General features: G+C 53.9%; 7 protein-coding genes and 1 long non-coding RNA gene across 36 annotated transcripts in view; 4 read left to right on the top strand and 4 right to left on the bottom strand.

Moving 5' to 3' along the window:
• The window catches only part of Kcnc3 (potassium voltage-gated channel subfamily C member 3), an 18110-nt gene extending 5187 nt beyond the window's left edge, over positions 1-12923 (bottom strand). For 8 of the 16 annotated variants that reach the window (XR_005090243.1, XR_005090242.1, XR_005090241.1 and 5 more), the window contains exons 1-5: positions 7463-8341; positions 2763-3870; positions 1385-1414; positions 516-710; positions 156-282 (exon numbers count right to left, since the gene is read on the bottom strand). Coding sequence is in view for 11 of the 16 variants with exons in the window: in XM_028858855.2 (XP_028714688.1) it covers positions 156-282; positions 516-710; positions 1385-1414; positions 2763-3870; positions 7463-8326 (2324 nt within the window). In the remaining 5 variants the exon portion in view is untranslated. Of the gene's footprint in view, positions 1-155; positions 283-515; positions 711-1384; positions 1415-2762; positions 3871-7462; positions 9862-12380 lie in introns of those variants that run through there. The other 8 variants (XM_028858861.2, XM_028858864.2, XM_037200392.1 and 5 more) reach the window with 7 other exon arrangements.
• A 16-nt stretch (positions 12924-12939) lies between these two features.
• Napsa (napsin A aspartic peptidase) lies at positions 12940-25347 on the bottom strand. The gene is made up of 9 exons (XM_028858865.2): positions 25085-25347; positions 17374-17509; positions 17169-17292; positions 16917-17035; positions 16185-16384; positions 14593-14715; positions 14362-14506; positions 13939-14037; positions 12940-13248 (listed from the first exon to the last, which is right to left on the bottom strand). The coding sequence occupies exons 1-9, from the start codon at positions 25156-25158 to the stop codon at positions 13009-13011; spliced, it is 1260 nt and encodes a 419-aa protein (XP_028714698.1). The 5' UTR covers positions 25159-25347; the 3' UTR covers positions 12940-13008.
• Positions 25348-46571: 21224 nt separating this feature from the next.
• On the top strand, positions 46572-52213 carry Nr1h2 (nuclear receptor subfamily 1 group H member 2). 4 transcript variants are annotated; one of them, XM_028858905.2, is made up of 10 exons: positions 46572-46727; positions 46829-46959; positions 47998-48055; positions 48131-48244; positions 48455-48736; positions 48829-49100; positions 49239-49418; positions 49893-49992; positions 51228-51436; positions 51689-52193. In XM_028858905.2, exons 3-10 carry the CDS (start codon positions 48016-48018, stop codon positions 51833-51835), a joined length of 1344 nt encoding a protein of 447 aa, XP_028714738.1. In that variant the 5' UTR covers positions 46572-46727; positions 46829-46959; positions 47998-48015; the 3' UTR covers positions 51836-52193. The 4 variants fall into 4 exon arrangements, with proteins under 4 accessions (XP_028714738.1, XP_028714736.1, XP_028714737.1 ...); XM_028858903.2 differs by having other exon boundaries at positions 48446-48736; XM_028858904.2 differs by having other exon boundaries at positions 46573-46731; positions 51689-52213.
• Positions 52214-52721: 508 nt separating this feature from the next.
• Positions 52722-71669, top strand: Pold1 (DNA polymerase delta 1, catalytic subunit). Of its 3 annotated transcripts, XM_028858911.2 has the most exons (27): positions 52722-52824; positions 59588-59778; positions 60084-60197; positions 61037-61183; positions 61261-61386; positions 61458-61626; positions 61852-61933; positions 62016-62145; positions 62442-62608; positions 62841-62945; positions 64380-64520; positions 64610-64720; positions 64806-64997; positions 65085-65173; positions 65338-65454; positions 65722-65835; positions 66082-66229; positions 68102-68197; positions 68299-68436; positions 69248-69423; positions 69681-69833; positions 69915-70017; positions 70420-70552; positions 70626-70739; positions 71002-71054; positions 71125-71222; positions 71524-71669. In XM_028858911.2, exons 2-27 carry the CDS (start codon positions 59589-59591, stop codon positions 71627-71629), a joined length of 3312 nt encoding a protein of 1103 aa, XP_028714744.1. In that variant the 5' UTR covers positions 52722-52824; position 59588; the 3' UTR covers positions 71630-71669. The 3 variants fall into 3 exon arrangements, with proteins under 3 accessions (XP_028714744.1, XP_037056261.1, XP_037056256.1); XM_037200366.1 differs by lacking the exon at positions 71524-71669 and having other exon boundaries at positions 66082-66157; positions 71125-71517; XM_037200361.1 differs by lacking the exon at positions 71524-71669 and having other exon boundaries at positions 71125-71517.
• Positions 71670-72335: 666 nt separating this feature from the next.
• Positions 72336-103960, top strand: Mybpc2 (myosin binding protein C2). Of its 5 annotated transcripts, none has more exons than XM_037200352.1 (33): positions 72336-72403; positions 73167-73194; positions 74366-74438; positions 74690-74919; positions 75188-75338; positions 76097-76159; positions 80981-81058; positions 81514-81600; positions 81835-81983; positions 82267-82384; positions 83771-83819; positions 83945-84004; positions 88063-88256; positions 88568-88700; positions 88817-88941; positions 89031-89136; positions 90054-90226; positions 91339-91504; positions 92626-92732; positions 93076-93105; positions 93230-93369; positions 94771-94930; positions 95025-95129; positions 95923-96111; positions 96714-96848; positions 97908-98075; positions 98205-98293; positions 99232-99427; positions 99885-100024; positions 100251-100410; positions 100507-100643; positions 101914-102100; positions 103845-103960. In XM_037200352.1, the coding sequence occupies exons 1-33, from the start codon at positions 72381-72383 to the stop codon at positions 103853-103855; spliced, it is 3960 nt and encodes a 1319-aa protein (XP_037056247.1). In that variant the 5' UTR covers positions 72336-72380; the 3' UTR covers positions 103856-103960. The 5 variants fall into 5 exon arrangements, with proteins under 5 accessions (XP_037056247.1, XP_037056242.1, XP_028714754.1 ...); XM_037200347.1 differs by having other exon boundaries at positions 74363-74438; XM_037200359.1 differs by lacking the exons at positions 72336-72403; positions 73167-73194; positions 74366-74438; ... (1 more) ...; positions 75188-75338; positions 76097-76159 and adding an exon at positions 76954-79631 and having other exon boundaries at positions 80984-81058.
• Positions 103961-104599: 639 nt separating this feature from the next.
• On the bottom strand, positions 104600-109511 carry Fam71e1 (family with sequence similarity 71 member E1). 4 transcript variants are annotated; one of them, XR_005090224.1, is made up of 5 exons: positions 109077-109346; positions 108459-108589; positions 105308-105575; positions 104859-105083; positions 104600-104764 (listed from the first exon to the last, which is right to left on the bottom strand). XR_005090224.1 is itself a non-coding variant. In XM_028858895.2 (5 exons), the coding sequence occupies exons 1-5, from the start codon at positions 109420-109422 to the stop codon at positions 104708-104710; spliced, it is 645 nt and encodes a 214-aa protein (XP_028714728.1). In that variant the 5' UTR covers positions 109423-109511; the 3' UTR covers positions 104600-104707. The 4 variants fall into 4 exon arrangements, 3 of the variants coding, with proteins under 3 accessions (XP_028714728.1, XP_028714727.2, XP_028714726.2); XM_028858895.2 differs by lacking the exon at positions 104859-105083 and adding an exon at positions 109353-109511 and having other exon boundaries at positions 109077-109195; XM_028858894.2 differs by lacking the exon at positions 104859-105083 and having other exon boundaries at positions 105250-105575.
• A 91-nt stretch (positions 109512-109602) lies between these two features.
• On the top strand, positions 109603-116310 carry Emc10 (ER membrane protein complex subunit 10). Of its 2 annotated transcripts, XM_028858891.2 has the most exons (8): positions 109603-109855; positions 111188-111260; positions 113002-113111; positions 113735-113839; positions 114061-114242; positions 114341-114434; positions 115142-115228; positions 115405-116310. In XM_028858891.2, the coding sequence occupies exons 1-7, from the start codon at positions 109742-109744 to the stop codon at positions 115226-115228; spliced, it is 765 nt and encodes a 254-aa protein (XP_028714724.1). In that variant the 5' UTR covers positions 109603-109741; the 3' UTR covers positions 115405-116310. The 2 variants fall into 2 exon arrangements, with proteins under 2 accessions (XP_028714724.1, XP_028714723.1); XM_028858890.2 differs by lacking the exon at positions 115142-115228 and having other exon boundaries at positions 109677-109855.
• A 4663-nt stretch (positions 116311-120973) lies between these two features.
• LOC114684343 lies at positions 120974-122135 on the bottom strand. Its single transcript, XR_003733289.2, has 2 exons — positions 121497-122135; positions 120974-121382 (listed from the first exon to the last, which is right to left on the bottom strand). It is a non-coding gene; the product is annotated as an uncharacterized LOC114684343 (long non-coding RNA).
• Positions 122136-134805: the final 12670 nt, after the last annotated feature.

Here is a 134805-nt window from a genome sequence, read left to right as displayed (position 1 = left end):
AAGTCCTGGGGTGACAGTGGGGTCAGTGTCGGGAACTGGGTGCAGCTGTTCACCGTGGGTGAGAGGCTCGGTCAGTGGGAGAGCATGTTCTCAGAGAGGTTAGTCGGAGGGACAAAGGAAGGGGGTCAGGAGGGCCGTGGTGGGGAACTACTTACCCTAGGGGGAAGGGGGCTCGTCCACTAGGGGGATATCCAGGCCGCTGCGTTGGCGTTGAGGTCGGCCAAGAAGCTTGGGGGGCCTGGCTTACGCCAGTATGGGGGGGCAGTGGGGGAGCACCAGTGGCTGGGGGTGAGGGGAGAGGCCGGAGAGTCAGGGTGGGTGGGGGAGATGGAGATGAAATAAACACAGGTGAGGAAACCTGGGGCTCAGGGGGAGGGAGGAGGACAGGGCGGGAGGCGGTTTGGGGCTGAGGGGGAAACAGAGGCAAGTCCAGCACCTCCCCCACCCCCTCTCCTCCCTCCCCTGGGCTGGGGAGAGAGGAAGGGTCTCTGGGGAGCCCCTGGAGGGCACCTCACCTTTTCGGATGGAGCCATCAGGGGAAGGGGCGTAGTCAGTGACCAGGAAGCAGGCTCGGTCCCGGCTGTAGCGACCCCGGCTTCCAGGAGTGATTGGGCTCTTGTCTTCTGGAGACATGGCTGGCTGGTCGATAGCGGGGCAGTCCTCATGGGCCAATGCAGCTGCTGCAGGGTCCCCGTTGGGGCGGGGGTCTACTGCAAGGTGAGGGGTCACAGACAGAGGACAGAGACTGAAGGGAGAAGGTGGCAGTGAAGGGCACTGGAGGGACGGAGAGTCAAGAGTGACCCCGGGGCACGGGGTACAGGGCTGCTGGTGAGATGGCTGGGGAGGGCAAGTGGGATTGAGGGTGTGGACAGAGGCCAGTGCTAGGAAGTGGCAGTTGGGCTTTGTGTGAGCATGTGAGTGTCCGGACTTGGTATTGGGAGGGTAGCTGGGGCTGCTGTGGTTACTGCAGAATGGGCAGGGTAGTGCCCACCATCATCCCATCACTCGGAAGGCTTAGGCAGGAGGATTCTGAGTTCGAGGCCAGCCTGGGGTACATAGTGGGATTCCCCCCAAGAAAGAACAAAAAAACAAAACAAAAAGGTGGGTGCTGGGCACAGCCTGCATTAAGGTGCCGAGCACTGGCGGGGGACAGGGAGGACGTCACGGGTTGTGAAGTGGTTGCTTAGGGACAGTGTGGGGTGCTGCCAAGGGCAGGGTGGGGAAGGGCTGGGAAGGTGAGGGAGGGTGAGGTGGGGGTCCCCTAGGTTCTGACTTGATCTATTTTTAATGGATGGGAAACTGGGTCAGTGGCTAAGGGAACAAGATGGGGGGCCGGGCAGACTAGCTCATTTTCTTGACCTACTTAAGGCCTGGGGGGGCTCACCTCCTTCCTCCAGGACACCCAAGTCACTGCCTGCAAGAAACAGAGTCCCCCAGGACACACGCAACATGCAAAATCAGGCACACCCACCCTCTTTCTCGTCTCCTCCCTCCCCTTCTTGGCCTGACTCCTTATTTTAAAAAATTCATTTGAGACAAAGTCTTGCTCTATGGCCCAGGCTGGCTTTGAACTCACCCCATCCTTCTGCCTTAGCTCCCCAAAAGTTGGGATAACAGGTGTGCTCCACTAGACCTGGCTGACTCTTCTCGTAGCAAGAGCTCTCCGGAGCCCTCTGGGGATCCCTGTTTTTCCAGGTCCTCTGCAGACCCTGCCTGGCGGCTCTGCACCCTGACTGTTCTGCCCACAGAACCCGCTTAACTTCGGCCCTCGGTCTTTGCAGGCCTCTCCCTTTTGCCTGCAGGTGGGTCCTGAACGCTGTCCTGCTGACCGCCCACTCCATCTGTCTCCCTCTCTTAAACATGGTGGTATTGGCAGGGCTGCTTCCCCCAGCTCAGGCTGCCACAGTCACATACTGTGACAGCGCCCGGGCCTGTCCCTAGCCTTCCTGGGTCATGGGAGACTCCCTGGGTTTTACAGAGTTCCTTTCTGAGAGACTGGCCTTGAAATCCTGATGTTCCTGCCTCTTCCTCCTAAGTACTGGGGTTACAAGAATGCATTGCCATGCCTGGCTCTCGTTCCTTTTTCTTTTTTCTTTCTAGCTCTCCCTCTCTCTTCCCTTTTCTTCTCAAATACAAATAGGAGTATCTCTTTCTTAGGAAATTGTCTCTAAGAATGGGAGTGGACTAGTGGCCCAGGAAGCCACTCAAAACCTCTCTTTGCTTGTTTTCCTGAGGCAGGGTCTCCGTATGTATGTAGGCCAGGATAGCCTCAAACATGTGTTGACCCTCCTTCCCCAGCCCCCAGTGTTGGAATCATGAGGGAGTGCCCTGGGCCCTGCTCTCTCTCTGGCCCTCCACCCTCCTTCCTTTCCCTTTCTCTCTTTTCATTTGAGACAGGGACATGTAGCTCAGGCTAGCCTGGAACTCCTGATCCTCCTACCTCTACCTCCGGAGTATGGGAGATACCAAGTGCCTCCAAGGGATGAGAGGCATGCCCCACCATGCCTGGGTCTCTTTCTAAAATGTTCTCACTATGTTGTTCTGCCCAAGGGCCTCTCAGATCAGCCTGGCGACATTCCACCTTCAGGAACTCTCTTGCACATGGAGGCCTGTCTCGATGGCCCCTCCTGCCTCTTCTCTAGCCTTCCGGCCATTTGTCCTTTCTCTGTCTGCTGTTGCCTCCCACCCCACTCTGCCTGGCCCTAAGAGTCAGGTCCCCCCACACCCAGGTCCCCCCACCCCCAGTCCTGGCCCAGCCTTACCTGCTCTGTTGGTTTCAATCACCTCTTCTTGAGCCAGTGGGCAGGGCTCACCAGGGGCTGGCAGAGGAGGCAATCCCATGATGCCCAGCCCCCCAGCACCACCCCTGAGCAGCCCAGGGTGTGTGTGGGGTCCAGGCGGGTAGGCCCCAGCCACAGTCACCCCCATGGAAGGAGGGGTGATGGGCGGTGGTGGGCTGATGCCACCGCTGCCGTGGTGGGGGTGTGGTGGGGGTGGAGGCGGGGGGTCAGGCTTGCAGTAGTTGGGTGAGCCAGGCTGTGGAGGCCTGGGGATGTGTTTGTTTTTCTTCTTTGGCAATTTCTGCTTGGCCATAGCCAGTGAATAGTACATGCCGAAGTTGTTGACGATGACGGGTACGGGCATGGCGATGGTCAGCACACCGGCCAGCGCACACAGCGCCCCGACCAGCATCCCAGACCATGTCTTAGGGTACATGTCTCCATAGCCCAGGGTGGTCATGGTGACCACGGCCCACCAGAAGCCAATGGGGATGTTCTTGAAGTAGGTGTGGTTGGAGCCCAGGATGTCATCAGGGTCGGCACCAATTCGCTCAGCATAGTAGATCATGGTGGCAAAGATGAGGACCCCCAGAGCCAGGAAGATGATGAGTAACAAGAACTCGTTGGTGCTGGCCCGGAGTGTGTGGCCCAGCACACGCAGGCCTACAAAGTGACGGGTCAACTTGAAGATCCGCAGGATGCGAACAAAGCGGACGACGCGTAGGAAGCCCAGCACGTCCTTGGCAGCTTTGGAGCTGAGGCCTGAGAGGCCCACCTCCAAGTAGAAGGGCAAGATGGCCACACAGTCGATGATGTTCAGGCTGCTCTTGAGGAACTCCACCTTATCCGGGCAGAAGGTGACTCGCATGAGAAACTCAAAGGTGAACCAGACCACACACACGCCTTCCACGTAGGTCAAGAAGGGTTCTGTCTCCACCTCCACATTGGTGATGTTCTCTGGGGGAGCCCCAGGGATTGGGGAGGCCTGCGTCACCGTCTTGTTGCTGATGTGGATGAAGCCCTCATGTGTCTCCAGGCAGAAGGTGGTGATGGAGATGAGGATGAAAAACAGGGAGGCAAAGGCCACATACTGCAGGAGGATGGGAGAGAGAATGGCGGTGACCAACACATCTGCATCACTGGAGTCTAAAAACCCTTCTAATGGCCTCCATTCTCCACCTCAGGCCCATATCCCACAAGAATCTAAGTGTCCCTACTTAGAGGTTCTGCCACTTCTAGCAACCCATTCTGAGAAAGGAACAGAGGCCCAGGGCAGGATTGCCACAGCTGACCAAGGAAGAACACTTGCTGGGCTCCATATCAGAGTCCCCCAGGAGGATTCAGATAGTCTGTTTGGGGATGGGCATGAGAGGCATGACCACACTACTCATGTCTCAGAGGTGTGGGACTCCACACGGAGCTGGGGAAGGGAGAGGGCAGGTGGGGACGCAGGGCTTTATTTCTGTGGCACTCAGGATGCAGCCCACAGCCTTATGCAAGCCAGACAGGCACTGGGTTCCTGAGGTACATCCCTAGCCCTCTAACTTTAATTTTGAGACAGGGCCTCACTAATTTGACCAGGCTGGCCTTGAATTTGTAGTCCTCCTGCCTCCTAAGCAGCTGGGATGACAGACCTGCATGCCACTAGGCCCATCTCAAAAGCCTGGGTTTGAATTTGTCGAACTGGAGCAAGGGTTAAGCTTTCTGGATCTGAATTTTGTTTTTTAATGGAATTGTTATGAAGATTTGGTGAGTGTACAGAGGGCTTGCTTCCAAAAACAGTGCTTGGCTGAGTGCCTGGAACACAGTGAGAGCTGAGCTGTTACTAGGGTACAGTGGATCAGTGAGCTGGGGCAAGGATGAGGGGTCAGAGATGGCTGGGATCTAAGGACCCCAGCGCAAGTGAAAACAGAGAGACCTGGGGGTAGTTTGGGGATGGAATGAAAGAGTGGGTGTGGGGGAAGCTGAAGAGGGAAGGCCTCCTGGGAAGAGGACCGAGAAGCCTTGTGGATGGGGAGGGTTATGGTTCTGGAGAGGTAAATTCAGGAGCCTAGACTTTGGGCCAACATCCAGCAACTAGGGAGTGAGTAGCTTATGCTTTGTCAAAGTGGGGGAGACCCAGAGTCTTGCTACATAGTAAGAAAGAGGGGGCTAGATCGGGATCTGGAAGAAGTTGGTGAGCTAGGGGGTCAAGGTCCTAGGGATGGTGTTTTTATAAGATGGGGGGGGTGTTGGAAAGCGAAGGGTGCTGTGGGAGAAAGGCATGTGCTTGTGGGTCTGGACCTTTAACCTCAAGCAAAGGCCAGAGACGGGGGGCCAAGTGGGGGGGAATTTGAATTTGAAGTGGGAAGAGGACTGAGAAGCCTTGTGGATGGGGACGGGGTTATGGTTCTGGAGAGGTGAACTCAGGGGCCAGAGTCTAATAACTGGGAGGTGAGTAGGCCCTGGGCCTTAGGGTAGGCTAGGAGAGTGGTCAGTAGTGTAGACCACCGACTTGGTTTCTCTGCAGTGGAGAAGAGGCCAGAGGTCTCCGCAGAGCGCATGCCTGGGGCCTCCCCGCCCCCAACCAGCAGGCTGCGGTACTGCAGTGGGGGCGGGTCGGCCCGGCCCGGAGCAGGGCGAGCGGCGGCCAGTACCACGGACAGCTCCCCCGCCGCAGTGCGCAGCCGCAGTGGCCTGGTGGCCTTAACTCCTTCCAGGCTGAAGCGCCGCAAGCCGGCGCGCAGCCGCAGTACCTATGGCTTCGGCTTCGCAGTTAAAGGCCACCGGGCCTATAATTTGCCTAACCCCTTCCCTCCCAGGAGCCCAAGGAAGGGTGGGCACCCGCTACAGTGCACAGGTGCAGGGCTGGTTTCCCCTGAAGTGACTCCGAGGGTACCAAGGCTCTATAAAGAAAGGAAAGCGGAGCCGGGAAGGTTGGACCCTGAGCTTGAAGGTGGTTTGTGTTCCCAACTTGCAAGAAGGTCCACCTGGAGGTTGGAAAGTACCAGGCACACAGCGGATATTCAAATAAACAAACAAATAAAGAATAAATAAATAAATCGGTGCAATAAATAAATGAGTGACCTTCGTAGCCATTCTGGACCCCTAGCCTGACCATCACCCAAAGACTTCCTCACAGTCTCAGCACCCTTCAATGGGGTCACAGGAAGGAAGGGCGCCCCAAGCCATCGAGTGGGGGAGGAGATGCTCGAGGCCGAAAAGAGCATCTGGGGCCATGTCCCTCCTGCCCCTCTTTCTTTCCCTTCCCCCCAACTCAACCCTCAAATGTTGCCAATTCAGCGCTTCTCAGGACTAAAACTTTATGCGAAGCCTCCGGTCCGTCCCCCCCCCCCCCCCCCGCCCCAGCCCGAATGCGGCACTGCGGCTCTGCGTCCTTCCCGGCCCAGGACGCGGCGCGGGGGGGGGGCGCGGGGGGAGAATTGGGGGGAGGAGTGGCTCTCTGTTCCCCACTTTTGCTAGTGCCCTCTCTTTTCCTGAATTTACCCACCTAGTTATGCCCACACACCCTCCTCCAGGGTCTCCTCAGGCGGAGGAAGTTTAGGAAGAGGGAAAGCTCTGGCCAAAGCTATCAAGAGGGTATCCAAAAAGCCTGGGAAGTTACCGAGGCTTACAAACTTTTCCGGGAGAGGTCTTTGAGGGTATCGAGGGGTTTCTAGGGTTCTGGGTTTACATCAGGGGGAGTAATTGTAGAGGGAGCTTGAGAAAGGGGAGGCAAGGCTGAGAGCAGAGAACCCAGAGGGCTGAGCCATCCCAAAAGGTGGGCATTGAAACCATCTGAGAAGTATCTGGACTGATGACTTGGTGGTGGGTAGCAGGAGACAGGTCTCTAGATTTGAGGGAACTCAAACTTCTGAAAGTCACTTAGAATGAGAAAGTAACTGGGGAGGGAGAAATGGATATGGGAAGGAATCCCAGAAGCAGAGAAGTGTGCAGTTGGGGGGAAGGGATACGCTGCCTTACAAAGGGACACCCCCCCTCCCCACACCTCCGGACTCAGCGTTGCAGCTAGGTCCCGGGGAAACTGTCCTGACCAGTAGTTTGGAGGGTCAATGAGGCCCTGCGGGTTCTGTAGGGGCGGGGATCTTCTAGAACTTTGAAAGCTAAGAGCAGAAGATCGCAAACATCCAGGAGGTCCAAAGTTACAGAGAAACAGAGACCTAGAAGTTAGGCCTAGGGAGGATGAGGGGGGTGCCCAAAGAGGAGGAGTCGGACGGGGGACTTTAGAGAGTCGGGGGGGGGGGGCGACACGGGAGGCAGTGTTTTTAACCTTGGGACACGGAGGGCCGGGAATAAGTAAGTGGCCTTGGGATGTTCAAGAAACGGGAAGTTGAGTTTTGGAGAGGCTGAGGACATTCTGAGGGCCTGAGACATTCTGAAGGTCTCAGAGGGTGTGTGGGAAAGGCGGGGGTGAACTGTCAGGGAACTCCAGGAGATTTTCTGTTAGGGAGCCATTTCCCAGGATCTACGATTACTTGGAGCAGTGGGTTGGAGTTTGGAAGGCCCGAGAGACGCTGAAGGTTCGGGAGGGGTGTGTTTGCAGAGGCGCAGGGAACTCCGGCTGCAGGGAAAAGGGCTTCCAGGGGACTGGGGAGTCCGGGGGTTGGGGGGTAGACTTGAGATGGAGTGTTCCGGGAGCAGAGGGGTTAGGATAGTTAAGGGTGCTCGGAGAGCGCGCTCACCCTGGCAGCCCGCGACGAGTAGGGGTCCTCGAAAAGCGCCCACACGCGGGGCTGCCAGCGCCGCCACCACGTGCCGCCCGCGCCGCCCGCGCCCCCGGCAGGTCCCCCGGTGCCTCCGCCCGCATCTTGGAAGCACAGACGCTTGAGCTCGCCTCCTGCTCCGTCCAGCCCTCCGCCTCCGGCGCCCGCCTCGTCGTCCAGGCCTGCATCGTGGGCACCTCCGGCGTTGGCGGAGTTGGCTGCGCCGGAGGAGTCGGGGGCCTCGAAGGAGTCGAGTGCCTCCTCTGCGTCGCGATGCTGGCGGTAGGTCATCCAGCAGCAGGCCTCCACGTCCGTCTCGTCGATGCCCCAGAAGCCTAGCTCCTCCTCAAAGAGCGGACCGCACACGTCGGCCGGGCAGTGCAGCTTGCCGGTGCGGTAGTAGTTGAGCACGTAGGCGAAGACGCCCGGGTGGCGGTCGAAGAAGAACTCGTCCGTACCCGGATCGTAGTCGAAGCGCGCGGCCGCCTCGGGCTCAGTCAGCCCGGCCAGCCGGGTCCCCGGCAGGGTGCGCAACGTGGAGCGGTACGTCTCATGGCGCACGCCGCCCACGTTGATCACGATCTTACCGCTGTCGCCGCCGCCGCCGCCGTGCCGCCCCATGGCCACCGCCGGCAGCCCGGGGCATGGCTCGGCGCGCCGGCCCCCGGGCCCGCAGGAAAGCGGGGTACCCGCCGGGGACGCGGCGGGGCCGACTTGCGCGCACTGCTTCTGCAGCGGCGGCGGCGGAGACTCGGGCGGCTGCGGCGTTGGTGCCGGTTGCGGTTGCTGCTCCTCGGCCCCCTGGCGCCCGCGGAACGACCAAACGCACACTGAGCTCAGCATTAGACGGGGAGGTGGGGCTGGGGGCGGGGCCGCGGGGGCGGGGCCCGGATGGAAAGGTAAGCGTGATTGGATGAGAGGAGACGATGAATGGATGAGGAGGGCGCGATTGGGTAGGTGGAGGGAGGACAAGAGCTGATTGGGCTGAGGGGCTGGGCGGGGCCACAGCTAGACAGACTCCGACCATGCCTAGCTAGAGAAGGTGGGGTTGCACAGAAGGCTCAGGGATTGGATCGTACCTAGAAGAGGGCGGGGCGTCAAGGGAACCCTAAAAATGCCTAACTCAGCAGCCCAGCGAAAATGGAGACCCTGGAGCCAGGTATGAGAAAGAGACAGGTGCGGTGGAGACAGGGGGATCAGGAGTTCAAGGTCATGCTACAGAGTGAGGAGGCCAGCCTATGTTACATGAGACTCGACCCCCCCCCCCAAAAAAAAAACCTAATAGGCTGTTTTCTAAAAGGGAGGAACCACAGGAGAAGCTGAGAAAAAGAAACCAAACTGGTCACTGGCCTAAGGTCCTGGCAGGCAGTACCTCTATTGAAAAAGCAGATGCACAGGGAAGGGTTTGATTAGGTTAACAGTGACAGGAAGCCCAAGAAATCAATAATCTTATTGGGCCGGGACAATGAGAGGAAGGGTCTCACTTAGGGGCGGGGCGGGGGCGGGGAAGACGACCGGAACTGGAGGTGGAGATGGAACCTGATTAAATAAAAAACTGACAGGAGACAGAGAAGAGAAGAGAGCAGGACAGTGGGAAGGGGTGGAACTTCTGAATGGAAGCTGGGGGGGGGGGGGAGACGGCAAGCTGTAGAGTCCAAGGAGGCCTTAGGTTTGCTATCCTGACCCTGTCTCAGCCTCATCCCGGTAGCTGGGATGACAGACATACATCACCAGGTCCTGCTGGAGCTGCAGACTTGGACTTCGTTAGGAAGAGGGTCCGATGGATGGAAGAGACACAGGTAGATGGGTGGGGTCTATAAGGGGTTGGAAACATCTCAATGGTCCAGAGGAAGGTGGGACTAATAAGTGGATGGCAAAGTGGGGCGTTTAAAATGAGCATTCAGAGCTCCAGGAGCCGCTGGGCTCGTCGGATGGAGGACGGGGAATGAGACACCTGTTAGGGGAAAGGCGCTCACTGCTTCTCTGGACACAGGGGTGGGGGGGTCAGGGCTGGAATGGAGAGATTCGGTGTCAGATACCCGGGGGATGGTCCACGAGGCCTTCGGGAGGGGCAAAGGTTTCCAGCTGGTGGAGGAAAGGGAACGAGGCCTAGATCACAAAGACTGCGGACAAGAGATGGGTAAAGGAGTGCGCGCCGGTACTTGAAGGGAGGAGCGCAGCCGGAGAGCCGGCAACAGCTTCTCAACCACTGGGATGGGTGGGCCAATGGAAGGGGCGGGGTTAAGAAGGAAGAAGGGAGGAGCCGGAGGAGAGGCCACACGCCTCTTGGTTGGTAGGCCCCGCCTCCTGGGCGGTCCTAGGCGCGGGGACCGCAGAACGCTAGTGGCTGCGGCGGAGGCTGCGGCGGGAGGAGGCGCCTGCAAGAGCGAAGAGGGCGGGCGGGTCAGGGGCTGCGGCGGTAGCTGGCTCGTCGCCTCCCTCTGCAGGCGCCGTGCGGGTTCGTATTCCCACCCCAAGCCCCGTTCCGCTTAAGTGTCCTGTCACCTTTCCTTGGTTGTCTCTGAGTGTTCTCTCGCCTGTCCCCACCACTCTGGGAATCTGGTTCCTCCGTCTCTGTCTGTCTCCGTGTGAGTCTCACCCTTTCTCTTTGGGTCTTTGTCTCCCTCCTCTGGCCTCAGTCCCTCTTTCTCTGGCTCTTTGTCCCTCTCTCTAGGTCTCTATCTCCTCCCCTTTGGGCCTATGCCTCTCTCTGGATCTCTGGATCTGTCACTTTCTGAGGCTCTATCGCCCTCTCTCCCTGGGTCTTGGTCCCTCTTTGTCTCTGGGTCTCTGTTTTGGTCTTTGTCTTCTCTGGGTCTCTTTCCCTCTCTCCTGCTGGGTCTTGGTTCGTCTCCGTCTCTGGGTTCTCCACCCACCCCAGTCTAACTCCATCCTGGCAGCAGGGGAGTCTGCGTCACTGTGGAGTTGCGGAAGTGGGGTTGCGGAAGTGGGGCCTGTCCTGCAGACCCACCACAGACCCTGGAGTCCCCCTCTCTGGAGCCTTCGAGATTCTGATGGACACACCAGGGCAGAAAATAGAAAGAGGCACTTGCTGCCCACTGTGTACTCCTAATCTGGCATGTTACCGAGAGAAGCAGTGACTTGCTGTGAGGGGGTGGGTCCCAGGTCAGTTGGGGACAGGGTCTCAGGCTGGACCAGGGTTTGGGTATGCATTAAGGGATGGAAGTATGGACTGGTAAAAGGACCTAAGTCACAATCCTCTGTCATACCTCACCTCCACCTCGACTTTCTGCTTTTTACAGAGGCCAGGCACAGAATCCAGTTACCAAATAAATCTGCGTTTTGTTTTGTTTTGTTTTTTCCCCAGAGGTCAGACATGGGGATGAGGAGGAAACAGAGGGAAGACTGTGGGGTTAAAGGTGGGGACAGAGAGCAGGCAACAGTTTGAAACTATGAGCCCTGGGAAACTTGGGCATCTCTCCAGGCTTCCCTTGTTGTGGGATATTTCTTTAACTATGTAAGGATGTGTTGCATTGTTTACTCTGCATTTGTTAATTATGTAAAGATGTGTTGCTGTTTTACTTTGCCTGCCTAAGGCACCTGATTGGTCTAATAAAAAGCTGAACAGCCAATAGCCAGGCAGTAGAGGGATAGGCAGGGCTGTGGGGCAGAGACAGTAAGTAGGAGTCTAGGCTTGGGGAAGAAGAGAGAGAAGAGAGAAAAGGAGAGAAAGAGAGGGAGCCACCTGGGGCCAGACAGTTAGCTGCCAGCCAGACAGACACAGAGGAAGCAGAAATGTAGGACAGACAGAATGAAAGGTAAAAAGTCCTGAGGCCAAACATAGATGAAAAGAAACAGGTTAAAGTAAGTTATAAGAGCTAATGGGGCCGGGTGGTGGTGCTGCACGCCTTTAGTCCCAGCACTCGGGAGGCAGAGCCAGGCGGATCTCTGTGAGTTCGAGGCCAGCCTGGTCTACAGAGCGAGATCCAGAAAAGGCGCAAAGCTACACAGAGAAACCCTGTCTCGAAAAAACAAAACAAAACAAAACAAAAAAGCTAATAGAACAAGCATAAGAGCATTCATAATTAATAATAAGTCTCCATGTCATGATTTAGGAGAGTCATGAAAAAGCCTGCTACATTCCCCAGGGCATGGGGAGAGGGATTGGTCAGTAAAGAATCACCACCCTTTGACCATAGACTGGATGGGGCATCCAGAGGGGAACAGAATCAAAACTCAGTAGAGGGGATGCAGGAAGGATGTCTGCCCACTTCTTGAAACAAACTTCTCAGTCCTGGTCCACCTCACCCATCCTCATCCTTTCCCTGGACACCCTCTGTCATCCCTGGCGTCCCCTCCTGCTGACCCCTCCCCTATTCCCAAGGCCAAGTCACTAGAGGCCAGTTCTCCCCCTCCTGGACATCTAAGATTACTTTTTGCTCCGCCCCCTACTTCCCTTCCCATTGGTGCAAAATCCAAGAGTCTCAGTGAAGCCGAGAGTGTGGAGACTCACTGCCTATGCCTCCCTGGCCGCCCCCTTCCCCCTCCACAGCTGGACGGTTCCTCCACACACACACACACAGCTGGACGGTTCCCTCCCCCCCACAGCTGGACGGTTCCCCCCCACACACACACACACAGGTGGCGCACGCCTTCAATCCTAGCACTAGGGAGGCAGAGGCAGGCGGACGTCTGTCAGTTCCAGGTCAGCCAGGACTACAGTTATCCTGTCTTGAAAAAACCAAAACCAACCAACCAAAAACAAACAAACAAACAAACCCACAAATGCCTTGCCCCCCTCCCGAGCTCTGAATCCAGGGGATCCTTCCGCTGCAGTCTCTGGTCCTGCCTGTCTCCCGAGTCCTGTCTCCAAGCTGAGCTATAGACTGTCTTTTCACGCGCAGAACTTGAGCCCCTGCCCCTTCCTCATACTCACCCCAAGTCTAGGCGAGGAAGGAACTGAAGGGATCTGGCGGCGGGGGAGTGGTGACCAGGCCCCAGCACCTCTGGGCAGCAGGTGGAGGCTATGACATCCCACTGGAGGAGGGACAGCCCCTGACCCTCACAACCGTGGGTCTTCAAGGTCCGCCTTTATGACAGACCCAGGGGCCCTGGAATCCCCTGGGAGAAGATAGGACACACAAGGTCCGCAGGATGGTGACCTCTCTCCTTAAAACAAACCTTTTGTCGATTTCACCCCCACTGCCACCTGTCGCTGTCATCCTGACTTGTCGCCTCCCACATTTGTTGTGGCTGCGGCCGCCCTCCGCGGGATGCCAATAGGGAGAGGACTACAAAATCCGTGATGCTCTGCGGTGCGCGGGCCTTTGACTACCGGTAGTGGTGGCCAGAGGCTTCATGGGGATTGTTGTTCCCGGACCTCTCACTGGCGGGCCGGCCGCGAAGTAGGATGCTTCTCTTCCCTCCCATCTCTTTCTCAACTCCAGAGGTCAGAATTCATTTTTCCCTTCCCGAAAGTGACCAAAGTGGGTTCCTTCAATGGAAAGTGGGTTTTTTTTTTAATTGGAAAGAAGCTAGCCTCTGTGGCCCTATGTGCATGTACCCTAACTAGGCCGTCCTCTGAGGAACTGCGCCTGCGCAGCCCTTCTTTCTTCCGGTCCTGTTGCACGAGACCGAGCACGCGCCAGACCCACGCGCGGGCCGATGTTTTTGTCTCCTCGGTCGAAGACGGCCACGTAGGGCCCCAAAAAGACGTCTCCGAGGATCCAGAGGGGTCCTGCAGGCTTCGGGATGTCCAAGGCCTGGAAGCCCAACAGGCAGAGGCCAACATCGCCCTTAAGAATCTGCAAGGCGACAACACGGAGGAAATTGGGTGTCGCTGGAATCCGAGTTTGATTGTCCCCTCTGCACCCACAAGAGGACAATTAGTGTCCTCTAGTGTTGCTAGCTGGGCATGGTGCCATCATCCAGTGATCTGAGCACTCAGGAGACTCAGGCAGGAGGATGGGGAGTTCAAGACCAGCCTGGGCTACATACTTAAACCCATTTTCAAAAAAAAAAAAAGGAAAGAAAGGGGAGCGACGACATGGCTCAGCTGGTAAAGGTGCTTGCTGCTAAGTCTGTCAGCCCGAGTTCAGTCCTCAGACCCCCCCCCCCCATAGTAAGAGAAAACAGATTCCTTCAAATTGTCTTCTGACTTGTACACACATGCTGTAATCAAGTGCGCACATACAGAAAATAAATAAAAGTCGCTGAAAGGGAGAGAAGAAGAAAAAGAAAGGCAAAGTTCGGGCTGGGTATGTTGGTGCACACCTTTAATCCCAGCACTTGAGGAAGAGACAGGAGGAACTCTTGAGTCTGAGGTCAGCCTGGTCTATATTAGCAGGTCTGGGTCTGCCAAAGCTACACAGTGAGACCCTCTCTAAAGGCAAAGTTCCTGTGTTGGATATCCAGCCCTGGTGAAGGAAGAGACCCAGCTCTGCCCTCGCAAGCTCAGTTTGGTTGCTCTGATGTCACCATGGCAGTCGCCTTACCTTAATGACATAGTCCTGGCCTGTGAGGTTAAACCAGACGCCACCAAGGCGGAAGGAGACAGGGGGGAGCTCTGGGATCTTGGAACACTGAATGAGATACTGCGGAACAAGAGGAACAGGGCAGGTAGGCAGATGGTTCCTGCTCTGCTCACGTGTCTTGGGTGGATCCCTAGTGTCTAGAGTACAGCTTATATTGGGCAGTCAGGTATTCAGGATCTCCTGTAGAAAGGCCTGTTAGGTAGGCTTCTCCTATTAAGTCCAGTTCTACATTTTTCCCTCCCACCCACCTGGAAAGCATGCTATCCTCATTTACTTCCTGGTTACCTGCTTTCATCCTTTAGGCCTCAGCTGCCCACCCAAAATCTGCCACCAGACCCCCGAGATCCTCTGAAGCACACCCGTCAGAACCAGGAGTAGTCTCACCTGCCCAGCCAGGAAGGGAAATCCCCCAATGGCCTTATTCAAGGCCTGGATCTCCTCACTAGGTCCTGTGATTAGAGATGTTCCTGTGTCTAGGATGGCACCACAGCCCTGGGCACAAAGAGTCAGGCCTGTACCAACCTTCACACTGTGAGGGAGGATGGGGCAGTTGTCAGAGGCAGGGCCTGGGTGTCCAGACCCGCAGCTCAAGCCCCACGAGTCCAAGTTCCTCACCTCTCCATGTGGACCTGCCAGTAGGCGGGGACGGTGACTGGTATGAAGGTGAGGGGAGGTAGGTAGTGGGCTGGGTCTGAGCCTCCCAGGACCAGCTCTCCTCCATCAGACCCTTCAGAATCTCTGCAGAGGCAAAGTGAAGTAAGAGGCTGGTATTCCATGTATTGGTCCCAGAGGTGGCCAGGCATGGGACTTCCTGCCAGTTGGCTTCTAGGTGGGTGTGCTAGCTAGTTTTATGTCAACTTGACACTAGCTAGAGTCACTGGAGAGGAGGGAACCTCAACTGAGAAAATACCTCAATAAGACTGGGCTATAGGCAGGTCTGTAGGGCATTTTCTTAGTGTTTGATTGGGAGGACACAGCCTGTTGTGAGTGAGGCCTCCTCTGGCCTGATTAGAAAGCAGGCTGAGCAAGCTATGGGGAGCAAGCCAGTAAGCAGCACCCCTCCAGAACCTCTGCATCAGCTCCTGTGTCCAGGATCCTCCCCTGTTGGAGTTCCTGTCCTGACTTCCTTCAGTGATGAACAGTGATGTGGAAGTGTAAGCCAAATAAACCTTGTCCCTCCAACTTGCTTTTGGTCATGGTGTTTCATCACGGCAATAGAAACCCTAACCAAGACAATAGGGTAGAGGGGTATGGGCAGCTCCTAAGTATGGGAACTGGAAACAAGACAAGGATGACCTTGAACTCCTGATCCTCCCTCTTCCACCTCCCAAGTGTTGGGATGACAGGCATGCACCACCATGTCTGTTACTGATGGGGCTTTTGAGTATACAGTTGTGCCTCCTAAAAGCTGATGACTAATGAGTGATCCTAACTCTAGGCAGGGCTCTCCAGCAGAGTATGAGCTCTCTTTGAGGTGAAGCAAGGGTCCTTAAGTAGAGGACTTGTTGACTGGGCATGGAATTTCCTGTTTGATTTCAAAACCTGGGGCATTGTGAACCCATGGTGAGTTTCGTTGGTATGTCCTGAGCTGCCACTTAGGTTGTGGGGTTTCCTCTTGTGTTTCTATATTGGGTAAGCACTTTCCTGAATGTAGGTGAAAGCTCTTGTGTCGGGAGGATGACTTCCTTCAAGGACCACTGGACTTCCTGTGTTAATAATGGGACTTCCTGAAGGAGTTTTCTCCGGGCTGGTGTTGTAACTGACTGTGTGCCAAGCCAAACAACCACTATCTTGGGAGTTAAACTGTGGCCCCTTGAAAAAGTTCATCCCAAACGGGCTTGTTGACTGTTGACATGGAAGGGTGAGGAGGGTCATGAGACCCTCAGCTGAGTGTCCAGCTGCTCCCTCCCATGCAACTCTGCCTCGGTTGCTAGCGGCCTGGGAGAGGGGCTAGAGTATGTAGATTAAGGGGAGCTCCGTCTATGGAGCCACAAGGACCCCCCATCCCCACTGGGGCAGCCTCTTAGGGGGAGGAGCACCCACCACTGTGAGTAACTCCTCGCCTATGCTCTGTAAGGAAGCTGAATGCACTCATTGGTTCCCCAGAGTGAACTGTGGTGGTAGGGTGCCTAGGTATTGGGACCTCCTAAGGGAGAGGATTTTAGCAACAGCTGGACTCGGGTATGGAGACAGCTCCCGTCCGATACCTGTTGAGATAAAAGGAGAAGACGGGCTTCTCCAGCAGCCCCTGCTCCACCATCCTGTCCAGTGGAGGCCGAACTCCTCCCACAGCCAGAGTTGGGAAACCGAGGCCCAGGATCCCATCAAAGCGAGCAAAAGCTAAGACCAGGCTGGGCTCCCACAGAGCCTCTCCAAATGTCACAGAAGCACCGTGGATTCCCCCAATCTAGGGATAAATTGAAGTGGGACCAGTTATTTCTAGAAAGACATTACCCTCCTGTGGCTGAGAACCTGCTTGGAGGCATTGGGGAAAGAATCTAGATGGTCTACATGAGAATCCAAGCCTCTTCCCAAGAAACCATAAACATTTGCTCAGGAAGTTCTGCCCCACTACTCAGGAAGCTCCACTTCTGGGGAGGCCATGCTTATTTGCAAAGGAAGCCTCCTTTTTTAGAAGTCCCACCCCCTTTCTCAAGAGGCCCCACCCCTTCACAAGAAGCCCCATCCTCTTGCTAAGGAGATCCCATCTCTTCTCTAGAAATCCTATCTCCTTTGCTAGGAGACCCCACCTCCTTCTAAGAAGCTCCACCCCTTGACCAGCAGATCATGCCCCTCATCCTGTCCCTAGGAGACCCCACCTCCTCTCAAGAATCCTTCCCCGTCTCCCAGGAGGGCCTGCCTCTTCAAACCCCTCCCAGAACCAGGTGGTGGTAGACCCTAGGTCTAAGCTGAGGTCTTGTGTGGCTGAAGTCACCCACAGTCAGATTCTCCTGGCTCAGGATTCCGTTCAGCCGCCCAGTCCCATACTGAATGGCAAACTTGGTCCCATTGGGCCGGAAGGAGCTGGAGGCCTTGGGATTGAAACGATGGTGAAACCCTAATGCAGGAGATAAAATAGGTGTCACTCAGGGGATGGGAGACTCAGCACCTGCAAGGACAGCCTAGGGGATACTGAGGCCAAGCCCTCTTCTCCCATCACCCCTTTTGGCCTTCTTCCCGGGGGAGCTCACAGCAGGGCAAACTGAAGAAATGACATCTCGTGGATGGGACCCAGAAATTGGAAGAACCGGTGTCAAAGACCACTGTGAAGTTCTGAGGAGGCGTTCCCAAACCAATGTTTCCAAAATACTGGGTCTGGTGGGACAAGGGAGCACAGGATAAGTGAAGAGTTGGGTATTCTGCCTCAAGGGCGGGAATGTGGGGGCTGGGACTCACATTCATGAACTTGGACAGGGGCACAAAGATGGGCTTGTCACCATAGGCGGGGGCCCTTGGAGACTCTGCTGGCTGTTCCCATCCACTCAGTGGGCTTAAGATCCTGTGTCCAGGGTGGACTCGGCGAAGAGGGACTCTAGAGAGAGAGAATTTGGACAGTGAAAAAGCCATGCATCCAGGAGACCTTCGTGTGATAGATGCCCTCCATTGGACCGGAAGGTAACCATCCCCGGGCCCCGCAGTAGCAGTCATTGATGATGGCAGCTCAACAATGACCAAGGAATGCTGCCGAGGGCAACTTCACAGTCCTCAGAGAAAGCCACGCATCCCCAGGGTGCGGACTCAAAGGCCCACCGCTATCCGGGTGCTTTAAGGAAAGCCATCCCTAGGTACCACCATTCCCAGCGGGTTCCAAAGATTGCAAAAAACCAAAAAATGATGGGAAGGGGAAGCAGCAGATATGGTTCAGTGGTTAAGAATGCTTGGGATCCAGCAGAGAACCTGAGATCAGTTCCCAATACCCATATCGGGAATTTTACAACTACCTGTAACTCCAGCTTTAAGAGATCCAGCACCCACTTCTGGCACTGAACTTACCTGCACAACACACCTACATGAAGACTCACACATAAGCATATAATTAAAAATAGTGATTGAAAGTGTGTATATATATATATATGTATATATATATATATATATATATATATATACATATATATATATATTATAGGCCAGGCAGTGATGGTGCACACCTTTAATCCCAGTACTCAGGAGGCAGAGGTAGGTGGATCTCTGAGTTTGAGGTCAGACTGGTCTACAGAGTGAGATCCAGAACAGTCAGGGCTACACAGAGAAACCCTGTCTTGGAAAACCAAAAGCAAACAAACAAAAAAACAGAAGGATATATAAAATATCAAAAATAATATATGAAATATTTAAATTACATTTAAGTTTAGCAGGAATTAAGCTGTAATTTCAATCCTGTACTGCCAGAAGAAACAAAAAAGGAAACCCTGGTTTGACATTACATTTACTTTTTTTTTTGAGATTTTAAAATTTTTTATTTTATGTGTATGAGTGTTTTGTCTGCATGTGTATCTGTGCACTGTGAACATCTCTGGTGCCTGCAGAGGCCAGAAGACGGTATCAGATCCCCTAAAAACCAAAGTTTCAGACAGTTGTTAGCTGCCATGTAGGTGCTGGAAATCACATCTGGGTCCTCTGGAAGAGCAGCGAGTGCACCTAACCATTGAGCCATCTCTCCAGCCCTTCATTGACAATTTTTTATGTAGACTTCAGTGAGGGGGTGGGGGGGGACTAAAGACCTGCCATTGTGATGTGAATTCTTGGTGACTTCATGCATGCTGGTGAGACTCTGTTCCCCATGCTTGGGGGTGGGGGATGTAAATGCCAAAGCCTAATTTCACCCTTCATGGTAAGGTAAATCACAGATGTAGCAAAGACTTGGTGTGAAAATTCTAAGGACAATAGAAATAAATATAGAACCTAACTGAGGTTGGGGTTTAGCTCAGTGGTAGAGTCCTTGCCCAGCAAGCACAAGACCCTGGGTTCGGTCCTCAGCTCCGCAAAAATAAAATAAAATAAAATAAAATAAATCCAGAACCTAACTGAGAAGAGGGAGGCTTTCCTAAGCATGGCAGTGTGGTAGTATTGTGTTCCCCAAAATATTGCGCACCCTAATAAACTTATCTGGGGTCAGAGACAGAACAGCCACTAGATACAAAGGCTAGAAAATGGTGGCACTCACACCTTTAATCCTAGCACTCCAGAGGGAGAAATCCCTCTGGATCTCTGTGAGTTCAGGGATACATTAGAAACAGCCACACATGGTGACACATGCCTTTAATCCCAGAAAGCGAGCCTTTAATCCCAGGGAGTGGTGGTAGAAAGCAGAAAGGTATATAAGGTGTGAGGACCAGAAACTAGCAGCATTTGGCTGGTTAAGCTTCAGGCTTTCAAGCAGTACAGTTCAGCTGAGAGCCATTGGGATGAGGACACAGAAGCTTCCGGTCTGAGGAAACAAGACCAGCTGAGAAGTTGGCCAGATGAGGTTAGCTGTGGCTTGTTCTGTCTCTCTGATCTTCCAGAATTCACCCCAATACCTGGTCCGGGTTTGATCTTATTAATAAGAACTTTTAAGATTCATGCTACATCTGGCGCCCAACGTTTGTGGTACGAATTCACGAAAAAGCTGCTTGCCTGTGGCCTTGTGGGCCCCAGCTCAGGCCCGCTCTACACTCGGCCGGTTGTGATGGCGCATGCCGGTAGGTTTTACTGAAGGAGGGAGAGGCTGAGGATCCAGCGAGGTGAGGTAGCTGTGGCTTGTTCTGGTTCTCTGATCTTCCAGTTCACCCCAATACCTGGTCCGGGTTTGATTTTATTAATAAGAACTTTTAAGATTCCTGCTACATGGCAGGAAGGGGCACACTGAGGAGAGAGCCTTGCAGCCTGCAGGGCGGCCCAGTGGGTAAAGCTGAGGACCTGAATTTGATCCCCAGACCTACAGGGTGGAAGGAGAGAACTGATTTCTGCACGTTGTCCTCAGACCTCCACATGCACTCATACAAGCCAGTTCACACATGCACACACACACACACACACACACACACACACTCACACACTCACACACTAAATAAATGTACGCACACACACATACACATTAAATAAATGTACATGCACACACAATAAATAAATGTAATAAAAAAAAGTATAAACTTCTCTGCAACAAAGTCACATGCGAAAGAGGAACATAAAGTTGGTTTGTGAGTGGTCTCATTTATTTGTTTGTCTATTTTGAGACTAGGTCGCACTATGTAGCCATGACTGTCCTGGAACTCACTCTGTAGACCAGGCTGGCCTTGAATTTACAGAGAGCCACCTACCTCTGCCTCCCAAGTGCTGGGATTAAAGGTGAGCGCCACCACAGCCCAATCAAGATTTTTTTTTTTTAATGTGCATTGAGTGTTTTGCCTACATGTATGTCTGTGTGAGTGTGCTAGATCTCCTGGAACTGAAGTTACAGGCAATTGTGAGCTGTCATGTGGGTGGCGGGAACTGAACCCAGGTCCTCTGGAAGAGCAGCCAGTGCTCTTAACCACCAAGCTATGTCTCCAGCCCAAGAATTTAGATGTTTTTAAAGATGATTTTTTTTTTTAAAGTAAAAAGAGGTCTTGAGAAATGACTTGGAGGTAGAGCACCTGCCTAGAATCCCCTAGTGAGGGGCTGGGGTGTGGCTCAGTGGTAGAGCCCCTGCCTAGAATCTCCCGTGAGGGGCTGGGAGTGTGGCTCAGTGGTAGAGCCCCTGCCTAGAATCCCCCAGTGAGGGGCTGGGGTGTGGCTCAGTGGTAGAGCCCCTGCCTAGAATCCCCCAGTGAGGGGCTGGGGTGTGGCTCAGTGGTAGAGTATTTACCTAACATGCACAAGACTGTGGGTTCAGTCTTCAGTACCACAAAGGGAAGAGGAAAAAAAGATAACAAAAAAGAAACTCCCAGGAAGTAAAGGAGCAAAAATAAGGAAGAAAACTGCAGCCAGAAGAAGCCATTGGTGAAGGGGCAGCCTCAGTTACAGTCCAAGCCTCAGGAATGAAGGGGTCACGGAGAGTAGGTGAGGCTCAGCACCATGTGGCAGGGTCGGAGTCCCTGAGGAGCACCCCAAAGATGTAGCCCAGCTGCAGAGACCCAGCATTTTGGAGATGCTAGTACCAAGGGGTGAGCACCAAGGGATGAGCACGCAGTTGTGGCGTGGAGCCTGCCTGAGCTTAGGAGATGAGCTGTGTGTGCTGTGCAAGCCTTCTGGAACCTAGAACGTGAGCCCCAGATGTCTGACACTGATTTCACACAGCTGACTGATTTTGCTTTGCTTTCACTGTGACTGCACCCTGGCTCTTCCTTCTTGGAATAAGGAAATATTTTACTTGTTTTCATTTAACAGATGCCCACAGTTGAGACTTTGAACTTTTAAAGAGACTTTGGAATTTTAAGGAGACTATGGATGTTTTAGAGACTGATTATTTTAGAGAGGCTTGAACTTTGAAGAAGAGTTTGGATATTTTTAGAAGACTGAATTTTTCTTTTTTGTTCTGTTTTTTGAGACAGGGTTTCTCTGTGTAGCCCTGGCTGTTCTGGAACTCATTCTGTAGACCAACTGGCCTGGAACTCACAGAAATCCACCTGCCTCTGTCTCTCGAGTCCTGGGATTAAAGGTGTGGGCCACCACTGCCCAGCTGAAAACTGAACTTTTAAAGAGTTTGGATTTTTAAAGACTGTGGGACTTTTAAAAGCTAGGATGTTTTAATCTTGTGATATTAATATTAATATGAGATCTTGGGGATGAACAAGAAAGGAAAGGTTATGGTTTAACACTAATGTGTTTTTGTGTCAAATTGACAAGAACTCAGTTGTGCTGGCTAGTTTTATGTCACCTTGACATAAACTCAACTTATTTTGGAAGAGGGGAACTCAGTTGAGAAAATGCCCCACTGGGTTGGCTTGTGGACAAGACTGTGGTGCGTTCTCTTCATTGATGATTACTGTGGAAGAGCACAGCTCCTGTGGGAAGTGCCATCCCTGGTCGTGTGGTCTTGGCATGTGTAAGGAAGCAGGCTGAGCAAGCTATGAGAGAAAGCTAGTAAGCAGAATTCCTTCAGGGGCTCTGCATCACTCTGCCCTGACCTCCCTCATTAATGGAGTATGACCTGAAAATTATAAACTGAAATAAACCCTTTCCTCCCCAAGTTGCTTTTGGTCATGGTGTTTATCACAGCAAATAGAAACCCTAAAGCAAGGCAAAACACTCATACATATATTTTTTTTTCAGTCTTAAAATAATCCAAAAATAAGCCGGGTGATGGTGGCGCATGTCTTTAATCTCAGCACTCGGGAGGCAGAGCCAGGCGGATCTCTGTGAGTTCAAGGCCAGCCTGGTCTACAGATGGAGATCCAGGACAGGCACCAAAACTACACAGAGAAACCCTGTCTCGGAAAACAAAACCAAAACCAAACCAAAACAATCCAAAAATAACAACAAAACCAACTTGTTTACATGGCAGTTAAGCAGTGAAAGCCGCATGCAAATGAGTGGGTGAGGCTTCTTTTAAGATCCCTTCACAAAAGCTGGTTGAAGGTATGTTGAACTTGGCCCTTGAGCTGAGGGCTTCTCTAGGCCTGATCAAAAGGTTAGTTCAGGGGCTGGAGAGATGGCTCAGTGGTTAAGAGCACTGACTGCTCTTCCAGAGGGCCCAGGTTCAATACCCAACATCCACATGGGAGCTCACAACTGTCTGTAACTCCAATATCTGATACCCTCATACAGGCAAAATATCAATATACATAAAATAAGAATAAATAAATATTTTTTAAAAAGGCTGCTAGTTCAAATGTATGTCTCCTAATTCTGTTTTGCTAACTTGGGGTAGATCGTGTTGGGATTGAGTGTGTCCCAGAATGACCTAGGTGTTCCCTCTGCTCTTGGCCCTGAGAGAGTAGTGTATATCCACAGCTCTTGGTGTGGACTTGGAAGTCTGTGGATTGGGTTAAAAAATCAGGTTAAAGGGGGTTGGGGTGTGGCTCAGTTGGTAGGGTTCACCTAGCATACAAGAAGTCTGGCTTCCACTCTCATGACCCCATAAATCAGGCATGGTGGTGAACACCTGGAATGGTTGAGGCAGGAGAATCAGAAGCTCATCCTTGGCTATACATCCAGTTTATGGCTAATCTGGACTACATGTGACCACAAAAAGAAAGGAAGAGGGAGAGGGGAGAGAGAGGGAGACGGAGGGAGAGAGGGAGGGGGAGGGAGGGGGAGGGAGAGAGAGAGAGGATCAGCACTGATGGGATGTCTCAAAGTGCAGAGGAACTGTTGCCAAGTCTGATGACCTGAGTTCAATCCTAGGGCCCGTAAGGCAGAAAGAGAGAACTTAATCCTTAAAGATGTCCCCTGACTTCCACACATGTGCTGTGCATGCACATGTACCCTGCAGCACAATAAATACATTTTTTTTAAAAAGCAAACAAAAAACAAAACAGGTTAATAGAACCAGGCATGGTAGCCCTCTGGCCCCTGCTCACCCCTAACACCACACCCAGCCTCGTGATTCAGCCTGAAGAGGCCTTAGAGTGTCTCAAGTGTGAAGACAAGAAACACTTTCTGGAAAGGTGCCCCCTTCAAGAGTTGGGAGTGGCAGAAGAAAAGAAGAGGAGAAATTGGGAGAAGAATCAGAGACAAGGTGTTGGGCGTCACTCATGGGGAGGCCTCCCTGACACAGGCATGCTCAGAAGCTGAGAATCTGGGGTATCAAAGTTTCCAGACCACAGATAATGGTCTCCAAGAAATGGGGGAGAGTCAGAGGGCTTGAGCCTTAAAGCCAGATCACCAGGGCTTAGGTCCAAGGAAACTCCTCACAAAATATAGCCTGATTGGGTAAGGAGGGGTAGCCAGTCCTGGGCCCCAGGACCAGAGATGGTTTACCTTGTGGCGCTGGACATTGGATGGAGGCCCTGGTGTCTACTAGACAAGCGTCCCCCACTGGGCCACATCCCTAGCTCTGGGTTTCTGAAGACAGTATCTCCCCGCCTTTGAACTCCACCTTCCTGCCTCAGCCTCCCTGAATGCTGGGCTACCACTCCACCCCACCTAGCCAATGAGTATCCTGGACTTAAACATGTGGTGGCCCAGGGCTGGGAGATGGACCAGTGGGTAGAGCACTTGCCACACAAGCACAAAGGTCTGAGTTCAAATCCCCACAACTCCTGTAAAGGCCAGATAAAGTAAAAGCCGGGCGGTGGCACACACACCTTTAATCCCAGCACTCGGGAGGCAGAGCCAGGAGGATCTCTGTGAGTTCGAGGTCAGCCTGGTCTACAGAGCCAGATCCAGAACAGGCACCAAAACTACACGGAGAAACCCTGTCTTGGAAAAAAAAAAAATATGATGGCCCATGACTTTAATCTCAGCACTTCAGAGATGGAGGCAGGGGGATCTCTATGAGTTCAAGGCCAGTCTGTTTTACATAGCCAGAGTTACATAGTGAGAACCTGTCTTTGAAAAGAATGTGGGGCTGTGGCTGTGGCAAAGGATTGGCTCAGTGAGCACGGTGCTTGTAAAGCACAAACCCCAGGTTCTCTTCCCAGGAATTCCTGCACTTGGGAGGAGGAAGCAATAGAACCCAGAGTTCAAGGTCATTGTTAGCTACATGGGGAGTTTGAGGCCAGCCTGGGCTACATGAGACGCAATCTGTACAAAAACAAACCAAACAAACAAAGACCAAACAACCAAAAAGTGTGGGGTATTAGGAGGTATTATGCTGAATTTCTCAGGTGGACACCCCAGTTTGAGAGTTGGGGACCCAGGTCTAAGATGACTCAGAAGATAAGGAACCTTGCTGCCAAACCTCACAGCTGAACCTGAGCTGGATTCAGAGAACCGACTTTTTGTCCTCTGACCTCCCTGCATGCACCATCCCACACACACACACACAGACACACACACAGACACACACAGACACACACACACAGACACACACACACACACACACACACACACACACAGACACACACACACACACACATTTTAAAAAGGAGTAAAGTCTGGGGACCCTGAAAAAGAAGTTGGACTCTTGCGGCACCAAGGCCAGCCCCAGCATTAAAGGGCAAGTGGTGGGAATCTGTCAGGAGTGGGGTGGGGGTCTCCGTACCGGATCAGTGTGGCCCCTGCATGCTCCAAATTCCCCAGGAACAGCAGGCACAGCGGCACCCATGGTGGCGACATCTCCAGGGACTGGTGCTAGACTGAGATGTCCTGTGGCCTCTTTTTCCCTTTGAGACTCCACCCTGTTCACGCCCCACCACCTACTGAAACACAGAAGTGGTCCTGTCTGTGTGTGTGTGTGTGTGTGTGTGTGTGCGCGCGTGTGCGTGTGCGTGTGCGTGCGTGCGTGCGTGCGTGTGTGCGTGCGTGTGTGTGTGTGTGTGTGTGTGTGTGTGTGTGTGTGTTTTAGAAGCGCGGTGCGGGCAGACCCACGCCCACCCTTTCCTGACACCTCTACGCTTTTACTTTTGACTTTCAGTTCTCCTTTCTGAGACTCATTAACCACAAATTTTTCTTGAGCAAGAGGGAGGGACGGAAATGGTCTGTAAGGGTCTGGGAAGGGACAGCCAGTTTCAACAGAAGCACGCCGGCCTGTGTGATCTGTAAGGGTCTGGGAAGGGACAGCCAGTTTCAACAGAAGCACGCCGGCCTGTGTGATCTGTAAGGGTCTGGGAAGGGACAGCCAGTTTCAACAGAAGCACGCCGGCCTGTGTGATCTGTAAGGGTCTGGGAAGGGACAGCCAGTTTCAACAGAAGCACGCCGGCCTGTGTGATCTGTAAGGGTCTGGGAAGGGACAGCCAGTTTCAACAGAAGCACGCTGGCCTGTGTGAGTGAGCTGCCAGTCTCTCAGGAGGCCTGCTCTTTCTGTTTTTGTTTTTAGCGAGGAGGGGCTTCTCTCTCTTTTTACATTTTAATTAGCTAATTTATTTGTGCATGTGCCCACATAGCACAGTGTGAATCAGAGGTCAGAGGACAACCTACAGGAGTCAGTTCTTTCCTTCCACCTGATGCGTCTCGGGGATCAAAAGGGTGGTGGCGAGTGTCTTTATCTGCTGAGCCATCCCCCAGCCTTCTGTTTATTTTGAAACAAGGTCTCATAATGTTACTACGCTCAAATAATCCTCTTGCCTCAGGCTCTAGAGCAGTGCTTCTCAACCTGTGGGTCACAATCCCTTTGGGGTCGAATATCAGACATCCTGTATATCAGGTATTTATGTTATGATAATAACAGTAGCCAGAAGTGACTTTGTGGTTGGTGGTCACCGCGTGAGCACTGTAAAGGGCGGCAGCACTAGGAAAGTTGAGGACCGAAGCTGTGGAGTATCTGGACTGAAAACACACTCAGCAGGCCTTGGGAGTCCCGCCCCACACCGGGCTGTGGAGCGATCGAGATCTAGGGCAGTCCTGGCGCTGGGGAACACAGTGAGGCCCGTGGGGGGTGGGGCTTGTGGCCAGCCAATCTAGCCAATCAATGAGCTCTAGCCTTAGTGAGGGACCCTGTCTCAAAAAAACAAGGTGGAGAGTGATGGAGGGAGACATCTGACTGCGCGGACCTCTGGTTTCCATATGCATGTGCCCAGAAGAGCTGCTGCTGAGCGCGATGGTACATGCCTGTAACCCCAACAACTGGGAGGCAGGGGCAAGGGGATTAGGAGTTCAAGGTCATTGTTGGCTAGATGTGAGGTCAGCCTGGGCTACATGAGAACCTGTCTCAAAAGAAAATTGAACTTGGAGGCAAATGCTTGTAATTCCAGTAACTGAAAGGCTGAGGCAGTAGAATCATGAGTTCAAAACCTCTCTGTGAGTAAAGAGAGAAAGAGACAGAGAAGAATGAGAAAAGTGACAAAGAGAAAGGAGAAGATGAATAGGAGGAGGAGGAGGCTAGTCAGGCTTAGAGGCACAGCCTTGTTATTCCAGCTACTTGAGAGGCTGAGGCAGGAGGATGGCAAGTTTAAGGTTAGCCTTGGCTACAGAGTGAGTTTAAGGCCAGCCTGGGCAATTTATTTATTTATTTATTTATTTATTTATTTTCTTTTTCTTTTTTCTTTTTTTTTCCTTTATTTTATTTTACAATACCATTCAGTTCTACATATCAGCCATGGGTTCCCCTATTCTCCCCCCTCCCACCCCTCCCCTTACCCCCAGCCTACCCCCCATTCCCACCTCCTCCAGGGCAAATCCTCCCCCGAGGACTGCAATCAACCTGGTAGACTCAGTCCAGGCAGGTCCAGTCCCCTCCTCCCAGGCCGAGCCAAGTGTTGTCACGGACTGGCCCACCGGGAGTACCATGACCGTAGGGGAACCAGGGCTTGGGTAGTCAGGAAGGCAAGGATTCGGCGACTGACAGACAGGCAACACACTCAGAAGTGGTTTGAATCTGCTGCAACTTTACTTCTGCAAATCAGTAGTTTATATACAGAAAAGAAAACTATCAAGTCATACAGGGAACAACAAGAGCTTGGCAATAATTCAATTACATCATCTTTAAAAAAAAATCAAGCACACAGTTGCTAATCGGCACTAGACATATCCCTTCACTCACAAGAACTTTATGACCCAAAAGATCAGTCTGTGTTTTTTAAACTTAGTACAGTCTCTAGACTTGTGAAGGCTTCTTTGCGGTTGCGGCTGTGTCCTTCATCTTTATCTCAGCCGCTCTCTAGTTTATTATGAACTTCTACTTTTCTGGTTCTCATGACCCATTTAGCCAATTTGGATGCTGCAGATCCTCCCTAAGTATTTCTTCAGTTCTTTACCATATATCTCCTCTAATATAAAACCTTTTTACCTGCTGGAATATAGACACTTGTACTTTTAAACCTGTAAGGGGAAGGGGTTCTGCTGTAGTCCTTAAGTTTCCCAGGCTGAACTTCCTCAACAGAGGGGCCCACCATCTGCCTCCTATGAGACAATGTTTTCTGCCATAAATCACTTTAGTTGGGATTCCTAAAGGATTCCTAGTGGGTGAGTGTTCATTCCCTAGAAGTGCCTGAACTATTATACTTTCTATTATCTAGCGGCTTGAGGCTTGAGGTCTTTAAGAAATAGTTCATTCTGCTATATCTAAATAAGGTCCATGTCCAGCTTCCCCTTTCCTCCATAGTTCACAACCCAAGCACTCATTAATTTTGGCTGTGTTTTATAGATTAATTAGAACATTATCAGAAAAGCAGTTATACAGAACCCATAGCCCAGGGAGCTCATGACCTGTGAAGCACGTCTCCTTCGAGAAGGAGGCATAACACGGGCACTCTGCCAGGGACCTCCAGGGAGTTTAGTCCCGTGGGACACGTATCTCCCGTCCGCTATTATTGACATAATTGTTCATGTCACACGGACGACACTGGAGTTGGTGTGGCAAAGTGTCCCTGCATAAGCTCCAGGTTTCAAACAGCCAACTCATGCAATGAGCACAGGACTTGGTCTCACTGCCTAGTTGCCTCCCAAACTGATCAAGTCAATCAACCGTCTCACCTATTCAGAGGGCCTGATCCAGCTGGGGGCCCCTCAGCCTTTGGTTCATAGTTCATGTGTTTCCATTCATTTCAGCCTGGGCAATTTAATAAGAAGAGCCAAGCATAGCTATGCATGCCTTGAATCCCAGCACTTAGAGTAGAGGCAGGTGGATCTCTATGAGTTCAAGGCCAGCCTGGTCTACATACCAAGTTTCAGGACTATAAACAAATGAATATCTCCCACATGCCTGTTCCTAAATAATCATCCAGAGGCTTATAATAATAGTAAATGTTTGGCCAATGGCTCAGACTTATTACTAGCTAGCTCTTGCACCTTAAATTAACCCATTTTTATTAATCTATGTACTGCCACGTGGCCGTGGCATTACAGGTTTGATGGCATGTTGCTGCTTGGGTGGCTGGCTGGCATCTGCCAGATTCCACCCTCCTTTCTCCCTCTATTCAGTGTGGCTTTCTCACCTAGCTATATTCTGCCTGGCAACAGGACAAATCAGTTCTATTTATCAACCAGTGAGAGCAACACATATTCACCATACAGAAAGACATCCCACAGCACAGGACAGCCAGGACTACATAGTGAGACTGTCTCAAAAAAAAAAAAAAAAAAATCAAAATCTGCTGCCGGCCACAGGTACTATCACAAAAGCTACTACTTGGAAAAGTCAAGGACTTTTCCGAAGGTCAAGCCATGGCCTTACTAATATTATAGAGTCCTAACTTCTTACCTAACCACTTCTAGGAATGTAGACTGAGCACATAAATTCCCTTCTTCTTTTAACTAATTACATTAATTGTATTGATTTATTACAGTCATGATATTATGTCCTGATACTACTGTCTGTTTGTGGGTTTTTTTCCATCACACAAAACAGAGATTCTGTACTTAGTAAATCATTGCTTTGTATTTATTTTTTCTATATCTTTTTTTTTTTTTTTTTTTTTGGTTTTTCGAGACAGGGTTTCTGTGAGTAGCTTTGGAGCTTTGGAGCCTGTCCTAGAACTCACTCTGTAGACCAAGCTGGCCTTGAACTCACAGAGATCCACCTGCCTCTGCCTCCCGAGTGCTGGGATTAAAGGTGTGCACCACCACTGCCCGGCAATTTCTTCTCTATCTTGAGATAATGTCTAATCTTTCTGTCTCTATGAATTTGTATATTCTATATATGTCATGTAGTATAGTTCTAGAGTATTTGTCCTTTTTTAATGTAAAAATATTTTATGTACAACTGCAGGAGAAATAATACACAGATAGCCTGAACATAAAAACAGGCTATAATTTAAAAGTCCGGGGTTAATAAGTTCCCTTCTTGATGTACTAACCGGTCACTACCTCTCAGCTAACCTCCCCCTTTACCTTCCCTTTTTGGGTTGTAAAAGAAAGCCTGATGGTCACTGCCTGAGGAAAATTCTTACCTGCCTTTATGGCCCTGTAGGAATTCAAGCCTGACGATCTTGCTCAGCCAGAGGATTGCTGTTGCTTGGTTTTATAACTTAGTACCTGAGAGATGAGGGAGCTGAGAGGTATAAAGAGATTTAGAGGAGGATTTGATATATAAACTTGAGGAGGAGATGAAGAGAAAAGAGAACGGGAGAACTAGATGGGTAAGAACTGGAGAAGAACGAACTGAGATGGGGAAGAACTCGATTGAAGGGCTAGGAGAGAGGACTAGAGGAATGAGATGGAAGATGAGGAAGAGCCAGATGGGGAAGAACAAGATGAGGAAGAAGGCGGTGGGAGAAGAGCTAAGATGGGAAGGAACTAGATGGAGCAGAACTCAGATGAGAGAATTAAGATAGAACTTAGAGGGGACAGCAGATAAATGTAGAGAGAAATCAGGCAAGAAAGGAGCTAGGCACGAGAGCAGAATAGACGCTGTGTAAAGAGAGAACTGACACAGAATAATAAGGTGTATGGACTAAGGAGTTTCGTGTACGTAGACTCTTTTCATTTCATCAATGATTAAATTATCAGCTGGTTGTAGATTCTTCCCAGACCCTGGGAGGGGACTATCGTGGGACTGGATCTCCATAGTCCCCGATAAAAATCAAATTTAAAAGATGTGATAAATAATAAGTGCCTGGAGAGCCTGCTCAGCAGTTAAGAATCTGCTGCTCTTGTAGAGTCTGTAAACTGATGACGTGACCACTCAGGGGATGGGTAAACAGAAAGTTTGTGTTGTGGATATGAGAGAGAATAGCCAGAGGCATCTGGAAGAGTCTGGAGCAGAGAGAGGGAGACTGAACATGGTCAGCAGACAGGGCCTGGCCTGGAGAGAAGCAGGAGCAGAGGGGGGGTGGGGGGGATGAAGAGGAAGAGAGTGAGGGCCAAAGAGAAAACCAAGGGGAGGACCAGGAAAGCTCACGGCAGAAACAGCAGTTATAAGAGGTGAGTAGCTATGGGAGAGACGCTCCTGAACTGGGAGATGTTAGGGGAGGGGGAGGCAGGAGCTGAGAAGAGTTAGGATGCCAGTGTGGACTCAGTGCCTGAACTGGTGTTAGTGCACTGGTGTTACTGAGGGAGGCTGGAGGCCGGCATCCACTTTGGTATGCTAATCGGCACCACAGATAACCATTTGTCCCTCCTGCCAGTGAGAAGGGAAGTGGCCTCTTTGGTAAAAGGAGCTCCACAAGCTCCTGAGGAACACTGGCTTTTGTCTAACTACCAGAACTTGGAGAGATGGAGTTTCCTTTGGACCTGACACAGAGAACTGGGTTCACTTCTCAGCACCCACACAACCGCTCACAGCCTTCTATTAACTCTAGTTCCAGAGGATCCAATTCCCTTTTCTGGCCTCCAAGGACACCAGGTACACAATGTGCATGCATACATGCAAGCAAACACGCATACACATAGCATTAAATAAATAAATATTAAAAATAATAACTAAAGAATAAAAGACTATTGGAGGCATGGCTGGGCCCTAGAGCCTCAGAGCCACCAGTGAGAGGCTCGGGGCCCTGAGCAAGAGTAGAGGGAGGGAGAGGTGAGAATTAGACCACTGTTCAGGTGGAAGCTCGGCCTCAACCTCCCCCACCAATCCGCCAAACGGTGGCTCCTCCCCCAGAGACGCCCAAGACCACACCTACAGGGTTTTTACCCTGAGCCCCAGGGACCAGCCATATGGTTTTTTTGTCTCTTCTCCCTGTCTCCTCTCTGGGGGCCGAAAAATCATCTGGGAGCATTTTTCTCAATAAACCTGGACTTTTAATTCTTAATTCAGCTTGATTTGGATTACCGTGTTGGCAGAGAGGCTTAATATTGAGGTACAGAAACTTTTCTTCTGGTGCGATGGCTGGGAAGGGGTTGGTCCTCACTCGCTCCTCCAGTCCCTCCCCCCCCCCGTCCCCCCCCCCCCCCCCCCCCGCCCCGGCCATGTGGTGGGAAAACACTCCTCTCCTCACACCCACTCTCCGGTAGGCCAGATTGGCTTTTGGTCCAGTAAGTTGCCCATTCCAAGTCATTGCCTTAGAGGCCCAGGGTCTTTTCCGACTTTTGGGGCACCCTGCCAAAGATGTGGCCATGCCAGGATCCCCAACCTGCTACTGGAGCAAAGACTGGCTTTGTTCTGTGGGACCCCTTCTGTGGAAGTGTTATTTCCAGATCTCCGGGACCCCCCAAAATCCACCACAGAGACCGAATCCCCTATGTAAAAGCAAAGAGCCTTGATTTTCAAGCTCAGAGCTTGGTCTCTCTGCCCAACGCAGCAGAGAGCAGAGAGCCCTGAGCCAGGCAGGGTGGGGTTTTTAACATAGTAGAGGTTGGGGTGAAGGGACTTCCATGGTCCAGGAACCTGACTGGATGACATTTGTCTAGGGGTATAGGAATGTTCGGGATGTCAGGTGTTTTCTCTGAGATGCCAGCCCCACTGGGTGTGCATCTTCCTGGGTCCAGGTGTTGCCTGCCTGAAGCTGTGTGTGGGCCTCTAAGCCTGTCATGGCAGCTGTGTGGTCATGCTGTTTTGGGGCCCCTCCACAGAAGATGTTCTGCTCAAGGGCATATCTCTCTCTCTCTCTCTACACACACACACACACACACACACACACACACACACCTTTTTTTTTTTGACCCAAAGTCTACCACAGTGGACACATTGTTTTACACTTGGGGTTCCAGCACAGCCTTGTTAAATGGGCAGCTGCGGGTCTAGGCCAGATCCCCAAACACCCTTGGGGTACCTTTTACAAAATCTATTCAAATTGGGGCTATCAGATACCATATTCTGAATGCCTGATTTCTCTGTGCACTAAGGCCTGGCCATAATATGCTCTTGATAACCAATCAAGATGGCCACTGGAGGGAACTTTTGAATTTACCATCGTCTGTGATCTTGAAAATTTTGCCAGCATGGAAAGAAATGGTTAGAACTGCCCTGGTCCACGGCTTCTGGGTACTGTGTTCCCGCCCTTCTTTCTCTAGCCCGTGTCCCGGCTCAGGTCTTGTTGGCTAGGGTCATGGCACCTCCAGAGTCCCACCTATCTGGGAACCGGGGCCCTGAACACTCTGCCTGACCATGCCGCTGGAGACACTGCCTGCCCTCCTCCTCACTCTCCCGAGCCCTGCCCACCCATTCCCCGCCCCTGCCCCCCCCTCCACGCTGCCACGTGTTCAATTCAGTGACCAACATTCCTCCCTCTATCCACCCCTCCCCCTTCCTCCTCCAGGACAAAGGTCAAGGACCAACCTTCTCCTCCTTACCCACCTTCCTCTCCTCCCCTCCCTCCCTCTACCCTCCCTACCCTTCAGTGCCACAACCTACACCCTGGTCCCCTACTGCACACTGGCCTACCCCCTGCCTCCCGAATCCTCTCCAGCATCTTCTCACTCCTGGTCTCAGCAGACTCCTGCCCTCCTCTGCCCTTTGTGAGAGGTGGCTGGAGCCAATGGGATTGCTCGATGGGATTGTCCACGCCCCCTTCAGGACCTCTCACTGGGTTTCCTATCTGCTAATCCCTCTGTTTATATCAAGGGTCTTTCCCAAGCCTATGATCTGACCTGCCATGACCTCCATGTCATCCAGGCCTTCACACTCACTCCCGAGGAGCGAGGTTGAGTTCAGGCAGCAGCGAGACAGTATGCAGACCAAACCCACCTAGTGGACAATACGATCCGGTCCCTGTGGGTGACATGGTGGTGCCAACTACAGGGCCTTACTGGGACGACCAACCGGGTCAGAGCGGCCACCAGAGGTGGGGCCTCATGGTCCACTGCCTCCTTCAGGGTATGGAAATGGTCTCGGACTAAGTTATTAATTTTGATAAGCTCCTAGAGATTATGCAGAGAGCTGACAAACACCTGGCCATTTTTCTAAATCAATTACGAGAGACCATGATTCAATGTACTTGCCTTGACCCAGCCACCCATTGGTCCTGGCCACCCATTTCATTTCTCAATCAGCTCCAGATATTAGAAAGAAATTAAAAAGGCCTGAGGAGGTCCCCAACCCCCCCCCCCCATACAGGAATTGGTGAAAGTGGCCTTTAAAGTTTTTAATGCCCGAGAGGAAGCTGCTCCTTGGCTGCTGCCCTGGGCCACTGGCGCCCCCACCAGGAGGACAAGGGAAGTTGTCCACGAGGCTCCATCCCACCAGAGCCAGGATCCTGCTACAAATGCAGCCAGGAAGGCCACTGGTCACAGTACTGCCCTGATCCTCAGCCACCAACGAGCCTGGACACTGGAAATCGGAATGCCCTCCCAGGGGTTCATCCTCCATGCCACGCCGCGGAGGTCCAGCCTCACCCACAGCAGCATCTGAGGCAGCCTAGACTCCGCCCTCTCTGAGCCTAGGGTAATGCTCCAGGAATCAGTCCATTGCCTTTCTGGTGCACGCAGGAGCTACCTATTCTGTTTTAACCTCTCACTTGGGTCCCACAGGTCCCTTGCCAATTTCTGTCACGAGGGTGGAAGGGACCCCCTCCTTTCCCCTTAAGACCCTGTCACTTCCCTACAGATCCCACTACAGATGGTTGGGAGCCACTTTATGGATGCTGGGAATTGAACTCAGGATTGAACTCAGAATCCCTGGAAGAGCAGCCAGTGCTCTTGATGCTGAGCCATCTCTCCAGCCCCACCTCCCTCCATTCTTGCAGGGCAGTTCTTCTCACACTCTTTTCTAGTCATACCCGCTTGCCCTGCACCCCTACTTGGTCGTGATATTCTCAGCCACTTTGGGGCCACACTCACCTTGGCCCCCACACCCTCTCCTGATTCCTACCTTCTTCTCCCCTTAACAGCCCCACAGGTTTCCACCCCAGACTGTCCTGCCCCTACCCTCCCATATCTAGTTGATCCCCAAGTATGGGATATCTCCACCCTGGTGGTTGCTACTCATCACCAGCCAGTCCTTGTTCACCTTAAGGACCCCTCCTCCTTTCCTTCCAGACCCCAGTTTCCTATTTCTGAAATCCATCGCTGAGGCCTTACGCCTATTATCACCTCCTTTTATCTCAGGGACTTTTTTTTTTTTTTTTTTTTTTTTTGTGAGACAGGGTTTCTCTGCGTAGCTTTGCGCCTTTCCTGGAGCTCACTTGGTAGCCCAGGCTGGCCTTGAACTCACAGAGATCCGCCTGGCTCTGCCTCCCAGTGCTGGGATTAAAGGCGTGCGCCACCACCGCCCGGCATTTTTTTTTTAAACATTTATTTATTTTATGTATATGAGTGACCTGTCTTCATGCACACTGGAAGAGGGAATCAGATCCCATAACAGATGGTTGTGAGCCACCATGTGGTTGCTGGGAATTGAACTCAGGACCTCTGGAAGAGCAGTCAGTGCTCTTAACCTCTGAGCCATCTCTCCAGCCCTATTTCAGGGACTTTTCACCCTGCAATACCCCCATTCTTCCTGTGCTTGAGTCCTCCAGGGCTTACCGTTTAGTTCAAGACCTCTGCATCATCAATGAGGCAGTTCTTCCAACCACCCAGTGGCTAACATTCCTCCTGCCACCTCCCACTTTACTGTCCCGGACCTGGAAGACGCCTTCTTCACTGTCCCTTTACACCCTGACTCATACTTCCTCTTTGCCCTCACCTGGGAGGACACCTGTCTAGCTTACGTGGGCTGTTCTTCCTCAGGGTTTCCGGGACAGCCCTCGTTTTTTTGAGCAAGCCTTGGCTCAGGATCTTTCCACCTTTGACCCCATCCTAGCACACTCCTCCACTGTGTAGATGGCCTTCTCTCTGTAGCCCCTCCCTGCCTCTGGCCCAGTGGGACACCTCCTGGCTCCTGAACTTCCTCGGCTCCCTGGGATACCGCGTTTCCCATCTAAGGCTCAGCCATGCTCTCCCACTGTGGCGTATAACTCAGCCCGGGGTCCAAGACCCTCATCTCTGACAGAGTCCAAGCCCTGCGGGACTTACAGCCCCCGGCCACAGCAGACCAGATTCTCTCGTTTTGGGGCCTGATGGGATTCTTCTGTCACTAGATCCCTAACTTTACCATCACGGCCAAGCCCCTATACCAGGCAGCCAGAGAGACTCCCATGGGGCCCCTCACCTGCCTGGCCACTGTCCACCGCCACTTCACTTTACTGCAGGATGCCCTACTAAGGGCCCCCGCCCTAGCTCTCCCCAGACCCCTCCCAACCTTATCATCTTTATACAGAGGAAAGTTGGAAGTGGCCACCAGGGTTCTAACACAACTGGTTGGGCCTTTGAAATCAGGCCGCCGTCGCTTTTCTGTCCAAACACCTGGACCCCGCCGTCTGCAGTAGCAGCCATGCTTGAGAACCCTGGCAGCAGAGACTGAACTCACGCAGGAGGTCTCAAGACCACCCTGTCCTGCCAATCACAGTATATCCACCCACTGCCTCCCAGACCTTCTAAGCCATTCCTCTCTCTCCCTCCTTGGGCCCTTAAGACTCCAAGTCTTTTATTTACTGTTTCTAGAAAACCCTCCAATTACCTTGGCCTCCAGCCCTGCCCTAAACCCTGCAACCTTGCCCTTTCCTCCTCTGGTACCTTCTCTCACTCCTGCCCAGAGGCTGTGGAGGCCTTACCCACACCCCAGCCTGGTCTCCTAGACCAGCTGCTCACAAACCCCCAACTCACCCTCTGTTGATGGCAGTTCTCTTATAGACAGATCAGGAAACCGCCGGGTGGCATATGAAGTGGTTACTAAATAGTTGAAGTGACCCGCCTGCCAATGGGGACCTCTTCACAAAAGGCTGAATTAATTGCCTTGACTAGAGTGCTCCAGATAGCTAAGGGTTAATGGGCTAACATCTCTACTGACTCTAAAGACGCCTTCCTAATAGCCCATGCCCATTCTGTCCTGTGGAGGGAAAGGGGCTTCCTCACTACCAGGGCACTCCCATAGTTAACAAACCCTTACAGCCAAGCTCCTGGAGGCCCTCCAGCTCCCTGCAGAGGTGGCTATAGTCCACTGCGGGGACATCAGTCCTCCAAGGACCCAGTGGCCGTAGGCAATGCCAGGGCTGACTCCGTAGCCTGGGGACTGACCTCCAGCTCCACTGGATCAACAGAACATATTTTGTTTTTGCCACCTTCCTATCAGCCCTGTTATCAACCAGAGAGGAGGGACAAACTCCTTAAAAAAGGGGAGACACACGGACAAAGGATGGATGGTTCTACTTAAATAACTGCCCAGTCTTCCTCAGGACCAGGCACTGCCCACCATCTCAGACATCCACCAGGCCTTACACACAGGCCCCAAAGCTTGTTCCATTTTTTTTTTAAAGATTTGTTTATTTATTATGTATACAGCATATATGACTACAGGCCAGAAGAGGGCACCAGATCCCATTACAGATGGTTGTGAGCCACCATGTGGTTGCTGGGAATTGAACTCAGGACCTCTGGAAGAGCAGCCAGTGCTCTTAACCTCTGAGCCATCTCTCCAGCCCTTGTTCCATTTCTTAGAGTTCCTCTTTGACCCCAGCCATCTTTGAACTAGTATTTTACAAGTTAACTCCCCCTGCAGGCACGTGCCAAGGCCAACCCACAGGGTGCCCTCCAGCACATCTGCCCCTGAACCAGCTTCAAGAACACCAACTGGGCGAGAACTGGCAGGTACTTCACCCACATGCCCACTCATAAAAAGCTCCGTTATCTCCTAACTCTTGTTGACACCTTTACAGGATAGATAGAGGCGTTTCCTATCTCCAGGGAAACAGCAGATGTGGCTCAGGCACTCCTTGAACATATCATCCTTCAGTTTGGCATGCTGCAGACGATCCAAATGCACAACAGGCCAGCAGCCTTCACTTCCAGGATCATGGAGCTTGTGTGGGAAGCTCTGAACATCTGGAAACTCCATACCCCTACCATCCACAATCCTCGGGAAAGGTGGAGAGGGCCAATGGTCTCAGCAAACAACAGCTCACCAAGCTCTCCAGTGAACTCGGGTTATCTTGGCCCTCCCTTCTCCCCACTGCCCCCACCCGCCTCTAGACCACCCCACGCTCTCCTACAGGCCTGAGCCCTCTTGAGCTTCCTTATGGAAGGCCCTTCCTCCTCCATCACCACCTCCTGACCCACACTCCTCCACTGGCTGGGCACCCCCCCTACGGCTCCTTTCTGAGGTCTCTTCTCCATTCACATGCTGACAGCTATCGCCCTGCCCCCACACCAACGGACCCAACTGCCCCTGAGCCCACCCCACTCTCCCCGGGAGACAGAGTACTCCTCCAACAGCTAGCTCCTAAGTCTCCTGAGCCCCGATGGACAGGACCTTATACTGTGATCCTCACCACCCCCTCAGCTGCCAAGCTCCTGGGACATCAATGCTGGCACCATCTCTCCAGGCTCAAGTGGGCACTTGTTCAGGATATGTGGTCTGTCCAGCAGCTGGGACCCTCCACCCTTGGGTTCTCCCAGATGTCCCAGTGAAGGGCCTATCTGCTCTTCTGCCTTGCTCATTCATCTTTGTCCGTCCAACCAGGGCACATCTCTGTTCCATCCTTGTTGACGATCTCCACTTGCCCCACAGCTATTCCTGTCCATAGGACTGATGATAGTAATCTGTTTTTCTCCTAGCAACCTGCCTTCTCTGCTTCCTCAATAAACAGATTCCTGAGGTCTCCAGGATGGCAGTTAACAGAACGCTTCTTCACCCATACATCCTGCTGAGACTCAGTGATGGGTTTCAGAAATAGGAAACTGGGGTCTGGAAGGAAAGGAGGAGGGGTCCTTAAGGTGAACAAGGACTGGCTGGTGATGAGTAGCAACCACCGGGGTGGAGATATCCCATACTTGGGGATCAACTAGATCTGGGAGGGTAGGGGCAGGACAGTCTGGGGTGGAAACCTGTGGGGCTGTTAAGGGGAGAAGAAGGTAGGAACCAGGAGAGGGTGTGGGGGCCAAGGTGAGTGTGGCCCCAAAGTGGCTGAGAATATCACGACCAAGGAGGGGTGCAGGACAATCGGGTATGACTAGAAAAGAGTGTGAGAAGAACTGCCCTGCAAGAATGGAGGGAGGTGGGGCTGGAGAGATGGCTCAGCGTCAAGAGCACTGGCATTGGCCAGGTCCGGACCAGGATTCCCTGAGTGTGGCGACCAATTACATTGGTCAGAGGCTTATAAATGCAAAAAACACAAGACGTACTTGCCACCTTCGTCCAGTCGGGGGCAAGCAGACAGCCTGACATGCCTCCTGCCTGTGTACCTCCTGCCTACATGTGGCCAAGCCCCCACGTGAAGCTGGTGCCATCACGCTTGTTTACAGGTACCGTCCTTAGGCAAGTGAGGCTTACAGGTGAGAGGCATTGTTGTTTTGTCCATCTCTTAAACACAGTAATTCAAACTTAGTTTTTTAGTTTTTTGTTTTGTTTTTTTGAATGCTGCTTACTGGCTTGCTCTTCTTGGCTTACTTGGCTTTCTTTCTTTTTTATTTTTAATTTTTTTTCATTTATTTTACATACCAACCTCAGTTTCCCTTCCCTCCTCCCTCCCCCCACCTCCCATCTTCCCCTCTCCCCATCCGCTCCTTCTCTGTCTCCATTCAGAAAGGGCAGGCTTCCCATGGGCTTGAACACAGCTTGGCACACGAAGTTCAGGCAGGCCTGAGCTCCTCCCCTTGCCTCAAGGCTGGGTGAGGTCATCCAGCATGGGGGACAGGTTCCCGAAAGCCACTAAGCACCAGGGACAGGTCCTGATCCCACGCTAGGAGCCTCACAGACAGACCAAGCCACACAACTGTCACACAGGCAGAGGGCCTAGGTCGGTCCCACGCAGGCTCCCTAACTACTGGTCCAGAGTCCATGAGCTCCCACGAGCTCAGGTCACCTATCCAAACTTAAAACAACTTTAGCCACCACGGAGAGAGGAGAAAGGGGAGAGGGAGATGGAGAGGGAGACATTGAAGATTGCACTTTGTTTCCCTTGGAGATGCCACATCAAGCCCGGCATGTGGTTGGTGCCTTTGACCACTCAGGAGGCAGAGGTAGGCTGAGCGAGGCCAGCTTAGACTACATAGTGGATTCTGCCAAATGAGAGAGAGAGAGAGAGAGAGAGAGAGAGAGAGAGAGAGAGAGAGAGAGAGGGCTACCTGAGCATGCACTAGGTTGGGGGGCGGGCAAGGCAGGGAGGTGAACCCAGCCCCCTAGATCTCTGGTTCAGAGTGAACTCCTTCAGTGGAGCTGTTAGAAACTCTGGGGAGGCCTGGGGGGGGGGCAGTCCTTTGTAAAATGATGTTTCTTAGTGACCTCAAAGCTGCACAAGGGTTCCAAGCATCTCGGTACCACTTCAGTGTGCCAGCAAGGTGAACAAGGTTGGGCTTTTGTGGGTGATTGGCGGGGGGGGGGGGGGGGGTAGGGGGTTGGGGGGTAAAGAGCAAAATAACCGGGGCTGTGCTGTGCAGCTCTGTCCCTGGGCTTGCAAAAATGACAGAAAGTGAGTTGGGGACTGAGACTTTATGGGGGCTTTGATGGTCAGTTTTAAATGAGAACTTGGCACAAGTTAGTACCAGTCGAGAAGAGAGTCTTCATGACAAATAATCTAGATCAGGCTATGATCCTGTTTGTAGGCGGGGTGGTTGGGTTGTCTTGATTATATTAAGGGAATGTGGAGGACCCAGCCCCCCGCGGGTGCCACCAATCCCTAGGCAGGGTTTTCTGGACTGTATGAGATGGGAACCAAAGCCAAGTTCTCTCACCCTTTCCACACCAAAGCCTCAAATCTGTTACAGACCGTTTGCCAAGGGCCTCCCCAGTCATCCATTTCCTAAACCGTCTTAATTTCCAAACCCACCTGGATACCCCAGGAAAATCCTGGCTCTTCTCAGCACGTCTCACTCTGCCCTCTACCCTGAACCTTTCCAGCCCCGAGCTTCCCTTCCCTTCCCTCGGCGTCTCTGATTCCTGTATGACCTCAGCCATTTTGGCTGCACGGTCTCTTGGTCTCTTGGTCTTTGGCTCCTCTCCTGGGCCCCACCCCACCCCATCTTTCTCTTTCTCTGTTGCCCATCACCCCATCATGGCCCCGTTGGCAGAATTCCCCCTCGTATCTACAATAAAACCCTTCTCCTCAACCATACCTCAGTTTCCCCCATTCAACAACCCTGGCCACTCATCTTTTCACACTCATTCTGCGACCCTCCCATCACAAACTTTGTGAAGTGTCGTCTGCAAATCATGACATGGCCGCACGGTGGCAGTGCCGGCCTGTGTTTCTAAACGAGATCCCGGAGTCGGCCTTCAGCGCTGGGACCTCGGCAGCTTCCCTGCTTGGGGACCTAGCCAGACCCAGCGCTGGTAGTTTCTTCCGCTCTGACGGTATTGTCCAAGCTAGCTGGGAGAAAACGCTCATTCTCATACAGCCGAGCAATTGGGACCATATCACACCTCCTTGGGACGACTAGGGACGGAACCCAGAAACAAGGGTTATTGCTAGGCAGGGGCTTTACCCCAGAGCCACATTCTAAGCCCTCTTTTTGCTGTTCTATTTTGAGACAGGTGCCGTTAAGTTGCCCAGGCTCACTTGAACTTACCCTGTAAACCTGGACGACCTTGGACTGGTGATCCTCCTGCCTTTGCCTCGTCTGCTGCATTTTTTTTTTAAACAAACTTTTGTGGGCTGTTCTTATCAAAAGCTGGAGTTCTGATTTCAGCATCCACTTCAGGTGACTCCAAAATGCCTATAACCCCAGCTCCAACTTACTGATGGCCCCTTGATGTTTTTGTATTTTTATCTTTTGCTGGTTTATATTTTTCCATTTATTTATTATTTTGTTTTTTCAAGACAGGGTTTTTCTATGTAGTCCTGGCTGTCCTGGAACTCTCTCTGTAGACCAGGCTGTCCTCGAACTCACAGAGATCCGTCTGCCTCTGCCTCCGGAGTGCTGGGATTAAAGGCGTGTACCACCACCAGCCAGCTATTTTCCATTTTTATTATTTATGCACGTGTGCATACATGTGACATCCACGTGTGTGGAGGGCAGAGGACAACTCACAGTAGACAGCTTTCCCTTTACCCTCCGGGTCTCAGAGATGGAGCTGAGGTTGTCAGCCTGTGCAAGTGCCCCAGCCCGCTGAGCAGCCTTGCTGGCCCCTTTAACGGGAAACTGATGTTGGGACAATCAAGCTGCTTTTCAACATATTTTCCTCCTTCTCTTGTTCTTCCTCTGTGGAAAGCAACCCCCTCTGCTCAGTTCCAGGGACACTTGTTGTTCTGTAGAATGAAGTTCTGTCAGTTCTAGAGTTCAAAACACAGAGAGAGAGAGAGAGAGAGAGAGAGAGAGAGAGAGAGAGAGAGAGAGAGCGCGGGCGAGCAGGGAATCTATTTTTATTGTTGTTGTTTTCTTCAGATGGGGTCTCTTGTAGCCCAGGCTGGCCTAGAATTCACTTTGTAGTTGCTTCCGATTCCAGTGTGCTGGGCCTGTAGGACTGTGCCACCACACCCCACTAAAACTATTTAGATTCTTTCAGTTTGCCCTTTGACACACATCTTACCAGGAAGAGCAGATTAAAACCACAGAGAAGTCTGACTTCAAATCCAGGGCAAGGTTAAGGTGAAAAGGATGTCAGTGTGTTGGCAGATGTGGGTCAGGATGCTGGCGTGCACATGCCACCCTCCCATCAGGAGGGCGAGACAAGGCTCGCTTGTCTGCTAGATTCCAGGGCCAGTTTGCACAACAGAGCAAGATGCCAGCTAACACAGAACTCTGGCCATCATGGTGCCCAACTGTAATCTCAACACTGAGGTCGCTAAGACAAGAAGAGCATGCCTTCAGTGTTACCTTAGACTTCTAAAAATATTATTTTCTCATGTGTATGGGTATTTTGTCCGCATGTATGTAAGACCATATGTGCCTGGGGCCTGCAGAGGTCAGACGAAAGCACTGGATCCCCTGGGACTGTAGTTACAGATGGCTTCACGCTGCCATGTGGGTGCTGGGAATTGAACCTGGGTCCTCTGCAAGAGGAGTCAATGCTCTTAACTGTTCTCCATCTCTCCAAGCTTAGGCTTTTTTTTGGGGGGGGGGCAGTTTCAAGACAGGGTTTCTCTGTGTAGCTTTGGTGCCTGTCCTGGAACTCACTCTGTAGACCAGGCTGGCCTCGAACTCACAGAGATCCGCCTGCCTCTGCCTCCCAAGTGCTGGGATTAAAGGCGTGTGCCACCACAGCCCCTCCCAAGCTTAGGCGTTTGAGACCCTGTTTCAGAACAGAATAAAATGAGCAACTCTTGTATGTCAATGTTTGAAAGAAGGATGGCCCAGGACACCAAGTTCTCAGTACAAAGGGGATTTATTTGCCCCGGGGGGGGGGGGTGGGGACAGAGGGCAGGAATAAGAGACAAGGACAAGGGACGAGGAGAAAGGAACTAGGGGAAGGGACAGGGATATCTGCTATAGAGGGACAAAGGACTGCTTCTGGACAGAGAGGAGACAAAAGGTCGTTTATAAAGGAAAAAAGGGGAACCATGTCGTAGGATGAGTTGGTTTGCTTTGGTTGGCCATGTTAAATTAGGGCAGCCAAATGGGGGCTTGTGATTGCTGGACTTCAGTACCTTGACAACTGGACCTTGGTGGTTAGCCCAGGAAGAGGAAGTGGCCAAACAAGGCAACAGACCCTGGTGAAATGTAATTTAATGGTTTAGCCAAGAAGAGGGAGTGGGGGAAGGGCAAGGTCTGCCAGAGCCACGTTGGCCGTGCGCGGGCAGCCTAGAGTCCTTCATCCCCACCTTTTTGTTTTATCACTGGGTCACCGCGTGTTGCATGAGTGGGTGTCGTTCTCCCTGGAGCTCCCTGCTGACGCTGGGGCATCGATGGTAGGAACCCAAGGAAGCTGGGTTGCTGGTCAAGGTTGAAAAGAGCAGGCTAGCCGGGTGGTGGTGGTGGTGGTGGTGGTGGTACACGCCTTTAATCCCAGCACTCGGGAGGCAGAGCCAGGCGGATCTCTGTGAGTTCGAGGCCAGCCTGGGCTACCAAATGAGTTCCAGGAAAGGCACAAAGCTACACAGAGAAACCCTGTCTCGAAAAACCAAAAAAAAAAAAAAAAAAAGAGCAGGCTGTGTCAGTCAGTGTCCAGGTGCTGCAGGACCAGGGGATGCTAGGGAAGTGTCATCTGTGAGGCTGGACTTTTCAAGACAGGGTTTCTCTGTGTAGCTTTGCGCCTTTCCTGGGACTCACTTGGTAGCCCAGGCTGGCCTTGAACTCACAAAGATCTGCCTGTCTCTGCCTCCCCAGTGCTGGGATTAAAGGCGTGCACCACCACTGCCTGGCCTAATATATATATTTTAAACTTTTGTCATGATATTAATGGTCATATAGCGTACTAACTAATTCTAGAAAAAAAAAAAAGACTTCATCTAGTTTTCTGTACATGATTTGGGGTTTGAGTCTCTATCAGTTTTCTGCAGGGAACCAGGACCATGCCTAACAACGACTTTGAAGTCTCCAAAAAGATGATGGGACTCCACAACAACAATTCCATCAGGACTATGATAACGCCACCAAGCTGACAAACACCATCCAAAGATCGGCTTTGGACTGCCAACTGCTCAGGACAGTATCGATATGGCTGGCTGAGACTATCCAGCCTCACAGACTCCTCTAGCCAGGACTTGAGACAAACCTGCACTTTCGATTTATGCAGAGACTGGACAACAAATGATACAGCTACCTCTCCCAGGACTTGACAGTTAACTCAAAATTTTTCTTCTCAGGATCCCCTAAAGATGCCTTTGTCCCCAGACAGCAGGAAGTAATTTTAAGAACATGATGCCTACATTCCCAAGAGGTGGGGTGGGTGACCTTCAGCCTTTCAATGGGTTATAGATATTGTCATTATTTAGGATGGTTGATTATGAGTTGTTAATTGATAATGGTCAGGAAAAAAAGCTAAACAAAGGAGATTAGATTCAGGGTTCTTGTTTGAAAAAAAAAGAAGAAAAAAATAGGAGATAGATAAGAGGTAGATTATTGAATGGGGGGAGATATAGAAATGATAGGATAAGCCGGGTGGTGGTGGCGCACACCTTTAATCCCAGCACTCGGGAGGCAGAGCCAGGCGGATCTCTGTGAGTTCAAGGCCAGCCTGGACTACCAAGTGAGTTCCAGGAAAGGCGCAAAGCTACACAGAGAAACCTGTCTCGAAAAACCAAAAAAAAAAAAAAAAAAAAAAGTTGTTGTGAAAAAAAAAAAAAAAAAAAAAAAGAGTTGTTGTGGTCATGGCGTCTCTTCACAGCAATAGAAACCCTAACTCCGACAGACTGGGAGAGAGGAGAGCAGGGAGAGTAAAGGGTAGATGAATAAAAGGCCTGGGTAACCAAAATGGCGGGTTTATTATAGGGACAGGCAGTCCAGCCCCTGGACTGGAGAAGTTTAGGGTATGAAGAACCAGCCTTAAAAGCCGTTTTTTTAGTAAAGACAGACTAGGCTCATTCCTGTTTATGATTAAACCTGTTTCTCAAAGATTCGGCTATGACCCACCTGTAATCTTAACTACAAAAGGATCTATATTGCATTTTCCAGGAATGGCAATCATGTCTTTGTTTCAAAACGCTGTTTATAACCATCTCACAACCCTACCTTTTTTCTAAAGGTTGTTATGACTACCTGTTGTTATGCCCACCTTACAACCTTGTCTTTGTTTTAAGAGGTCCTTAGGACTAACTTGTTATGAGTTTCTACTCCTTTAGCCCCGCCTATTTTGCCTACCAAATCCCCCATTTGGAAACTCCCTACCTCTGAGTCATAAAAGCCTTGTCTTCCTCACATCCATGGCTGACCACTCAAACCCCACCTTAGGGGGAGGTAGCCAGTGTACACAGATAAAAAAAGCTTGCTTTGATTAATTGCTTGCTTGAATTAACTTGACCATTTGGGTCTTTCTCTTCCCATCTTAGTCTTGGGATTAAGAGGTAGGGAGCATGGTATATTAGCCATACCCTGTGGTCAGTCCCAGATAGGGACTGAGAGATGCTGGGAGAACCTGGTTGCCAGGTCGACTTTGGTATGTTAAATAGATAACTTTGCCTGTTTGTCCTAGGTTTGAGACCTAACAGAAGCTTTATTTTGTGAGGGGCTGAGGCTGTAGCTGTGGCTGGATGCTTACCTAGCACATGTAACACCCTGGGTTTAGTTTTGGATTCACTGCTATAAGTGAACTTATTTTCATGACATTTATTTATGCATGTGTGTGTTTGAGTAAGCACGTGTGGCGAGGTGCTTACAATTTTGGGAAGTCAGTTCTCTCTTTCCACCATGTGAGATTAGGAAATTGAACTCAGGTCCTCAGACCCAGTGGCAAGCACCTTTACCTGCTGAAGCGTCTTGTCATCCCCAAATTTAACTTATTTAGAACCAATATGCAGGGCTGGAAGTGGATCTGCTATTGCAATGGGGAAGTGTAGGCAGGAAATCAAAAGTTCAAGGTCATCCTTGGAATATGAGACCCTGTCTCGAAAATCAAAACAAAAATAAAAACCAACCGTGCAGCACTGATACAAAAGTAGAGAACTTTAGACAATTCAAAAAGGTAAAAACATGCTTCATTGGTCATGTGTGAAAAGAAACAAAATAACTTTCCGGAACATTTTTCTGAGAGTCCTAGAGAGGAACTACCGAAAGAGATACACTTCCGGTAAATGTGCCACTTCCGGACGAGGCCACTCATTTGGTGGCTCCCGGGCAGACCGGAAGTCTGTCACCCCTCCCGGCCCGCCTATTTCCGGAAGTGACGTGCAGCGGGGTTGCCGGAAGAAGTGGCGAAGTTACTTTTGCTTTGCGCTCAGCCAGTGTTGTTGCTCCGAGCTCCTCCCAGGCTTCTGAAGTTACTTCCGAAGTGCCGAGGGGAGCAACTGTGGGTGCGGACACAGAGGCAGGTGCGCAGGGGGCGGCCGAGCGGGTGGGGCCGGGCCGGGTGCGCGGGCTGCCGCGGGTCCCGCTCAGCGCGCGCCTCCTTCCCTCACTCTGCCGCAGCTCCCGCCTTCCGAGGCCGTTTCCAGGGCAACGGAGTTGGCGACCCCACGCCCCACCGCCTCAAGACCGCCAGTGCAGTCATGAGCCCCGCCTCCCCCTGGTGCTCGGAGAGGGGCGGGGTTTGGAGTGAGGTGGGCGTGGCGCCAGGGGGCGGGCATGGTGGAGGGGAAGCATATGATTGGTGAACGGGGCACAGATGGGGCGGGGCATGGTGTAGCTGAAGTCTGAAGGTTCTTGAGCGGTGGTCGTTACTCTCTGGGGTGGGGCCTGGGTCATTGCGGAGGCGGGGCTTAGGGGTGCAGAGAGGGCATGGATAGGGAAAGTACGATTGGAGAGCAGGGGGCGTGGCCTGAACACTAACGGGGGCGTGGCATTGGGAAGTTGGTTGGCTATAGGAGGCAGCCCGTGCAATAGTGGAAGCCTAAGGGGAGGGCCTAGAGTTAAGTGGGTGGAGCTTGGAGGCAGGCGCGTGGAGGGCGTGACATCTAAAAGCCTATGATTGGCTTCTGGGGAATGGTATGGGCGGGACCTAGACAGGAGCCGGGAAAACTTTGGGTATTTGCCCAAGAGTGGGGAGGGAAGGCCGAGGGACCTGATGGGAGGGGTAAGATCTGGGGGCTGTTTGGGGGCACAACCTTGAAGAAACCTATGGTAGGAGGGTATGGGTTGTGGCCTGATGGGAGGGGCTGGTCAAAGTTAGGGTTGCTTGAAATAGCGCAGTGGGTGGCACAGAAGAAGAACTTGAGATTGCTGGTCTCCCTTAGTGTTAAAGCAGTGGAAACTGTCATGGGAGGTCATGATTCAGAGAGAGGAGGAGGGAGTGGGCTGGGCTGGAGCTGAAGTGGGCGGGCATTGTTGAAATCGGCCAGATGTTTGTGAGGGACTAGAATTGGGCGTATGTGCAGAAGTAGAAACACTGAGGTGTGGTGGCACAGCCCTCTAACGCCAGCACTTGCTGGCTGAGGCACGAGTGCCGAGTATCCCAAGACTGTGTAGGGTAATGAGGTCCAGGATGTGGCAGGCAGAGGCAGGAGATGTTCAAGGTGTTCAGCCACGTAGTTGGGTTAGCCTGGGCTGCGTGAGATCATATCACAGAGGAGTCCTGAGTGTTGGAAGGAGAAGCACCCTTATCCTGACCTGTAATTGGCTGGGTTCCCTGTGTCCGACAGGCTGCTTCGTGACCCACCATGTCTTCCTCCACAAGTTCTCTGGATACACCGGTGCCTGGTGAGTGACCCACTTCCGCTGCAGGGCCCCTCCCACGGTGCCGGAGAAGCTCACTGTCCCTCTTCCTTCTTCTAGGGAATGGTTCCCCTCAGCCCAGCACCTCCTCCGCTTCGCCCACCATCAAGGAGGAGGGGCAGGAGACTGATGCCCCTCCAGGCCCCGAAGGGTCCAGCTCTGCCTACATCGTAGGTGAGACAGGGAGACAGGTGGGCCTTTCCTTCCTTTGCCTCTGACTCCTCGGACTCCTTCTGGGGGCCTACCGACTGCCTGTCTTGCCCTTGGTGTTGCCGCCCTGTCCTCACACCCTCACTTCGGGACCTCCCATGGCCTGTCCCCAGGCTGCTGTCTCTCTTTGTCACTCTCTCTCTCATGGCCTCTGCTCACCCCAAGTCATCTTAGAGCCAGAGGATGAGCCGGAGCGCAAGCGGAAGAAGGGTCCGGCCCCGAAGATGCTGGGCCACGAGCTGTGCCGCGTGTGTGGGGACAAGGCGTCGGGCTTCCACTACAATGTGCTCAGTTGCGAAGGCTGCAAAGGTTTCTTCAGGCGCAGCGTGGTCCACGGTGGGGCCGGGCGCTATGCCTGTCGGGGCAGTGGGACCTGCCAGATGGACGCCTTCATGCGGCGCAAGTGCCAGCTCTGTCGGCTGCGCAAATGCAAGGAGGCTGGCATGCGGGAGCAGTGTGAGTCCAGGGAGGGGAGAAGGGGGCCTCTTGGGAGGGGAGGAGTAAGTGAAGGTGGGTGGGGTACACCACTGAGGCTGGCTGTCCTGCAGGCGTGCTTTCTGAGGAGCAGATTCGGAAGAAAAAGATTCAGAAGCAGCAGCAGCAGCAGCAGCAGCAGCAGCAGCAGCAGCCACCCGCGACTGAGCCAGCGTCAAGCGGCACGGCCCGGCCTGTAGCCTCCCCGGGCACTTCGGAAGTGAGTGGCTCTGGGGACGGAGAAGGTGTCCAGCTGACGGCCGCACAGGAGCTGATGATCCAGCAGCTGGTCGCCGCGCAGCTGCAGTGCAACAAACGCTCCTTCTCCGACCAGCCCAAAGTCACGGTACTGCCTCGCGCAGCCCGGCCTCGCGCAGCCCAGGGGGCGGAGCCCAGCCTTGCGCAGCCCGGGGGCGGAGCCCCTCGGCCGGGGAGGGTTCCGCAGGGCGTGCGAGTCCCATGTGACCCTGGTCTCCTGTCTCAGCCTTGGCCCTTGGGTGCAGACCCTCAGTCCCGGGATGCTCGTCAGCAGCGCTTTGCCCACTTCACCGAGCTGGCCATCATCTCGGTCCAGGAGATTGTGGACTTTGCCAAGCAGGTGCCAGGGTTCCTGCAGCTGGGCCGGGAGGACCAGATCGCTCTCCTGAAGGCATCCACCATTGAGGTAATGGCCAGGCTTTAGGACAGAGACCAGAGCTGGATGTAGTGCGAGTCGGTCCTAACCCTTGTGGGGTGTGGTGAGCAGGAGTGTTCCGGTCCTAACGAGAGAGCTAGAGCGGCCAGTGAGCCAGCGGGGAGAAAAGGGAAACAGGCTGAGGTAGAGAATGATGAGGATGAGGTCAGATGGACTGTTAAAGAGGAAATGTTCCCTTAAGACTTCAAAGGAATGGCTATTTGAGCCAAAGCGAGGAGAGTGAGGCAGTATTGAGTGTCGACTGTATGCAAAGCCCTAAGAGTCAAAACGCCGGCTGGTGCCTCGTAATTATGTGGGGCAAGTGTCCTTGGATGGGGCAGTGGGTGGCAGAGTTGGAGGAAGGACAGCCAGGACTGTCTGGCCTGGCAGAGGGGTGGCAGGCAGTTGGTCTTAGCACATATGACTTTGGGGCAGCTGAAGAGCCCTGTACCTTATCATCTTCAGATCATGTTGCTGGAGACAGCCAGACGCTACAACCACGAGACAGAGTGCATCACGTTCCTGAAGGACTTCACCTACAGCAAGGATGACTTCCACCGCGCAGGTTTGTGGAGGGCACTGGCTCAGTCCTGGTGTTTCTGCCCCATTGGACCTCCAGGTTGGGCACTGGCAAGACCATGTTCATCAAAGCCAGATGCATGGGAAGTCTTTGCTGTCAGCTGGCACTCTGGTAGGAAATTAGGAAGAAGTACCCACTGCTAAGGCTGACTCACGGGGCTCTGTCCTGGGGAGCTCCCCTGGCTGTCTGCCTGGGTGTAAGACATTTGGGCCGAGGATGGGGCAGCGTGCCACTGCCCATTGCCACCCAGAGTGAGCAGAGGCTTGCTCACTCAGCTTTGGGCTTCCCATCACTTCTCCCAGGATGACTTTCAGTATCCTTAGGCATCCACTCCCAACCCTGTCTTCCTTCTTTAGGCTCCAGCCCTTCCACTATACAAGAAAGTCCTAGGATTCTTCCGGTGTGAGCTCAGCAGGGCAGGTGTTGGGGGAAAGAACTTGCTCTGAGGATCCTAGGGCAAAGGCCCTGTAGCCAGGCTTGAAGTAACCATATGGAGCCCCAGGCAGTCAGGCCTAGGAAGGTAGGGCTGGAAAGGACATTAGGCATCCCACCCCCAGACCTTGCACGGCTTGGCCCCAGGCTCAGCCACTCCTGCCTGGATCCTCACAAGGACTGGTGCTTCTCTGCTGCTACTCTCCCAACATGTCTGTCCTTACAGCAGTCCAGGGTGCTCCCATCAGCTCCCATACTCCCTCTGCCAGGACAGGACCTGACCTCCATCCTCCTTTGCCTTGGTCCATCCTCTCTCCCAGGCACTGGCTACCTTGCTCTGAATTTGTGCCCATCAGCACAGTCCAGCATCAGGGCTTAGCGTTCAGTATCCCAGGGCAGCCTAGAATTTGTTATCCTTTACAGAGAGGGGGTGTGTTGGGTTGGGTTGTAAATCACACAGTAGGTACACTTAATAATAGTTAGGAGTAAGTCAGCATATCTGAGTCTGAGCAGTGGGAGTACCTGGGGGTTTACAGTGTGGCCTAGCCTGCCTCCTTTCCCTCTGCCTCCATGAGGACAGATTCTGGGACCTGAGAGGATGTGACCTCCCAGGGTCTGTGGAAGGGAAAGGCTGTGGGTGCCGTCTCGGTATGGCTGCTATGTAACAGACACTCACAGGGTCCGCACTGGGAGGGAGCAGGAGTAACCGTTCCTGTTTTTACCGTCTGAGTACCCGGGACCAGGGGCAGGGTGTAAAGCTGGTTTGGGACCGAGCGCCACTCTTGCAGGCTTGCAGGTGGAGTTCATCAATCCCATCTTCGAGTTTTCTCGGGCCATGCGCCGGCTGGGCCTGGACGATGCAGAGTATGCCCTGCTCATTGCCATCAACATCTTCTCAGCGGACCGTCCCAACGTGCAGGAGCCCAGCCGCGTGGAGGCGCTGCAGCAGCCCTACGTGGAGGCGCTCCTCTCCTATACTCGCATCAAGCGGCCGCAGGTATGGGAGCTGCCATCCCTGGCGGGCAGGCTTGGTGCTGGGGTCGGGGGGTACACGTTGGGGCATGCCGAGCCTGGGGTCTGCCTTTCTTCTCAGATCCTGGTCTCAGTCAGCCACATTTTGCTGTTATGAGGTCAGAGATGTCCCAGCCTCTGGGTTGGGTTCGAGGTTGGTCTGACCACTCACGGTACTGGCTTTCTAGACTCAGCGGGCCTCCCCCGCAGCACCTACCTGCCTCTTTTTCCCCTGTAGGACCAGCTCCGTTTCCCACGCATGCTCATGAAGCTGGTGAGCCTGCGCACCCTGAGCTCTGTGCACTCGGAGCAGGTCTTTGCATTGCGGCTCCAGGACAAGAAGTTGCCGCCTTTGCTTTCTGAGATCTGGGACGTACATGAGTAGGGGCCGCCATGAGTGCCCCAGCTTGGTGGCATCTTCTTGCAGATGGACGCTTTGCCTTTCCTCACGGGGTGGGAGGACATGGTCACGGCCCAGCTCTGAGGTGCTCAGCCTCAAGCCCAGGGGCAGTTGGCATCAGGAGGCCCCTCCCCACCCACCGAGTCTTCCAGGAGGGGTGAGGGTCACAGGTCTTAGCCTCTGACCTTCCCAGCTGCCCTCCCACCCAGCTTACACCTCAGCCTACCACGCCATGCACCTTGAGTGGAGAGGTGAGGGCTGGTGTCTCCCCACAGTTGGGAGACCACAGGTCCCCCTCTTCTGCCCCTTTTATTTAATAAAAACAAAATCAAAACCAAGGAAATAAAGTCTGAGTACAAGCCAGCCCTGAGCCCAGTGTGAGAAGTGGGAGGGGTGGGCCACCTCCTTGCCCAGGTGACTGCTTGCTCTTGGTCTAGGTTCAGACCACGGGGTGGGGATGGGGTGCACAAGAGGACAGGCGTCCTTCCTTACACAGCACAGCTTGGGCTCTGGAGGCCAGAGGGCAAGGTGGGTGGAGCTGTAGGGAAAGGGAGAGCAGCTTTATGGGGAAGGTGTGGAGAGGAAACTGAGAAAGAGCCTTTTCTAGCAGGTAGGACGGGGTAGGTAGGCAGCAGGGCAGCACCCGCCGCGGCAGTCTTCCCACTTTTCTGCAGGGAGCGCTCGGGAACCGCAGGTCTGCCGCGACGACTGCGCCAGGTCGCTGGGGGCGTGTCCTCGGGCCGTAGCGTCACGAGGGGCGGGGCCATCCGTAGGTGGGCGGGGCCATCCGTAGGTGGGCGGGGCCATCCGTAGGAGGGCGGGGTTTGGGATCCGCTAGGGAGAGGGCTGTGCTTTGCCCGCCCTAGCGGGCCAGGGGCGGGGCCCAGCGGGCGCGCCGTAGCTCTGGGCCTGCGCGCACAGGGTTCAGGGGTCACGGCGGCGTATTTTGTGGCGGGAAAAGCTGTTTGGTGCGGGTGAGTAAGGAAGAAGGGAATGGGGCGCTCGGCCGGTGAGCGGAGGGCTCGAGCGGAGGGCTCGCTGACTATGTGCAGCCGCGGGCAGGACAGAGCAGGGCTGGCGGCGCAGGGGATCCCTGGAGCTGAGGGGCCGGGGCGCGTGGGACTGTCCCGGGTCACACAGCTCCTCGGTGTGCGCGCGAGCCCGGCCTTAGAGGTGCGGGAGCTGCGGGGCACCGCTGTTCTAGAAGCCAGGCGACAGCATCAGGAAGTCCAAAAAGAAGTAGGAATGGGCGGGGCGTGTGACCCACGCCTTTTATCCCCTCACTAGGGAGGCAGAGGCAGATATATCTCCGAGTTCAAGGCCAGCCTGGTCTGCAGAGTGAGTTCCAGGACAGCCAGGGCTACACAGAGAAACCCTGTCTCGAAAAGCCAAATAATAGCAATAATAATAATAATAATAAAAGGAATGGGAGAAAAAGCAATGCCTCGGAGCTGGAATGCCTGCCTTTCTTATATTTAGTGTGTGCGCAAGTGTGCCGTGGTGCCCACGTGGAGATCTGAGGACAACTTCATGGAGTTACTCTCATTCCACCATATGGGTTTCCCATGATCAAACTCAGGCTGTTAGGCAAGCACCATTATCCATTATCTCTGCTGTCTCACTGGGTCCCATGTGATGCTTTATGTAATAATAATTTAAAAAAAGCCAATTGATATTGGGTTGGGGCAGCCTGCTTACCCAGTCTGGTGTTCGTTGGGGGAGCTGAGACACAGCCCCAGAGCAGCCTCACTAGAGGGGCCCAGAGGAGGAACCAGGCCTGAAGCTAGCGGTGTGTGAGGTGTCCTGGGGAAATGAGCGGTTACTGTGTTAGGAACCACAGTGTGGGAGCCGAGACACACCTGCACTGCAGGCTGATGCAGCTTCAGAGAGCATCCTGTGAGTGGGTGGGGTTTGCATCTGCGGCCAAATATGTCCTGAGGGGAAGGGGAAAGTTGTGTCTCCAAGGTGGTTGTCAGGGGAGCATCCCTGCCCAGGATTAGGGGAGACTGGGATGACAGAAGCAGTTCGTGGGAATGGGAGATTCTTGAGTGCCAGCCCTCCAGGGGAGGCTCAGAAGTACTTGGATCTGGCAACCCTGGGAGAAGTGAATTGAAACGTAAACAATTGTTCAGCTTCTGGAGACAGGAGGATGGCGAGTTCTGGTACTGTCAGGGCAACTTAGTCAGATCTTGTCTCAAATTGAATAAAAAGAGGGCAACTTAGTCAGATCTTCTCTCAAATTGAATAAAAAGAGGGCTGGGGATGTAGTTCAGTCGTACAGCCTAGAATCCCCCAATGAGGGGCGTGTGACTCGTGGTAGGGCCCTGCTGTGTTACGTTCCACATCCCTGCCGATGCTCTATAGCTCTGGCTGGCTTTGAATTTGCCCTGAGGTTTACAGCTTGGATTATGGTAACACCAGACCACTGTCTGGGAGGCATGTAGTGAGTGACATGGGCAAAGCTGTCCCTTGTAACATCAGCTTCCCATTCTGTTCCCTGAAGGCCAGCCCACTGTCTAGAAGTGTGTCTGCACTTACCTGGCCTGGTGAGAGGTGCACTCATTTCCTGTGCATTGCAGAGCCATGCCCCTCCTTTGGGGTCTGGAGTGCCCAGGGCTTCTTTAGAACAGCACATGTGCCTGTCTTTTCTGTTGGACTTCACCATCGGCACTCCAGGCAGAGTCCCGAAGAGCAGTCGGCTCAGCGTGGGATAGTGCAGGCAGTTCCTAACACGAAGAAGTCCTTAGCCGCAGCGGCCTGCTTTCCTGGGACTGTGTCGGGGCTTCTTCTATACTTTGGGGCCTGACATGGCATCCTCAGCCCTTTTTCCAGATCCAGATCCTTACTCCCCACCTTTTTAAAATCTGATCTTGCAATGATTCGTGGGGCTAAGCTTGAACTCCTGATCCCCCTGCCTCAGCTTCTCAGGTAGCTGTAGGTTAATCATTTCCTTAGATGTCTTTGTCTTTTTAAAACACAAAACAAAAGCAGAAGCACACCATCCCACACCTTGGCTTACCTACAAGAGACAAAGCCTCTTTGAGAAATTTCCTATCACCTTATGGCTTCCTCATTCCTTTATACAGCTGCATAGTACTCCATTGAATGGTACTAACGGATTCTATTGAAACTGTCCCCCTGGGGAAGACATTTAGGTGGTTTCCAGTCCTTAGGGATTTTAAACAATGGTACTGGAAATAACCTTGTAAAAGCAGGTTCTTCATATGACCCAACCTATTAGGGTCAGGTCTCGTATGTAGAATTGCGTGCAGCCTTTGCTTTTTCTTTTTTGACTGAGGTGTGATTTAGTCAACTGTACAGATGTGCGGAAGGCAAACATCTTCCAGAACATTCCTTAATACGCCCTCAGATCCCATCAGTCTCCTCACTCTGGAAGCAAGCAGTCTTGTGGCTGTTCTCAGGAGTTATTTTGCCCAAGAACTTTTTAAGATTGATTTATTTATACTTCGAGTGTTTGCTTGTGTATACATATGTGTACAACGTGCATGCAGTACCTGCAGAGGGAGACCCTTGCTGCCAGGTCCTCTGGAGCTGGAGTTACTGATGGCTGTGAGCTGGGTGCTGGCAACTGAACCCAGGTCCTCTGCAAGAGCAGCCCATGCTCTTGACTGCTGAGCCCCTAAGAATTTTCTTTGAAGGTTTATTTTATTTTTAGTTGTTTGTGTGTGTGCAGCTCCCCTGAGGCCAGAAGAGGGTGGCCGAGCCCTGGAGCTGGCGTTAAAGAGTTGTGTGGCAGTGCTGGGAACAGAACACATTTTTATCGTGTTACGGTTGTCCTGTCCTCCCCCTACCTCCCCTCCCACCAGGTCTCCCTCTGCTTCACACCCTCCCCCCACACACACACACAGAGCAAGCCTTGAATTTTGTTACTCACAAGAAGTTTTATGTTCTTTTTTCTACTGTGGATGTGCTTTCCACACATTCACATGACTTTCTGTTCCTCCATAAGGAAAGTATGCTGGTCTTGTCACAGGCACAGCACACGTGGGACCCTCGCAGGTCCTGCTGACACGTTTTTGTTTTGTTGAGTGTCTAAAAACTTTAGGTCTCTGGCCGGGCAGTGGTGGTGCACCCTTTTAATCCTAGCATTCAGGAGGCAGAGGCAGGCAGATCTCCGAGTCTGAGGCCAGCCTGGTCCACAGGGCAAGTTCCAAGACAGCCAGGGCTACACAGAGAAACCCTGATTTAAAATACCAAAAAAATAAAAAGAACTTCAGGTCTCAAAACAAACTCCTTGAAGTTGGCCTGGGTGCATGCCACATGCAAGTTTTGTTGATTTCCAACCTTCTTGGAATACAGGTACGCAATCCTATCACCCGGGATTAAGAACAGCCTCATTTTTTTACAGGCTGTATTGTAGGAAAGCCTGCAATGGCATGTCAAGCACTGGGCCATGGTTTTTGGTTTTCAAAGCAAGTCTGCCTCACTCATGAGGGCGGTTTACAGGATTTGGGTGGGTGCCCCGCTGCCCGTCATTTTATAGCCAAATATTCTCACACTACACCAGATATGCTGAGTTGATGCATGACGGGGCAGTGGGGATGCTGTCTTTGTCTTCCGCAGCTGAACCCAGATGGTGACTCTACATGCGCTGGTGGTGTCGCAGCAGGCAGAGTGGGCAGCGTGTGCGTTTGCAGCGAAGGCCGCCACTGCCAGGAATACTGGGGTCATCGCTTGTTTGATTCTGAATTGGCTTTGGGAGTTTTTCACATCCCCGAATTCACTTGGGGTTGTGGCCCACAGTGTGAACAGCTTTGCTCTAGGTGCCTGCGTGTGTTCTGCACTGTTGTGTAAGTGGTAGTGTGAACTTTCCTTTTGCATTGGCATGAAGTTGAGCATCTTGAAACAAACAGCTCAGCCCTATGGAGTATATTTAGTATGTGTAGAGCATCATCCCTGTCAAGTTCTAGGACATTTCATTACCCCAAAAGGAAACCCCATTCCCACCAAATGTCCACAGCCCCTCACTGGGGGCTTCTAGGCAAGTGTTCTACCACTGAGCCACAACCCAGTGCTCCCCCCCCCTCTCTCTCTCTCTCTCTCTCTCTCTCTCTCGCTGTGTGTATGTTTGGTTTGTTTGCTTGCTTCCTTTGAGACAAGGTCTGACTAGCTCCTGATTTGCTTAGAACTCACTATGTTGACCTGGTTGGTCTTGAACTCACAGAGATTTGCTCACCTCTGCATCCCAAGTGTTGGGATTAAAAGTGAGTGCCACCACACCTGGCCCCTTTGCTTTTATTTTGATTTACAGTCATATTAAGTTGCCCAGACTGGCCTTGAACTTGTGGCCCTCTTTCCTTAGTGCCCTAGGTTGCTTGAGGTGGCTCTACACTACTAGGCCCAGCTAAGCCCCCAAAACTAGAACAAGAAAGACCCAAGCTGATTCACCATTGCTATCCAAAGGTCCTGAGCAGCCTGGACAACAGCCTCCTGTCTGGGTGGGCCTGGTCACGTACCTTGCAGACCACCCTAAGTAGTGGAGTCTTCTATATGGATGTGGGGTGATCTTCAGGAGTGGGCAGGGGTTAACTTGAACCTGGGGCAGCTGCCTGGCCTCCCTGCTGGGTATGACTCTACTCCATGTTTCCAGTATCCCCTTGTTCTCAGCCTGCCTACTCAAGAACACATATATGAAGGGGTGTGTGTGTGTGTGTGTGTGTGTGTGTGTGTGTGTTCGTCTTTCCTTTATGATAGACTCCAGAGGGCTGAAATAAAAGTAGAATGAAGCGGCCCCTGTCAACACTGCCATTGGTGTCCCTGCGCTGGCACTTTCCCGCACGCTCCAGCACTCATGTGGGGTGCTCTCTGCCTCCTCAGCAGACCCACACTCATGGACTTTCCTAAATGAGCTTGAAGCCTGCAAAGGTCATGAGCATTCACCCCTCAGGCCCTCATGTACCTGACTTTGGATACTTTTTACTTGAATCATAGCAGTTACCTCTTCAGCCCATCTGGCCTAGATCCAGTCCCATCCAGTCTGCAGTCGCATCCATGTCTGCAGTATGCTTATCTGCAGATTCTGTGGTTGGTCGTCAGGGTTTCAGCCATGGTAGGGGTGGCATGGAGCCAGAGAAGAGTACCAGCTAGTGATCCGCTTTGGCCAGCCAGGCCGCACCACTTTCAAAATAACTGTGCGGCTAGGGACTCTAGACATGTCTTGGGCTGCAGTTGAGAGGAGACGTACATAGCCCCCCTCCCTGCTGTATGCTTCATTTGTTGTACATACTACTGGATTGGGGGGCGTGACAGGGACAGCTGAGTTGGAGCTGGTTCTTTAGTCCTTGCTCCTGGGTGTTTCAAGCGTCCAGGTCTACTTGCTTCCTGGTGATGGTGGTGTTAGACTTCCCATTGCCTCCTCAGACCTGAGAAGCAGCCAGGGTTGATTTGGCTTAGAGCTTCAGTTTGTGTTACTGGGCTGTGCTACTTCTCAGCCCATGGGGAGAGCACATGGTGGGGAGCAGAACTGCTTGCTTTGTGACAGAAGCAAGGGGCTTCTGGGAAGGAGGACTGGGAACTAGCCATCCTTTCAAAGCCAGGTCCCCAGAGAACCGCTTCCTCTCGGGTCTCTAGCACTTTCTGGTCATGCTTCTATTTCTGAGTACAGGGGCCGGGAAGATGGTGGAGTGGGTAAAGGGCCTGCCGTACAAGTAGGAAGACCTGAGTTCGATCCCCAGCATGCAGGGGAGAAACCCGGAGTAGTGGCCCATCTGTGACCCCAGCACTGGGGAAGCAGACAGGCAGCCCCCTGGGGCAAGGTGGCAGCCAGCCGAGGCTACTTGAAAACTCAAAGTCAGAGAGGGACCCTGTCTCAAAAAACAAGGTGGGCAGTGCCTGAAGGATGACACCCAGGCTTGACCTCTGACCCACACACATCCAAAGATGAACATGACCAGGCAGTGGTGGTGCACGCCTTTAATCCCAGCACTCGGGAGGCAGAGGCAGGCAGATCTCTGTGATTTCGAGGCCAGCCTGGTCTACAGAGTGACTTCCAGGAAAGGCGCAAAGCTACACAGAGAAACCCTGTCTCGAAAAACCAAAAACCAAAAACAAAACAAAACAAAAACCCAAACAATACAAGTGAACGTGAATTATGAGTCCATTAGTGGACTCATCCAGTGACGAGAGAGTCGCTCGTGTGGCTGCTCATGTCCCCGCCATGTTAGCAGCTGGGGACCAAGCTTTCAGCACGTGAGTCTCGTAGAATACCATGGACCCAGACTGTAACTGATGGATGAGTGGCATGGCTTCCATTCAGAGTTCAACCATTAGGGCTAATCACGGTGTGTCCTGCACCATGTGGGAAGGTGGAGCTGGCAGGGGCCTGGCAAGGCTAGGGTGGCGGCACTGTGTTTGACCACTGGAGTCTGGGTTCTGTGAACAGAAGTCACTGCAGAAGGTACCACCCCTGGGTTTGGTCGTGGTGGGTGCCTGGGTAGGTGAAGGCGCGGGGTAAAGGGACTGGAAAATGAAGGGGATGCGAGGATGTGGGGAGGGCGGAGAGCACGGACGAGCTTAAGCTCACAAGGTGAGGGAGGAATGGGGATGGTGAGGAAGGGGCATCGCGGGGCCAGCTGTTGGTGAAGGGCCCATCGAGCATGGGATGCCAGACCTGTGGGTGGAAGCCGCACAGGAAAAGACTTGGGGCCATGGTGGATGTACAACGGGAGTGGGGAGTGAGGTCTACGTAGACCCCATTGAACCCCAGCTTGCCCACAGGATGGATATTAAGCGGCGACAAGGACCAGGCCCTGGGGTGCCTCCAAAGCGGATTCGTGGGGGCCTCTGGGATGAGGATGAACCATCACAGTTTGAGGAGAACTTGGCACTGCTGGAGGAGATAGAGGCTGAGAATCGGCTGCAGGAGGCAGAGGAAGAGCTGCAGCTGCCTCCAGAGGGCACCGTGGGCGGTAGGCCCCCCCCCCCGACCCCCACCTGGTTACAGAGATACTGAGAGGTGGCTGGCATCTGCCAGGCTACCCTTTGACCCCAGGGGGTCCTTCCTGGCTGGCTCCCAGGCTGATTTCAAACTCCTAGACTTGAATGTTGTCCCAGCTCATTCTCTCTGGTGTCTAGGCTGCCCTTCCTGGTTGAGCAATTTTAGTCCTGGACCCCCAGTCTGTCCCGCCACCTCCACCCAGCTTTCCTCCGTGAGCAGAGGGTGGTTGCTCCTCTGGGGAAGGACCACCCATGGGACCGCCTCCTGTCTATCCAGGGCAGTTTTCCACTGCGGACATTGACCCGCGCTGGCTGCGGCCTAACCTACGTGCCCTGGACCCCAGCACGGAGCCCCTCATCTTCCAGCAGCTAGAGATCGACCACTATGTGGGTGAGCTGGCAGGGAACGCAGACACAGTACTCTGGTGGCCACACACAGTCACTGCCGCAGTGGCTGGACTGAGGCAGTTGGGGTGCTCAGTGGGGAGCCGGGCTCAGAGTACTGGGCTCAGCAGGTAAAGGTGCTTATCACCGAGCCTGATTTCAGTCCTCAGAAGCCACATGGTAAAAGGAGAGAGCCAACTCCCAAAGCTGTCTTCTGATTTCCACACGTGTTGTGGCTCATGCATCTCCTCCCTACTCATAAGCAAATGTTACTAGAATATTACATTGTAGGGTAGGATTACCGCAGCTCAGTGGTAAAGCCCCTGCCTAGAATCGCCCAGTGAGGGGCTGGAGTGTGGCTCAGTGGTAGAGCACCTGCCTAGAGTCCCCAGTGAGAGGCTGGGGTGTGACTCAGTGGTAGAGCCCCTGCCTAGAATCCCCCAGTGAGGGGCTGGGGTGTGGCTCAGTGGTAGAGCCCCTGCCTAGAATCCCCCAGTGAGGGGCTGGGGGTGTGGCTCAGTGGTAGAGCCCCTGCCTAGAATCCCCCAGTGAGGGGCTGGGGTGTGGCTCAGTGGTGGAGCCCCTGCCTAGAATCCCCCAGTGAGGGGCTGGGGTGTGGCTCAGTGGTGGAGCCCCTGCCTAGAATCCCCAGTGAGGGGCTGGGGGTGTGGCTCAGTAAAGGGCCCGGTTCTGTCTCCAGCCCCACAGCGGGGAAACTGACTTCCACCGTAATGCAAGCCCTTCCTGTGGGTGGAGGAGGGCACCTGGAAGGACTTGGAAGGGCAAGGTCCCAGGCTTCAGTGATGAGCCTAAGGACCTGACGGGGTTCTGTGACCACTTCTCCAGGCTCCGCGGTGCCGCTGCCAGGGGGGCCCCCAGTATCCCGTAATTCAGTGCCCATACTGCGGGCCTTTGGGGTCACCGATGAGGGCTTCTCCATCTGCTGCCATATCCATGGCTTTGCACCCTACTTCTACACCCCTGCACCTCCTGGTGAGTGTACCTGACCTGTGGGGTTGTCCCTAGACCCCAGAACTTCTCTTGCTCTTCTGACTGGCCTTCCACACCAGGTTTTGGGGCTGAGCACCTGAGTGACCTGCAGCGAGAGCTGAACACGGCCATCAGCCGGGACCAGCGTGGTGGGAAGGAGCTCTCGGGGCCAGCAGTGCTGGCCATGGAGCTGTGCTCCCGTGAGAGTGAGTGTAGTTGGGGACCAGCGGGGTGGTGGGGACCCCAGGGACTGGGTGCCAACCTCCTTTCTCTGCAGGCATGTTTGGGTACCATGGTCACGGCCCTTCTCCGTTTCTCCGCATCATCCTGGCACTACCCCGCCTTGTGGCACCAGCCCGCCGCCTCCTGGAACAGGGTATCCGTGTGCCAGGCCTGGGGACCCCAAGCTTCGCGCCCTATGAGGCCAACGTGGACTTCGAGATCCGGTGCCGTCCCGTCTTCCCTTTACCCCACCACACCCAGGCGGCCCTTGCCCGCTGACCACCCCACCCAGGCGGCCCTTGCCCGCTGACCACCCCACCCAGGCGGCCCTTGCCCCCTGACCACCCCACCCAGGCGGCCCTTGCCCGCTGACCACCCCACCCAGGCGGCCCTTGCCCGCTGACCACCCCACCCAGGCGGCCCTTGCCCGCTGACCACCACTCTTCCAGGTTCATGGTGGATGCTGACATCGTGGGCTGCAACTGGTTGGAGCTCCCAGCTGGGAAGTATGTTCGGAGGACGGAGAAGAAGGTGAGGGGCTCCCTGGGGCGGGGCGGGGCGGGGCACCTGGGCTCCCCGCAGTGTTGATGCCCACCACCTGTCTTTCCCCCAGGCCACACTGTGTCAGCTGGAGGTGGATGTGCTGTGGTCAGATGTGATCAGTCACCCACCAGAAGGGCAGTGGCAGCGCATTGCCCCACTGCGTGTGCTCAGCTTTGACATCGAGTGTGCTGGCCGCAAAGGTCTGTCCCCAGAGCCTGGGCTCCTCCTCTCTCTCTGGACATCAGTGATGTTCAGGCCCCTGTGGAGGGGTGCGTGGGTGGGAGGAATTCTCCTTACAGGGAGAGCTCCAAGTGCAAATTCACCAGGGTGGATTGTTCACCGTTTGGCCAGACCGGGAGCTGGGAGAGGCAGTGATCAGATCAGAACAGAGCGAAGGGACTGGAGCCTCTGGAGCATCAGCCACCCCATGGGGCTGCCCACTAGGGCAAGGGAGGAGCAGGACTGAGGCCCCTCCCTGTGTACCTCCTCCCTGCAGGCATCTTCCCGGAGCCGGAGCGTGACCCTGTGATCCAGATCTGTTCCCTGGGACTGCGCTGGGGCGAGCCAGAGCCGTTCTTGCGCCTGGCACTCACGCTGCGGCCCTGCGCCCCCATCCTGGGTGCCAGAGTGCAGAGCTACGAGCGGGAAGAAGACCTGCTCCAGGTGGCCCCTCCCTCCTCAGGCACCCATTGGCCCATGTCCCCGGGGAGCCGTGCCAGCGACCCTTCTGCGTAGTGACACCATGGCTCTGGGGGTGGAGGCTGTGCATTTTTGGATAAATATGTTCCTGAGTTCCGTGATAGTTTTACAAGTGCCAAGGTTGTCTTGAACATTCTGGAAGTGAGGGTATCTGAGGCAGTAGACAACCTGGCTGGCCCTCTGTGCTCCCCCACAGGCCTGGGCCAACTTCATCCTTGCCATGGACCCTGACGTGATCACCGGCTACAACATTCAGAACTTTGACCTCCCATACCTCATCTCTCGGGCGCAAACCCTGAAGGTGAGGAAGCTGGGAGCCTCCTCCTGGATCTTTCCCCAGGGCCGTCCTTGCACTGTACACCTCTACCCTTGGGAGTCACCGCTTCTGCTCAGGGTGTCACCGTGGGCAGGCTGGCCACTCTAGAGTCCCACATGTAACTTACCTCACTCGAGCTGGAGGCAGAAGTATGTTGACAGGAGGCTTCATATCCCGGTCAACATCACTGCCGTCATGGCTGGGCCTTGCTTTAGAATTCACTGGCAAGGTGTTGGGGCGGGGGGGGGAGATTTGGAAGAAGGAAGCGGGTATTTTGGTGGGTGGCAAAGGCTGGGTGCTGTTGAAAGGGCATGTGAGCTTTGTTCATGCCAGCCACTGTAACCAGCTGCACACTGGCGGCTGCTGCTCCGGGTGTCAGGGTGTGGGTGCTGGTGCTCTGTGAGCTCCAGGGCAGCCCCTGAGCCTGGCTCCAGTGCAGGCTTCCTGGCTGCACCTGCTTGGGCCGTCTGTGCCTCCCTGCAGTCTTGTTAGATCCTTCTTCAAGGGCCAGCTCTGTTGCAAGTGGGGTCATGGGTGATGTACAGGGGGACCCAGCATCTTTTGGGGGTTCAGTTTAGTCCCAAATAGAATATGCTCTGTCATTTTCCTGCTTTCTGCGTTTGTAGCAAGTTTGGTAATGAATAGGCTGAGCAGACCTTGTTACCCAGCTGCGTGGAGACACCAGCGCTCATGTCCCAGGCGCTTCACCCTACCCCACCGACCTCCCCTGACCCTCTCTCTGCCAGTTTGTACCCCAGCTCCCGAAGGCGCCCCTCTTGGTTTTCAGAACCTTCTGTCTTCCTCCCCGGCACAGTCCTGCGGTGGGAAGTTCCTTGGTCGCGCCTGGCCACACGGTGCTCTCGCAGCCACGTATAAAATAATCACTCAGAGGCTTACATTAATTACAAACCGTATGGCCCGTGGCTCAGGCTTCTTGCTGGCTAGCTCTTCCATCTTAACTCAACCTGTTCCTGTTAATCTATGTTTTTGCCACGTGGCTTCGCAGCATCACCTAGTCTCACATCTTGCTTCTCCTGGGGCGGCTCGCAGCTTCTGCCTGACTCCACCCTTCTTCATCTCCATCTTCAGTTTGAATGTACCACCTAACCTTATTCTGCCTCGCCATTGGCCAAACAGCTTTATTTCTCAACCAATGAGAGCAACACATATCCACAGTGTACAGAAAGACATCCACAGCACAGTCCTTGTCTCTACCTGTCACCAGTCTCTCAGTCTTCCCGGGACTATAGCTCTCAACCCTGTCCCTGGTCTCTCCCTCATCCCACTCAAGCAGTCTCTGCCCTCAGCTGCCCTACCCCAGCCCCAGGAGTGCTGTAGCTGGCCCCTGTCCCCTGCTCTGTGGTCGTGTGGTCAGGTTCAAAGTGAGGCTGACCGGCTCTGCCCTCTGCCCCTCTCCAGGTGGAGCGCTTCCCTTTCCTGGGCCGTGTGACTGGTCTCCGCTCCAACATCCGAGACTCCTCCTTCCAGTCGAGGCAGGTGGGCCGGCGGGACAGTAAGGTGGTCAGCATGGTGGGTCGAGTTCAGATGGACATGCTGCAGGTATGTGGGAAACCCACCCACCACTTAGCACTCAGCCTCCAGGCTGCATCCCGCAACTCTGAGGCCCTGCCCCACGCCACCCCGCCCAGGTGCTGCTGCGGGAATACAAGCTCCGCTCCTACACGCTCAATGCTGTGAGCTTCCACTTCCTGGGCGAGCAGAAGGAGGACGTGCAGCACAGCATCATCACCGACCTGCAGGTGCCAACACTCTACCAAGGTCCTCCCGCCCCTGCCTCCCCGGCCTCCCCTAGCCTGCCCCCTGACCCCACATGCCTGTCCCTAGAACGGGAATGAGCAGACGCGCCGCCGCCTGGCCGTGTACTGCCTGAAGGATGCCTTCCTGCCGCTTCGGCTGCTTGAGCGCCTTATGGTGCTGGTGAACAACGTGGAGATGGCGCGTGTCACAGGTGTGCCCCTTGGGTACCTGCTCAGCCGAGGCCAGCAGGTCAAGGTCGTGTCTCAGCTGCTGCGCCAGGTGGGTGGCTGCGCCTGGTTGGCCACATCCATCACACACACATGCACACACTTGCGGTACCTGGACACTCACCCCTCCCCTCTCCAGGCCATGCGCCAGGGGCTGCTGATGCCTGTGGTGAAGACTGAGGGTGGCGAGGACTACACGGGAGCCACTGTCATCGAGCCCCTCAAAGGGTGAGGACCCTGCCGAGCATGGTGGGACACACATGTCATCCCAGCACTCAGGAGGAGTTCAGGGCCAGCTGGGCTACTTGAGGCCCTGTATATTAAACTGTTTGAAGGTGAGGGCCAAGGGTAGGGGCAGCATGGGGGTTGACTTCCCCCAAATCCTTCCTCAGGTACTATGACGTCCCCATTGCCACCCTGGACTTCTCCTCTCTATACCCATCCATCATGATGGCCCATAATCTGTGCTACACCACGCTGCTACGGCCCGGGGCTGCTCAGAAGCTGGGGTATGCTGCCTTCATCCAGGACGCCCTCCAAACCACCCTGAGCCCTGTTTCACATCTCGATAGATCAGGCCCAGGAGTAGTGATCCAGGGAGAAGGAGGCGTGGGAGTCAGGGGTTGGAGACAGGCTGTGGATGGGGGTAATGGGGAGGCTGACCGGGAGAGGCCGAAGCGGGGCCTGGGGGAAGCTGGGGGGAGGCCTGGGGAGAGGCAGGCTACTGGGGACCTAGGTAGCCCGAAGCCCAGTCTCTGTGCCTCCTCCTTCCCCAGCCTTAAACCAGATGAGTTCATCAGGACGCCCACTGGGGATGAGTTTGTGAAGTCCTCCGTGCGGAAGGGCCTCCTGCCCCAGATCCTGGAGAATCTGCTGAGTGCCCGGAAGAGGTGGGTTCGGGAGCCTTGGCCCTGGCTTAGTGCTCAGGCCCCCTGTGGTGACCTTGTCCGGGTCTTCTCCAGCTGTGTCTGCATTAAATGGGGCACCTTCCCAGGCTCACCTGCAGCCTGCTGGGCCTGCATTCTGAGCAGTGCACAGCATAGCAGGCGAGATTTGGCACCTGACCAGTGTCCATGCCTAGGTGCCCCCCTGGACCCATGGTCTCCTTGAACAGCCTTCCTCCTGCCTCCACCTAGGGCCAAGGCTGAGCTGGCTCAGGAGACGGACCCCTTGCGGCGGCAGGTCTTGGATGGACGGCAGCTGGCACTGAAAGTGAGTGCCAACTCGGTATATGGCTTCACTGGTGCCCAGGTGGGCAAGCTACCATGTTTGGAGATCTCCCAGGTGAGCCTTTGGGATGCTAATGGTGGCTGGGTTACTAGTGGCCTGCAATTCGAAGTCACTCGCGTCAGAGGGTATCCCGGTACGGCAGGAACCACGGATGTCAGGCCATCCTCTGCACCCTGATATCAGGGTCGTCGGAGACCAGAGTACCCGCCCTTGGTACTCCCTGCCCATGGCCTAGTGGACCGGGAATCTGGTCTTAGGTGGTATTTGCAGTACAAGTGGCCCCCAGGGCTCTGGCAATGGCCAGATGAGGTGGGTACTCAGGATGCTGGGTTGCTGGACACCCCTACCCCAGCAGCGCCCCCTCTGTTCACCTCTTCCACATCCCTGTGAAGGGAGGAGGGGGAGGAGGGGCGCAGCCAGTGCCACAGCCAGGCTGGATTTGCTGGGTCACATGATGACCCTGTCAGCAAGCGCCAGGGTCCTCTGTCCCAAGTGTGAGGACCTTGGCTAGCACTAGCTGGAACAGGAATAGGAAAGAACTGCCCCCATCTCCTTAACCACTGTGGCGACCCTGGGTTCAGACAGAAGTGGACTGACGGTGAGAGCGTGAGGCCTGAGTGCTGCCAGGGTGGTCTGTGCTGACCCTGCTGTAGCTGGGGTGCTGCTAACCAGGTCACAGACCCAGTTCTTGGCTCTCAGCAGTGAGGAGTAACGTCTCAGGAGCATTTGGCTAGGGGATGTCCAGAGCAAGGTTTTCACAGCACGGCTCACGAGGGCATGGGCCTGTGACTGGCAGAAGTTACTGTTCACTCCGTCTCTAGTTCCCCATCCCAGATTCAAACCAAGCGTGTGTAACCCAGGGTCCCTGTTAACTCACCTTGTAAGCATAGATCTGAGGTGTGGCTCAAGGGCTCAGAGAAACTGATGGCCTGGAAGGGTGCCCCAGGTACTCAGAGGGCATCTCCCAGGAGCTGGGCCTCAGCCAGACCTGCCTCGGCTAGAGTCACCTGTCTGCCTGCCATTCTCACTCCTGTGTGGACTCTCCTAGCATCCCACCGGGAGGGGCGGGTGTTGGGACCTTAGGCCAAAGGAGCCCTTGATAATCTTGTCTGTCTCTCATGGCCTCTTATGGGATAGCAAGCTACGGAGTCATTCCAGAATAAAATAAGAGAAAAGCAGCATGGAGCAGGTGGACAAAAGACAGGGCAGGTGTGGATTTCTCAGATGTCCCCATGACCACAAGAAGCCCAGGCAGTCAGAAAGCATTCTGCCTGCCTCACGCCAGTACCCAACCAGCCTCATCCTAACTTGTAAAGAGACAGACAGATCAGGATGTGGTGGTGTGGGCCTGTATTCCTGTCTTCTCATGAGTCTGAGGCAAGAGGCCTGTCTAGGCTTCAGGGAGTTCAAAGCTGTGTGACTTAGATCCTATGGTGAAATAAAAAGAATGTTGAGGATATAGCTCAGTGGTAGAGCCCCAGCCTAAAATCCCCCAGTGCGACAGGGGTGAGGGGGGTGGGGGTGTGTTGCAGGGTGGGAGGTTGGGGGGATTGGGTGTGATTCAGTGGTAGAGCCTCTGCCTAGAATCCTCCAGTGAGGGGCTGGGACATGGCTCAGTGGCAGAGCCCCTGCCTAGAATCCCCCAGAGAGGGGCTGGGGTGTGGCTCAGTGGTAGAGCACCTGCCTAGAATCCCCCAGTGAGGGTCTGGGGTGTGACTCAGTGGTAGAGCTCCTGCTTCCTATGCATGAGAGAATGGCTCCTTGTCCCCTGAGAATGCGCACACTTTGGAGCGGTGGTCACCTATTTCATAGACTTAAGATATATGGTCTGTGATGCTTGGAAGTGGCAGAGGTGTGTCCTTGCAGAGTTGGATCCACAACATGAAGCGTTTGGGTCCTCACTCTCCCTGGTTCTGCCTCTAACAGAGTGTCACTGGGTTCGGGCGTCAGATGATTGAGAAAACCAAGCAACTAGTGGAGTCCAAGTACACCCTGGAAAATGGCTACGATGCCAACGCCAAGGTCAGAGTCTGGTCATACCTGCCTTCTCTCCAAGGTCCTTGGGCTTCCTATCATGGCAGGTTCTGGTTGAGAAGACATTCCTCTCACGTGTACCCTGGCAGGTGGTCTACGGGGACACTGACTCTGTGATGTGCCGATTTGGTGTCTCCTCGGTGGCTGAGGCAATGTCTCTGGGTCGGGAGGCTGCAAACTGGGTATCCAGTCACTTTCCATCACCCATCCGGCTTGAGTTTGAGAAGGTACGTGTGTCCCACACTCAGCTCTGGAGACAGCGGGGTCTTGAGTTGGAGAAGGTGCGTGTGTCCCGCACTCAGCTCTGGAGACAGCGGGGTCTTGAGTTTGAGAAGGTGCGTGTGTCCCGCACTCAGCTCTGGAGACAGTGGGGTCTTGAGTTGGAGAAGGTGCGTGTGTCCCGCACTCAGCTCTGGAGACAGAGGGGTCTTGAGTTTGAGAAGGTGCATGTGTCCCACACTCAGCTCTGGAGACAGCAGGGTCTTGAGTTTGAGAAGGTGCGTGTGTCCCACACTCAGCTCTGGAGACAGCGGGGTCTCGGCAGTTAGCAATGGTCTCTTAGTACTTGTGTGCCTGCAGAGGCTGACACTGCAGTAGTGTGGGGTGCCCAGGTTGTGGACGTCTTGCAGTGCTCTGGGCCTGCTTCCCACTCCCATGAGTCTCTTGGGTATCCCTTCTTAGGACACAGAAGCCCAGTGTTCTGGGTTCTGAGCCAGAGGCCTCCGTTGCACAAACCAGGGGTGTGCATGGACCCTGCAGTGCTCACCTGGCTTCTTCCTGCTGCTCAGACATGCACCCCGGGCTGCTCCGGTCCTTGGGTTGGGGACCATCTCAGCTCTGGATTCCATGATTTAGGGGCCAATCTACGACTGTGATGTGATGTCAAGTCAGGTTCCTAGGATGCTGGAGGGAATCAGGCCTCCTTAGGGCTCATTCCACCAAGGTCACAGGCCCTTCTTTGCTTCTCCGGCTTCTGATGGGTCTCAGGATTGGGGGCGGGGGAAGGGCACAGGGTCACCACTCATGGGTCTCTTGTAGGTTTACTTTCCATACCTGCTCATCAGCAAGAAGCGCTATGCTGGCCTGCTCTTCTCCTCCCAGCCTGATACCCACGACAGAATGGACTGCAAGGGCCTGGAGGCTGTGCGCAGGGATAATTGTCCCCTGGTGGCCAACCTTGTTACATCCTCTCTGCGCCGAATCCTCGTGGACCGGTATGTGAGGTCCCGCCTAGAAGCCAGCCTCCCTCAGACCCGGGGGCCCAGCACCCTGCTCCGGGGACCCAGGTGTCTTGGCATGATGGTGGGGCGGTGGTGAATCAGGCTGGCGGCTGTGATGGCCTCTGGCCTTTCCTGCCTCTGCACTTACCCAGTCCCAGGCTCAGCCCATAGTGCCTGATCCCTAGCTCCTGGCCGATGAAAGTTGCAGCCCTGTCCTCAGTAGTCCCTGGTGACACCCTCCATCGTCTCAGGGATCCTGACGGTGCAGTGGCCCATGCAAAAGATGTCATCTCGGACCTGCTCTGCAACCGAATAGACATCTCCCAGCTGGTCATCACCAAGGAGCTGACCCGAGCAGCAGCAGACTACGCCGGCAAGCAGGCTCACGTGGAACTGGCTGAGAGGTGGGGCAGGCGGTCACACAGCCTCCTGCAGCTGGGGCCGTTCAGCCCTCCCCAAACCTCACCCATCTCCCCTCTCCGCAGGATGAGGAAGCGCGACCCCGGCAGCGCGCCCAACTTGGGGGACCGCGTCCCCTATGTGATCATTGGTGCTGCCAAAGGCGTGGCCGCCTACATGAAGTCCGAGGTCAGGCCCACCTGGGCTGGGCCCTCCCAGAATCTCACTTCTGCTTTCCTCGGGGCGGTCAGGCCCCTGGGCCTGACCGCCTAGTGCCTCCTTGTACAGAGCTGGCTGCTGGGCCGTCTCCGCCCCTCCCTGCCCAGGCTGCCAGCATTTCTATTTGCTTTTATCATTTCAAGCCACCCAGTGAACAGTGACCCAGTTCTCAGCCTTGTGACCTCTGACCCCTGCACCCCCTCCATGGCCCTTCTCATGTGGGGAAACTGACTCTTAGTGACCTGAGGGCCCCCACCCAGGCCAGAGTCATGCCCCCAGGTGCACCCCTTCATCACAACCTGCGGGTGGTGTCCATAGTTCCCCCTAACCCGTGCCCCTCTGCAGCTGTTGCTAACCCCAGCCTGCCCACAGGACCCCCTGTTTGTGCTGGAGCACAGCCTGCCCATCGACACTCAGTACTACCTGGAGCAGCAGCTGGCCAAGCCGCTGCTGCGCATCTTTGAGCCCATTCTGGGTGAGGGCCGTGCCGAGTCCGTGCTGCTACGTAAGTGGAGCCCCGAGGAGGGGGTGTGGGCGAGGAAGGGGCAGGGGCAAGGCTGTCAGCTCCTCTCCTCTAGGCGGTGACCACACACGCTGCAAAACCGTGCTCACCAGCAAGGTTGGTGGCCTCCTGGCCTTCACCAAGCGCCGCAACTGTTGCATCGGCTGCCGCTCCGTGATCAACCATCAGGGTGAGACCCAAGCCACAGCCCTACAGCCACCGGTGGGTCTCCGCCACAGGCTCCCTTCTGCCTGCGCTCCAGCAGGGGGTCCTCGCCCGCCCCGGGGTTCCCCAGGGGAGTTTTCCCCGCACACTCAGGCCCTTGTTCTCCAGCCTCTGGGGACTTTCAGAAGCCGGGATGGGCCGCGGGCGGAGAAGAGCAGAGATGCAGGGATGGAGGCTAGGGCCTGGCTCTGTCCCAGCCCCCCGTGCTGATGCCCACCCCTCCCCAGGAGCTGTGTGTGAGTTCTGTCAGCCGCGGGAGTCGGAGCTCTATCAGAAGGAGGTGAGTGAGGTAGGGGCCGGAGCTGGGCAGGCCTGACCCCACAGTCCTGCTTAGCCCACCGTGTGCCCAGGTGTCACACCTGAATGCCCTGGAGGAACGCTTCTCGCGCCTCTGGACACAGTGCCAGCGTTGCCAGGGCAGCTTGCACGAAGACGTCATCTGCACCAGGTGCGCCCTCCCCCATCTGCTAGCAAGACTCCTGACCCAGACCTCACTGAAGAGAGGGCAGGGTCTGCCTGGCTGGGCGCCCGCACAGCCTCCCCTGGGGTGGGGCCGGGCTTTCCCCAGGGAACGGGCGGGCGGGGCGGGTTCCCACGCCAGGTGACAGCTGATATACGGCTGGCTACCTCTCGGGGCACTGCTGTTATCGGCTTCCCTGTGCCCGCTAAGCAAACAGCCCCCTCCCCTGGGTGGGCAGCGGGTAGGGGCCAAAGTCCTGGGAACGGCCCCTGACCACCACCCTTCACAGCCGCGACTGTCCCATCTTCTACATGCGCAAGAAAGTGCGCAAGGACCTGGAGGACCAGGAGAGGCTGCTGCAGCGTTTCGGACCTCCGGGCCCTGAGGCCTGGTGACCTCAACAGGGACAGGGAATAAAGCTTGGACTTTTTGCTACTGGCTGTGTGTTGTGGTCTCGGGGAACGGATTGGGCTCCATGGCTCGGGCGCTGTACAATCCCGTGGGGCCTCAGTGCCTCTGCCTGTGCCCACATAGGGCTGGCATCTCTGTTTCCCTTCTGAAACCTTGAGGAGGACCCACCACCCTGCTCTGCTCCTCCCCACGGAGCTGGTGGTCGCCCAGCTGGCACCGGGTGCCGTCCTGTTTCCTTCAGGCCTCGGGCAGCCCTTGGCACATCGGCTGCCGCACCTCAGCGCAGCAAGGGGACCCTCCCTGACACTGTACTTCCACCATGGGGTCCTGGTGGTCTGTCTGCCTGGGCTTTCCCTCAGCCCTTGGGAGATCCCCTGTCTTCACAGCTGTCCCTGGGCCTCACTGCCCCGGGCCATCTTGCCCTGGTCACCATTGGCTCCCTCCTGTGGCATCTTACTCTGGGGCCTGCAAGCCCTCAACCCATTGCCCTTTCTCAGAACTCTCTCCACCCCTCCGAGTCAGCCCTCCATCCCCAATGGTGGGGAACCCCAAATCCAAATGGCTCCTAGGCCCACCCTCCCTGGCACGTGACCAGAGGGTTGTGCAATCCAGACCCCTCCCCGAGGGGATTTTTGAGGAGGGCCCCCGTGGCCCGCCCCTGGAGGGTGGGGGCTGGGCCAAAACGTATAAATAGAGGGGTAGTGGCCAGAGCCGGCCCAGCCTGCCTGAACCACCATGCTTGCTCTGGAGGCCACACAGTAAGTGGGTAATCCCTAGACCTGTACTTGGGACTCGTACCCCACTCAGCACCCTCCGCTTCTGTGGCCCCCAGGGCAGGTGATAAGGGGGTGGTCCCGCTGTCTGCACAGGACAGTTCTCCCATCAGCTCTTCCTAGACAGGTTCCCAGCGATGGCATGCTGTGGAGACACTCACCCCCATCCTGCCCAGGTCCTCCCAAGTGTGCTGTCCTCTGCATGCCATTGCAGGCTCCATTGCTGGCGCTCTGCCCCTTGAGTTTTGTTTGTCTATTTCCTTCTGTCCAACCGTTTCCTTCAGCTCCTGGCACTGCCCTAGCCGCCCATCCTGGGGCACGAGAATGCCCGTCCCTTTGCTCACTCCCTTTCAGACTGTCCGTTTCTAGCCCTGCTCTTCATTCAGTCCATTGCTTCTGGTCTCAGCTGGGCTCGCTCGGAAGACACTCAAACCAAGCTCTGGCCACCCTGTCCCCAGCTGTCTGGGGACTTTCTCCCTCTTACTTTCCTTGTCTCCCCCCAGTGTCTGGGCATGCAAATCCCAAGGGTAGTGGGGGACATTTGCCTGGCACCCGCCCCCTACTTCCTGTCCTGATGGGGTGTGGGGGTGACTGTGGGAAGGCTGGGCGCACACAAGAACAGCCAGCAGACTGCAGAGCTGTGGTGGGTGATCACAGCTGCCATCACCTCCCCTGTGGGCCCCACAACCACTGAGTCTCAGGTGGCCGAGGGCAGCCCTGACATGCCTCTGTGTCTCTCTCCTGCCAGGCTGGAAGGCCCACACTTGAGCTGTTTGGTGAGTCGGAGGCCCCCAGGGGGGTAGCGGGCCCCTGTGTGGCCCATGGGGACTAACTTTTCTAAGATCATCTACTTCTGGCCTCAGTTTCCAGTCTCTGTCTCCCCAGACCCCCATCCCCGCCTCACCTGTCTGCTATCTTTCTAAAACTTGAGGCTACTTCCTTGACCTTGTCTACCTGTCTACTTCATGTTCTGTGAGTACAGCCCCTTCTTTTGGGTTATAGATCTTACGTCTTTTAACTGTGGTATTTAGGACGCCAACTATTTTCCCCGACATATTTGAACTCACAACCCAACAATGAGACCTTTCCTGTGGTGGCAAGAAGCCCCCCCTTCCTTGAGTTTTGTTGGGCTTTGTTTTGTTTTAATCGAGACAGGGTCTCTCAGTGTAGCCCTAGCTGGTACCAAGCTCATGATCCTCCTGCCTCAGCCTTCAGAGTGCTGGGGAGTTTAAAACTGGTATCTTATGTGTGCATCAGTGAGTGTCTTCATTGTATACACCCCTGTAGCCATTGCCAGACCCAGAGCTAGAAAGATTCCGCCATTCTGGAACATTCCCTGGTGTCCCTTCCTATCTAGTCTACGTTGATTCATTTGAAGTTTTTGTTAACTGACTCATGCATAGGTCTTTTGGGCACCTAACCTCTTTCCTTCCACAGCATGTTAGGTGCCTGTCCAATGCCTTTGCTGCGTGGTCTGCCGCCCACCAGTACAGTGTGTTTATCCTTCTTGCTGAGAAGCTTGTGGTCTGGGATCGGAGCAGAGCTGCCTCAGGCTGCTCTGGCTCCCCGGCATGAACAGGAAGGAGGGTGTGCTGGAGTCAGTGGGGTAGCCCTCACCCGCTTCAGATCTAGTCTCCACTGCCTCTACCACGGCTGTGCTGAAGCAACATAGAGTTGTTGAGATGAACTGGTGCATGCCTGTCACCCCAGTACTCAGAGGATAGCAATCGCTTCAAGTCCTGGGCTAGCCTGGGCTACAGAGTGAGTTCCTGGGTACCAGTTGCATAGTGGAAACTATTGGGGTTCCTTGAGGGTGTCCCTTACTCATGGACTCAGCCTCTGTCTCTGTCCTCCTCGTCGGCCCTCCCTTCCTTCATCTGTCTCTTCCAAAGGTTGGGGACGGGGGAGTCTCCAAGGCCTGGGATGACTCTGTCCTCACTCCAGCAGTACCCAGAAGGTGTCTTCTATGACCTGGACAGCTGCAAGCCCTTCAGTTACCCAGATTCAGATGGGGGCCCTGGTGAGTGAGTGACCCCAGCTTCCTAGCACCTTAGGCTCAGTTCACAGAGGGGGAGCTGAGACCCACGGGAGCTCTCCCTCAGCATGGAGCCCCTCCCCAAGCCACCTCCCTACCCCCTCCAGTCCATCTGCTCCCCCATGCAAATTCTGGGGTCAGAGATTTGCACAGCTCACAGAGGCTCCTCTGTGTGGGACCTTGAGGGAGCGGGTCTTCTGTCCACCTTTGGCTACCGACTCTGACCCTTCTTCTAGACTCCGCCTGGGGCTGGACAGAGGCCGCCCCTGCCCCCACCGCCGCCCCCTATGAGGTCTTCGACCCTGCCACGGCTGCCTTCGCCCACTCCCAGGCTGTGCAGCTCTGTTACGGTCATGGTCTCGGCCCCTCTGCCTACAGCCCTGTGGGGACCCTAGACCCAGCCCCCAGCTTGGAGGCTCCAGGGCCCGGCCTCCAGGTGTACCCCTCAGAGGACTTCGTCAGCCAGGTGAGGGAGGGGCAGGGAGAGCTTGGAGGGAGATCTCCCACCTCGTATTTCTTCTGCAACTCCGAAAGGAACTGGATTGTGCCTGGGCGGGGGACACAAGGACACCCTCCCGGTCGCTCCTCTGTACTTCAGTGCAGGGGGCAGTTCCTGGGTCCATGCCATCTGCTGGCTGTGTCGCTTTGGGCAACTGCCTTAACTTCTCTGTGAGGGCTGCAGAGGTCAGGGGAGAGCGAGGGAGTGATGTGCAGGTGACCCTGGTCTCCCACAGACCCTGGGCCCCTTGGTGAATGCTCCGTACCCCAGCCCTGTGCTATCAGAGGAGGAAGACATTCTGCTGGACAGCCCTGCCCTGGAGGTCTCGGACAGTGAGTCAGACGAGGCGCTCTTGGCTGGCTCCGAGGGGAGGGGATCCGAGGCAGGTATGTGTGGTGGAGAGTCGGTGGGAATGCTGACTGTGGGTCGGGGGAGGGGCTGAAGGAACCAGGGTTCCCTAAGCACTTACTAATACCCCCCAAGGAAGTTCCCAAATCCATGCTACTTGTTGGCTGTGTGACCTTGGCCAAGGGCATCAACCTCTCTGTGCCTTGGTTTCCATTGTGCACAGCCCATACTTACCCACAACCAGTCCCCATCTCCTTGTACCTCTGTGTCGGACCGGCTTTCAGATTTCTCTGTTGGACATCGGTTTCCCATATAGAAACCCACTATTTTATACTGCTTCATTTCCAGCCCCTTGCTGGGGTGGGGGGTTCTGGGCAAGGGGCTCTATCATCCTTCTTTTTACTTTTTTTATATATATATATATTTTATTTTTTTGAGACAGGGTTTCTCTGTGTAACATTCCTAGCTGTCCTGGACAGCTTTGTAGACAAGGCTGGCCTCGAACTCACAGAGACAGAGACCTAGCTGCCTCTGCCTCTCAAGAGCTGGGATTAAAGGTGTGCACCACCACCACCTGGCCCTCTTTTTACTTTTAAAAGACAGTTTCAACTAAGTTGCCCAGGCTGGTCTTGAACTTGTGATCCCCTTTCTCAGTCTCTGGAGTAGTTAGAATAATAGGTTCGAGCCAACTAGGTCCGACTCAACTGTGAAAAACTAAAGTGTGTCAGAGGGCTATAGATCTGGGGGTCCCTTCAACAGACTCCCCTTCTTAAAGTGGGTACCCAATTCCCTGCAGGTGCACGCAAGAAGCTGCGCCTGTACCAGTTCCTGCTGGGGCTGCTGCTGAGAGGGGACATGCGTGAGTGCGTGTGGTGGGTGGAGCCGGGCGCCGGCGTCTTCCAGTTCTCCTCCAAGCACAAGGAGCTGCTGGCCCGCCGCTGGGGCCAGCAGAAGGGCAACCGCAAGCGCATGACGTACCAGAAGCTGGCGCGCGCGCTGCGCAACTACGCCAAGACGGGCGAAATCCGCAAGGTCAAACGCAAGCTCACCTACCAGTTCGACAGCGCGCTGCTGCCAGCCACCCGGCGCGCCTGAGCACCCCGCTTTCTGCCCCTGGAGCCCCGTCTGGGGCTGCCAGGGTCCTCGGCTCTCACCAGGGCCTCCCCAGAGTCCCCTGTGCCGTATATGGGACAGGGTGGTCGTGTTTGAGGGGGGTGTCTCATGAACCACTGGTCACTGTACATGCTCCTGGAATGGCAGGTTTCTCCCTGGGGGCTCCTGGTGGTGGTTGCTGTTCCGGAATCCACATTGGTACTTCTTGCCGGAGCCGTGTGCTCACACAGTCATCGTACCAGCAGGTGGCGCTGTCTACAGCGCCCCCCCCCCCCCCCCCCCCCGTGTGTGTGTGTGTGTGTGTGTGTGTGTGTGTGTGTGTGTGTGTGTGTGTGTGTGTGGTGGGTGTCCCTGGTGTCCCTCTGTGCTGCCCTGAAGCCCTTGTCAGATCTGAGATCTAGTTATATCTTTATCTGGAGTCCTCTGAGAACCCTGTGCCATCTATGACTTTTCTCTGTGTCCACCTATGACTTTATTTGAAACAAGGTCTCACTATGTAGCTCAGAGTGGCCCCCAACTTGTGATAATCCTCCTGCCTCAGCCTCCCAAGTGCTGGGATTACAGGGGCACACCACCACACCAGGCTTGTTTCTTTTTTGAGACAAGGTTTTACTATGTGATCCAGGCTCTCCTCTCGCTTCAGCCGTCCTTGGGGACCCTCTGGGATCCATGTCTGAGATGATTTGTTGGGGAGGGTGGGGGTGGGTTGTTCGGTAAATCTTGTAGACCGGGCCCTTCTGGGGTCCTTTGACCATATGGGAAGTTCTCCAGCATCCCTAGGCTCTCAGGAGTTCACATACTGACTCTCCTGTGTGAGGTGCTCCTGGGTCATTCTGGCGCCTGGCAGTATGGGGTGTGTGGCGGAGAAGCAGGTGTGTCAAGGCGTGTTAGTTTTGAGACTGGGTCTCATGTAGCTGAGACTGGCCTTGAACTCACTATGTAGCTGGGGTGACCTTGAGCTCCTGCCTCAGCTGGAGTGCTCAGATTACTGGCGCCATCATGAGACTGTTTCTTTTCTTTTTCTCAAGTCAGTCTATCTTTGTGGCCCAGGCTGGCTTCAAACTCATAACAATCTTCCTGCCTCAGTGTCTGGGGTGCTAGGATTATGAACATGTTCCACCAAACTCCGCTTACCCCATGCCATCACTAACCAGACTTCTAACGCTGGTTACCCCCCACCCACAAAGCAGGCAAATTAAGGCCTCGCAGGTGTTTCTTCAGAGGAAAACGCGTTTTCACAGTGATCTTTCAAACTAGGCAGCTCTCCCACAGTCCAGACATCTGAATGGGAAACTTGGGACAATTGGTGACCTCTGGCCAGCTTTTCTGTGTGTAGAGGCTGGGACCAGCTCTTGTCCTAGTGTTGGCCCGAGACCCTGCCCAGTGCCTGCCTGTCCCACCCCTGTGGCTTCGTCAGCTGCCCAGTCTTTTGCCCTTCAGGTGCTGGATACAGCCAGCTGCAGGCCAAGCCAGCTCAAAATGGTTCTCATTGGGCCTCTATGGCAGAAACAGAACCCAAGGCTTCCAGCCCAGGGGGGCGGGGTCACCCAGGCTTCGGTCCCTCCGAGGAAAAGGAGGAAGAAGGCCTCCTGCAACCCTGATAAACCTGACCCATGAGCTCACCTCTGGGTGGCCAGGACAGGAAAAAAGGATCATGGAAGATTTGAATGTCCATGTGGCCAAGGCTAAGCTGGCACCTAGTAAAATTCTTTCTTCAAAAGCCAACATCATCACTCTCCATGGATAATAAATAAAATCCTAAATCAAGGTTACAGCTGGGACCCTTTATCAAACACTGCCCCCTGCCCCTCCACCGGATGGGGGGGGTACTGAGACAGAGGCAGCTACAGTAAGGAGGGGCAGATGAGGGAGGAAGGCGGAGGTACAGTGGCTGTGGGCCAGCCTGGGTCTTGAACGGTGAAATCCCTGGGCTCTTTTCCGCTCACTCCTCCATTCCAGGTTTCTAGCTTTTGTGTGTTCGTTTTTTAAAGATAGGATCGTTCTTACATTGTAGTTCAGGCCGGCCTCGAAGTCACGCCAATCCCCCTGTTTCAGCTCAGCCTCTGGAATTCCGGGATTCAAGGAGGGCCACTATGTAACTTGCCTGCTCCCTCGGGAGCGAGGTGGAAGTTTGCCGGGCAACCAAAGGCGTCACAGGGAGGCTGCCGACTAGTTGGCTTAGTGCCCCCCGAGGCGGGACGCTTCCGGCTGTTAGGGGATTTTGTCAAGTGCAGAGGAGGGAAGGGAGTAGGAAGAAAGAAAAGCGACCGGGGCAGCTTGTCTCGGCTCCCCTGGGCCCTGACCCAGTCCTTTCCTCTGCACCCTCCCGGGCCAGCCACACCTATGGTACCCCAAGCCCCTCTCTTCGTCCTTACCCCCTCCTCGGCTCTCGGGTGCTGGGAAGCAGCCGGCCGGGCAGCCCTCCAGGGCCTTCCCGGCCTCTGCACCCGGCCGGCAGCCGGCCAGGCCGCTCCCAGGGGAACCCACACCAGGACAGGGCGGGAGCGACACCGAGACCTCCTCCCCCCGGCAGGCACCCGTCCTGCCTACGCGGGGAAACCGGACTCTCTCTCCGGGCTCTGGTTTCTAGAAAACTCCTGACTCGGGCTGGCTAAGAAAGGCTTCCTGAACCTACCCCTCCCGCGCCCGGTGCACCTGAGACCCCCAGCCCTGCTTCTCGTCCTCCCCCCAGGACCTAGCCGGCCCCTCCCCACACACTCCTCTCCTTCCAGGACCCAGGGTTCCCCTCCTTCATCTCCTTCCCTTTCCCTTTTCTCCTCCCCCTTTGTCCCGGGACACAAGTGCCCTCTCTGTTTCCCCTCTCTCCCCTTCTCGTGGTCTGCTCCCTTCTCCTCCCGCACCCCCATTTCTCCAGGACCTAAGGATCTGGGCCCCTGCGCCCCCAGACCCCCCTCCTGAGGCCATGCAGGCCCCACCTTTGCACCTCCACAGACTCAGGTGTCCAAGCTCCCCCAGCCCAGCCCCCCTGGGCCCCGGCATTCTTCCAGCCCTCTCTGTCTCCTAGCTATTTCTCGCCCTTTAGAGCACTCGGGAGGAATGTGGGGCGGCCCTGCGATGCCTCCTGGGAGTCTTGAGCCTCCATAAAGGGCTCCTCCTAGGAACCCACCTGTCCCCACTAGGGCCTGGCCAGAGCTACTGCGGTCGGTCCCAGTCCTGGGAGCGGGAGGAGGTCGCCGACATGCCTGAGGCTAAACCAGGTGGCTGGCCAGAAACCTTCCTGGGGATGGGGTGGGAGATGGACAAGGGCATGTCTCTACCGTGGGAGGAGGGGGTTCTTTGCCTGTTCCTACATCGAGGGAGAGTGTGGGTTCCTTCCCTGCTTGGGGGAGATGGGCCCCTGCTCTGTGCACAGATGGATTACTTCCTAGTGCAGGGTGGTGGGGTCTCATGTCTGTGTAGGGTCAGGAGTCACCCTCCCTCTTCCGGGACTGGGAGACCCATCCTGGGTAGAAATCTCAGCTGTCTAATTGTAAATCGGGCTTGGTTTTCTCCCCCCCCCCGCCCCCCCCAGCCCTATAGGCTGGTATCAAACTCATTCTGCAGCCCAGGCTGGCTTGGAAGTCCCAATCTTACTGCCTCAGTCTCCCAAGAACTGGGTGGCAGGCATGAGCCCCTACATCCAGCGAGGGGGCTCCTTTTCTTGGGGCTCATGGGATCTTGCTTGTGCACTGCTGGGGCTCAGCTTAAGGATAGGGTCCTCTCCAGTGGGAACCCCCTCAAGGTAGTTGAGTCTCCTCCCTGAGTGGAGATTGGGGGCTTTCTAGAACATGAGTGTTTCTAAGGACACAGTAGGACTCCATATGCATGGGATGATACTTTTCTGTGTAAAGATGAGAACCGAACCCCCTTGGTGTGAAAGTTGGGCCTCTGTGCAGGAATTATGGGTCTCTTTTCCATGGATGGAGCCTTCTTTTTCCTGCTCCGATGGGCATGGAATCCAGGGCCTCCCGCCTGCTTGGCAAGCACTTGCCCTGCCCCAGACCCCGGTATCTCTCCGTGTGTAGTTAGGCGTACTCCTTGGGGACAGGGGTAGTCTGGTGCTGGCTGGGGCTGTCTCTTTCTCTGGAAGTGGGCACTGCACACGAATCCTGGCATCACCTTCCCCAAGGTGGCTGGTCCCCTGGTGTCAGCCCAGCTAAACTGAGGTGGACACCAGCTCCCTTGCACAGACTGACCCATGGGTCAGTGACCCGCGCCACATGGGAGACTGCTGTGGTCAGCACCAGTGTCCAGTTTCCATCCCAGGGGAAGGGCTAATTATACCCCAAACCTGAAAGGTCAGGCTGGCGGCCAGAGTCTGGGGCGAGGCTACGAGGGTTGGGGGAACCTGATTCCATACTCAGGGTTAGGATCAACTTATGCCTGGAATGGGGAGATCTGTAACCCACCATCTGAGGGAGGAAGGCCTGATCTGGACCTTGTGTCTGAAGGAGAGGGTTTGAGGCCTGGACCCCCAGGTCTGAGGAAGAAGGTCTGGGTCTGGACTCTGCATTCTTGGGGAGGAGAGCACTGTATTACGCTGAAGTCTCAACGTCTCCTGTTTCAGCAGCCAAAAAGGCCCCCAAAGGAAAGGATGCGCCAAAGGAAGCCCCTGCTAAGCCGGCTCCTGAAGAACCCCCCAAAGGTGAGGTGCCCCCTGGGGCTCTGCCAGCTGTCTCCGCCTGGCCCCTCTGCACAGTGGCCCTAGTCTCTTTCCTGTAGCTGTCCCCACACAGCGACAGAGCCACAGTCCTTCCTGGCTCCCCAGCACCCCACCCAGGCTGACACTTCACTCTGAGTGATGTCTCAAGTAATTCTTGCCCAGTCCCCAAAGGCTGTGTCCACATTTCCATGTCCTTTACCTGAAAGTCCATTCAGGACCATCCTGGCCATACCCTGCTGGTCTACAGAAGGGGAAACTGAGGCCCAAGGGGCTGAGAGAGCCTAGCAAAGTTTATGCCCTCTGGATAAAATGCAAGCCACACTTCTAGTCTCTGGGTTCTGAGCAGAGGGATTCCTACTGACCCCAGAACCCTTCCCAAAGAGGGCCTCTGCTTCCCCTGGACCACTGCTGATACCCTAATCCTTTCTCTTGAGCAGAGGCCCCCCCTGAGGGCCAATCCCCGACTGCAGAGGAGCCCACAGGCCTTTTCCTGAAAAAGCCGGACTCTGTGTCAGTGGAGACTGGTGAGCACTTGAGAAGAACAGTCTAGAACCCGAGTCTGAGGGAGGAGGGTTTATTCTGAACCTCTCGATCTGAAGGAGGACTCCTGGGTCTAAGGGAGGAGAGCTGGGGAGGACTCCTGGATCAGACGGAGGAGGGCGAGGCCTGGCCCCCCCTGGATCTGAGGGAGGAGGGCTGGGTCTTGAGCGCAGGGTCCTCTCTGGAGACCTGGGTTCCTCCCTGCCTCCCTCCTCCAGGGACGGACACGGTGATTCTGGCCAAGGTGAACGGGAAGGAGCTTCCGGGCAAGCCCACCATCAAGTGGTTCAAGGGGAAGTGGCAGGAGCTGGGCAGCAAGAGCGGAGCCCGCTTCTCTTTCAAGGAATCCCACGACTCTGCCAGCAATGTGAGACCCTGGTGGGACCAGAGGTAGAGCTAGCCACCCAGCTGGTGCTCCGGAGCTCTGGCACCCCCTTGAGAGAGCCAGCGCCTGGGGCGGTGGCTGAGCTCTACAGGGTGGACGAACAGTGCAGAGGGCAGAGCCATGTGTCCCTCACCCACCTAGAGGCCCCAGGGAGCCAAGATCCCGCAAGTTGGAGGGCGAGCTGTCCCAGGCCGAGAACTCTGCTTTGGGGCCGGGTGGAGACTTGGGGACAGTGAGTCACAAGCGCCATGGCCCTGGCCCCCAGGTGTACACCGTGGAGCTCCACATTGGGAAGGTGGTCCTAGGGGACCGCGGGGATTACCGTCTAGAGGTCAAAGCCAAGGATGTCTGCGACAGCTGCCCGTTCAACGTGGATGTGGAGGGTGCGCGGGCAACGGGGGTGGGAGTGGGTGCGTGGGCGGGACGGGGGTGGGAGTGGGTGCGCGGGCGGGACGGGGGTGGGAGTGGGTGCGCGGGCGGGACGGGGGTGGAGTGGGTGCGTGGCAACGGGGGTGGGAGTGGGTGCGCGGGCAACGGGGGTGGAGTGGGTGCGCGGGCGGGACGGGGGTGGGAGTGGGTGCGCGGGCGGGACGGGGGTGGGAGTGGGTGCACGGGCAACGGGGGTGGGAGAGGGTGCGCGGGCAACGGGGGTGGGAGAGGGTGCGCCGGCGGGACGGGGGTGGGAGTGGGTGCGCGGGGAACGGGGGTGGGAGTGGGTGCGCGGACGGGGGTGGGAGAGGGTGCGTGGCAACGGGGGTGGGAGTGGGTGCGCGGGCGGGACGGGGGTGGGAGTGGGTGCGCGGGCGGGACGGGGGTGGGAGTGGGTGCGTGGCAACGGGGGTGGGAGTGGGTGCGCGGGCGGGACGGGGGTGGGAGTGGGTGCGCCGGCGGGACGGGGGTGCTGGCAGGGTGGGGGGTTCTAGACTGAGCTGCGGTGGATGCAGGTGTGGAGGTGGGGCGGTCACAGCCTCTTGGAGGAGAGGGTCTAGATTAGTAATGGGCGGCAAGGTCTTCAGGCCTTCCTTGTGTAGGAGGAGGTATGGAGTTAGGGGTACAGATGTTTATGGGGTATGCATACAAACGCTTAGGAGGCCTCCAGGTTTGTGTAAGTGTGCTGAAGGCTGGGTAGCTAGGGCCTCCCACCTCATAGAATCTGGATGTGTGGGTTCAGCATGGGGGGTATAGACTAGGCAGGTTTAGGAGCAAGCAGGAACCCCTGCAGCCTCTGGGGTCCTGCAGCTCGCAGTGTGTGGGGTTTGAAAGTGAGGGGCTGGGGCAGTTAGATTGCCCTGACCTGGGGGAGTAAGGGCCAGCTGTCCGGGAGGATGCGGCCTGGTGACCAGGGGACTCCAAAAGGCAGAGAAGTTATCCCTGGTGCATGCCTTTCACCGGGCCCTGAGGCTGAGGCAGGATGATTCATGCCAGCTCCACAGGAGCCGGGTTACACAGCGAAATCTTGTCTCAAAATCCAAAAAACCTGGGGAGGGATATGCAGGATGGTTTTTGTTCTAGGCCAGCCAGGGCTACATAGTTTGAGACTCTGTTTCAAATACCCCCCCACCCCCCACCCCCCCACCCCCCCCCACAGGAGAAAGAAAGAGAGAGACAGACAGACACAGACAGACAGAGAGGGAGCACACTGTCTAGGCCTTCAGAAAGGGTGCATTGACCCAAAAGATGGAGGAAAGGGTACCCAAAGAGGCTGCGGATTGTGAATGTCTGGGCAGGATATCCTGGTCTTTACCTTGCTTCTCTATCTCCTGACCCAGCACCCCGACAGGACTCATCTGGTCAGAGCCTTGAGAGCTTCAAGCGTTCGTGAGTGCCCCTGGGGAGAGGCGCCTCTTGGCACTGAGAATCAAGGGGGGTGGAGATGGAGGACAAGGAGTGGAGACCCTGGGACTGATACTAGTGCGGTTCACATTCCTTCATAATGATCACAGGGGTGACGGGAAGTCGGAAGAGGCGGGTGAGCTGGATTTCAGCGGCTTGTTGAAGAAGAGGTGAGCTGGCCAAGCTAGCAGAGGGGGGACAGGTGGGGTCTTGGGGGAGGGACGATGGCCAAAGTGCCAATACCTTATCAACCTCCCTGATTTTCTCCTTTTCCTCCCTCCTCCCTCCCTCCCTCCCTCCCTCCCTCCCTTCTTCCTCCCTCCCTCCTTCCCTCCCTCCCTTTTCTTTCCTTCTCTGTGTGGTGTGTGAGTGGGGAGGGGTGGGGACAGAGGTTGATTTCTGGTGTCTTCTGTCACTCTCCACTGTCTGTCTGTCTTTCTTTATTGTGTTTTGAGACAAAGTCTCACTATGTAGCTTTGGCTGGCCTTGCTTGGAGCTTGTTATGTAGACCAGCCTGGCCTCAAATTCACAGGGATCTCTCTGCCTTGACTGTTCAGTTGCTGGGATTAAAGGTGTGTGCCACTATGCCTGGCCTTTCACTTTGGTGTTTGAGATGGGGTCTCTCACTGAACTTGGAACTCAATAGGCTGGCTAGGCAAGCTAACAAGGTCCAGGGTCCCCTTCTCTCCATGCCCCACCCCCAGGACTTAACTTTTGTTATGCCTGTGGGTTTGTGTACACAAGTGCAATAGCTGTGGAAGCCGGAAGGGGGCGCTGCCCCCCCAGGGCTGGAGTTCCGTTGCTTGATGTGGGCACTGGGAACTGAATCCGGGTTCTCGGGAAAGGCTGTGTGTATACTTAACCACAGAGCGTGCCCTGCACTCCACACTGGCTGTTACAGACGTAGGTTCTCATGCAGCAAGCACTTTGCCCAGAGACATCCCTCAGCCTCCACCCCTAAGCTTTCTGTTTACCCCGTGCCGTCTCCCCCACAGCTTCATTCCTTCCCACCAGCCCATCCACCCCACCCCTGCCCACAGCATCACTCAGTCAGGCACCTGCCCAGCAAGTCCTCGACCTACTCACCCCTGAAGCCACCAGCCACGCATTCACCCTGCTCACCCAGCCTTCCAGCCTCCTACTGGTCCAGCTATGCATCCCTCCAGCCTGCCACCTACCCATCACTGGTCCCCTAGCCACAAATCCGCCCACTCATCCTCCATCCACATAGCTATCTACCTCTCCATCTTCAAACCCACCCATCCATGTTACACATCCACTCTTCCCCCACCAGCTTCCCAGTTCTCTACCCACCCATCTGCCTTTCCACTCAGACATCTGTCTGTCAATTCGCCCATCTACTCTCCACACACTCGTTCCTACACCAATCTGTCCTTCTTATATCCACCACCTCCCTGCCTGTTTATTCAATGGTACCTGCACCCCCCCTCCCCATCAGCACCCAACATCCTATCCAGACCCTTGCTCCCCCCACCCAGACAGCCAGCAGTGTCCCTTCATCTCTTCAAGCCTTCACTGACACACCCAACCCCTTAGAGCTTTCTGTTAAATTTAGCCACGTGAGTCAGGCAGCGGTGGCGCAAGCCTTTAATCCCAGCACTGGGGAGGCAGAGCCAGGAGGATGTCTGTGAGTTCGAGGCCAGCCTGGTCTACAGAGTGAGTTCCAGGACAGGCTCCAAAACTACACAGAGAAACCCTGTCTTGGAAAAAAAAAATTAGCAGTGTGAGGTTGGCATTCTGTAGGTAAAAAATAACTGGACTGGGCTGTGCGGATGTGATCAGTAAAGTTCTTACTGTGCAAATGTGAGGCCTGAGTTTCCATCCCCAGGGCCAGGGATAGCGCTGGACCTCTGGAACCCCAGCAGGGCTGAAATGGGGAGAGGTAGATTCTTGGAGTTTGCTGGCCAGCCAATCAGGGAGCTCCAGGTTCAGTGATAGAGCAACCGTGTCTCACAAAGTAAGGTGGGTCAGGGAGATGGGTCAGTGGGGAGGGTGCCTGTTACCGAGCCTGATGACCAACGCTCAGTCCTCGGAGAAACGGCTGACTCCTGAAAATTGTTCCCTAACTTCTACACACGTGCTGTGGTGTGTGAGTGCACGTGCACACACACACAATAAAGAGTTAAAAACATTGTAAGAAACGAGGTAGAAAAATGATTGAAGAAAGACTTGATAGCAACTTCTGGCTACGCACACAGATGCACACATGTGCACACATGCAGAGCGGAGTGGATAGATGGCGACAATTTACTGTTGTTCTTCAGAACACTTATTCTTTCTCATGTATCCACCGTATTATTGGTCATGTGTCCACCCTTCATGGCTCCAGTTTTCCCACTGGCAGCTCTGTTTATTGATTGATTCCTCTGTGGGTCTTTATTTACTTGTGACCCAGTGCTTGCTCAACCATTTCTGATGTCCTAGCCATGCATGCATGTACCCTGCTCTTCTCTATCCATCCTTCTGTTGATCTGTCCTCTCACCCTCTGCTCTCAATATCGATAAAGTGTTCATGTCCCAAGTTCACCCATGCATCTACTTTGTTCCTTCTTTCTTCCTTCCTGAAGATTTCTGCATGCATTCCTCCCTCCATGTGCTGCACATCTTGTGAGGTCCACTAGGGGCTGGGCTGAGATGGAGGCACAGAGAAGCCCCACTTGATCCTGGCCTGACTCCTTCAATGCCTCGGGAAGATCCAAAGACAGGGACACACATGAGGCAGTTTGGTGTGGTTGGAGGAAGTGTTGGCAAGGACCTAAGACATCAGGGCAAGAGCAGGTCACTGCCTTGGAGGACCATAGACACCTCACAGAGAAGAAATCACTGGTACTAGCGTTTGTAGGATGGAAAGGGACACAAAGGCAGGACATAGGAGGCTGGAAGCAGCACAGAGCCTGAGAGGCTGAAGAAGAGGCTGGAGTGCTAAGGACAGGGCATGAATCTGGTTTGGATGACTGGAGTGATGGTGGTGGTGGAAAGATGGGTAGGTTGGTGATTTCCAGGATGAGGAGCTGGGACTCCCTTTTGAAGGCAGTGGGGAGTCGTGGCAAAGTTTAGAACAGGGAGGGGATGGTTTCTGATATGAATGTCAGAAATGTTCTGTGGAGACCATGGGTGGAAAAGCCTAGAAAGGAAAATGACTGATAAATATTTGTTGGATAGGTGGATGGATGGGTAAGTGAATGGGCACATGGGTAGGAAGGTGAAGGGATGGATGGTTAAATGTATGGGTAGTTAAATGTATGTGTAGATGGGTAGAAAATGAAAGGATGGATAGATGGATGGATGGATGGAAGGATGGGTGGGTGGATGGATGGTGAGTGGGTAGATGGGTAGGAAAGTAAAGGGATAGATGAATAAATGAATGGATAAATGGGTAGGAAGGTGAAGGGATTAATGTTTAGTTGACTACTTGGATGGATGAATCAATGAAATTGGTGTGGAAATGGGTAGTTGGATGGATGGATGGATGGATGGATGAGTGGGGCAAGAGATAGAGAGTAGATTAAGGATGACTGTTTACCCAGTTAGATGAATGAGTGGGTAGACTGGGTGGACAGAAGGATGAATGGGGACTGGATAGATGGATGAAAGGGTAGAGAATTGAGGAAGAGAGGGAAGGGTGATTGGATGATAAATTCAATGGTGTTTATATAGTTAGACAAATGGAGGGAGATAGGAAAGGAAGGATGGATAATGAGTGAGTGTTCCGATGGATGGGCAGGATACATGGACAACTTGAAATGGACGGATGTGTGGGTAGCAGATAAATAAATGAAGAGATGGATTTGTGGAGGGGAGGTAAGGTGGGAGAAGAGATGGATGGATGATAAATGGAGAGAAGAGTGGATAATGAATAAATGGGTGGGTATTCAGGTGGATGTGTGGAATAGAAGGATAGGTGAATAAATTAGTGGGTGGATGGGTGGATGAATGTAGGGATAGGTGGGTGGGTAAATACCTGGATGGTTGGATGGACAGACAGATAGATGATGGGTAGATGGATTGATGTGTGGCCGAGGGCTGGATAATTGGGGAATGGATAGATGAGTGGCTAAAAGGAGGGAAGGAAGATGCTTGGGCAATGATCCAAGAGGGAAAGAATAAGGCTCAGAGTTACCAGGTAACTGATGAGTCACACAGAAATCTCATCATGGAGTGGTGGGGTACCTTAACCGCCTCACTACTGGTGTCCCTGCTCCTCCAGGGAAGTAGTTGAGGAGGAAAAGAAGAAGAAGAAAGATGATGATGACCTGGGCATTCCCCCAGAGATTTGGGAGCTCCTGAAAGGGGCCAAGAAGAGCGAGTATGAGAAGATTGCCTTTCAATATGGTATCACTGACCTCCGTGGCATGCTGAAGCGGCTCAAGAAGGCCAAGGTGGAGGTCAAGAAGAGTGCAGGTCAGCATTGAGCCCCGGGAGAGGGGATTGTCCTGAACTCCAACACTGGGGACATCTGTACCTTGGACCCAGCTTTTGGTCCTAATCTGACAAGTGGTGGGCCTCTCTCTCTCTCAAAGGTCTCTAAGTCCACAGAGGCCTCTGGACTTGACCTTGGAGAGACAGAGGTCTGGGAGGAAGACCTGGCTCCTCTAGAGATGAACAGGGCAACAAGGAAGTCCTCCTCTCTACCCCATGGTCTCCTGTCCTCGATGAGCATCTCCATATTCCTTGATCCTCCCTCTACCCTGTGGTCCTCTCTCCATCCCTAGCCTTCACTAAGAAGTTGGACCCAGCCTACCAAGTAGACAGGGGCAACAAGATCAAGTTGGTGGTGGAGATCAGTGATCCAGACCTTCCGCTCAAGTGGTTCAAGAATGGCCAAGAGATCAAACCAAGCAGCAAGTATGCACAGGGCAGTTGCTGCACAGAGGGAGGTCTAGAGTGAGCGCCCAGAAAAAAGTGTGGGTTTCAGCTTTCCCTTTGGGTTGTGTCTTCCATGATGGGTACTCTCACGGCAGATATGTGTTCGAGAATGTGGGGAAGAAACGAATTCTCACCATCAACAAGTGCACACTGGCGGATGACGCTGCATATGAGGTGGCAGTCAAGGACGAGAAGTGCTTCACGGAACTCTTTGTCAAAGGTGGGGCTGCCTCCATCCTGAGCCTGGAGAAGCAGCGAGGAAATGGAGTGGGCTCTGAGACTGCCGGCTTCCTCTCTCTCTCTCCACAGAGCCCCCAGTCCTGATTGTCACCCCACTGGAAGACCAGCAGGTGTTTGTGGGTGACCGAGTGGAAATGTCGGTAGAGGTGTCTGAAGAAGGCGCACAGGTCATGTGGTGAGTTGAGCTTTGGTTTCTTAGCTGAGCACAGCTGCCTTTAGGTTCTTCCCCTCAGCCCTGGTCTCTAGCACACCCAAAACTTCCTAGGAGGTTCTGATCTTTGCTCAGGAGGCACCTGAGACCCCAGTTAATCTCTTTAAATCCCCCCTTTGCTCATGACCTCCTTATTCTAGAACTGACCTCTGTTCATCCCATCTGTTTATCTTTAGGATCTTTTTCCTGATCCATCCTGTTGCACTGAATATTAATTCATTTTTCAGCCAGTCATTTGTCCTTGGAGCCATCTATGTGTCTGTTATCCGCTTGTCCATCACCCTCTTATCCATCCAGCATGTATCCATCTGCCATCTAACCAGCACCCATCCATTATCCATCACCCACCCATCATCCCTCTACACATCCATCCATCCATCACCCACCCACCATCATTCTATCTACTGTGCATCCTTCTATAATCCATTCACCTACCATCCTTTCACCCAACCATTATCAGTCCATCATCCCACTATCCATCCATCATCCCTCCACCTATCCATTATCCATCATCCTTATCACCCATCCATCCATCCACTTATCCATCCATCACCCCTCTATTCTTTTCCCTCTCTGTCCACCCATCCATCACCATCCATCTGCCCATCTATCATCAATCTATTTATCTATTCATAACTTCATTATTCATTTCTCCATCCATCCCCCAACCCCCTTTCCATCGACTCATTCAGCCATTTATCTATCATCTTTCAACCCATCATTATCAATCTGTCCTTCTATCATTCATTCACCCTCTCATCCCTTACCCCTCCATCCATTCATTCTCCGTCTAAACCAAGCACATTCCCGCCCATCCCTGGTCTATGCAACATCTGTCCTCCCACCTCATTGAGACCACTGATCTGTCTTCCTCCACCTAGGATGAAAGATGGTGTGGAGATGACACGGGAGGACTCCTACAAGGCACGCTACCGCTTCAAGAAGGACGGGAAACGGCACATCCTCATCTACTCTGATGTGACCCAGGAGGATGGGGGCCGCTATCAGGTCATAACCAACGGTGGCCAATGCGAGGCTGAACTCATTGTGGAAGGTATGGCTTCCTCTCCGAGGGTTGGAGAGAGCTGAGGCTCCAGATCGATGTGCATGTCCTCTCCCACCCCAACCTGGCCAGACTCTCCACCTTGTGCCCAGACTGGCACAACAGTCATGCTGCCTGCTGCCCTCACGTTTGTCCACTCCCGTCACCACGCGTGACACGGAATCGGGTGTGTTTTGGAAGGCATGACAGGACCCTATGAATGTCCCAGTTTACCAGCTTACTCTTATATAAAATGCCACCCCAGGAGAAAGTGGGTCAGAGAAGGGCCATAGGACTTTATGTCCCGAGAGCCTATATTTCCACAAAGAGAAAAGTAAAGCAAAACAAAACAACAATCTATGTCACTCACATCCAAATAAATACATTTTTTTTTCATATTGGCCATTAAACAAGTGTGCACTGCATTGACTCACAGGAAGAGCCTGCCAAGGTCAGTTCTCAGGTGATACTGTTGTCCAGGGGAGAGAGAGAAAAAGAAGGATGGAGAGGAGGTGACAAGCGTGAACACACACACACTCACACACACACTCACACACATACACACTCACACACACACACACACTCACACACATACACACACTCACACACACTCACACACACACTTACACACACTCTCACACATATACACACACTCACACACACACTCACACACACACACTCAGCTCAGCTCTCCTTCCCCAGGGGTTCTGTGTGTCAACACCTTCTGAGTAAAATATTGGGAAAATAAATTGCATCTTATCAGGGCATGCTAGCCAGGAACCCACTTATCTACACCCCAGCCTCTCACTGGAGAATTCTGGGCAGAGGCTCTACCACTGAGTACGCCCCCAACCCACCACAGGGCCTTTGCATATCCCCGCCTGGGAGGCTCTCAGTATTCTCTGTAGTGTCTCCCCTGCCCTTCTCAGCCCATTTCACCCCTATTCGTGGAATTTCCTTGTTCATTACTCCCCATTACAGTGAGACCTTCCATGTCCAATACGTGGTTTGGGGCTTACTCATAACTATATCCCCAGACCAGCATTCAGCACACAGTGGTGCTCACTAGTACTTGTGGCCTGATTGGAGCGATCAGCTTCCCACCCTTCTTCCTTCTTATCCAGAAAAGCAACTGGAGGTCCTGCAGGACATTGCGGACCTGACGGTGAAGGCCTCAGAGCAGGCTGTGTTCAAGTGTGAAGTGTCTGATGAGAAAGTGACGGGCAAGTGGTACAAGAACGGGGTGGAAGTCCGGCCCAGCAAGAGGATCACCATCTCCCACGTGGGCAGGTGAGGCTGAGGACACAGTGGGGTGTCGGAGTCCTTGGACTGGGTGGGTGGGACCCATGTATCAGCTATGGCTGTGTCGCAGACTCACTGGTTGAAAAGGAGGGTTGTTTTAATGAGTCTGTGGGTTGGTTGGGAGCAGGCTGATCCATCAGGTCTCACTGCAAAGGCACTGTGCAGGGAGGGGTCAACTTGGACCGTGTTTGGGACACACAGGAAAGCAAGAGGTTAGAATTCTGCAGGCAGTGTGTGAGCACCTGAGATAGTACCTGCTCATCTGCTGAACGCCTGAGAGCCATGACTCTGGTCCAGTGCCACATCCTCCTGGGTTTCTTCATGAGAGCTGTTTGTCTGTGGTTTTGTCGCTGCTGGTAGCCTTGATAATGATCGTAGCCAGTCTTGATGCTGACAGGGAACTTTCTGAGTGCCAGGTCTACCCTAGATGTTTCACAACCCTGAGATAGTGTTATCATTACCTCTGTTTATGGATGAAGAAATGGAGGCACAGAGAGGCTTGGTAGCTTGCCCAAAGCCACACAGCTAGGAAGCGGGATTTAAACTCAGGCCAGAACATCATAAAACCACAAGTAAAAATAGTGGCTGTGTAAACATGAGGACTTGAGTTCAATTCCCAGCACCCATAAAAAGCTGGGGCATGGTGGTGTGTGCCCATAATCCCAACACTGGGAGGCAGAGACAGGAGGATCCTTAGAGTTTGCTGGCTAGACAGCTTAATTGGTGGGACCCAGGTTCCAGTGAGAGGCCTGTGACAAAATGGAGGAGAAGGGCTGGACAGAAGGCACAATGGTTAAGAGCACTGGCTGCTCTCCCAGAGGACTCAGGTTCAATTCCCATCATCCACGTGGTGGCTCACAACATCTGTAAATCCAGCCCCAGGGGATCCAGTGCTCTTCTGTCCTCTGTAGCTACTGCACACACATGGTGCACACACAGACATGAAGGCGAACATGCATACGTATAAATAAATCTTAAGGAAACATGTGGATGGTGCCTGAGGAATGACATAGAGGTGGACCCCTGCCTGGGCTCCACACTCCTCAGGTTGGAGTCCCCAGAAGCACATGGGAGGACCCGACCCCACCCACCTCCTTTCTGCCTTCTAGAATCCACAAGCTGGTGATTGATGATGTCCGCCCCGAGGACGAGGGAGACTACACATTTGTGCCTGATGGCTACGCCCTGTCCCTCTCAGCCAAGCTCAACTTCCTGGGTAGAGACAGCCTTCCTTTTCTACTAGGGATGGAGAGCCCACCCTCCCAGACCTCCAGGATCCCAGAATTTCTCTCTTCAGGATTAAAATCCCTGGTTGTACAATGGAGGCCATAGCAAGGGTCTGTGGGGCCCATGAATATAGTCAGTGGGATGTTCAGGGCACGGCGCATGCTACATGAATATCCATTGGGAGTAGGGCGGCCTGGGTGTCTTTCCCTCCCCTGGGGTCCAAGACTCGGGTTTTCTTCCAGATGCTTCCCTCTGCCCCTGGATTATGAAGGAAAGATGAGGGAGGGACATGAGAATTTAGCTCTAACCATCTCAACTCCTTCTCCTTCCAGAAATCAAAGTGGAGTATGTACCCAAGCAAGGTGAGGGCCGGGTGGCCCACGACTGAGGGAGGAGGGCTGGGTCTGGACTGGGAACGTCGCTTCTCTGGGGACTCTTTGATGGTATTGGGAAGCCAGGGCCACAGTGGCTCTTTTGTGCCTGTAGAGCCCCCGAAGATCCATCTGGACTGCTCAGGGAAGACCTCAGACAACTCAATTGTGGTGGTGGCTGGAAACAAGCTGCGGCTGGATGTGGCTATCTCGGGGGAGCCGCCTCCCACTGCCACCTGGCTGAAGGGAGATGAGGTGGGTTTCTGTCCTCGTCCCCCTCCCTCTGGCTCTGGCAAGTGGCTCTCCCTGTCTGAGCTTCAGTCTCATCCCCTATGGAATGAGGACATCTTCCTTCTGTGTGGACCGCTTCTGAAGACGGCAGGCTGGACCGGTCTACACAAGGCGTGGTGGGCCCAACATTATGCTCACCTCACAATGGCTGGGACACACTGAGAGGAAGGGTCCAGAGCCCCAATATCACCTCTTCAGTGGCACCCCCACTTACCAGTGACTGGGTGTCCTCTTGCTAGGTCCTGCCACTTTGGTTTTTTTTGGTGTTTTGAGACAGGGTTTCTCTGTAGCCCTGGCTATCCTGGAACTCACTCTGCAGACCAGGCTGGCCTCCAACTCAGAGGTCCGCCTGCCTCTGCCTCCTGAGTGCTGGGATTAAAGGTGTGCGCCACCACCTCCAGGCTTTAGGTCCCATCACTTAAAGGCTCCACCTCCTTCCAGTAATAGAATGAACTGGGACAAGCCTTTAGGACATGAGTCTTTGGGTAACATTTATCCAAACTGTAGCATCACCGAGGTCCTCTCTTCTGGAACATGGACAGCATGGTTCCATGTTTATCCACCCTTCCCCGCAGCTGACCACTAAAGGTCGCAGTCCTTTGGGGGAGATGACACAAGCCACAGTTGCTTCCCAAGATGGCCAAGACTGAGATACGGGGGTCAGAGAGCAGGATCTGTGGGAATGTAAGGTCATTTTCCTTCCGTCCTGGAAGACGTGATGACTTCCAGGTGGTCTTAAGAGTAGGAGGAGGCAGGCTGGAGAGATGGCTCAGCAGTTAAGAGTCCTGGGTGCTCTTCCAGAGGTCCTGGGTACAATTCCCAGCACCCACATGGCAGCTCTCAACTGTCTGTAACTCCAATTCCAGGGGGTCTGACACCCTCACACCAATGCACATAAAAAAAAAGAAAGAGGAAGAGGAGGCTTGAGACAGAAGGGGAGTGGTTGGGATTCTAGGCAGGGGCTCTATCACTGGATTTTAATCCCCAGCACTGCACAGATCGGACATGGTGGTTCACACCACCATCTCTGTACTTGGGAGGTAGAGGCAGGGGGAACAGGAGTTCAAGATCATCTTCAGCTACAGAAGAAGTTCAATGTCAGTCTAGATTACAAGAGACCCTGTCTTAGAAGGAAAACAAGAAAGAAAAAGGAGTGTCAGGCTGTATGTATACAGATAAATTGTGACTTTTAGGAACAAGACATGTGCTTAGTGAAGGGTTGTGGGGTGCAGGAAGGACGGAGGAGGAAAGTCAGGGTGAGTCCGCTGAGTCAGGACTCACATATGTGTGGTCATGGTGAGGTCCCGAGGCAATGCCTGGTTTGGGAGAGTGATATCAGCCTGGCTGCCGGGCGGCCCTGTCCAGGTGTTCACAGCCACGGAGGGCAGGACACACATCGAGCAGAGGCCAGACTGCAGCAGCTTTGTGATTGAGAGTGCAGAACGGGCGGATGAGGGGCGCTATACCATCAAAGTCACCAACCCTGTGGGCGAGGATGTGGCCTCCATTTTCCTGCGGGTTGTGGGTAAGCAGGGGTCAAGGGGGATGATGCACGGGGTGGCTCATTGAGGCCTCTAGGGGTGCCCCTGACACTCTAACTGTCCCTCACCCCCACCCAGATGTTCCTGACCCTCCAGAGGCCGTTCGTGTCACCTCAGTTGGAGAAGACTGGGCCATTCTGGTCTGGGAGCCACCCAAGTATGATGGAGGACAGCCCGTGACTGGTTAGCATCCTCATACCAGTGTCCCCGGGACTCCCATGTTCCCTAACCTTTGATCCATTTATCACCCCTGGGTCCACAGCTTCCTTGTGGGTCTCCCCAGAGAACTAAGTTTCCATGATTTCTTCTCTTCATTCGTGTGTACATGCACATGGAGGCCAGGCCCACCTTGAGCGTCCTCCTCCATCACCCTCCACCTTATTTTTTGAGATGGAGTCTCCACTGAACCTAAAGCTCACCTATTAGGCTAGACTGGCTGGCTAGTGAGCCCAGGGAGCCTTCTGTCTCTGGCACTGAGATTCCCCAGCTTTTATGTGGGTGCTACGGATCCCAAGTCAGGCCTTCATGTTTGCACAGGCCCTAACCACTGAGCCATGCCTGTGGCCCCCACCCCGACCCCCTTTTGAGACAGGGTCTTACTGTGTCACTCTGTCTGGCCTGGGATTCACTTTGTAGCCCAGGCTGGCCTCAAACTTACAGATATCAGCTTGACCCTGCCTCCCGAGTGCTGGGATTAAAGGTGTGCGCCACCACGCCCGGCCGGATTTCCATCTTTGTTACTTTTTGACCCCATTAACCTTTCCCAGGGTTCACTGTTTCCCAGTGACCTGGAGATAAGTATAATTTTGGCTTCATAGCCTGGGGATTTCTGTGACCCTTGGCTTCCCAAGGCCACGCATGGCAGCCACCAGAAGGCTCTGTGAAGCTGAGAGTCGATCTGATGGGGGTTGCGTGATCCTTCCTATGTGGCCCTTCCTGCCCCGAATGTGACACCCTTCTGCTTGGGGAGCCACAGGGTACCTGATGGAGCGGAAGAAGAAAGGTTCTCAGCGCTGGATGAAGCTCAACTTTGAAGTCTTCACCGAGACAACCTACGAGTCCACAAAGATGATCGAGGGCGTCCTCTATGAGATGCGGGTCTTCGCCGTCAACGCCATCGGTGTCTCCCAGCCCAGCATGAATACCAAGCCCTTCATGCCCATTGGTACAATGGCCCGTCCCTCCCCACAGGCCCCTCCCACCCACCCTGCCCCACATCCATTTCCAATCCCACACCTGGCCTTTGACCACAGAGCTTGGAACTCAGTGTGTGTGTGTGTGTGTGTGTGTGTGTGTGTGTGTGTGTGTGTGTGTATGTGTGTGTGTGTGTGTATGTGTGTGTGTGTATGTGTGTGTGTGTATGTGTGTATGTGTGTGTGTGTGTGTGTGTGTGTGTGTGTGTGTGTGTCTGGAGACGAACCCAGATCTTACACAAAACTCCAGTTCCTCACTGAGAGATTCTAGACATAGGCTCTACTACTGAATCTCACTGGCAGATTCTAGTCCTAACTGGTTTGGAACTTGATATGTAGGCCGAGCTGGCCTTGAACTCACAGAGATCCTCCTGCCTCTGCCTCCCCAGTGCTGGGGTTAAAGGCGTGCGCCACCACACTGGCTTTTTGTTTTGGGTGCTGTTTTAATCTCCTTCAAGCCCTTCTTGCTCACTGACTTCTGGCTCATCACAGTGACACTAGCCTCTGACCCCTGCCCTCTCTTGCTGACCTCTGGTCCTTCACTGGCTCCTGGCCCCCCTCTGGATCCCTGCAGCCCCCACAAGTGCACCCCAGCACCTCACAGTGGAGGATGTGACGGACACCACCACCACACTCAAGTGGAGACCTCCAGACAGGATTGGCGCCGGCGGCATCGATGGCTACCTGGTGGAGTACTGCTTGGAGGGCTGTGAGTGCCACTTGGTCCTATGCTGAGCCGGGATGGGACTTGGGAGATGCACAGGGGCCGGCATAGTGCCTGGGATAGGCCGGACCCCTCAGGCCAGTGCGTCGTCCCGCCCTCCGCCACCTCCACGCAGCACTAGCTCCTTATCTTTGTTCCTCCCTTTCTTGTATTTTCCTCTACCTCCTTCCCCTCTCCTCTTCCTTGTCTTAGTATTCTTCCCTCCCAACCATCTCTGTAACTGTCATCTCCATTGTCCCCACCCCCCTCTGCTGCATGCCCCCCCCAACACACTCACACTCACGCACTTGCACATACCCACAAACATTCATGAAGCACATTGGCATGCAGCCACACACTCACACTAGTACACACGTGCTCCTTAAAGCCATGCATTTACACTCAAATATTCATTTACCCGCCCATGTACATGCACACTCGAATATGCACACACACACACACACACACACACACACACACACACACAGCCTGCCGTGGGGTTCACAGCCCTGGCTGCAGAACGTCTTCCATGCATCACTTCTCTGGCGGTCAGGACACACTGACACCATCCGGCCAGCCTTATCTGTACCCGAGCAGCGCCAGCCCTGCCTGCCTGCCTGTGACTGTGTGGCTTTGGTCTCTAGGATTCAGAACCTTCATTCTGACTTGGAACTGTGACCACCACATCAGGTCATGCGGGAAAGGGATGCTGTTGCCCCACTAGCTTCTTGGCCCCATCTCTTCCCTTTTCATTGTCCAGTTGGGCAACACCTCACCCTCCTACCCCTGGAATTTCTTGCACCATGCTGGAGCTGTGTAACTCCAAGCAGCTTCTTAACCTCCCTGGGCCTCTAGTCTCCTTGTCCTTGAAATGGGGGTCACAGCAGTGCTGAGGCTGGTCTGTGTCTCCATGTTGTGATGGGTGTGGCCCTTCATGCCGTTCTCCGGAAGGCTTGACCAGTGCTGCTGTATTCACGGAGTCCTCACAGTGCTGGGGCTGTTTCTTGGGGGGACAGTGGCGAAAACAGGGGAAGGGCCAGCTCCACATGTGACTCCTCTCTCTAGCTGAGGAATGGGTCCCGGCTAACAAGGAACCCGTGGAACGGTGTGGCTTCACTGTCAAGGATCTCCCAACCGGAGCCAGGATTCTCTTCCGGGTTGTTGGGGTCAACATTGCAGGGCGCAGTGAACCAGCCACCCTCCTTCAGCCGGTCACCATTAGGGAGATTGTGGGTGAGTGATACCCAGTCCCCGACTCAGCCCTCCTGAGGACTCAGTGTCCTTCAGTGAGGGTCCCTCGGATGGTGTCATCCCTCTCTAGTGTGGCAGCCCACCACCAACCCCCTCTGTTCACACCCTCAGAGCAACCCAAGATCCGCCTGCCCCGCCACCTGCGTCAGACCTACATCCGAAAAGTGGGGGAGGCTCTCAATCTTGTTATCCCCTTCCAGGTACTCAGCTGGGGGCAGTGTGGGTGCTGGGGTTGGGGTTATGACAGGGCCAGGCTGGGATCAGTGTGGGCGCTGGGGTTGGGGATATGGACAGGGCCAGGGCCAGGCTGGGGCAGTGTGGGTGCTGGGGCTGGGGATAGGACAGGACCAGGCTGGGGGCAGTGTGGGCACTGGGGCTGGGGACAGGGCCAGGGTCAGAGCTGGGGTCAGTGTGGGTGCTGGGGTTGGGGATAGGACAGGGCCAAGCTGGGGGCAGTGTGGGTGCTGGGGTTGGGGTTATGACAGGGCCAGGGCCAGGCTGGGGGCAGTGTGGGTGCTGGGGCTGGGGTTATGACAGGGCCAAGGTCAGAGCTGGGGTCAGTGTGGGTGCTGGGGCTGGGGATATGGACAGGGCCAGGGTCAGAGCTGGGGTCAGTGTGGGTGCTGGGGCTGGGGATATGGACAGGGCCAGGGTCAGAGCTGGGGTCAGTGTGGGTGCTGGGGCTGGGGACAGGGCCAGGCTGGGGTCAGTGTGGGTGCTGGGGCTGGGGATATGGACAGGGTCAGGCTGGGGTCAGTGTGGGTGCTGGGGTTGGGGATATGGACAGGGCCAGGGTCAGGCTGGGATCAGGGTCAGGGCCAGGGTTGGGGCTGGGGTTGGGGCTACGGACAGGATTGGAGTTGGGGTCACACTTAGGGGTGGGGCTGGTGCCAAGCCTCTGGAGAGGGTCAGGTTCAGGGCCAGTACATTGTTTGTGCTAAAGTCATTGTTTGTGCTGGGGTCAAGGTGGACTTCAGAGGGAGGGTTGGGATCAAAGCCATGGCCAGAGTTCAGTGGGGATCAGGGCCTAGATTAGGGTCAAGTACAAGTCCAGTATGGTATCAGGCCCAGGGGCAGTGATGTAGCCAGGCCCTTGGGCCTGAAGAGCCCACTCACCTGACATTATAACCTCTCCCAGGGCAAGCCCCGGCCTCAGGTGGTGTGGACAAAGGGTGGGGCTCCCTTGGATACCTCCCGAGTGAATGTGCGAACCAGCGACTTCGACACGGTGTTCTTCGTGCGTCAGGCGGCCCGCTCTGACTCGGGCGAGTATGAGCTGAGTGTGCAGATTGAGAACATGAAGGACACTGCCACCATCCGAATCCGGGTTGTGGGTGCGAGGCTGGAGCCCGGGGGGTGGGGTGGGAGTGTGTGGGGGGATAGAACAGGCTCAGGAGCAAGAGGCCAGTGAGGAATGGGAGGAGAGGGAGGTCAGAGTGGGGGAGAGGCCGGGGCTGGAGGAACACGGCCAAGGGAAGACAGGGAGGTTGGACGGGAAGGTGGAAGGTGGGGCAGGGGCTGAGTTGGCGCTGTGCTCGTCTACGGCACATGAGGCCCCAGGGCCCACCTCCAGCACTGGATAAAGTGCGGTGGTCTGTGCCTAAAATCTCGGCACTCATGGGCTAGCAGTGGGAAGGTCAGGAGTTTAGTGCAGGCCTGGGATATATAGCGGGTTTTAGACCAGCCTGAGCTACAACGAGTCAGAAAGAAAAAAACCCAGGAGGGGAAGGGAGGGGCAGAGCCAGGCATCGGGGCCCCTTGGTGATGTGTAACCCCCAACCCTCTCGGCAGAAAAGGCAGGGCCAGCTGAGAACGTGGTGGTGAAGGAGGTGTGGGGCACCAATGCCCTGGTGGAGTGGCAGCCGCCGAAGGATGATGGGAACAGCGAGGTCACGGGCTACTTTGTCCAGAAGGCTGACAAAAAAACCATGGTGAGGGAACCGAGGGGCCTCAGGGCCTGCGGGAAATGCTGGAGGCCGTGGCAGAGCAGAGCTGAGCTTTCTCTTTCACAGCTGGGACACTGAGGCTAGGAGACTGGGTGACCGAGAGCCAGTGGGCTGAGGATGAAAGACAGGCTGCTTCCTGCCCTTCCCGGGTCTGTACCCACTGTGTCCTCATGAGCTTGCCTTCCATGGTCCCTCCTTGTCCCCATTCCAGGAGTGGTTCAATGTCTACGAACACAATCGCCACACCAGCTGTACGGTGTCCGATCTCATCGTGGGCAACGAGTACTACTTCCGGGTCTTCAGCGAGAACATCTGTGGTCTCAGTGACTCACCTGGTGTCTCCAAGAACACAGCTCGCATCCTCAAGCCAGGTGCGGGGCCTGGCCGCCTGGCCTTGAGCTGCAGCTCCTGGCTGTTGGTCCCTGGCTGGGGTGGGACTCACCTCATAGGTGCCTCCTCTTCCCTAGGAATCACCTTAAAATCGCTGGAATACAAGGAGCATGATTTCCGAACGGCCCCCAAGTTCCTGACGCCGCTGACGGACCGGGTAGTGGTGGCGGGATACGCGGCAGCTCTCAACTGTGCTGTCCGAGGCCACCCAAAGGTGCCGGGGTGGGGCCGGGGCGGGGCCGGGGCGGGCCGGGGCGGGGCCGGGGCGGGGCCGGGGCAGCCACCACACCAGCAGCGCCTCCCCGCGGCCCCCTTGGTGGAGGCCGAGTGTCAGGCGGTCCTCAACCTCTTGCCCTTTCTCTGCCTCACGGCTGCCGGGGACACCTCATTCATGAAGCCCAGCTCTCCTGTCCCGTTTGTGGCCGCTGCCACTCCCCGGAAAACCTCGGGCAAGCATCTACACCTGCAAAGCTCCCCGGGGTTTTCCTCAGCCAACCGGTTACAAGTTCACTCTTTCCTTTAAAAAAACCTTAAAGTGAATGTGTCGGTATGTGCGCTGTGAGTGTGCAGTGCTCTTGTGGGCCAGAGAGGGCACTGGACTCCCGGGGACGGGAATTAAAGGCAGCTGTGAGCTGCCCAGCAATGGGGGCTGGGACTGAACCCGGATCTTCTGGGAAAGCAGCACGCACTTTTAACCACTGAACCATTTCTCCAGGCCTCGGGGTTCTTGTAGCCTAGGATGGCCTTGAACTCAAGATCCTTCTGCCTCCACTTCCTGAGTGCTGGGCTTATAGGTGCGCACCACCAAGTCTGGGTGCTCTCACCCATTCGTTCATAAATCCATCCACCATCTCCTTTAACCGTGTGCCAATTAATTCACTGTCTCAGCTTATTCATTCATTCATTCATCCCATTTGCTGAATTACGTCACTGTTTCCACAAATATTTTCCTGGACTTCATGTGTGCTTCACAAATGGAACCAAGAAGTTCCGTTTGTGTGTGTGTGGGGGGGGGGGGGGAAGGACTGATCTAAATTCTCACAGATAATATAAAACTGTGAATGGTGGTGAGCATGATGGAGAAACACAGGCAGTTCTGGGACAGTAAACGAGGCACCCAGTCCAGGAGGTGAGCGGTGTGGGAAGGGCAGGCCAGGCAGGAAGAGCAGTGTTGGAGGAGGAGGGAACAGGCAGTGTCAGGGCCCTGGATGGGAGGCCTGTCGAGCCTGGAGCACAGGGAAGGAAAGGTAAAGGTAATGAAAAGGGAGGGACAGTGGCCATATTGGGGGCCTTAGGGCGCTACCTTTTTGAGAACAAGGGGTCGCTGTTCCCCAGGTGCACCAGGCATCACGCACTTGTCTGTACAGAAGGAAAAGCTGGGCCAGAGTAAAGTGACTGGATCCAGTCCACGCAGCCAGGCAGCGGCATGGGCTTCCGCCGAGGGCACCCCTCTAAACCAGCCTCCTCTTTGTGCTCCTCCCTAGCCAAAGGTGGTGTGGATGAAGAACAAGATGGAAATCCATGAAGATCCCAAATTCCTCATAACCAACTATCAGGGCATCCTGACGCTGAACATCCGGCGCCCTTCGCCCTTTGATGCAGGGACCTATTCCTGCCGCGCCTTCAATGAACTGGGGGAGGCCCTGGCTGAGTGCAAGCTAGATGTCCGAGGTGAGGAGGGAAAGGTCCCACACTGGCTGACCCTCATCCAGGGCCCTTGGCAAGCCTACCCAGATGGCCCAGGCAGGAAGAGGGGACAGGCCCTGCAAAGGCCTTGGGTTGGAGAGCACCAGTGTCAGCCCACGCTTCACCTTCTACCTCTCGAATCCTCTGTCAAGCCTCCTCCTGTCCTTTGCCCCGAGTCAGAGTTGAGGTGACCCTCCCCTACTCCTCAGAGCCTCCCCCAACCCCCGCGGTCTCATCAGCCTGGAGTTTATTGTCTTGTGTCTCAGCCCCGTCCCTAACTCCAACCTCCTGTATTCATCTACACGGTGTCCCAGACGTCCTGTGCCACTGGTAGGACCACAGTGACTACATTTTATGCCTACTCTGGGCCTCTGCACCTGATGAACCATCCTCTGAGAGAACTGTCCATCTCCTTTGCTGGCTCCAGTCCGCGCACCACACTGCCGGAGGAAGGAGACCAGGTCTCCCAGGGTGCACATTAGCATAGTCCGACCCTGCTTGATTTGGAGACACTTACCCATGCTGATGTGCCTGGCCCTGTGACAGCTTAGTGGACAGGGACTTCAGCCCCTCAAGGAAGATTCCAGGATCACCCCCCAGGCCCAGTGACTTCGTTGTGGATTCAGGCTGACTCACCATATACTTTGCAGTCTTCTTTGTGGGTGACTAGGTCATCTCAGATGTACCCCCATTGCAGGCTCCTGCTGACTTCTGATAGCTGGCAGTTCCTCAGAAAGTCCCCATTTGGGATTTAAGATGACATTAAACTGTCAGGGGTGTGGTGCACATCTGTCATCTAGCACTCAGGAAGCTGAGGCAGGAGAATCAAGAGTTTGAAACCAACCTATGCTACAGAGCAAACTCTAAATCAGCCTGAGTTACATAGTATGATCCTGTCAAAATACCATAAAATGGAAAAACAAGGGCTGGAAGGTGGCTTGGTGGCTGAGAGCAGTGGCTGCTCTTCAGAGGACCCGAGTTCAGCCCTCAGGACTCGCTCGGTGGCTCACAGCCATCAGTAATTCTAGTTCCGGGGGCTCCAAGCCCTCCTCTGACCTCCACGGGCTCCTGCATGCACATGGCGCACATAAACTCAGGCAGGCAGACACACACACACAATAAATTTGAGAACAAAAAATCGAACTAAAATGGCCAGGCATGGCCAAGTACAACTGTAGCCCTAGTTCCTAGGAGCACCAAGCCTTGAGGGATGCCGCGAGAACCTTTCTCAGAAGGGCCACAGGAGGCTTTTTCTCAAAAGAAAAGAAGGAAAGGTGTGAGGCTGGAGATGTGGCTTATGGTACAGTGCTTATCCAGCATAAAGCCGTGGGTTCCATCCCCAGCACTCTGTGAATCAGGCATAGTGGTCCACGGCTGTGATCCCCGCACTTGGGAGATGGAAGCGGGAGGGTCAGGAGTTCAAGGGCCTTCTCAGCTACATATCTGAGTTCAAGACCAGCTGGGCCTACATGCAGCCCTGCTGGGGGGGGGAGGGAAGTGGGGGAGAGAGAGAGAGAGAGAGAGAGAGAGAGAGAGAGAGAGAGAGAGAGAGAGAGAGAGAGATGATCGTGATGACTTCACTGGTGTTCAGGGACAGTCACCGGATGGGAACTTTCTTGCCCCCTCTGCTGGTCACATGGTTACATGCAGTGGAGGGTTCTGGGGGATTTCAGAAGACGTGGTGCAGCCCACCTCACTCTGCCCCCCCCATCTCTCATTTCTTCTGCAGTACCACAGTGACAGCTCATCATCTGTCAGAAAAGTCAGCCGGACACCAGTCCTGCAACCCTGGGATGGCAGTCACCTTTCTAGAATGATCATTGTGATAAAATACTGTTCCTCAAATTGTGTGTCCATCCTTCCAGAATCTGTAGTTCTTGTCCCCTTGTGGGTGGGGTTAGCCACTCTGGGGTAGGAGATGGCCACCACCACAAGGCAGCCTTAAAGATCAGATACCACCGAGGTTGCCATCTTGGAAGATGGCCTTTGCTGGGGAACTGCTTTGCCATGGCATTTACAATAGTCAAAGGTGAATCCCATGCCCTGTGGCCTGAACTCTCTTGAACATTACCTACAGAGAGGAGGAGACAGGCTGGCCGCCACCCTCAAGGGACAGCACATCCAAGCTGATCAAGACAGGCTTGGGCACACCTGCCGTCTTAGCAAATGGAAGGCTGAGGCGAGCTAGAATGGTCAGTGTCGTCCTGGGCAATTAAAAGACACCCTGCGTTAAAATAAAGAGAGAGAGCCCTTGAGTGGAATCCCCAGTGAGGGACTTAGGGGTGGCTGGGTGGAGGAGTGCTTCCTTAGAAGGTGGGAGGCTATGGATTTCATCTCCACCAGGTGAAAAAAGAGAGGGCAACTGGAGAAGCCTTGGGGAAAGTGGGTACTAGGGCAACAAGGACACAGAGGGCTAGAAGAAGAACCACCTAGAAGCAGCCTGTTGCCTTGGTGATTGTGGCATAAAGAGCCAGGACCTGGGTGTTGGTTTTTAAGAGCCCGATCTTTATTAACTTTAAAATCCATCTCTGGCTCTGAGCTGAGCTGGCTTGATCTCCGGTCCTTTGGCGATCTGGAAGGATCTTGTCCGAATCAGAGCCCCCAGAGTTCTGAGACCTGCGGGTCCAGTCTGGCCTCTATGGCTTGACGCTAAGGAGAAGAGTGTGTATCTGAGAGCCGGACCACCATGCGGGTGTGAGGTTGGGGTAGGTAGGCCCATGGATGTCTTGGGAAGAGGCCTCACCTTCCAGAACTGGCCTCTCCTGTTCCCCTTTCAGGGAACTGGGCATGTGTGGCCAGGCTGAGCCCACCCCTTCAATGGCTTTCCTCTCTAGACCCCACTTGGAGTCAAGAGGAGGCTGGGGGAGGGCTGTGTGCTCCCTCTCGAGAACCTACAGGCAGTTGGGCTAGGAATACCAGCCACACAGTTCCCACTTGGCTGCCAGACCCTGTCGCCTCCTTAGAATCCCTAAGAAGCAGGAGGAATCGATGGGTATTCAGGCCCAGGGGTCCAGGCCTCAGCCCTCCTCCCCCAGACCCAGGGGTCCAGGCCTCAGCCCTCCTCCCCAGACCCAGGCATCCAGGATCCAGCCCTCCTCCCTCAGACCCAAGGGTCCAGGGCCCCGCAGTCCTACCTGGTCCCTCTCCATCCTTCCTGGCCTAACATCCCTGAGCTCGCGGCCCCGCCCTCACCTCCGGGGGCTGCAACTGTCCCTGCTCGCCCTCCTCCTCCTCGTCCTCCTCAGGCGCGGTGTCCTCGTGGGTGAAGGGAACGGCGCTGGCGGGCGAGTGGAAGCGCAGGCGGTAGAGCAGACGCACCCAGCGGCCGAACTCGCGGTCGCGGGTCTCTGCAGACGCGCGCAGCTGCAGGTAGAAGGCGCGGCCAGTGCGGAACTTGACCTTGAGCTGGTGGCGGCTCTCATCATGCACGAACAGCTGCACGAACTGCAAGGGGAAGAGCCTGGCGGCAGAGGGGCGGCTCAGTTGCGGCCTCTCATCGCGATCCCTGCGGGGACTCCTAATCCTGGACGGGCCGTGCACCGCCTACGGAGGCCCTCTCTCCCATCCTGGCCCTGTACTGCCCAGTCCTCGCAGCTGCTCCTGAGCTGCATCAGGCCACGCTTAGCATCTTAGCTTGGCCCAGCCAAAGTCAGGGCGAGGTCCTGTGGCCCAGAAGGCCCTGCTTGGGGAGGTCTCCTCTGGCCTATTTATACTCTCCATCACCCCATGCGACAGTTCTCGTCTGCTGTTCCCTCACCTGTGCCTACAATGTGAGCTCCGTGGATTCTCAACTCGGGCCTGATTTTGCCCGGTCCTGTTTTCCCTAGTATGGTAAAGCACTGAAAGGATGCTTGACGAATATCTGAATAAACACATTGCTCAGGCTTTCAGCTAGATTTAAGGTCCTCCAAAGGAAAGGAAGATAGAGTCCCAAGAGAGTAAGTAATCTGGCCCAGGCCACACAGCAGGGGTGGAACAAGGCCTCTGTTCATGGCCCTGGAGTTCATTAGCTGCAGCAGGGTTTCACACAGCCCCCTCTGGCCTGGTCACATTGCCTCTAGGACCTAATGTGGACAATCTCCTCATTCCTGACCTAATGTGTCCAGTCTCCTCATTCCTGATCTACTGTGTCCAGTCTCCTCATTCCTGACCTCATGTGTCCAGTCTCCTTATTCCTGACCTAATGTGTCCAGTCTCCTCATTCCTGACCTAATGTGTCCAGTCTCCTCATTCCTGACCTCATGTGTCCAGTCTCCTCATTCCTGACCTCATGTGTCCAGTCTCCTCATTCCTGACCTCATGTGTCCAGTCTCCTCATTCCTGTGCACACAAACACATGTAACACATGCTCCCTGTTACCTGGTGACCACGTCAATGGACAAAACCCGCATCCTTCAGTGGACAATGGGTACCCCTAACCTAGTGTAACAGCAGTTGGTGACATTTACACACTGCTTACACGGTGCCAGGTGCTTCATGAAAGACAAATAGGAAGGACTGTCCTGTGCCCTACTCCGCCCAATGTTCCAGGCGAGGAGGTTGAGGCACAGGAAAGAGGAAGGCAATGTTTTGATCCCAAGCTCTGGGATTGCTGACTTGTTCAAGAATGCCCCAGTCACAGGGACAAGTTGGACAAGTCAAGTTGGCTCAGCCTGGATCCAGGAATAGCCTGGAGTAGGGTGGGGCTAATTGCCAAGAGGGTTGGTTTTGTTTTGTAGATAAGGTTATCAGTAGCCCAGGCTCATGCTGTGGAATTGGTTGTGTCATTGAGTCTAGCCCTGAACTTCTGATCCTCCTGCCTCCACCTCCTGAGGGCTGGGATTACAGTTCTGGACCACTTTGTCAGCTGCAGGCAGGAGAGGACAGACAGTCAGAGGGACCCCAAGCTTGCATTTAATATTCAAACACTGTTGTTGGAAACAGTGCAGTTTACCAGGGCAGAAAAACGCTTTGAGTAACATTCTCCACTAGGCAAGGAGACACCTGGGTGAATTCAGGTGCATTTTCCCCTTTCTTTCTGCCTTTTTTTTTTGACTGGAATTTGTAGACAGGCTGGCCTTAATCTCAGAGATGTACGGCCTGCCTCTGCTTCTGCAGTGTTGTAATTAAAGATGTGAACCACCATGTCCGCCAAAATCTCTCTATTCTTCCCTTCCTTCCTCATGCATGCTGTCGCCCAAGGCCTCTTTAAAAATGACTGGCATGAATATGTGCATGTGGTGCTCATAGGTCAAATGGGTTCCTTCCTCATTCTCTCACCTCATTTTCTGGGACAAGGTTTCTCACTGAACCTGGAGCCAAATGATGGGTAGACTGGCTGGCCAGCAAGATCCGAGGATCCTCCTGTCCAGTCTTTCCCAACATTGGGATTATCATGGGACCTGGCTTTTTATTGTTTTGGTTTTCAAGACAGGGTTTTCCTGGCTGTCCTGGAACTCACAGAGATCCACCTGCCTCTGCCTCCCAAGTGCTGGGATTAAAGCCAGCTGGTGCCAGGCTTTTTACATGGCTGTTGGGGATTCAAACTCAGATTTTCATGCTCGCCTGCGCGAACACTTTACTGACCGAGTCATGCCCCCAGTAGCCCCTTTTTACTTTTTACCTTAAGACAAAGGTCTCACTAAGCTGTCCAGGCTGTCCTGGAAGCCACTCTTATAGCTCAAGCTGGTCTTGAATTTGTAATTCTCCTGTCTCAGCCTTCCAAGTAGCTGGGATGACAGGCTTGTAACATTAGGCTTGGCCTGTTTCTATTTTCTCCCTGTCTTTCATGAACTGAGATAGGATGGGAAAGGAAGCAGGTCTCACAAGAATACCAGAGTGTGCACATGCACTCCAAGTATGTAAATGTTGGCTGTTCGCAGCTGAAGCAGGGCAGGGGCCTAGGCTGGGAAAAAGGACGTTCTGAGTGTGAGGTTTGTACTTGGCGGCATTTGATTTCTACATGTGAAGTTTTCAGTGAGAGGAGCAGAGCATAACTGTGGACTTGAACTCAGTACTTTGAGATCAGGACTGTGAGGGGCCTCGGGTTCTAGTCCCAGCTCCTGGCATGCTCTATGGGATCATGGGCCATGGGCCTGGGCTCTGAGCCTTACTCTATCTCTCCGGGACAGAGGAGCACCTGGAAAGCAGGAAGCATTGTGTAAAGTCACCATCCTGACCGTGTGGTGTCACTGAGAACTGTCCTTCCTCTTCTCGCCTGACTTCTGACCTTTGAACTTCCCTGTCATCTCTCTGAGTGGAGAGGCCCGGTAAGTATTTTGGTGGTGCTGTTGGTCCCCAAAACCTGGGTAGCAGAATGGTGGCTGTAAGGTTGGAGGAGGTCGAGACCAGGAAGGGCAGTCACCCGAGGAGCTGCAGGCGTCCACTCTCCTTGTCAGGGCCAGCCAGCAGCAGCAGGTCTGGCAGTTCCAGGGCTGGACTAGAGGCTGCCACCCCCATGGTGACCTTGTTGGCGACTTCTCCAAACCGGGTCACCTGGGGCCAGAGGTTAGAGGCAGGATAGATGGAGAACAGAACTGAACAGAACTCTGGTGGGGGTCGGGAATCTTGACAGGGTCATGAACTAGGGCAGTTGAAAGGGGGTTGGGGCTGGAAACATGACAGCTCAGTCTATTGCACCGGCCTAGAACCCCCTAGTGCGAGGCCCCGGGGTGTGGCTAAGTGGTAGAGCTCCTGCCTAACGGGAGCCCTGGGTACTGTCCACAGCACCACAAAAGAAAAAAGGTTGTGGGCCACATATTTTAGGATTAAAGGGTAACAACCATATATGTGTGCGGTCAATGAAACTGAGTCAAAGGCTTCTGAAGCCACAAACAGCCAAAGGATTGGCGCTGTGAGGTGAGAGGGCTCCGGGGTCATGTGAACCCTTGGAGTTCCACAGGGCGATGATCATGGGGGTCAGCCACAGTTCGCAGAGCAGGGGCTCCGTACAACCAAGGGGCGGAGGTCCGGGGCTCCACACCTGCACGAAGTTGCTCTCGAAGATGGGGAAGTCGCGCAGCTGGTCGAACTCGCCGCTCAGGAGGTGGCGCTGGAGGCGCCCAGGGCGGCACGGGGCGTAGGCGGGAACCACGGGGCGGTCTGCAGGGGCGAAGGGCTGGCATCCACCCCAGGAGGCCAGGTACGACTCCCCCGACAGGGGGCGCACGCGAGGCAGCGGCCTCCGCATTGCCGGCCCCATGCCTTCCCGGGCTCCCTCACCAGGGCCAACCCCTCCGGGCAGGGATCCTCCTCTCACCTGCCATCCCATCTGAACCGGCCTCACCAGCTCCACCCCGGACTGGCTTAAGATCGCGCCCGCCCTTCATCGCCACGCCCCGGCCCCGGGTGGGAACGCAGGGTGTTGCCCAAACCGGAGAGCCGGGGGGCGGGGCCTCGCGCCTGTGACGTCACAACAAGCGCCCGGCGTTCGGTGACGTCACGAGCGTTGCCGCTCTCTCCTGGGGGGTAGAGCCGGGAGGGGGAGCCTTAGAGACCCGGATGGAGAAATGGCCGCCATGACGGAGGGGGCAGGCGACCGGGCGCTAGTGCGCAGGGGCGGCCCGCGGCGCAGGCGCAGGCGCCTCAGCATGCGCTCTGTGGCTCCCAGCGTGCTTTACGGCGCTGGGCTCGTCTCCGATCCTCGGTATGGTGACCGCGGGTGCTAGGGCGACTCGGCTGCTCGTGCTCTTGCTGGTAGCAGCCGCGGCCCCTAGTAGGGCCCGGGGCAGCGGCTGCCGGGTCGGGGCTGCCGCGCGCGGGGTGAGTGCTCGCGGCCGGGGTCGAGCGGCCTCCTGCGGGCGCTAGATGGGCTCGCCACATCGTGAATATTCATGAGAGGATGCGGTCTGTTGGGAACCTGAGCTGACCGGGAATGAGGCTTGGCGTGGTGGTGCACGCCTTTTCCCAGTGCTCAGGAGGCTGAGGCTGGAGGATCAAGGAAGGAGTTTGAGGCCAGCTTGGGCTGCATGAGATTGTCTCAAAAATACAAAAAAAGTGGGTGTGATAGTGCACGCTTTCAATTTCAGTATTCGAGAGGCAGAGACAGGTGAGATCGAGACCAGCCAGGGCTACATAGTGAGACCCAGACTCAATAAATAATAAAGATAGCGCGCTAGCGCCCGAGCGCTAGGGGAGGAGTCGTATTCCTGAATTTGCATAAGGGAGCCAGGTCCTACAGGGGCCAATAAATGTTGTAGGATGCCTGGGTAGGGGAAGCTTGAAGTTAAGACATAAAAAGCATAGGCCTTGGCGTGGAGTTGCAGTCCTGACATCCTAGGAGTTCAAGGTCAGCCTGGGCTACCCAAGGCTCTGTTTCCCACGCACAAAAGAAGGATGCTGGAGAGATGGGGGAAATAAGAGCACTGGCTGCTCAACTGTCTGTAACACCCTCTTCTGGCCTACCAGGTACCAGGTGTGCACATGGGGCACAGATGTACATGCAGCAAACACCCGTATACAAATTCAAAACAAAACAAATGAAGCAGATGGTGGTTATACTTATCTGTAATCCCAGCACTCAGCAGGCTGAGGCAGGAGGATCGTCTTGAGTTTAGACTAGCCTGGGAGTGGGACTGTTTCAGACCATGGAAAAAAAGTGTGTAGGATCAAGAATGTACTGGAAAAGGGTGGAATTCCTGACAGTGTGAATGGTCAGGATATTTAACATATATGCCAAGGAAGCCAGTGCCTGTGAACTCATGAATGAAAAGCTTGACAGTGACCTGGGGAGCAGAGAGCATGGTGCTTGCCTGTAATACCGGCACTAGGAGACCAGCTTGGACTATGCAGTGAGACTGTCTCAAAAACAACAACAACAAAAGAAAAATCCAACCAGTCAAACAAACAGAAGATAATGACCTGGGCCTTGGACATGAGAATAACATTTAAGCATGTTTATATGGTTTTCTTTTGAGCTATGGAAACTACTCTGAATATTCATTAGTGGCCAGTCCTGGGGAAGGCACCTCTCATTTGATGTGAACATGAAGATAAGGCTTGTCCTTCAATCTGTCACTCTGTTCTGGGGACAGTTGGTTCTTCCCTGCCCAGAATTTGAGTGGTCTTCACCTGAGGTCCCTGTCTCTCCTGTAGGCTGGGGCTGATGGCCGTGAAGGTGAAGGCTGTGGTACTGTGGGATTGCTGCTGGAGCATTCATTTGAGATTGGTGAGTTCATTGTGTGTTCAAACTTACACATATCCAGTGAGACCTAATAGCCTGCTGGGGAGAAGCTGTTTTTATATGCCCCATACCTGGCTTCAAGGGTTCAAGGATTGAGTGCTTCCCCAACATGTCCAGGGGCTTGGATTGCATCTCTGTTAATGGAAATCACACACACACACAGACACACACACACACACACACACACACACATCACACCACACATATGCATAGATACATGTGTACATGTGTATGTGTACATGTGCATATAAAAAATGTATGTGTGTGATGGCTAAAGAAACCCCATTTTATGCCAGGCATTCATTCCATCTTGATACCTACTAGCTGTTTGTCCCTGACTCCAGCACCTGGAAGATAAGTTCTCAGTAACCCTGACTTAGTGACCCCTCCACCCAAGAATGTCTGACCGTCTCTCTACTTGTTATTTATGGCTAATTGTTTTTTGGCTTCTGTAACTTGCTTACACCGATACTCAAAGGTTGTTTTGAGTTGCTGTGACCACTTGGCAGTTTTTGCTGGCTTGTGTAGATATGGAAGGTCGCCTTTAGAAACCCTTTTCCATACTCCTCCATGACATGCCTGAGATTTAGCTTTAAGGCTGTCACTCTAGCAGCTAATCAATAAACCTTTTAATTATTGCTGGGCGGTGGTGGCGCACGCCTTTAATCCCAGCACTAGGGAGGCAGAGCCAGGTGGATGGATCTCTGTGAGTCCTTTTAATTATAATTGGATTGAGTCTATGGTCTTTTCCCAGGACTCACAAACTCCATAACACATGCATGTCTTTTTCTTTCACATTTTTTAAATTTTATTTTCTTTCACAGTTCTAGTTATAGTCCACCATAGTAGGGAAGTCAGTTAGGAACTTTAAACAGCTGGTCATATCATGTCCACAGTTCAGAGCAGAGAGAATTAATGAATGCATGCTCACTTGTGCTCAGCTCCTCTCTACACTTAACGCAGTCAGGGCCCAAACCACAGTGGGGGCCTTCCTACCTAATGAATGTAATCAAGACATTCGCCCACAGCCCAGGCTGACCTAGACAGTCCCTCACTGAGACTCCTTCCTCGTGATTCTAGATTGTGTCAAGTTACAATTAAAACGAGCCATCAGGGTCCCTGACTACTCATACTCATGTGGCCAGCTGTCAAATATTGACAGGATCTCCCTCTATAAAACGTACTATTGATTTGCTCTAATAACGTTTTCTTTCACAGAAATTAAATAGAACAAGTTAACATCACAAGTATACATCTGGGTGCATACATATGCATGTGTATATATACACATGCATGTGTATATATGTGTATATATGTGTATATATACACATGCATGTGTGTGTGTATATATATATGTATGTATGTATACATTCATATGCACACTCGAGTATATGTATGCACCTGTGTGTGTGTGTCTGGGGCACATGGGGCCCCTCTTTCAGGGAAGGCAGAGCTGAGCCAGCCTCAATATCTGCCTGACGAAAGGGGCCGCGACCAGTCAGCTCAGAGCTTGCTGTTTGCTTTGCCCACAGCTCCTTAATGGAGTCAGGCGCTCGTGACGGTCAGGCCCTGGTTGACCCAGAGAGTTCTCAGAACCATCCCAGAGTTACCCATGAAGGCAGTGCAGGCCATGGGGCCTCAGGCTGGGCTGCCCTGACAGCAGGCAAGGGGCCAAGAAGCCACCTGTCACTGAGATGGGCTTGTTACTGAGCTCAGTTCCCCACAGGTGACGGAGCCAACTTCCAGAAGCGTGGCTCGCTGCTCTGGAACCAGCAGGACGGCACCTTGTCCGCGACACAACGTCAGCTCAGTGAGGAGGAGCGGGCCCGGCTCCGGGTGAGCTTGGGGCCCCAGGGCTGGCCCCTGCAGATGAACGGGCTTGGCGCCTGGCCCAGCCACCCCTCCCTATGGGGTACCTTCTTGCCTTCCCAAGAGGCTCCTTCAAGCGCAGCCTTGTCCAGGCTGGGCTCTGCCCTGCTCCCACCGAATGCTGGCATGTTAACAGTTTTACTTCTGCCCGGCGTGAGGGAGGCAGGGAACTTGCTTTGCCCTGGCAGCCATGCGCCTGGGTGTCTTCTGTGTGCAGGAAGGCAGCGAGAGCCCGCTGTCTGCCTCTGCCGGCTCCCGTGTGACTCTGCCCTGGCTGCCCCCAAGGCAACCATTGTGGTCCCTGGGTTGAGGTGTGTATGGGATGGGGCCCAGTGTGGCTGCATCCCGGCTCAGTCGTGCTTGGATTCCCATTTGCAGATGTGGCAATGGTGTCTTGGGTGGCTTCTCCACCGGGGGAGGGCAGCCCAGCTGTTTTAGCCTCACTTGGTTGCCAGGGGGAAGAGTTCTGAGCAGACTCTTGTCAGCCAAGGGTTGTGGGAGGTGCTGTGAGGACAAGGCAGGGGAAGCATTCTCTTGACCAGCCTGGGTGCTGGCCCTGTCCAGTTCATGGGCGTCTGCATACCCTCCAGGATGTGGCTGCCGTCAATGGCATCTACAGGGTCCGGGTCCCAAGACGGCCTGGGGTACTTGATGGTTCAGAAGCTGGAGGCTACGTGTCTTCCTTTGTCCCAGCGGTAAGTCACTCATGAGGACTGCCTACATCCTCATTCCTGCCTGCCTCAGTGTCCCCACCCTTCATCGAGCTCCTCCCGTGAAGTCCTGTAGTTGGTGATGGTCCAAGGGACCTGGGGATGGGTGTGGGGGCTCTGGAGGGTGCTTGTGCATTTGTGGGGGGACGCAGCAGAGCTGGGTAGCCCTCTCTCCCTGACTGTTCCTCCCCCACCATCTCCCACAGTGCTCCCTGGTGGAGTCGCACCTCTCGGACCAGCTGACCTTGCATGTGGATGTGGCTGGCAACGTGGTGGGGTTGTCGGTGGTAGCGTACCCCGGAGGCTGCCGGGGCTCTGAGGTAGAAGACGAGGACCTGGAGCTGTTCAACACATCTGTGCAGCTGCGGCCTCCGGGCACTGCCCCAGGGTGAGTGCTGGAGGGAGGCCAGGGCCCCTGGCTGCCCAGGCACCCAGCCACTGCAGTGGGCTGTAGCCTTCATCTCGCCCCTTCCCCTCCGTGTTCAGCCCTGAGACTGCAGCCTTCATTGAGCGCCTGGAGATGGAGCAGGCCCAGAAGGCGAAGAATCCTCAGGAGCAGAAGTCATTCTTTGCCAAATACGTGAGTGTGGCTCCCTCCCCCGCCCCCAGCAGGTGGCCTGTGCATGTTCCTCTGGTGGGAGACTGAGGGCTGTGGACCCCATCTGAGTTCTCCAGGGCTGAGTGGCTCTAGAAGCCCAACCGCCTGGCCTGGGCTGGGGCTCTGCAGGCACAGGCATCTCAGGCCTGTTGGGAGCAGAGCAGCGTGGAAGGTAGCTGGGTGTGGACGGACAGGCTGTGGGCATGCACGGAGGCCTAGGAGGGAAGGGGCTACCCAGTGCTCAGAGAAGGGAGGGGCTTGAGCGGTGGAATCCATGGGAGGCCCAGGGCCAGGAGGCAGGTAGCCCTGGAGAGTGAAGAGGCGCAGGTGGAGGTGCAGAGGAGCCCAAGAGGGCAGCTGCAGGCCTGAGGAGTCTAATGCCCAGGCTTTTGAAGGGGCTGGAGTGAAGGGCAGACCTCCTGAGGAGGCCGGCTGTACGTGCTCCTCATCCCTTGGGGCTGGAGGCTTGTGCCAGGCCCAACAAGGTGAGGGCCCAGCGAGGCCAGCAGGACTCAAGGGTGAGGTGGGAGGGTGCTGAGGCCAGGGACACTGGGCCAAGCACCCTCCCCTCGGGGCCTCAGAAGCCCCATGTCCGGACCTGAGGCCGGCAAACCTCAGCCCTTGCGTCTCTGCACGTACTTGAGGGCTGGCCATGACCAGGCTGCTGACCTGCCTCCCTCCTCCCTCAGTGGCACCTCATCCTGGGGGGGGCCGTGTTGCTCACAGCCCTGCGTCCTGCCGCCCCAGGGCCTGCGCCAGCGCCAACGGAGGCCTGAGTGAGGACCCAGACCCCTGCCCGCCTTGCCCTCTGCCCACACCCTCCTGCCCCTGCCTTGGCCCTGCCTGTAGTGACTAGGGGACCCAGCCCCTCCCTCCCGTGGCCCCCATCCTGGACCAGCCTCATCACTTACATCCCTTCCTCTCTCTCTTTGTCCACCTGTCCCGCCTGCAGTGGATGTACATCATTCCAGTTGTGCTGTTCCTCATGATGTCGGGAGCACCAGACGCCGGGGGCCAGGGCGGCGGTGGGGGTGGGGGCAGCGGCCGGTGAGCAGCTGTGCCACCGAGAGTCCCCCAGACCTTCCTGTCCTTGGCAAGCCCAAGAAGAAGTTCCTGTCCCTCCGCCCCCCTGTTGCATGACCATGGAAGGCTGCCCTTCCCAGGAGCCGTTGGCCTTCTTGCAGGTCCTCCCTCCCTCCCTCCCTCCCTCCCTCGCCTCTGTGCTGACTGAGCCAGGTGCACCTCCTGTAGCCCTGCGGCCCACGGCTTCCCTGGGTGCTGCGTGCCTGGGTCCTGCCGTGCGGCACTGTGTCCCTTTGCCCAGCACCCATTATCACCACCCACACCACTCCACCATGTAGTCTGGGAACATGCCAAGTTCTCTCCAGCCTCTGTGCCTTTGGCCCCATGCCCCATGGCCCCCTCACTGTCACACTTAGGCTCCTTGCCAAGGGTGTGTGGCTGGGAGGCCTCTGCCGCTGGTGGCCAGGTCTGCCTGCACAGTGTGTTGAAGCCTCCAGCCCACTTTCCAGTTGGCATACTGCACTCTTTGCCGCCCTTCCTGGTACCCCAGAAAACTGTGGTGACTTCCTTCCTGTCTCTGGATGTCCCACATGGGGTACAGCAGCAGGAGAGAATTGTGGGTCTCGTCACTAGTCTGTCTCTTGTAACGTACACTCTGGCAGTTTGTGTGCTTGTTTTGAGATCCTGGTTTGAGCTAGCTGCTTGACAGCTGCCGTGTGGCCGCCACTTGCTCGTGCGTGGCCATGGGCGCGGGGGTTGCCGTGGGGGTTGCTGTGTAGCCTCAGCTGTGTTCTGTGGCTGTTGATTAAACCGCTCCCTAAACAGCCGCCATTCATCTGGCTTCCTGCCTTCTGTGGTTGTCAATTGTCCCGGAGGGCTGCTGTCATTGGCCTGACTTATGTTTGAATGGCGTCTTCGGACATGTTACAGAGGGATGCCTGGGGCAGATTCAAAGTGTGTGAACAGGGACACCTTCCAAACTGCGGGAGGAGGCTGCTTCCTGACCCTCCTGGCACATTTGTTCATTCTCTTCCCAGAACGTCTACACCTCTTCGTATTGTCTCCCTCACTGGATGGCCGGGGTGTCACCTGGCCTCGTGTGTTGGTGCATTGCTATCAATTGGAATCCCAGCATTCAGTAGGCTAAGGCTGCCTGAGCTCCATAGTGACTTTAAGGCTAGCCTAGGCTACATAGCAAGACCCTGTCTTAAAGAACCAATGGGGTTCAGTTGGTAGAATGCTTGCTTCACATGCGTGAAGCTGTGGGTTCCATTCCCAGCAGTGCATAAGCCAGCTCTGCATGGTGGCACATACTCATGGCCGCACTCGGGAGCCAGGAGGATCAGAAGTTCAAGGTGTTGCTTGGCTAGTTAGCAGGTTTGAGGCTAGCCTGGGCTACTTGAGACTCTCTCCTCACAAATAACAAAAACCAAGGCCGTTCTCTGCACTTTGAGCTTGCCCTGTCAGGACCAGTTTCCTTAGTCCGGTGACTGCAGGTGTGACCTGGAGTTGGAGTCACATTGGTGCTGTGGTGATGCCGCACCTGACAGGAACAGCTGAGAGAGGAGGAGAGGCTGAGCAGGCTCATGGGTCAGAGGGCGTTGGCCTGACAGGGCTGCTTAATTCATACAAGGCAGGTTGTGATGGAGGCTGCTCATGGTAGAGAGGACGCTGAGGGAAGCAGGAGTGTGCGTCAGACAGACTTTTAAAGGCCCACCCCTCAAGTCTCTCCCTCCAGCTGGGTCCCACCTGTGAAGGTTCCCTAACCCCTCAGGACAGCACTGCCTGGGACATGGGTCTGTCAGGGAGGTTTCACTGTCACCCCATAACAGGCCGTCCTCAGGTGTGGGCTTGGGAAAGGGCAAAGTGCCCCCGTGTCTCACCTGTTCAGCAGCCAGAAACCTCAAGCCTGCCAGCTCCGCATCAGCTCAGTCGTGTGTCCCCTCGCGGTGTCCCTTTCCTGAGCCTCCATGCCCCCAGCTGCTTCTCCCCGGCCAGTGTGGCTACTCAGACCCCTACACACCATAGTGTGGCAGATGGCCCGGGGCCCAGGGGCTTGGCCAGTTCTCGTCCCCTTGCTGTCGATGGAGGTTGACTGTTCTCATGGAGTGGTGGCCTAGCATCTTGCCCACGACCAGGATGACAGCCACAGAGGCTGTGCTTCCGGTCTCCATTCTGTGCTGGCCTCTTTCTTGATTGCTACAGTCTGATGGCTTTTTCTGGAAGGTTTGCTATGCAGATCTCAACTTTGTCTGATTGTGAGTGCTGCCTTCTGGGCTGGGATGTAGCTTGGTGGTTAGATGCTTGCCCAGTATGTCTAAGGAAGACGCTGGGTTCCATTTACAGCACTGCCGAACAACCCAGGATATATAAAGAACTGAGAAACTAAGAAATGAAAACAGCATAAGGGGTAGATGAGCCCATGAAATGAATAGACTGCCCTCAAAGGATGAGAAACAGGCAGTAGAGATGAAGAGCGTTCACAGGTTGTCGGGGAAGTGAGGCTGGGGTGTGGCACAGGTAGAGTGCTTGCCGTTACTCATGAGGCCCTGGGTTCAAACAGCAGGAGCCCACGTTGAGATTCTGCCTCACCCCAGCTGGTTAAAACAAGTGCTGGCTGGGGGTGGGGGGTGACATGGGGCTCTCTCTGCTTGTGGGAGTGCAAACCATCCCAGCCTCTGTGGAAGTGGGGACAGAAGGTTCTCAAGAAATTGCTGTTAGGTCTTCCACACCAGCTAGGTCTAATGTAACTCTGCCTCGTGAGCACTTTCCTCAAGTCCTGGATGCCAGCGTTCCTCAGGAGCTCCCGCACGATGACGGCAGAGCATGGAACTACCCCGGGTGTCCAGTGACAGCCGAGTGGGGGAGGAAAATGCAAATACACAGTGGAGTTGTCTTCAGTCATAAAGAACGAAACCGTGTTTACAGGAAAGTTGTTGCAGCTAAGCCTGGCTGAGACATGAAACAGTAGCCTCTCATTTGTGGTTCCCAGATTTTATAGACATGATCAGAAGTGAAACTATCCAGAAGGAGGAAGAATAACAGGAGGAGAAGGGGAGGCGGGCTGGGTGCGTGTGGCAAATGTGCTCTCATACAAGGCCCACGTCTTTGGGACTGGTGGGATGGTTCAGCGGCTAGAGGTGCCGCTAAGCCTGATGACCTGAGGTCCATATGGTAGACGGACGACCCCTCAGGTGTCCTCTGACCTCGCCTGCAGGTCAGAGCAAGGTGTGTGTGTGTGAGGGAGAGAAAAGAATGGATCTTAAAACTTGTGCATGTGCCAGGACTCCCGAGAAGCTCCGGGTGCAGAGCCGTCTTCCCATCTGGTGGATGGAGTGTCTGCGGTGTCTTAGCTGGTGGCTTTCCCTCCGCTTGAGGTGGTTCCCAGCCAGCCTTCTGTGTTCGAGCTGCCGAATCCATTAGACACTCTGGGGCTCCAGCCCAGCTAAACCCTGTCCAGGGTGCTAGGGATTTGGACACAGTAGCCCCCCATCCCTGCTCCCCTGTGGAGGCAGCTGCTCAGTGCAGACAAGGGGCAACAGCAGTCTCTGCAGGATGGTCTTGCAAAAGCCTTGTGTGACACCTGCTGGCGGAGGCTCCAGCCACCTCTTCCCATCTCCAGCTTACTTATTTTGTCATCTTTGGGTCTGCTTGGCCAGTGCTGCAGGAGACCTGTGCACCTGCGTTGCTCCTGTTTTCTTTCTTTCTTTCTCTTTTTAACCACATGTATCTGCAGGATGCTTGGCCACATGACTTGCTGGGTGAGATCTGGGCTTGCGTGTGTACCTTAGGCATCCTCACTTGTTCTCTGGGCCGAGTCGCCTCTCTGCCTCAGCTCGCTCCCGTCAGTGGCGCCAACAGCCTTGCTTCCCTGACCGGCCCTAGATCCTCCAGACTGCAGCCTCATCTGCCACTCAGCTCCCTGTGCCTCTGCCCCTGCACAGTGGCTCCTGGATCATTGCTCTAGAAATACTGTCATTGGTCCAGCCTTAGGACAGGGTCCTGCTCTGCACCACCCCCCACCGTACCATTACCATTCCTGCCCCTTCGGGCTGCCCTAGAGGTAGCCCTGGAGTAAGACACCCACCTGCAGCTACATCTGTTCGCTCCCGGACCTTCAGTCTGCCACCCCCCACGGCATTCCTTCCCCTCTGTCCATCCCATCGTGGGCTTCCAACACCAGAGCTGACCCCATTGCTGCCCTCTCATGGCTTCTAGCACCCACAGGACAAACTCAGCCCACTCACCTGGCCTGGCATTTGATGCCCATAATCAGAGCATCAGGCCAGGCTTCTTAAACTCCGTCTCCTGCCGCAGTCACTGTGTCCACTTAGCTGGTCCCAGCTCAGCCCTTCGTCCTCTCCTGGACCCTCACCAGCTTGTTGGCCTCAGGCATAAGCTGGAGGTGGGTCAGGGGGTAGACTATCCCTCTTTCCTTGGCCCATGCATGGATGCCCTTCTCTTTCCCCAGGAAGCTTCCCCTTTCTGGCTTCTAGCTTCAGGCTGGCACTTAATCTGCCCTCGGCTACTTTGATATCTTGTGTGACTCTGCTGCCCCATTGCAGCTGCTGGGATTCTGGAGGCTCCAGGGAAATGCTCTGACCAGAGCAGGGGCCATTCTTGGGCTCCTAGCTGTTCCCCACTGACCTGGCTAGTTCTAGTCAACTTGATATAAACTAGAGTCATCTGGAAGGAGGAAACCTCAACTGAGAAAATGCCTTCATAAGATCCGGCTGTAGGACATTTTTTTCTTTTTCTCTCCCACCTCCGACAGGGTTTCTGTGTGTATTCCTGGCTGTTCAGGAACTCACTCTGTAGAACAGGCTGGCCTCGAACTCAGAGATCCGCCTTCTCATTAAATGTGTGCACCACCACCAGCTGGCTGAATTGTCTTAATTAGTTGTTGATGGGGAGGCACAGCTCATTGTGGGTGGTGCCATCCCTGGGCATGTGGTATTGGGTGCTCTAAGAAAGCAGGCTGAACAAGCCGTGAGGAGCACGCCAGTAAGCAGCTCCCTTGCATGGCCTCTGCATCAACTCCGGCCTCCTGATTCTTTCCCTGTCCCGAGTTCCTTCATGGTGGACTACAATGTGGAAGTGTGAGCCAAATAAACCCTTTCCTCCCCAACTCCCCAACTTCCCTTTGGCCATGGTGATTTCATCACAGCAATAGAAACCCTAACTGGGACCCCCACCATCGCTTGCACCCACCTTCCATTCAGCGAGACCATGGGCTGTGCCCAGACCTGCAGCGGGTCTGCGTGGTCAAAGACCTGTTTTCATTCTACCCCTGGTGGGCCGCGTCCACCCCTGGAAGTCACACTGTCCGGCTGACTCAGTGTAAGGCTCAAGTGTAAGACTCCATAGTCAGAGCCGGCTTGAAGCCAGTGTAGCCGACTTGAAATTCCAGCACTGAAGGAGTAGAAGCAGGAGGCTCGGGGTCAAGGTCACCCTTGATAGGGAGTTCAAGGCCATCCTGGGTAGCATGAGACCCTGGCTCAGACAAACACTTGCTGTCAGTGTTTCTGTATTAGGAGTAAAAGTGTTCATTTTTACAGAATTTTCCATATCCCTTCCTCCACAGCTTCCCTCACCCCAACTGTCCTTTATTGGGGACAAATTTCAGTGCCTAATCCAGCTGGTTGCAGTTTCACTCTGTGCCAGGAGGTGGTGACAGTCCCATTAGCTACACACACACACACACACACACACACACACACACACACACACACACACGATCTGCTGTGTTGAGCAGTGTTGGTCCTTCAGGCAGGTGAGTCCTAAGAAGCCTCTGTCCTAACAGCTGCTGGTCTTCAGTGTCCTGCAGGTGTTGCACAGATGTTTTCATCTGGAAAACTGAAGTCAGCTGAGGCCTTCCGTTGCTGATGCCTGAAGAGGGTGGAGGGCCTGGCAGGGGACAGAGCAGTCTCATCAGCCTTCACCAAGCTCAAACTCGAGTCTCAGAGCCCATCCCTGGACAACCCAGGATCACATGCTGTTCTGGCCCCGCAATGTACACACCGTGTCTGTGGGCAGCTCTCCTCGCTCTGAGCTGATTCTTTGCTTCCCACCTTCAGGGTCTGGTTCCTCCAGGAAATGTCCAGCGTCCAGGACAGACAGAAAAAAGGAGTGTCACAAAGACCCTGCCCCACACCTGGACTCTGGCTTGGTAGCCATGCTCCAGGTAGTCAGCTTCCTGCCATGACCTTTTGTGGCCACTGGTGGTCCACCTCCCTCCCAGAGTCTGGGAACCTCCCAGCACCAGGAGAGGAGTCCACTTAGAGGCCCTTGGGGTTGAGAGCTGAGGGAGAAGGGAGGGAGGGAGGGAGGGAGTGCAGAGGAGAGGGAATAGAGAGGAAGAGAAAGGAGGAGAGAAGAATGGGCAGGGCTGGGAGCCGGGTCTATCAGTGAAATGCTTGTGCAGCAGGGAGACCCAAGTTTGGGTCCCCGTGCCACACACCAGCCTGGCACGCGCCTGTAACCCCGGTGCTGGGGAGGTGGAGACCAGTGGATTCCCAGGGCTTGCTGGCTGGTCAGCCTCACCAAATCAGCAAGTTACAAGTTCAGTTAAAGTGGGGAACCTGGCTGTGATGGTGCACACCTTTAATCCCAGTCAGTACTCAGGAGGCAGAGGCAGGCGGATCTGAGTTCAAGGCCAGCCTGGTCTGCAGAGTGAGTTCCAAGGCAGTTAGGCTACACAGAGAAACCTGCCTCAAAAAACCAGCCAATAAACAAAATAAATAAATAAATAAATAAATAAATAAATAAATAAATAAACAAACAAAATAAGATTAAGGTGGAGAACAACAGAGGAGACACCAGATGTTGACATCTTAGCCCCACACACATGTGAGTACACTATAAACACACATGCAATACAAACTAAAAAAATTTTTAAATGGGTGATACCTAAGGTTGACTTCTGTCCTATAACACACACACACACACACACACACACACACACACACACACACACACACACACCCTGGAGGAGTACGAAGAGTGCAAGAAAGAGGCGGGAAAACCAGGAGGACCACAGGAGTGCAAGGGACAGAGTAGAGCACCACGAGGGACACCAGAGAGGGGCTGAGCTGGAAAGGAGAAGGGAGAAGCGATCAGCATCATGGGACAGGACAGAGAGGTGAGAAGGAGAGACTGAAAAGCCAAGGTAAGAAAGGGAGGGAAGTGATCAAGGAAGATAAACAGCAGAGATGCCAAGGGAGGTGGGGGCAACTTGTAAGTTTAGATGAGCAGGGAGGGGATATCAGGACGGGGCTTACAGTGCTGGTGGGAGAGCCCGGGTACGGAGAAAGTGGAGGAGGAGAGAGTGGCGGTGGGAACAGAACAGAGGCAGATTCCAGAAGGAACAGTGAGAGCAAGGACAGAGAGGAAACAGGGCAGAGAGCCCCAGAAAGCGGGAAATGGGAAGCCTAGGGAGGGGAAGGAGGTGTGAGTGGAGAAAAGAGCAAGGAAGACATGGCAGGTAGAGGAGGTGAGGGGAGTGGAATGTACTGAACACCCTTGATCACATTCCTTATGGGACTCAGAGCCAGCCAGGACTGTGTGGGGGGTACCCAGGAGGACATCAAACCCTGGGTATCAAGTCTCCACATCCTCTGAGGCAAGGACCAGTCTAGAGACCCAGCACAGGTGAGAGGGAAGGGCGCAGGGGGGAAGGGGGAAAGGCTGAAAACAGGTGAGAAGGAAAAACAGGAGTCAGGACAAGGCAGGAAAGTGCTGGGGAATGGGAATACTATGATGGAGAAATAAGCAGGGGGCGGTGGTGCACACTTTTAATCCCAGCACTCAGGAGGCAGAGGCGGGCGGGTTTGAGTTCGAGGCCAGATTGGTCTACAGAGTGAGTTCTAGGACAGGCAGGACTCTTACACAGAGAAACCCTGTCTCAAAAAACCAAAAGGAGACAAGGAAATTAGAGTGTGTCTAAGATATGGAGCAAAGGGAGATAGAGGGATAAAGAAAGTTGTGAAGGTCCCATAGGAAATGAGAGGAAGAGGAGGAGAGAGATGGGAAGAGAAAGCAAGGCACTGAAGCAGGGGACTAGGAGGTGACAGCCGAGGAGGAGGCTGCAGAGTAGAAAGAGTTGCAGAGAGGATGAGGATGAGGAGTGGAGAAGGGAGGACAAAGGCAGAAGAAGAGATTGTAGAAACGGAGGAAGAGAGAAAGACAAAAGGAGGAAAGGAAGAGGGACAAGACGGAGGGGTGCAAACAGAGAGGTGAGGAGATGGGGAGCAGGTGGGAAGGAGGAGCAGGACGAAGAAGAAGAGGAAGAGAAGAGGAGGGAGAAGGAGGGAGTGTGGCAGAAAGGGGACAGAAGAAAAGGAGAGGAGGAAAACAGCTGTTTGAATGGGTAGAAGAAAGGTCACTAAGGAAATAGTGGAACAGGAGAAGCAAGGGGCCGAGCAGAGTGCAATAGGAAGCTAGTAGGACATAGGAGACAACAACAACAAAGGAGCAGGAGGAAGAGGAGGGGGACAAAAAAGAGAAGTGAAGGAGAGGAAGTGTAGAGGAGCAAGGAGCAAGGAAAAGCAGGAGGGAGGAAAGGAAACTAGAGACACAAAGGAAATGCAAGAGGAAAAGGAGATGGAGGAAGGCCAAGAGGAGGAGAAGGGAAGGAAGGCAGGAGGACAAGGCTATGTAGGAGAAGGCTGGGTGGGAGGAGGGAGGAGTAAGAGAAGAAACAGGAAAAGGAGGAGGGTGAGTTAGAAGGAGAGGAGATGGAGGAAATGAAGACGCAGGAAAGATAGAATGCTAAAGGAGGAAAGGAAGAAGAGAAAATCCAAAGATAGAGAGGAAGCAAAAGAAGGAACAAAGGAAAGGAGACAGGAAGAACATGGAAAGGAAGAGGATAAAGAGGAGGGGATAGAGTAGATGGAGGAAGAGGGAGAGGGGGGATAGAGTAAATGCAGGAGGAAGAGGAGGGTATAGAGTAGATTGTGGAGGAAGAGAAGGGGAAAGAGTAGAAAAGGAAGAATAGGAGGAGGAGGAAGGGAAAGAGTAGATGGAGGAGGAAGAGAAGAGAGAGGAGAGTATAGAGCAGATGATGAAGGAACAGGAGAGATGAAGTAGGTGAGGAAATGGAGGAAGAGGAGGGAAAGAATAGATGGAAGAGATAGAAGGAGATAGAGTAGATGTTGGAGGAAAGGGGGATAGAGTAGATGGAAGAGGAAGAGGAGGGGATAGAGTAGATGGAAGAGGAAGAAGAGGGGATGAAGTAGATATGGGAGGAAGAGGAGAACATAGAGTAGATGAAGGAGGAAGAGGAGGAGATAGAGTAGATGGAGGAAGAAGGGGGGATAGAGTAGATGGAAGAAGAAGAGCAGAAGATAAAGTAGACGGAGTAGAAAGAGGAGGGGATAGAGTAGATGGAGTAGGAAGAGGGGGAAAAAGAGTAGAGAGAGGAGTGGAGTTGGAAGAGGAGGGGAAAAATAGATTGTGAAGGAAGAGGAGGGAATAGAGTAGATGGAGTAGATAGAGTAGAGGATAGAGTAGGAGGAGGAAGAGAAGGAGATAAAGTAGATGGAGGAAAAAGAGGAAAGGATAGAGTAGATGGAGGAGGAAGAGGAGGAGATAGATTGAGGAGAAAAAGGAGGGGATAGAGTAGATGGAAGAGGAACAGGAGGGTGTAGAGTAGATGGAGGAGGAAGAAGAGAGCATAGAGTAGATGGAGGAGAAAAAGAGGAAGAAGAGGCGACAGAATAGATGGAGGAGAAAAAATAGGCGATAGAGTAGGTGGAGGAGGAAGAGGAGAGGATAAAATGGATTGTGGAGAAAGAAGATAGAGTAGATGGAGGACAAAAGGGGGCATAGAGTAGATGGAGGAGGAAGAGGAGAGGATAGAGTAGTTGAAGGAGGAAGAGGGGGATAGATGGAGGAGGGAGAGGAGGGGATAGAGTGGATGGAGGAGGAAGAGGAGGGGATAAAGTCGAAGGAGGAGGAAGAGGGAATGGAGTAGATGGAGGAAGAAGAGGAGAAAGAACACAGGATTGAGTAGATGGAGGAGGAAGAAGAGACGATATAGAAGATGGAGGAGGAAGAGAGGGGATAGAGTAGATGGAGGAAAAGTGGAGGGGATAAAGTAGATGAAGGAGGCAGAGGATGGGATAGTGTAGATGGAGGAGGAACAGGAGTTGATAGAGTACATGGAGGAGGAAGAGCAGAGCATAGTGTAGATGGGAGAGAAAAAGGAGTAAGAGGAGGGGATAGAGTAGATAGAGGAGGAAGAGGAGGGTATGGAGTAAATGTAGGAGGAAGAGGAAGAAGAGGAGGGGGTATAGTAGTTGGAGGAGAAAGAGGAGAGGATAGAGTAGATGAGGAGGAAGAGGAGGGGAGAGAGCAGATGGATGGGGAAGAGGAGAGGATAGAGTAGATGGAGGGGGATGAGGAAGAGATAGAGTAGTTAGAGGAGGAAGAGGTGGGGAGAGAGTAGATGGAAGAGGAAGAAGAAGAGGAGCAATGGGAGTAGATTGAGGAGGAAGAGGAGCGACAGGTTAGGTGGAGGAGCAAGAGAAGGAAGATAAGGGTATAGAGTAGATGGTGGAGGGAAAAGGAGGAAAAGAAGGGGATAATGTAGGTGGAGGAGGAAGAGGACGTGATGGAGTAGATGTAGGAGGAAGAGGAAGAATAAGGGGATAGAGTAGTTGGAGGAGAAAGAGGAGAGGTTAGAGTAGATGGAGGAGGAAGAGGGGGATAGAGTAGATGGAGGAGGGAGAGGAGGGGATAGAATAGATTGTAGAAAAAGGAGGGGATAGAGTACATGGAGGAGGAAGAGGAGAGCATAGAGTAGATGGAGGAGGAAAAGTAATGGGAGGGGATAGAGTAGATGGAGGAGAAAGAATAGGCGATGGAGTAGATGGGGAGGTAGAGGAGAGGATGGAGTAGATAGAGGAGGAAGAGGAGGAGGAGATAGAGTAGATGGAGGGGGAAGAGGAGAGGATAATGTAGTTTGAGCAGGAAGAGGAGGAGATAGAGCAGATGGAGGTGGATGAGGAAGAGATAGAGTAGTTGGAGGAGGAAGAGGTGGGGATAGAGTAGATGGAAGAGGACGAGGAGGGGATAGAGTAGATGGAAGAGGAAGAAGAAGAGGAGCAATGGGAGTAGATTGAGGAGGAAGTGGAGTGACAGATTAGGTGGAGGAGCAAGAGAAGGAAGATGAGGGTATAGAGTAGATGGTGGAGGGAGAAGGAGAAAGAGAAGGGGATAATGTAGATGGACGAGAAAGAGGAGGGGATAGAGTAGATGGAGGAGGAAGAGGGGGAATAGAGTAGTGGAAGGAAGAGGAGAAAGAAGATGTTTTAGAGTAGATTGAAGAGGAAGAGGAGGTGATAGAGTTGATGGAAGAGTAAGAGGAGGTGATAGAGAAGATGGAGGAGGAAGAGGAAGGTATGGAGTAAATGGTAGAGGAAGAAGAGGTATTAGAGTAGATGGAGGAGGAAGAGGGTGAGAAAGAATAGGTGGTGGAAGAAGAGGATGAAGAGGAGGGTATATAGTAAATGGTGGAAGAAGAGGAGAAAGAGGAGGGTTTGGAATAGATGGAGTAGGAAGAGGAGGGCAAAAAATAGATGGAGGAGGAAGAGGAGGGGATGGAGTAGATGGGGGAGGAAGAGACGATATAGCAGATGGAGGAGGAAGAGGGGGCATAGAATAGATGGAGAAGAAAGTGGAGGGGATAAAGTAGATGGAGGAGGCAGAGGAGGGGATAGAGTAGATGGAGAAGGAAGAAGAGGGGATACAGTAGATGAAGGAGGAAGAGGAGGGTATAAAGTAGATGGAGGAGCAAGAGGAGGGGATAGAGGATATGGAGTAGGAAGAGAAAAGATAGAGTAGATGTTGGAGGAAGAGGAGGCGATAGAGTAGATGGAGGAGAAAGTGGAGAGCATAGACTAAATGAAGGGGAAAAAGGAGGAAGAGGAAGTCATAGAGTAGATGGAGGAGGAAGAGGAGAAAAGGGAGAGGATAGAGTAGATGGAGGAGTAATGGGAGACGATAGAGTAGATGGAGGAGGAAGAGGAGGGGATAAATTAGATGGAAGAGGAAGAGGAGGGGTAGAGTAGATGGAGCAGGAAGAACAGAGCATAGAGTAGATGGAGGAAGAAGAGAAAATGGAGTAGATGGAGTAGGAAGAGGAGAGCAAAGAGTAGATGGAGGAAGAGGAGGAGGAGATAGAGTAAATGGAGGAGGAAGCAGAGGGGATAGAGTATATGATCGAGGAAGCATGGTGATAGAGTAGATGGAGGAGGAAGAGGGGATGATTGAGTAGATAGAGGAGTGGAGGAGGAAGAGGAGGGGCAGAGTAGATTGTGTAGGAAGAGGAAGGGATAGAGTTGATGGGCTAAGTAGAGGAGAGGATAGAGTAGATGGAGTAGGAAGAGGGGGGATAGAGTAGATGGATGAGGAAGAGGAGGGGATAGAATAGATTGTGGAGAAAGAGGAGGTGATAGAGTACATGGAGGGAGAAGAAAAGAGCATAGAGTAGATGGAGGAGAAAAAGGAGTAAGAGGAGGGGATAGAGTAGATGGAGAAGAAAGAATAGGCGATGGAGTAGATGGGGAGGTAGAGGAGAGGATGGAGTAGATAGAGGAGGAAGAGGAGGGGATGGAGTAGATGTAGGAGAAAGAGGAAGATGAGGAGGGGATAGAATAGTTGGTGGAAGAAGAGGAGAGGATAGAGTAGATGGAGGAGGAAGAGGAGGAGATAGAGTAGATGGAGGGGTATGAAAGAGAGTAGTTGGAGGAGGAAGAGGTGGGTATAGAGTAGATGGAAGAGGAAGAAGAAGAGGAGCAATGGGAGTAGATTGAGGAGAAAGAGGAAAGATAGATTAGGTGGAGCAAGAAAAGGAAGATGAGGATATAGAGTAGATGGTGAAGGGAAAAGGAGGAAGAGAAGGGATAGTGTAGATGGAGAAGGAAGAAGAGACGATATAGCAGACTGAGGAGGAAGAGTAGGAGATAGAGTAGATGTTGGAAGAAGAGGAGGAGATAGAGTAGATGGAGGAGGAAGAGGACGGGATAGAGTAGATGGAGGAGAAAGTGGAGAGCATACTAGATGGAGGAGAAAAGGGGGAAGAGGAAGTCATAGAGTAGATGGAGAGGAAAAGGAGAAAGAGGAGAGGATAGAGTAGTTAGTAGAGTAATAGGAGATAATAGAGTAGATGGAGGAGGAAGAGGAGAGCTAAATTAGATGGAGGAGGAAGAGGAGGGGTGGAGTAGATGTAGGAGGAAGAGGAGAGCATAGAGTAGATGTAGGAGGAAGAGGAGAGCATAGAGTAGATGTAGGAGGAAGAGGATGGGATAGAGTAGATGGAGGAGAAAGTGGAGAGCATAGACTAGATGGAGAGGAAAAAGTAGGAAGAGGAAGTCATAGAGTAGATGGAGGAGGAAGAGGAGAAAGAGAAGAGGATAGAATAGATGGAGGAGTAATAGGAGACGATAGAGAAGATAAAGGAAGAAGAGGAGGGGATAAATTAGATGGAGGAGGAAGGGAAGGGGTGGAGTAGATGCAGCAGGAAGAATAGAGCATAGAGTAGATGGAAGAGGAAGAGAGGGAATGGAGTAGATGGAGTAGGAAGAGCAGAGCAAAGAATAGATGGAGGAAGAATAGGAGGGAATAGAGTAAATAAAGGAGGAAGCAGAGGGGATACAGTAGATGATGGAGGAAACATGGTTATAGAGTAGCTGGAGAAGGAAGAGGGGGTGATTGAGTGGATAGAACAGTGGAGGAGGAAGAGGAGGGGCAGAGTAGTTTGTGGAGAAAGCAGAAGGGATAGAGTCGATGGGGTAAGTAGAGGAGATGATAGAGTAGATGGAGTAGGAAGAGGGGGGATAGAGTAGATGGATGAGGAAGAGGAGGGGATAGAATAGATTGTGGAGAAAGAGGAGGTGATAGAGTACATGGAGGGTGAACAGGAGGTGATAGAGTAATGGAGGAGGAAGAGGAGATAATGGGGAGATGGAGGAGAAAAAGGAGTTAGAGGAGGGAATAGAGTGGATGGTGGAGGAGAAAGAATAGGCGATGGAGTAGTTGGAGGAGGTAGAGAAAGGGATAGAGTAGATACAGGAAGAAGAGGATGGGATGGAGTAGATGTAGGAGGAAGAAAAGAGGAGGGGATAGAGTAGTTGGAGGAGGAAAAGGAGGGGATACAGTAGATTGTGGAGGAAGAGGAAGCTATAAAGTAGATGGAGGAGGAAGAGGATGGGATAGAGTAGGTGGAGGAGAAATTGGAGAGCATAGACTAGATGGAGGAGGAAAAAGGAGGAAGAGGAAGTCATAGAGTAGATGGAGAAGGAAGAGGAGAAAGAGGAGAGGATAGAGTAGATGGTGGAGTAATAGGAGATGATAGAGTAGATGGAGGAGGAAGAGGAGGGGATAAATAGATGGAGGAGGAAGAGCAGAGAATAGAGTAGATGGAGGAGGAAGAGGGAATGGAGTAGATGGAGTAGGAAGAGCAGAGCAAAGAGTAGATGGAGGAAGAGAAGGAGGGGATAGAGTAAATGGAGGAGGAAGCGGGGGGATAGAGTAGATGATGGAGGAAGCGTGGTGATAGAGTAGAGGGAGGAGGAAGAGAGGGTGATTGAGTAGATAGAGGAGTGGAGGAGGAAGAGGAGGGGCAGAGTAGTTTGTGGAGGAAGTGGAAGGGATAGAGTTGATGGGGTAAGTAGAGGAGATGATAGAGTAGATGGAGGAGGAAGAGGGGGGATAGAGTAGATGGATGAGGAAGAGGAGGAGATAGAATAAATTGTGGAGAAAGAGGAGGTGATAGAGTAGATGGAGGGTGAACAGGAGGTGATAGAGTACATGGAGGAGAAAGAGCAGAGCATAGAGTAGATGGTGGAGAAAAAGGAGTTAGAGGAGGGGATAGAGATGGAGGAGAAAGAATAGGCGATGGAGTAGTTGGAGGAGGTAGAGGAGGGGATAGAGTAGATACAGGAATAAGAGGATGGGATGGAGTAGACGTAGGAAGAAGAGGAGGGGATAGAGTAGTTGGGCGAGGAAGAGAGGATAGAGTAGATGGAGGAAGAAGAGGAGGGGATACAGTAGATTGTGGAGGAAGAGGAGGGTAAAAAGTAGATGGATGAGGAAGAGGAGGGGATAGAATAGATTGTGGAGAAAGAGGTGGTGATAGAGTACATGGAGGAGGAAGAACAGAGCATAGAGTAGATGGAGAAGAAAAAGGAGTAAGAGGAGGGGATAGAGTAGATGGAGGAAAAGGAATAGGCGATGGAGTAGTTGGAGGAGGTAGAGGAGGGGATAGAGTAGATAGAAGAGGAAGAGGAGGGGATGCAGTAGATGTAGGAGGAAGAGGAAGAAGAGGAGGGGATAGAGTAGTTGGTGGAGGAAGAGGAGGTGATAGAGTAGATGGAGGAGGAACAGGAGGTGATAGAGTAGATGGAGGGGGACAAGGAGAGGATCATGTATTTGGAGCAGGAAGAGGAGGAGATAGAGTAGATGGAGGGGGATGAGGAAGAGATAGAGTAGTTGGAGGAGGAAGAGGTGGGTATAGAGTAGATGGAAGAGGAAGAAGAAGAGGAGCAGTGGGAGTAGATTGAGGAGAAAGAGGAGACACAGATTAGGTGGAGGAGCAAGAGAAGGAAGATGAGGGTATAGAGTAGATGATGAAGGGAAAAGGAGGAAGTGAAGGGGATAGTGTAGATGGAGGAGGAAGAAGAGAGGATATAGCAGATGGAGGAGGAAGAGGATGAGATAGAGTAGATGGAGAAGAAATTGGAGAGCATAGACTAGATGGAGGAGAAAAAGGAGGAAGAGGAAGTCATAGAGTAGATGGAAGAGGAAGAGGAGAAAGAGGAGAGGATAGAGTAGATGGAGGAGTAATAGGAGACGGTAGAGTAGATTGAGGAACAAGAGGAGGGGATAAATTAGATGGAGGAGGAAGAGAAGGGGTGGAGTAGTTAGAGGAGGAAGAGGAGAGCATAGAATAGATGGAGGAGGAAGAGGAAGGAATGGAGTAGCTGGAGTAAGAAGAGGAGAGCAAAGAGTAGATGGAGGAAGAGAAGGAGGAAATAGGGTAATTGGAGGAGGAAGCGGAGGGGATAGAGTAGATGATGGAGGAAGCATGGTGATAGAGTAGAGGGAGGAGGAAGAGAGGGTGATTGAGTAGATAGAGGAGTGGAGGAGGAAGAGGAGGGGCAGAGTAGTTTGTGGAGGAAGCGGAAGGGATAGAATCGATGGGTAAGTAGAGGAGAGGATAGAGTAGATGGAAGAGGAAGAGGGGGGATAGAGTAGATGGATGAGGAAGAGGAGGGGATAGAATAGTTTGTGGAGAAAGAGGAGGTGATAGAGTAGATGGAGGGTGAACAGGAGGTGATAGAGTAACCGGAGGACGAAGAGGAGAGCATAGAGTAGATGGTGGAGAAAAAGGAGTTAGAGGAGGGGATAGAGTAGATGGGGAGAAAGAATAGGCGATGGAATAGTTGGAGGAGGTAGAGGAGGGGATAGAGTAGATAGAGGAGGAAGAGGAGGGGATGGAGTAGATGTAGGAGGAAGAGGAAGAAGAGGAGGGGATCGAGTAGTTGGGGAAGGAAGAGGAGAGGATAGCGTAGATGGAGCAGGAAGAGGAGGAGATAGAGTAGATGTAGGAGGAAGAGGAAAAATAGGAGGGGATAGAGTAGATGGAGGAGGAAGAGGAAAGGATAGAGTAGATGGAGGAGGAAGAGGAGAGGATAGAGTAGATGGAGGAGGAAGAGGAGGACGATGAGGTTATAGAGTAGATGGTGGAGGGAAAAGAAGGAAGCGAAGGGGATAGTGTAGACAGAGGAGTAAGAGGAGGGGATAGAGTAGATGGATGAGGAAGAGGGGGAATAGAGTAGTGGATGAAGAAGAGGAGAAAATCAAGGTTTTAGAGTAGATGGAAGAGGAAGAGGAGGTGATAGTGTAGCCGAAAGAGTAAGAGGAGGTGATAGTGTAGATGGAGGAGGAAGAGGAAGAGGAAGGTATGGAGTAAATGGTGGAGGAAGAAGAGGTGATAGAGTAGATGGATGAGGAAGAGGGTGAGGGTAGAATAGGTGGTGGAAGAAGAGGATGAAGAGGAGAGGATAGAATAGATGGAGTAGGAGAGGAGAGGAGAGGATAAAGTAACTGGAGGAGGCACATGAGGTAACAGAGTAGATGGAGGAGGAAGAGGAGGCGATGAAGTAGTTGGAGAAGGAATAGGACGAGGTAGAGTAGATGGAGAAGGAAGAGGAGGGGATGGAGTACATAGAGGAGGAAGAGGAGAGCATAGAGTAGATGGAGGAAGAAGAGGATGGGACAGAGGAAATAAAGGAGGAACAGGAGTGGATAGAGTAGATAGTTGAGGAAGAAGAGGAAGAGGAGTGGATGGAGTAGATGGAGGAGGAAGAGGATGTATACCGTAATTTGAGAAGACAAGGAAGTGCTTAGGGAAGATTAGAGGATAGAGGAAAGAGAAGAAAGGGAGGAAAAAGAGGGGGCTGGAGCAAATGGAGCAGGGGTTGAAAAAGAAGATAGAGCAAATGTGGTAGAAATAATGAGCAGAAACAGAAGAATGAACAATAGGAATGCCAGAGAGAAGGAAGAGCAGCAGGAGAGATTGGGTTAGAAACTGTAAAGGGGACTGAAGGATAAGGGAGTAAAAAGAGGAAGAGGCGGAGGAGGAAAGGGGAAAGAGAAGGGAGAGATCCTCCTATGTGGTGTTGCTCATAGGGATACGTTTAGAGGAATGGAAGAAAAAGAAAGGCAGAAGAAGGGAATGAAGAGATAACAGGATAAAGATGGATAGTATTAGAGGTAACAGAAGGAGGAGCAGAAACGAATTGAGGGGTAAGAGAAGGAAAAACAAGAGTTGAATTTAGGATAAAGAGGAAGAGGAAAAGGAAGAATAGAGTAGAAGTAGGATATTAGTTGAGGATTAAATGAAGGAAGAAGAAAAAGAGGGAAGTTAAAATATTAAGGGATGATGCAGAGCGGTTGTACAGGACTAGAGGAGAAGATAGAAGGGAGAATGTTGAAGAGAAGACAAGGAGTGGGAGATGAAGTGATGCCAGAGCACAAGCGAAATAAAAAGGAGAGGGGGACATGGAGGAAAAGGGAGTGCAAGGAAAGGAATAAGGAAGAGGAGGAAGAAAAGTAGAGACTAGGACTAGTAGAAGGATGAAAAAGTAATGGATGCAGAAGGAAGAACAAGAGACACAGGATAAGAAGGAAGAAGTGGAGCTTGCAGATGAGGGCAAGGAGGAAGAGAGAAATAGAAGTAGGATGAGGAAGGGGTTGTACAGAAGGAAAGATTAGGAATAGGGGAATGAACTAGGAAGGAGATAGGAGGTAGAGGAAAAGGGAAGAGAAAATATTTGGAAGTGGAGGAGAGTGACTAGGATAATAAAGAGTAGTAGAATAGGGAATGAGAGGAAGATTAAAAGAAGACAAAAGAAGAGCAGGAGAGAAAGCAGATATAGTGAGATATAAAATGATATAAGAAGATGAGAAAGTGGAAGGGGAGGAGAAAGAAAAGTAGGAGAAGGAAGATGAAAGATCACAGGAGGAAGAGGACAAGAAGAGAGCTGAAGAAGGAGGAAGAGGACAAGAAGAGAGCTGAAGAAGGAGGAAGAGGGCAGGAAGAGAGATGAGGAGGGAGGAAGAGGACAAGAAGAGGGCTGAGGAGGGAGGAAGAGGACAAGAAGAGAGCTGAGGAGGGAGGAAGAGGACAGGAAGAGAGCTGAGGAGGGAGGACGAGGAGGATTTTAGAAACTGTCAAGAACATGGTGGGGAAGAAAAAGGAAAGTGAAGAGGCAGAGGAAAGAAAGGAAGAGGAGTGAGGAAAGGAATGAGGATGGGGAGGAGGAAGAAAAAGGAGAAAGACAGAGGGCAAAGAAGAGAAGGAGCCATAGGACTAGAATTTGGAAATGCAGGAAAAGTAGAAAGTGAGGGGAAGACAAGAGGATGAAGAGAAGGAAGAGAAAGGATCCAAGAGGGAAAAAAGGGAGCAGAAAGAGGAGGAGGAAGTGGTGGGACAGAAAGTGGAAAAAGTGGAAATGGGGAAGACAATGGAGGAAGAAGAGGGGTAGAAGAAGGAGGATGAGCAATGAGGAAGTGGAGAAGTCATAAAAGGAGAAAGAGGAAGTTGAAGAAGAGGGAGGGGAGGAGGGTGAATTGTAAATGAAAAAAGGATAGGAGAGAAGAGGAAAGAGGAAGCAAAGAGAAGGAGAGAAGACGTGATGAAGAAGAAGGGGAGGAAGTGCAGGAGCAAGAGAGAAAGTGAAATGGAAAAGAAGGGAGAAAATGAAGGCAGGGAAAGATGGAGGTGGAGGCAGATGTGAAGGAGATGATAGATGGATGGAGAAGG

This window comes from Peromyscus leucopus, chromosome 1 (genome assembly GCF_004664715.2).
Source record: "Peromyscus leucopus breed LL Stock chromosome 1, UCI_PerLeu_2.1, whole genome shotgun sequence".
NCBI classification, from domain to species: Eukaryota; Metazoa; Chordata; class Mammalia; order Rodentia; family Cricetidae; genus Peromyscus; species Peromyscus leucopus.
Note: the sequence above shows the minus strand (reverse complement) of the source record. Positions and strands in the feature narration are given on the sequence as shown.

Excerpts from the sequence above, each read along its gene's own strand:
- Napsa (XM_028858865.2), bottom strand. The coding sequence starts at position 25,158 with ATGTCGCCACCATGGGTGCCGCTGTGCCTGCTGTTCCTGGGGAATTTG. Across the intron at positions 16,385-16,916 it reads TGAGCCAGGAGAATCTGACT|ATTGGGGGAATCCACGGTGC; the intron begins GTGGGTGACTTC and ends ATTTATCCCTAG. Across the intron at positions 13,249-13,938 it reads GCCAGGACTATGTCATTAAG|ATTCTTAAGGGCGATGTTGG; the intron begins GTAAGGCGACTG and ends GTCGCCTTGCAG.
- Nr1h2 (XM_028858902.2), top strand. The coding sequence starts at position 48,016 with ATGTCTTCCTCCACAAGTTCTCTGGATACACCGGTGCCTG. Across the intron at positions 49,101-49,238 it reads CCGACCAGCCCAAAGTCACG|CCTTGGCCCTTGGGTGCAGA; the intron begins GTACTGCCTCGC and ends CTCCTGTCTCAG. Across the intron at positions 49,419-49,892 it reads TGAAGGCATCCACCATTGAG|ATCATGTTGCTGGAGACAGC; the intron begins GTAATGGCCAGG and ends TATCATCTTCAG.
- Pold1 (XM_037200361.1), top strand. The coding sequence starts at position 59,589 with ATGGATATTAAGCGGCGACAAGGACCAGGCCCTGGGGTGCCTCCAAAG. Across the intron at positions 60,198-61,036 it reads AGAGATCGACCACTATGTGG|GCTCCGCGGTGCCGCTGCCA; the intron begins GTGAGCTGGCAG and ends CCACTTCTCCAG. Across the intron at positions 70,553-70,625 it reads TGCCGAGTCCGTGCTGCTAC|GCGGTGACCACACACGCTGC; the intron begins GTAAGTGGAGCC and ends CCTCTCCTCTAG.
- Mybpc2 (XM_037200347.1), top strand. The coding sequence starts at position 72,381 with ATGCTTGCTCTGGAGGCCACACA. Across the intron at positions 81,601-81,834 it reads CTCTGTGTCAGTGGAGACTG|GGACGGACACGGTGATTCTG; the intron begins GTGAGCACTTGA and ends TCCCTCCTCCAG. Across the intron at positions 93,370-94,770 it reads CCTGGCTGAAGGGAGATGAG|GTGTTCACAGCCACGGAGGG; the intron begins GTGGGTTTCTGT and ends GGCCCTGTCCAG.
- Fam71e1 (XM_028858893.2), bottom strand. The coding sequence starts at position 109,295 with ATGGGGCCGGCAATGCGGAGGCCGCTGCCTCGCGTGCGCCCCCTGTCG. Across the intron at positions 108,590-109,076 it reads TCGAGAGCAACTTCGTGCAG|GTGACCCGGTTTGGAGAAGT; the intron begins GTGTGGAGCCCC and ends CTCTGGCCCCAG. Across the intron at positions 105,576-108,458 it reads GGACGCCTGCAGCTCCTCGG|GCTCTTCCCCTTGCAGTTCG; the intron begins GTGACTGCCCTT and ends CTCTGCCGCCAG.
- Emc10 (XM_028858890.2), top strand. The coding sequence starts at position 109,742 with ATGGTGACCGCGGGTGCTAGGGCGACTCGGCTGCTCGTGCTCTTGCTG. Across the intron at positions 111,261-113,001 it reads GGAGCATTCATTTGAGATTG|GTGACGGAGCCAACTTCCAG; the intron begins GTGAGTTCATTG and ends AGTTCCCCACAG. Across the intron at positions 113,112-113,734 it reads AGGAGCGGGCCCGGCTCCGG|GATGTGGCTGCCGTCAATGG; the intron begins GTGAGCTTGGGG and ends CATACCCTCCAG.